The sequence below is a fragment of the Corylus avellana genome, chromosome 2 (genome assembly GCF_965113065.1).
Source record: "Corylus avellana chromosome 2, dhCorAvel1.hap1.2, whole genome shotgun sequence".
NCBI lineage: Eukaryota > Viridiplantae > Streptophyta > Magnoliopsida > Fagales > Betulaceae > Corylus > Corylus avellana.
This window is the reverse complement of record NC_142491.1, coordinates 16,889,564-16,991,309: the sequence shown is the minus strand read 5'-3', so window position 1 is coordinate 16,991,309 and position 101,746 is coordinate 16,889,564. Positions and strand designations below refer to the sequence as shown.

The following is a 101,746-nucleotide window of genomic DNA, read 5'->3' as shown; positions in this document are numbered from 1 at the left end:
GTTTGGCCAAGGCCACCCCTGATGGCCCTGGGGTGGCGCGACCCATTGGGGTGGTCGGCCACCCACATAATTTTTGTTTTTAATTAATTAATTGATATTTTTTTAAGTTTGAGATTAAAAAAATTAAAAATTAAAAATTAAAAAAGTTTTTTTTTTCAGAAAACTTAGTCATTTTCATAAGGAATAGCTATTTCTCTTATTTTTTTAGAGGAATAATTATTCCTGTATAGATGAGATTAGTCATTCCCATAGGAGTAACTAATCCCAGGAATAGACTCCTACCAAACAATGAAATGACTATTTCATGGGAATAACTATTCCATTCCAATTGTCTATTCTGCGAACCAAACGGGCCCTAAGTATAACTCCATTAGTAGAAGTTCCAATACAAATTTATTTTTCTGTCTTCCTCTTATCAAAAGTTTAACTAAACTTATAGAAATATTTAAGTAAATGAGAAATTATTTATATTTTATATTTAATTTTCAACTTATTTTATTAATTAATCGAATCTTTCACAGGCATAGGGCTACTTCATGCCAGTATTATGCAAGTTGGAACCAGCCTATATTCGATTGGCTCAAAATTACTATAATTATTCAGGTTTTCTTTCGTTTTTTTTTTTTTAAAATTAAAATATCAAATCTCCATTTGTTGTTGAAGAAAGAGACAAAATGGGAAGGTTTGTATGTAATTGGATTAGCATTTTATCGTTTAGTGGTTAGCAAGTGACATTGTCTATTGTTATTATTATAATATAAATAAAATTATTAAAAATTAATCATTTTCTATCGCTTAAGTTTTTAAATAATCAAACATCAGTCTCTGCCATTCACTTTTTGTTAAATATTCCAAGTGTTAACTAGAACTAAATTTATTGAAATTGGGATATGAATTCTTTGTCCTCGTTATACAAGAAACGCCTTGCTCCTTGATCTAGCCTTCAGAGAAGAATCAAGTTAGAGAAGCCGTCAAAGCATGCCGCTCTGACGTGCGTTCAAATGCATGTACCTACTCTTAAACGAATAGACGTCACAATCTCAACAGATTTAATTTTAATTAGAGCGGATTGAAGCTTAATGGTGACTGTTATCTACAAAATCTCAGCCATACACGGCTGCAAGCCTGCAATTAGACATAATGGTGACCGTTCAATTTATTGAAATTGGGATACATATTCTTTGTCCTTGTTATACAAGTAACATCCCGCTACTTGAACTAGCCTTCATGAAAGAATAAGTTAGAGAAGCCGTCAAAGCAAGCCACTTTGATGTGCGTTCAAATGCATGTATCTACCCTTAAACAAATAACTGTCACAATCTCAACAGATTCAATTTCAATTAGAGCGGACGGAAGCTGAATGGTGACTCTTATATACAAAATCTCAGCCATACACGGCTGCAAGCCTGCAATTAGACATAATGGTGACCGATTAGCTTTTCTAGAACCTATCACCTTTCAACACCTTTGCATTTGTCGCATAACATGATCTAAAGAATCAAAAAAAGACACTTGTTGCATTCCTGATCTTTTATGATGGGTCCAATTGTTTCTTCATTTTAATTCATAATATATATAAAATAAAATAAATGGAATAGTGGTAATAGTTTTTTTTATAGCCAAAAAGGGTAAATCGGAGAGATCAATTGTGACTATTTTACCTGAGCGTGATCATTATAGCACATACCCGTTAAAACCTGCACAAAAGAGACCTAAACAATGAGAACCACATGCGCTCCCTAACCCACCTCCACCAGAGCATTACCACTTAAAAAATTTATTGAGTCATTGAACCACCCCCTTAATGGTACTGCTAATAATATTATACTTTTCATTATAAGTCTCTTCCAAATTTTTTGTCGCATTCCATAATTGGTGGTCGATGATGTCATGAATCTTATCATTAAGCATTTTCACTCTTAACGTGAATATAAGAGCTTAATTATTTTGTTAAAAAAATATATTGCTTAGCCGGAATATCGATTCACCCGTAAAATCATGCGAAATACTTCATATCGAAAATATTAATCAAATAATTAAAAAAGTGATTATGATTCCTGCTCTTTTCCAAAATTTGATAATATTTATTTCTAGATGCTGGGAAAAAAAGATAATATTATGTAGATGATCTTATATGATCTCCTGTTAACTTCAAAGCATACATGCCAACCTACCAATTGCTCTCATGGGCCCATCTGAATAACTGTGCATGCCTTCAAGTTCTTTGGCCTTTTCCACCAAAATAAATAAATAAATAAAAATTCGTAATCTCAATCATGACAAAGATCTACTGCCACTTAAAATCCCTTGGTTCTAATCAAAATATAATGAGAATCACATTCTACTGTAATATCATTATATTATTAAAAAGTGTTGTTAAGTATAATACAATTTTTACTATAAGTTTATTTCAAATTGTGTGACAGATGAAATTGCAATTATTACGTTAGTTACTAAATAATTAAATTTATTTGTTAAATTTTGTAATTTAATTTTTCTCATTACGTAGCACTCATGTGGACTGCCACGTGAATTTGTAAGAGAATTATAAGAAAAGTTATTTGTTTGTTAAAGTTCTTATTTTCTATCTTTGTTTTCGAGTTATGCTTCTCTTTACACTTATGTCACACCGGTTAACATGACGTGTTTTAAATGACTTACAATGTCGCAAACTTAAATAAACAAAGGTGTCAGCCACTTAAAGCACATTATATCAGACAATATGATATGAGTGCGATAAATGAGTATGAAATATAACATTACATAAGGGAGTAATATTATTTAGTAGACTGTCATACAACTTAATGATGTAACAGTAAAAGTCAGATATTGTATCAAGAATTGTAAAAAAAAAAAAAAAAAATTAATAATTGATTTTCATTGTCACGTCGTCTCAACTATATAACAACGATAGCTGGAATTTTTATTGATCCCCTGAATCCATGTTCCTCGGCACACAAGGTGTTTTTTTTTTTTAATCTATGAATAATTCATCTAGGCAAACTGAGCATATGATTTTGATCTCTTCTTTCATTAAATAATTTCCGAAAAAGAAGAAATACAAGATGAGTCGATGACCATTGACTAAAAGTACTCAAAAAGAATTATTCATATGACCACATGGTTTTGACGCATTTTATTTTATAGTGCCCACCCCACATGTTTTCCAGCAAACCCAACCTGTTAGTTTTTGTAAACTTCAACCCACTAGTTTCTATACACTTTTTTTTGGGATTTCCTAAAATTAAGTTGTTCTAATTTCACAACAATTTAAGAGAGGAAGACAGTAAGATCTATCTCTTTCAGATAATTTAGGATGTAGGGTTCGTTGTTTGAAAATGAATCTGAACCGAAGAGGAGCCTGTTCCTTAAAGAAATAAAGAACTTTATCCATCATTTTCAAAGAACCGACTCTTTTCGATCATTTGAACCGGAGAGAATCTAATTTCTTGTTGTTAAGGCATAACTCAGGTGGCATAATTTTAGAGAATCTTGACTAGGGCGGTTGGATTATTCAAATAATGTGTGCTACTTTAGTTTGTCTTTTTGTGATTATTGACTTAGCTTAAGTGTTGCTTTCGGGAAAATAGAATTAAGGAAAGATGCACAAATGGTTACGGAACCATGATTTAGGTTGTGACTAAAACATGACAGCCCTTGTCCCCTTCCAATGTTTTGTATTTTGTGGAAGAAAAATGTGGCTTAAAAAGGACAAATAGATAGAGAGGGTGACGAACCCTAGTTTCTTTCTAAAAGGTTTTCTTTTTCTTTTTCTTTTTCCTTTTACCTTTTTTTAATTTTAAAAAATATATATATATATTTTTTGTTTGATTTCGTGCAAGAGGGATTGGAATCCTAAGGAAACCAAAGTCTATTTCTCAACAACAACAAAAAAATATGAAGTTGGAGCCCACTTGCCATTTCATTTGGCTTTTTCACTTGATGGGTGCTTTACGGATGTCTACACCCCCAATAAATAAAATATAAATAATTTTTTTGTTTTAGAAGAAAAAAAAAAAAAAAAAGGGAAAAAAAGAGTTTGGCTTGAATTGGAACTAGACCCGTTCAGACTGAAACCTTGTTATATAATCAATGAATTCAGTTTCAATTGTAACTTAAGCAAACCGAAACCAATTGCAATATGTGCAAATGGACGAAGTTTTCATTCAAATTAAGTTGAAAAAAAAAATCTTTCGTCCTTAAAGTAAATGATTCTCTCATCTATTTTTAAAAGTAATATAATATTTTTATTACATAATTATCTCACAATAATGATCTGATAGTCTCAATCAACTTTTAAAAATAATATTAATAATAGTTCAAAAGCTGATTGTAACTTATGACTGTGATATTAGTATCGTAAGATAAAAATATAACTTTTAGTATCCCCCAATACTTTTTTAATTGAACATGCAATGTTTTTTTTTTTATTAAAAAAATGTAAGATTAATTAGAAAATTTTCCTTCACTAAAGAAAAGTATTGTGCTCTGAAAATGGCATTGGGTGCATGTGTTTTTGTGTACTTGCACTGAAAACATTGTTCCCTGCACGTGGGACTGGTTCCTGCACAACAGGAGCACTCTCGTTCAACTCTTTAAGAAACCCATGTGCCCTTTTGGCTTTTTTCTAAACCCTAAAACTCTTTTCCTAAGCTTAATTAACTATGTGTTAATATCTTTGATTAACTTTTTTTATTGCTTCCACTTTATTCCTCACTTTCTTGATCATTTGTGTTTTCCTCCCATAAATGTTTGGCCAAAGGCCTTCTTTGATGCATTGAAATTACTATGGTAATTAAGGAAAATTTTAGGTGTTCTCTTAGTCTTACGTAGATATTATTTTATAAAATCCAAGTGAGAAATAATTGCCGCTTTCTTTTTTACTTTTTAAAAAAATAATATCCATATAGGATTATGAGAACACCAGGAGAGCGCCTAACATTCTTTGTAATTAATATGGCTTGGACCATGTTGTTTCTTCTAATAAGGTTATACAAGTGTTTGGTGGTTTTCGGCATCTCTCAACCCCGAAAACTAGTTCTAGAGTTGAGACTTTCTCTTACACTTATAAACTGACCACCAGCCTCTTCCACAACCGATGTGAGATAACACCAATAATCTCTCCCTCACACATTGAGCTTTGAGTCAGAGCAGAGACAACATGTTTCTCCCGTGGACTGTTGGGCCGAAACTTGTTGGTTGAACATGAGCTCTAATACCAGTGTTGGGTGGTCTTGAATCTCTCTTAACCCCAAAAGTTAATTCAAGAGGTAAAACTTTCGTTCGAGTGCTCAAACATAAAGACCTTACACCCTAGTGGCTCCACGCCTGCACTCCCTCCCTTATTTCTGTCCGGATTTCATCAAATTTGAATAGAAAATTCCAAAAGATCTGGACCCATTGAAGGGTGTTTAGGTGTACTTGTGCCCACTCACCCCATTATTTGGGCTTTGTTCTTAATTCATTGAAAATGTGAGTGGTAACAATGCTGACTTCTAGGTTTTTACTTTTTACTTTACTCCTTGGCATCCAAGAGAGTCATTTTGGCTCTTGATCTCATCACATTATTGAGTTGAATTCCACGTTATGATCCAAAAGAAAACAATTAACAAGACAATAGAAATGGCCCTTCCTTCCCACAAGACACTGTAAAAGGTAAAGGTATAAATACCAATCCATACAATCTTCTTTATGGCTGTGAAAAAGATAAAATCCCACAACCCCTTTCGGAAGTAACCTGAAACTTAGATAATACGTAGACAAACACACACACATTGACCAATCACCATTACCATGCCTGAATTTTTTTTAAATTTTTTTTACTTTGTTTTTTTGGGGCAAATACAAAGTATAGAGGGTGGAGTCAAGGTGGCTCCTTGTTGGTTGTCACCGTCAATCCTCAATACAAAGTTAAGAGCGTTCACATTCAGCGAATTAAAGATTATTTTGGCTAGTCAGATGTAAAATGGATAAAAATGTAGTTTCATTCCGCTACCAAATAAACCTTTTGGATTTTTTTTGTTAAAAATTGCACATGATTTTAGGATATAGGTGTTTTGGAAAAAAAAAAATTAGATATAATTGTTAAAGTATATAGCTGAAATAGATAGTGAAATGTAGATGCTTTAGAAAGTAGACAGTTAAAATAGAAATATGTGATTTTTTTAATTAAAATTGGGAAAAAATTTGTTGAGCCGAATAAGAGGGTGGATGATGTTTCAAGTTAAGCTGTTGGGGATGATCCATTTTAATGAATTATACACAAATGAGTGATCATTTTTGTAAACTTCTTTGGCTATTCATAACTTGACACAGTTGATGAGACTTAGAACATCCTTAATGACATTAAGATCAAACTTCCCTTGCCTAAGGTTGATAATGAATTGATGTTGATTAAGGAGCATATTTCCAAACATATTCCAAGTGTGATCAAATTATAGATAACATACGCTGTCCCAAAAAAAAAATGGTATGTTTGTTAATTTGTTTTAGAAGGTGAGTAAATAGAAGGATTGTCCCTTCAGCAATTAAGAAAAAAAGAAAAAGAAAAAAGCTTTCCATTCCAAGCCTTTCACCGAAGTCCTTTATTATAGCGCGTGTATGCCACCCGCCGCTATAGCGCGCAGTGGTTACATATGCCACCTCCATCCTTTGTTTTACAGATAAATTTGACAGATTTTTACCTCTGCTCCTCCAACCTTTTGCAACAAAAAAGACTCCAAATCCGATCTAAACCATATGATATATTGACTTTGTTGTCATCTATCTTGCAGTCTAAGGTGAAGACTCACTATCTACTTAATAAGTATAACTCTTAGCCTTCACAACTTATTCTGCAAGTAGTCTAAAGTTAAAAACTTTTTGGATGTTGTCCATGGCATTCACAACTTTCCATCGTGGCCCGCCACAACTATCATTGCTGACACCATTCTTGCATCCTCCTTCCATCTTGAAGATCCTCTCCAAAGTTATGGAATTGATTGCTACATGAATAATGTTCCTTTGTTGATTTTTTATTTGGTTTATGTAATTTTCTTCTCTTGTATTGTTATATTATTGTAGTTCTTTTACTCATATATATTTAAAAAAGTGTATTGATAGGTACTTTAGTCTTAAAGAGTGTTTTTATGTGACATAACTGTTTAAAACAATTTATTTATTTAAAAGAATGTTTTTTTTTTTTTTTGAGTTTTTTGTTAATATCTTAAATTAAGATCAAAAAATTAAAAGATAGAGAACAAAGTTATTATCGAACAAAACAAAAGTATTAGTAGTTCAAGTCGGGTAAAATGTTTTTCCAATTTTAATAGAAAGAAATTACACGACTCAAAGACACATATCAATTTAATAAACTATTATAATAACCAAAATTAGAGGGGAATCACATGCTCTATTTGACATGAATGGCTCTCCTCACTTTGTCAAACCTAATGATAAAACAAAGCAGAAGAATACGTCGCTGGCAAGGAGGCTCTATCTATCACTCAAATATATATATATATATATATATATATATATATATATATATAAAACAAAGCAGAAGGGCCATTATCAATCTGAATATTGTAGTAATTTAGTCAAACAGAAGCAAAAGATATATGATAATTGTTAGCATTCAAACAAAGTACACAGATTTTAACAAAAACTAGTTCAATAATATATAATATTATTACAAAATAGCTGCAGTAACCCACCACAAACCCACTGCAATAACAGCCACCATTTACAGACCAAGAAGCCTATAAATATAATAAAATAACATCTAAATACCCAGCTGCATGATTCATTCATATTTCATATAATGTTTATTCCTTAAGACTTTAACATTAAAAAAAAAAAACCCCTCTCTTTTGTACTCTATCTAAACCTCCAAGACTAGCAAGGAAACATGTCTGCAGCAGCCATGATAGGCTGGTTCAAGTATGAGTAGTTCAATGGGTTCAAAAAGCCATAATTTGGCTCAGCAAAGGTGCTTGTTTCCCCAGCAGCTCCAAAAACCCCATTGCTGTTGTTCAAGAAGGTGATGATCTCGTTCAGAGACTGCAGCCTGTGGGTGAGCTCACCCACTTGAGCTCTTAGAATTGAGTTGTCAGCCTCAACGTTGAGAAAATGCTGTGTCGTTATGTTCAAGCTGGAGATGATCTGGTTGTTGTCCTTACTCAGCTCAGCCACTTGGGCCATCAGATCGTCCAAATGTTTCTGTTTCCTCATCCGCGATCGTCTTGCAGATTCTCGATTGGAGATCATTCTCTTCCTCTTCCTCTGATCCATCAAATCCTCCTCAGACCCAGAGTTCTGGATCAGAGATGTCCCTGAAGATGTGCCGCTAGAGGAAGCCATGAACCACAGATATTTTGCAGACAAAATTGACAGTAAAAAGAGTAAATTGAGAGAGATTTGCAGGACCCAGATACTAAAAAACACACTAATATTAATATAGCAGATATATTATAGCAATATGGTTACAATAATATTATTATTAGCCTAATATTCAAACTTTTGAGGGGGTGAAAATCATGAAACGTAGTACAACCAATAAAGGAACACAACTGAGAAGGATTGAACTAAATGGGTCCTGCGCCTGAATAAGGAATTTATCATACACCCAGAAAGGAGGATTTCACAAAGAATTGGAGACATGTATCTCAAACATCAAGAACAAGATGTTGAGCATCAAGATAAATCTTGGGAAGAACAGCTACTCTGTCTCTGATAAAAATTGTGACTTTGGAGTTTACAAACCCCAACCCAGCATGTAAAAAGCTGGAGACTTTCCTGAGATTCAAGAAGCAAGGATTTCGGAAGGAAAAATAAAACAAAAAAAATCAGCAGGTTCCCAAGATGGGTCCTTGATTTTGGACTCAGAAAATCAGAATCACAAGAAGTGGAAGATAGCTTCAGCTTAAAGCCAGAGCTTCTTCAGAGCTGGGATAAAACACCAAAATAACTGTAAGAGTAATGTAAAGTACAAAGAAAAGGAAGAGAAAGCGAAGGAGAAGAGGGCTTAGAGGAGTTTTGGGAAATGAATTTATAGAACAAAATGGACCAGCAAGTTGATGAATTAAATGATTTTTAATTATTTTAAAAAAGGAAGCCCAAAATAAGAAATGAGGAAACAATGGAGAAAAAGAACTTTGGAATCTCCTCTGTGAGAAAAAGTAGTTGAAAAAGTTGATGGGACATGTGAGGTGGGGGGAGAGAAGAGAAGACTCCACAACCCTCCACTTCCAGCTGGGAACCAACAATCTTTAGATTACATCATGGGGTTAAATTTATTAATTAATTAGCACTTAAATATTTCTTTTTTGTTTTAATAAAAATATTTTAATGCCTTATGAAGGTTATATATATATATATATATATTTATGAAATACACACTTGAAAAGTGATTTTTTTTTTTTAATTAATAATATAGAAGAGATATTTCTTAGCAGAAGAAAGTTTAGAAATTATAAATATTGTCGCATCACAAATGTCTCATTTTGGTATCGATTTGAAAAATATTGTATTAAATTTTTTGATGATTTTATTTATAAAAAAAATTAAAAAATATGAAAAATGAATGGACAAAAATTTCCTCCAAACCAGGAGGAAGAAATATCTTCCAATCCATTTAAAATAGTGCAAAATGTTTATAAATATTTAAAAGACATATTAAATTCTTAACGTCATTAATATCAGTTTACTAATTTAGACTAAATTTAATGTGTATTTTAAATGTTTATAAACACTTGATACTATTTTAAATGGGTTGAAAGATATTTCTTCTAAATTGGTTTGAAAGAAATTTCTGTTCAAAATAAATATTAAGACAAAGTTTTTTTCCGAACTGAATTAGGGAAATTTCTTTTAACCTAATCTATAAGAGTGACATGTGTCTCTTGAACATGTAAAGGACAAAGTTGGAATACTTTTTATTAAAAACTTACGTGTATCTCACATGTTATTAAAAAAATGTACACATGTTACTTTTATAGACTAAATTAAAAAAAATTCTTTCAACCTAATTTAAAAGAAAGCTTTAAGGTTTTATAGAAATGGTCTCAGTGGTTTTACAATGAAAACCCCCAATTTAAGTTCAAAAGTATTAATTTATGTTCTCAAGAATTAAGACTACATATTTTTATAGTTTAATTTATTTTTCTTTTTCCTTTTTGTATAAATTCATAAAATAATTATAAATTTAGACACTAAATCTAGGAAAAATTTTATAAGTCTTATTTGTTTAAACAAATTTTGGACCACCAGCCAACCCTCTATTTGGCTCGTAAGACAGTTTTTCCCCCGATCTGAGTAGGAGGAATTTTTTTTAACTTAGTCTATAAATGTGACATGTATCTCCTTTTTTAATAACATGTGAGATGCACGTAAGTTTTTAATAAAAAATTATTCTAACTATATCTGTACTATTAAAAAAATAATGTGCATCTCACATGTTCAAGGGATACATATCACTTTTATAGACTATGCTGAAGGAAATTTATCAAACTCAATTTGAAGAAAAACGTTGCCTTAAACTTTATAATTTTTTTTTTTATATAATTTAAACTGAATTAATAGCTAATCAAACATTATATTATATATATAAAAAATAATAATAATTTTTTTTAAAAAAAAAAAAAAAAAAAACGTGAAAGTATGGTGTTAAAAAGTACACGTCCCCAGATGTTGCGATATATCTTTCTTGTACCAAAATTAGATATTTGTTTGCGGTTTCCTGACGTTCCTTTCTTGATTTCTGACGTCATCCTAACTTTGGAAAAAGTTAATTTAGGTGGGAGGCTATTAATTTTTTACCTTGGAGCTTGGTCCACCGTCGAGTATCAAGGATTTGCTCGTATTGTCCAAACTGACCTTGTATTTTATATATTCTTCATATGATTGCCAAGGGTATTTTGTAATTGAACTTGTAGACATTGGAGATGCCCTTTTCAGAGCAATATTATTATTTTCCTCTGCATTGGTCTGAACAGGCTGTGGGGGAACTCTCTAACAAGTCACACCCACCACATAATCTCAAGATCTTCCTCCAAATCTTCACTCTTTTTATCAAAGTAGACCCACGTGTTATATATAATTTCTGGCCAATTATTTATATATTTATTTTATGGAGAGGGGTTTACAGCTCCACATGAGAGAGAGGGCTTGTTGTTCAAGTAGCGAGCGAGACTTTTTGTTCTGGTCGGTCGGTTGGACAAAGAGTTTCTGTCCGAGTAAGGAAAGATCTTACTAATTTCTTCATATTTCTATTAAATTACAACTGACAATAAAAATTGGAGGGAATCCTCAGTTGTAGGAGATCCCTACCAAGATTGTTGGTGAAATTGTTGGGTCCATGAGGCAACAAGAATCAATGACATTTGTAAAACTTTTATTCTGCTTAACTCTAAACCGCTTAAATATACTTGTTTGGATGTGTGATTTTTTTAAAAAAAAAATTTTGGTCGAAATTATGAATATCGATGAAAAAAAAAAAGAATTGAGATTATGTTTTGATAGTTTAAAGAATTAAAAAAAAAAAAAAAAAAAAAAAAACATATTAATCACGGCTTAACAGTGGCCGGGTGATGCAGCGTAGGATTGTGGTGAACAAGAAAAACAGCAAGTAGAAGGGATATTGATTGATGCTTGACCTCCGGCATCTCCCAAGACACCTTTTTTTTTTGTAGAAATTTTCTATTTTTTCTTTTTGGGTGTCGGGCTTGACGCCTGCATCCCATGATATAGCATAGGCTTGTGCCATTGGAAATTCCTTCCATACTCCGCGCCCGCCATAAGGATTGACAGGTTCACCCTCGACGATAAATTTGTCTTTCGCCCCCGCGTATCTCGGTTTTGGTTGACAACGACGAACGCTCGGACCATCCATGTCGGCCAAGTGATCGGTAGGGACCCCGTGATGGGTGCGCGCACGCCCCTCGTTCCGCACGGCTAGACCACCAAACCTCTCCTCCATGTGCCGCAAACGAATCGCCGGTTGCTCCTTACGTGCTGCCTCCGTGCGTACGTGCACCTCGTTCATGTCTGCGAAGCAATTGCTCCTCCCCATTCATGGAAAGTAATTGAGCTCTGATACCAACTGATGCAGCGTAACTTAGTAGGCTGCAGCGAATAACAACATTAAGCAGCGGATAAATATTTCTAAATCTTGAGACTATCAAGGGATCTAAGAAATCTTCTTAAAAACTAGAGCCTATCTAGGGTTTAAGGAAAAAACACAAAGAAACTCAACTCTGAGTATTCTTACTTAACAAAACTCAATAATAATCATAAACTGGATTGTTAAAGGCTATAAACATATATTTATAGCCCAAGACTCCTAGTCCTAAGATAACAATGAAATAGAGTTAATTTAGAAGTCTACGAAAGATAACTAAACCAAATAAAAGACTAACAAAGAAGGGCGAGGCTTACATGCGGTACTTTAGAAGTACTGCAATCTGTGGTACTTTGGGTTGGAAGGCTGGGATCTTCCAAGTGGATTTTAACCCCAAAATGGCAGTGGGAAAGGTTTTTTTTTTTAAAAAAAAAAAATTGACGGTAGGCAAGGGGTAAAAATCAACTCTGTTCTCTCTTCTTCAAAACTTCTCCCTCTCTGTTCTCTTTTTCAACTCTGTTCTGTCTTCCCCTCTGGTGCACTATGGGTAGAATCTTTTCCTTTCACATCTCCACCTCCTTCTCTCTCCTCTGCTTTCTCTCTCCCTCCACGACCCCAAAGTTGCTGTCTAAATCTCCTCCCTCCTTTGCCACCCCAACTCCAGTGCCGACGACACTTCAGAACCCACACCCTCCACATCTCTACTGTCTAATTCCCTCTCCAAAACCCAATCAGCCATTCAATCACTCTCCTCCATCCTCTCGGCCTCAACCCCACCTCCTTCTCTCTCCTCCACATCTCCGAAGAAACCATTGTTGTTGCTTGGAGATTTTGTAATCGACTCCCTTTCTGAGTCTTATTAGGTGTGAGATTTTTTTTCTCCAGCATATTCTATTGTCATGGGGGATTTAGTACTCCCAACAGAAATCTGAGGCTTCTCCTTGGATCGCTTTTCAGGTAGATCTGTGAAGGAGTTTGTGAAGGAATGTAAGAATGCTACAAGAGTCACTAGTCAGCATCAAGATTTATTAAAGATCAGGCGTGAACTGAACTGGGTAGTTGGCACACCAATCTTATGATAGCCAGTGATGGGAGTTGGTCAAATTTTGCACATGATTCTATGTTTTGTAATGGCCTCAGTTTACCAATGAAAACTGCATATCGTGATAGTGTTTATGTTTCTATAATTCTATTCTGGCCAAACCGGTGCCTGTGCCGATTCCGGTGCCGTCATCGGCGGGGCTGGTGGTGGGTGTCGTCAGATATTCCCAAAGGGAAATAGGAAAAGCTGGAAAGGAAACTAATTTTTGTTCCTTTTTTTTTTTTTCAATGGCTTTTAGATGAGATCTGAGGTCAACGTCGTTTCGGGGCTGCCGGCATCGGACAAGCACAGAGAGTCTGGAGATTTTGTCGATTTTGAGTTTTTCTACCACCAGAGGGGAAGAGAGAACAAAGTTGAAAAAGATAATAGAGAGAAGTTTTGGAGAAGAGAGAGAGGATGTTTGGATGGGAGAGTTAACGGGCATCCCTTCTTGCTGTCAATAGTTTTTTTAAAAAGTCCTTCTAATTGCCGTTTTGAGGTTAAAATCCTCTTGGAAGATCTCAGCCTTCCAACTCAACATACCGCAGATTGCGGTACTTTTAAAGTACTGCATGTAAGCCTCACCCAACAAAGAAACCTAATTCAAATAAAGACTGAAAGATAAGATAGAATAAATGACTAACAAAGAAACATAATCAAAGACTAAAAGATAAGATAAGATAAGCTTTGAATTCCAATCTACATCATCGGGCCACCCTTGAAACTAATGGGAGGTAGCCAAATTAGACGAGGGTGGTTGAGCCACTCTCAAAAATTGCTTGGAAGTGGATTAGCTTAGGGGTGTCAAGGCGGTTAGTAGATTTCACTAACTGCAACCGCTAACCGCTTAGCGGTTAGCGGTTAGTGAATAGATAACCGCCCGCTAACCGCTTTTTCAAAATTTGGCTTCTTTTTTTTTGGCTTTCTTTAGGGCTTTTCGGGCTTTTTTTTTTGGACTTTTTGAGCCCTTTTTGGCTTTTTTTTTTTTGTTGGTATTTTTAGTGTCTTCTTGGGCCCAATTACTATAAAAAGGGCCCATATTGAAAAATCAAAAATATTTGACCCAAAATTTACATTTACTTGTACTTTAAAAAAATTTCCTTAAATATTAAATCATAACCGGTTAATTTTTTTTTTTAAAAAAAACAACATATAAAAAATAAAAAATAAATCAACCTAACATATAAAAAAAAGTTCAAAATTCAGACAACTGTCACAACATATAATGATAATACATTAATACTTAAATTGTGTTTATAAGTAACACATTGGTCATTGTTTAATCCAATGTCAATTACTTAATTTGATATTATACGAATTATATCATCATTGTACATTAATAATATGATTCACTTGAAATCTTGAATAAAGTATTTGAATTGTCATTGAATCATATAATTAAGTATTGATATTTTACATTTATATTATTCATATGCATATGTAGACTTATATAGACTTATAACATATATAGACTTATAAGTTTATAACATACATTGGAAATAAGTCTCTAGATATTTAATTGTTGTATTAGTATGAATTGATATACTTATGAGTTATGTCATATTATATATGTATAATTTGCTATTATATAATCAAATGATTTAATTGATCATGTGATATAATCATATAAATTATAGTGATAATATATTAATACTCAAATTGTGATTTAATTATTTTTTAAAAAAATTGTGATTTAATGATCAAGTGATTATATGATATAATCATATAAATTATAGTGATAATATATTAATACTCAAATTGTGATTTAATTATTTTTTAAAAAAAATTGTGATTTAATGATCAAGTGATTATGTTATATGTATAAATATTTTTATAATTATAATTATAAAAATATATTATATAAAAAAGGCGGTTAGCGGTTACGGTTAGTAAACCCAATAACCGCTAACCGCTAGGCGGTTATAGCGGTTAGGCAATTAGCGGTTAATACGCTTAAACGGTTTAGCGGTTATAACGGTTAGCGGACGGTTTTTAACTGCCCGCATTGACACCCTTGGTCTCAAACTCTTAGGACTGGTTCAACCACCGCCCTTATATATATATATATATATATATATATATATTTTAGTAATGATATTTTCTAATTAGATTAAAAAAAATAGTTGAGTTGAAAAAAGTAGGTGTTAAATCAAACATCAAATCAAAAAAAAGAAAAAGAAAAAGTTGAGTTAAGTAGTGTTCAATTGTACTTTCTTTGAAGCAAGCATTAGATCATCAATTATTTTATAAATTAATTATATAATTAATATTTCAATAAGCATGCTAATCATGGAGAGCATCTTTTTCCAAATTTAAATGGTTTTTTTCTTTTTTCTTTTTTTTTTTCTTTTTAATGCGGTTACAATAGATTTTAAATTAATTCCATGGATTTGAACATAATTAAGCTACAGAAGTCAAGATATGTTTATATATTCATTAGATAAAGATTTGACAAAAATGGGTGATTTAGGCTTTTTACACTACTTTTGAGTTTTGACTAATCTTACAACATGACGCCAGGAAACATTAATTAAACTCATAAAAGAAATGCCTCCTCGTCCTCCTCCTCCTCTTCTTCTTCTTCTTATTATTATCTCTCTATGACTATGAGAACGTTTGACCAATGAAAGCAAATTACCTAGCATCATTCCATTGGTTTCTCACATTTCTTTTTCTATTTTGGCAATTCACCTTGTTGGATAAAGCTTTTATAAATTGATGTGACCGTTTCCATGATATTTATGAAAATTATTACATTTATTAGAATTTATTTCTTAATTTCTAGAGTCATGTTTTGACAAGGACACTTGCATGAACTGTTAGGTCAATTTGTAATACTTGTTGCTGGTACAATAAATATGTCAAGACCCACTTAAACATCCCACTATATAAACGGAAAAAATAACTCAACAATATCAAAGGACTATAACCGAGACCATACCTACAGAGTATCCCATAAAAAAGAGTCACACGTCTCTAGGTACGGCCCCTCTCTCTTCTTCTACGCTCGATTCAATTTTTATATTACTGATTTAAGTATTAGAGTGTCCTCAATCTTCTCTAGATAAAATTAGAGACTTCCCAACGACCAATTTTTTCCATTTTATAGGAGCTCCATTTGCCGACACGGCCCTCGTTTTCAAAGGATAGCAGCCATAGCAGTAACATTGCACGTGAAGAAACATATATAATGCATGATGATGAGAAAACACAATTAAAGTTATTTCTTTGTGCACGAGTTTATTAGTGCAGATCCAAAGCATGAGATATTAAGATGGTAAACAAAAGGAGGGTTTTTTTTCTTCAAGCAAATAGTCTTCTCCCACTACCATCGTTGTCAAACGTACAGGTGATTGTGTTTTTGTGGTACAATGGATTTCATCGATCTTCCAATTGAAACTTTTCCTTCGTCGCGAAGAAAAGCATGATCGTGGGCACTGCAGATCTGGAAAGCTAAAGCAAATGGCCGTAGTGGGTTGTTTGTGACCCCCATCAACTATATCTATATCGTACCCGAAATATTGCATGCAAAGATACAGAGTTTGTCATCCGAATATGGCAGGCGACACGACTGTTCGGCCGCCTCATCATTGCGTTTATACGGATCCCTTTTTCAATTGGCCCCTTATTGGCCAATCGTAAAGTGGCCCGTCACCTCCATTTGGCCCCTTATTGGCCACCCTCCATCCGGGCAAAATGGGTAACTTGGTCATTTTCAATTTTTTTGTTGGTATTTTCAATAATTTTTATAAGAAAAAACGAAAATTATAAACAGATGGGTTACATTGCGAATTTTTGATACTTTGTTAATGTACATCACCAATTTTTAAACCTTAAAAGCCAAATTGCAAATCATGTGAAACTTTAAAAGATAAAATATATTTTTCCCTCGAATTTATTTGTTCGGACAAATCGTTTGAGCATTTTTTCGAACAAGTGGGACTAAAATCATCTAGATCTGCACGCAATACGGATAATTCTTACACATTGTTGCATGATTTTTTTGTTTGGGCCTTGGTCGAGCAGCATTAATGCCTTCTTTGAATTATTTTTTCAGTGGGTCCTCAGCCCAGTTTTCAGCTTCCCAGTTCCCCAGCTTGAAAAACCCCCCATTGTCGTTTACCAATAATTGATGCGAAGCTGCCCAGGCCTAACCAACATTCATGTAAATATACTTTTCTAGAATTGCATTATAGTGTAGTCTTAATTTGAGAAGATTTTTCTTAATATATAGAATATGCTTATTTTGACTCTAAGTAGTAACTCAATCGGTTGGGATTACGTTTAAATGAAGCGGAGGTCATTAATTCGAATCTCCTTTTCCACTTTTGTGCGGATATGTCCGAATATGCTTATTTTGAGATTTTTTTTTTTAAACAAAAAAAATGTATTATTTATAATAAAATTAAAGTGGAAAAAAGATGTGTGGGCCACCCTCAATGAAGGATAAGGGTGGCGGCAGGGTCACTTCTCTAGTTAGAATGACCCTACAGTCACTCTAAATGTTTTTATTTGGAAAATTTTACTTTACACCATTAAATTATCAAGCTACTTTGAAAGGGCTCTACTGGCTTATACCTTTGTGGAGTTGTGGTGACGGGCTCGCTTTTCTTGGCAGTAGCTATAGCTCAAATCGGACATTCCATAGCGGGTGGAAACCCCGATGGTAACGCCCAAGGGAGGAAACTACACTGGTCGCCTCTTCACACCTTTTAAATTAGAAAAAAAAAAAAAAAATTATCAAGCGATTTGATAAGTCTCTAAACTTCAAAACCTTTTAATTTGAACTCATGAACTTTCAATTGCAATCAATTTGAACCTTTATGTCATATTTAAAATGTTAAAAATGAGACAATGACGTTTATACCCTTGACTTTGTTATAAAATTTCAAAAATTTACCCTTAATTCCAAATTAAAAAATAAAATAAAAATAAAGTAAAAACAAATGAGGGATATTTTGGTCTTTTTAGGGGTAAATCAGGAAAGTTAACTGATAAATCTGACGGGGGGTTCAAATTAGCTGCAATTGAAAGTTCAATGGTCTAAATTGAGAGGTTTTGAAGTTTGGGAGACTTCTCAAATCGCGTGATAATTCAAGGGGTCTAAAGTAAAGTTACCCCTTTTTATTTTGTAGTTTGAATCGTCTACTAATGTATATGTTTTAAGTGAAATATTTAAATTGAATGCAAAAAAATAAAAAATAAAAAAATCCGTGGATTTTATAAAGGGAAAACCTTCTATCAGGTCGAGCCGCAAAACATGAGTTTTGCAGCATCCAATAGAATGGAAACACGTCAGCTAGTAAAACCGAATAAAATAGGAACAAATACACTGGATAGAAATGTTAAAGCTACTTAGGGCTTGTTTGAAGTTGCGTTTGAAGAGCTTAAAAGTACTTTTAATACTCAAAAAGTCTGTTTGAAAAAAAAAATACTCGTTTGGTAAAAAAATTAAAAGCAGAGGTCAAAAAGCCTAAAAATTACCGAAATGCACTTTTGACAAAAAAAAAACTTAAAAATGAAGATTTTGCGAAAAAAAAAAAAAAAAAAAAAAAAAAAAACTCTTTTAAAATTTCTATTTCTATAAAATAAATAAATAAATAAAAAAATAAACTGAAAAGCTGCATTGGTTTTATCTCTCCCTCCGAACTCTTCATCTTTTGATAAAAAAAAAAAAAAAACCAAGCCATTCGGCTACCACCAAGAATCAAACAGAAAATCAACAACGGGCGTGAATCAACCCCTCAGAAACCCAAAATAGGGCAAATCCACCACAACCAAAACAGAACAATCGACCAACCTAAACCCCTCAAACAGCCATGACTCAACCGGCCAAAACACCACAAAAAAATTTGGACAAAACCCAGCCCAGATCGTAAAGACACGCCCTTGCTCAATGCCTATTCGCTGCCGCCCCTGCCCAACACCACCGTATTTTGGGTTGCAAATCTTCGTCGATTTGTTCCTTCCAGCAAGGTGAGCTTGTTGCAAATATATATTATTTTTTCTCTCTTTCGCTCTCTTTTCTGCCCGTTGAATGGTTTTCATCAGCATTCTGCAAGCTGATTTTGTCTTTGGAAGCAAAACTAATGAACATGCAAAAGAAATTTATCTGGTGTTTTAGTTTTAATTCGTTTTTGTGTTGTAAGCTGACGTGTCGATCTACTATTGAGTGCTGTAAAAGAGCTGGACCGGACTGAATAAATTAAATTTTTTTCTCTCTCCTCTGAATTTCCCATGAATGAATAAATTAAATGGGGGATGGAGTCGTGCATCGAACGTGAGACCACATGCTATGTCAAGTACAAGAGCACCACTAGGCCACGGGGCTTGTATCGTTCAACTTCCGCGCACTAATAGTATTTTATTAGAAACGCCACGTTCTCACCCCGCTCTCCCTCTCAAACCCTTGAATCGCAGGGCTCAAGTTCAGAGCCCAAACCCTAGTCGTACACGACGATCCGCAGGTAATCCTACGGTTTTCTTTAGTTTTCTTTTCTCTACTCGCTACTATATATATATATAAGTTCATATGCTTCCTTTCTTCAAGCTTTTGGTGAATTGTGATTAGCTTTCAATTTTCTTAGCCGAGAGAGAAGAAAACGCTTAAGAAAGACAGAGAATTAGATTAAGCTTGACACAATGTAACATTTAGCTCTCAATTGAAATCAAGGGCACCAGTTGTTTGGTAAAATTCCCCAACGAATTCGGGTTCGCGCCAAAGTGAAGTGTAACATTTGGGATGGGTTTAAGCTGCAAATGTGTTCGTTGGGTGTAAAGTTTAAACTATGAAGTATTTCATTTAATATTCAAAATTTCAACTTTACAGTATAATTAATCTGCCTGGTAAGATAAATAAAATGTAGGAGTTAGCACTCATTTGAGGTTACTACTGGATTTTAAGCAAGCCAAATATTTTTTCCAGGCTCAGTTGAGTGAAGATTTTAGTTTCACTAATGTATCAAACTATGACACAAAGGAAGAGATTTAAATATTTGACTATTTTACTTTTGAGAATTGGGAATGTAATGTAGCTTTCTGGTCTATAAGAACATCTAAAAATTTGTGTTGAAAATTATGTCCACTACAGTTATGTTTAAACAAATATGTGATCTTGCTATTTTTACCAGAATTTTCCTTGGAAGAATAAAGTTCTTCTATAAAGATTATTTTTGATCATGTTAGTTGGAGATTTGCAATGACAGTTTCATTATGCTATGCTTCATGGTTAAATATCAGTCAGTCTGAATGTTAATATTTCAATCCTATCTCTTGGATATTCCGATTGAGAATTCGTAGGGTAGCCCTTTTCCCCCCTCAAAGTGGATGGGAAAAAACAATTCCCCATGTTGTTCAGTTTGAGATTTTTAGAAGGCTTTTGCGACTGTCTATTGAACTTAATTTTAGTGTTAATTGTTTGCAATCTACATAGGTTTATTGAGGGTACACCATAAGGACCACTGTTCCAGTGGTAGGCGTTCTGAACACCTGAAGGGTTCAGACTATTATGTGTAAACTTTGCTGCTGGTGTTAGACAAATTCAAAGGGTTCTCAGATGGACCTTTTTGATGATCTTCTTGATGAACCTACTATCAACCCTAGTAAGTGATGCGTTGACTTGTCATATTTCTTCTCAGTTTGTGTGTGAATGAGTTGGTTTAATATTGGCTTTTTTAGCAGCTCGGGCTGGTGGTAAATTTCAACCCAAGGCTAAACCACGGCCTAGAAAAGGAACATCTGCCTCAGTTCCTTCAACAATCATTAGAGATTCAAAGGAAAAGGCTGTTGTACTGCCCATCACCAATGTGGATGCCACTCAAACCATTCAGCCTGCTGATACTGTAGACAATAAATTGAATAATACAGTTGGTTCATCTCTAGTTACCTCAGCAGAAGAATTTGTAAAAAGTAATGAGGATTTGTTCTCAAGAGTTCCAAACTTAGCTGATACCACACAATCCATATTAGTGAACCCTCCATCTCAAGCTGTTGCGACCAGGGAGGATGTGGGCTCCATAGATGCTCTACCTTCAGCGATTGCAGTGTCCGACATCAATGATGATTGGCACTTAAGCTTTAGGCAATCGGAGACTGAGGTAAAGATTTATGTTTCTCTACAATTATATTGTTCATTGCTGCTAGTTGAAATCTAAGCTCTATTACCATAAAACTATTGGTTTTAGGCAGACTTTACGGGGTTGGATGTGGACCCTTCTGCTGACATCTTTCCTGAGCCTACACTTAACTCCACTGGCTCAGATGCAGCACCATCTGTTCATGCTGGTGATGTTGCAGATGATAGACTGGATTCCTCGGGATTGGATTTGGATCTGTTATATGATGATATTCTTGATCCTCTTGCAAGTAAATGTAAGTCATACTGGCACACCATGGTTAACTTGTTGCATATAAAAAGTTTCTTCCTGTATAAGCATTTTGAGAGGTTGGCCTTAAATTCTTCTGCAGCTAAGGCTGGTGGCAAGTTTAAACCCAGGGCTAAATCCCGCTCTGGAAACAAAACTTCTACATCAGTCCCATCTGCTCCAATTGCTACAGAGGAAAAGGCTGTTAGACTAATCTCCACAGGCTTAGACACAGCACAATATGCTCAGCCAGTTGCAGAAAATAAATTGACAAATGGGGATGGTATGTCTGTAGCTACCTTGGAGGTTGTGGTTACTAACCGGCCTTCAAAAGACCATGAAGGTTCAATTTCTGACAAGCTTGTGACTGGAGAGGATGCTGGCTCTAAAGATGCTCATGCAGAGGTTGCAACATCTGACAAAAACAGTGGTTGGCATTCTAGCATAGGAATATTCTCATCAGAGGTAGAGAATTGGCTTTCCCAAATCTGGTTTTTCCTTATTACTTATCAAAAAAAATTCTAAGTTCCACCAATTGGGAAACTCTTTTGGCTTTAGGTGGATTCCATGGCTTTTGAATTGGAGCCCTTTGGTGATATTCTTCCTGAGCCTACCACAAGAGATAGTAATGATGATGGGGCAGGTTCTCTTTCTCCTTTAGAAATGCCGACTCTTCTTGCTTCCAATAATAAGGATACTGAGGAAAATTTTTGTATTCCAGCTTGTAGTTCTTTTGACTCTTTAGCACTCAGGACATGTGATGCTGCAAAGCCTCATACTTGTCCTTCTCCTGGTACAACCCAAGGTACAGTAAGCTGTAGGGAAGCTCCTGATTCTAACAAGGATGGTGATATTCAGATTGACAATGGAAGGTTGGAAGCAGAGGTGAATATTTGTAACTTTATGATAAGTACTGTGTGTGTGTTTAATTTTTTTTTCTTTCTTTTTTTAAGTCAAAGTTGTGGTTAGTTTCAGGAAGCTGGGGCCTTTTCTGGCATCGAAACCCTAGATTTTATTTCTGAGGCCAATATTGCATCTGGTATGTGCAAAATCAGCTTCATGCTTTATTTGTTCTTGCTCTATGTTGCATTTTAAAATTGTTTATTTGTTCTCTTTTATTTTTAGGACGGCGTACTGGCAAGTTTCAACCCAAGCCCAATAAAAATACAAGAAAAGAGAAACCTAGTACAGGCATCTCTCTCCCAGAAGTTGAGTCTATTATGCATCTGCAGGCTCCTCAGCTGATTCCTTCTGAAACTGGATACATGGATGAGGGCTCAGTTCCTTCCTTTGCAGCTGACTATCCTTTTCAGGATAACTCCATGAGGTTTGATGATTTTATTGCCTCGGATCCAACATCTGAAATTCCAATGAATGAAGAATTGAGAAATCTTCCAGAAGATTCTCACTTTTTGAGGGATATTCTGCATCGGAAGGATGTTCCTGATATTCCTGCAGAGGTGGTAATTCAATTTTTAACAGTTTGCTATGCATTATTGATCGACAGATTATAAATATTTTGCTCACTCATTTTTATCTGGTCTTTGCATGTTTCTATTGTAGGCTGCTGAAAGTGGAATAGGAGAAACTTCTACAGCATCAAATCTTCTTCAGAAACGCAAAAAAACTGCTACAGCTGTTGAAGAGAATGATGGTGGCAAATCGTCAAGGCAGCTGAGGAAGCGAGTAGCTTTCCAACTTATGGATGAGGTGGATGATGAGGATAATGAAAATGGTGGCTTCTGCGCTGAAGCTCCCAGTACTTCTAATGTAGACGAAGACTATGATGATGGAAATAGAGTGGAGAGTACATCCCAGAAGAAAAGAGCTCCAAGAAAGTCAAAGAAACCTGAGGCTGAAAATGGAAAATCTGTAGGAAAGCGTAAGAGGGCCAATGAAGCAGCAGACCAGTCGACCAAGAAACCTGCCAAAAAAAAATTTTCTCACTCAACTCGTCGAAATAGAGGACATGGTAAATGAAATTTCTGGGTCCCTAAGATTACAAGACAAGCTTTTGTATGTATGTATTTGGATCATGAAAGTAGTGTTATTGACAGAAGTATTGAATTAGTTTCTCTTTTGTAGTGGACAAGGCTTTACTTGAAACCCCGTGGGATGAAATTGACCATCAAAGGTTGCCTATCAAGGATCTCATTTTGCATGCAGAGTATCGGGAGCGATCAGCGGTACATTTTCTGTGCTCTAATTCTTGTGATGATGCTTTTCTTTTTCACTTGTAGCATTTCCTTTGGTATTTTTACTGTTTATGATAGATCCAAAATTTCTAATTTTCTTTGATCTTTTCCCTCCTGTCCACTCATGCAGAGCAAAGAGACAGCAAGATCAAAAACGCCCTTGACCAATTTAAGGTACCTGAATTCTTAAATAGGAATTATTTATGGCTAAATCTGTAGGTTTAATGGCTACCTGTTTACTGTATCAGATAAAAAATGTCTGTATTCGTGGGCATCTCCAGAGCATTTGAGTTTCTAGTTCTTTTTTTGGTTGATTCTTTGTGTGCGTATGTGGGATTGTGACGTTCCTCCAATTAAAGGTCTATCTGATTTATATTCCATCTTAACTTTCTTGGGTTCTTGGAGATTGAAAACTGGATTACAAACCTTTTAGTTTAAGTTCACACAAGGCTCCAACTATCACACAGTAAAATTGCCTTGTAGGGATGGGAAGGTAGGGCCCTGGCGTGTTAGGCCAGCTTCTAATGTATTCATGTGACTCTATCAAACAATGTTGTTTGGCGTGAAAGATGATATGTAGTATTTGATGAAATCCAGAACTTCAAATAAACCTGTTATTTAAACAAATGCTGCTGTTGCTATTATGATAGTTCTTGTGGAAAAAGAACCTGAAAAGCAGGTCGACTTGCTTGTTAGTGAGCATTTAGGTTTTGTTACTCCTGGAGTTATATGCACTTGATTAGTTTATTTTTCCTGGGACCATTCTTTTTCTGTGCAGGTCTTACAATTCCACTAATGAGGAATCATCTTATAATGGAGAGGAGACCTTTGCTTCAGAACAGGGCAGAGGTTCTGATGATGATGATGATCAATTGAATAATGAGGCTCAACCAAGTGAAACTCGCATTAATTACCAGTCTTTCATGGACAAAACTCCCAGTACAAGATGGTCAAAACAAGACACAGAACTGTTCTATGAGGTATAAAGCTGTAACATCTTATTCATTTCTTGTTTCCATTAATAACCATCTATCATTTATGATCATAGGATGTGACTGAGTTCTAGTATGCGGTGTAAACACTTTCCATGCTATGATTTTTGTTGAAGACAAAACTTTTGTTCAAAAGAATGTTGGTTTAAAAGCTTAAAACTTGAGATCAAGTGAAAGAGAGTCAAAGGGGTGGGACAGTAAGGTGTACCTAATTTTATCAACTCCCCTTGAGTTGGTTAGTAGTATATCCTTTATCATCTGCTGTCATCTTTTAACTTGGAATTTGGAATTTAATTGCTCTTTTTTCATTTTTCCATACACAAGTGGAAAATTTCTGCCCATCTGTTGCTAGTTATATAACAATTCAACCAATCCCTTTTTTAATGTGATATAGGTTGTTCGGCAGTTTGGGACAGATTTTTCTATGATACAGCAGCTTTTCCCCAGTCGAACGCGTCATCAAGTCAAGTTGAAATTTAAGAAGGAAGAGCGTCAATATCCATTAAGGCTTTCTGAAGCCCTGACAAGTCGCTCCCAAGGTGAATTCCTTTATTTAAATGTTTAATCTCTCTCTCTCTCTCTCTCTCTCTCTCTCTCTCTCAGTAAATTTCACTAAGATGATAATTTTAGTAGTCTTGGCATGATTGAAATTTATTGATTCATTATCTCTCATGGGGAAAACTCTGCTTAACCATTTCCATTTCAAACTCAATAGGAGACATTTTATGGTTTCTGTTTCAAGCTTCATTAAGATAATTATCATGGGTTGGCATGCTTGTTAACTTGCTGTGACAATATAATTTTCTCTTGCAGATCATTCCCATTTTCAATTGGTGATTGAGCGCCTGCAACAAGCTTCTCAGGCAGAAGAACACTCTAATGTAGATGACACAGTTGGTGTAACAGGCGAGGAGGAGGAGGAGGTGGTGGAATTGAAAACTCAAGCTAAGGTAAGCTTTTTGGTGTTTTCTATTATCTTCTGCTAAGTTACTGGTGTGCTTTGCGATAGATCAGGTGCTACGGCACACTGTATAGAAATTCTGAAGTGTAAATATGATTAATGAATACTGCTCTAGGAAACTTTTGGAAGCCTGGTCTCAAGGCCATGTAAGCGTGAAATGATCATGCTTATCATTTGAGTTAACTAGTTATGGCTAATGCTTTTATAGCAAAATGACATCATTCTTTGCCATGCTTCTCTTTATGCTTACCATTTTTTTTTTAAAAAAAATTTAAATGACGTGGAACGCATCCTATCGGGTAAACTCCGGATACACAATCTCGTTTCGCAAGAATCGTGTATCGGTTAAGGGATGACTCAAATAACTGATCTCGTGGTATTAACCAAACGAGTCGACCATTCAAGCTGACCCCTCACGAGCATCTCTTGATGCTACTTGCTAATCTAATTTACTATAATGGCGTTTATTGATGTGTGCTCAGGAAGAAATGGCAAAGCCTGAGCAGGATAAGGAAGCAGTACTCGTTAAAGATAAGGATGCAGATGTTGCCGCCGAAGGAGCTCAAAGTCCTGTGAAGTCTGATGAAAGTGATGATGAGGTCTTTAACTGGAGTCAATATAAAAGTGATTATTAGTTATACAAGACTATCTATTGGTTTTATTCAAAACAAAAGGTATATTTAGAGGCTTTTCAAGATGATTAGTGTACATTCCATTTAGTTAGATGGCTCTTCAACATCTTTTTGCAAGTTGTAGGTTAGGTTGTTAGTAGTTTATGCATTTTAGCATTAGGAAGAAAGATCAACTAGTTGGACTAACTAAACCTGTCGCTGCTGGGTGCATGTAGTGATGATGATTGTTCTTGAGTTGACCTTGCGGTAGTTTTTTGAAATGAAAGCATATAATTCTCTTAGAATAATTTGGACAAGTTGGAAGAATGTCCAATCAATATATTTTCTGATTCTTATTGAGCAAGTTGTCTTTTTCATTTCATGTTGATAGTTAACATGATAATAAATTATGAGTAATGCTATATACCACAACACTATCTCGGTATGCTGACATGGCTATCTCGGTATGCTGATATGACATCACCAAATTATTATTGGATCGACAGAAACAAAAAAAAAAAAAAAAAGTAGAATAAGAAGCAAAAAATAAGAGAATTTTAACGAAGAAAACCAACTGTGACCCTTTTGTTGTTAACAACCTGTAAAAGTCAAACATATCTAAGAAGGATTCCAGTTGTTTGACAAGTGGCAAAAACTTTGGTCATCTTAACAGCATACAAACATTATATATATATATATATATATATATATATATATTCTTTTATTAAAGTAAATCATTTAGAAAGAATCAAACAAGTAGAAGTTGATTTAGATGCTTTGCAGAATGACATATCCTTTAGTGACAAAAACTCCTTGTACCCATTGTCAGTTCCTAGGATATTATATATTTGCAACACCCACCGACCTAGTCCTAAAGGTACTCATGGATACTAAGTTTTATAATAATTTTTTTATTAAATGAGATTGTACTTAATAAGCATAGATGTGGTTATCAAAAAATTTTAGATCGTTACAATGTTGGCACGCTATTTGGCTTGGATAAAGTTTTCTCTAAATTGATTTCTCCAATTCAATTATCAAACTGATATTGTTCTTAGAGCATCCAATTCTAAAATGCACGTGAGAATCATATGTTCTAATAATAGATGATAGTTTAATAAACTAAATTGAAAGAAATTTATTAAAATACATTTAAATAACCCATATTTTAAGAACATATGCCAGATTAATATACTGCTAGAAAACTTTTTGGGTTGTACGTTTTGCCTACAATTCTATGAAATAAATTAACCTTTTTGAAGGATAAAAAATCACCATTTAGTATCCAAATTTGTCTGGAGTAAAGAGAGTCAAAAATTAACAAAAGATAAACCAAGTAGGAAAAGAAAAGGTAAAAGAGAGATATAATACAAAGACAAAAAGAAAAAGAAAAGAAAAGAAAAAGGGGTCAAATTAGGGCTGTGGGTCACCAATTTTGCAGCTTTTGCCTTCTTTCTGCCAATAATCAAGCAAAGAAATATATTGACATACATATGATCATGTGAATGCCTTTTTTTTTTTTTTTTTTTTTTTTTTTTTTTTTTTAATTTTTAATTTTTGTTTTTTTTTTTATATGTCCACACAAAAAGGGAGGAAGATTCGAACTAGTGACTTCCGTTTCATTAGGCATGGTCCTAGCCGATTGACCTATTAAAACACGTGAATGCTTTTTTACAAAAAGAGAAAGTTTTTTTTTTTTTTTTTTTTTTTTTTTTCAAAATAGTTTCTGCCCTTAAATTATAAGGAGAAGAGTCAACATTTACAACCTAATTATGAGGTTGCTTGATTTTTTAAAAACAATTATGAGGTTGGTTATCTCTCAATTCAAAAAAATAAAAATTATTAGAGAAAAATAAAAATATTGAGACGTTTCAGGTATTAAATAATAATATTTTGAAATTTTATTGAATTAACTAGTAACTAATATTGAATATTGAATACTGAAACATACCAAAATAAATGAGAAAAAGCAGTATAATTTTCACATAATTTTTAATAAAATAAATGAAAATTACATACATTTGGAAAATTTTGTCCTACTTATAATGATTTAATTTAAAAATAAATAAATAAAATTCAGACGATTTTAATGCAGCAACGCTGACAGCGCTCCTCACCGGCAGTGACCAAATCATTGTTCAATCACAGCGAGAACGCCAATCCATACGACACAAATACTTTACTTACACCCACCGCCGGCACATTCCTCGGTCAATGCACCTTCACCTCTCCCCTCTCGACACGCGTACATCCATCTGCTCTAAACCCACCGGGCCCCACACCACCCTTTTTTGCCCCTTAATACCATAGCTAGCCCCAAACAACTCTCTCCTCTCATCGCCGTCGTTACTCGGCGATTTATTTATTCTGTTTTATTTATTTGGTTTAATTTCCTAAAAAACATAAATTCCTCTCGAACTCGGCGCCCCGTTACGGCCCTCAGATCGGTTAAGTATCACTGGCCACGCATTTATCACCGTCAGATCTGATCTGGTATTTTTCGTGATCCGTGAAGAGTTGCTTGCTTCTACTGAGAATACTGTGTAGAGCTACATTGTTGTCAGTGGTCTCCGGTTGGTGATCGGACTCGGCTTCGGGTCGTGGTTGCTCTTTCTCGGGGATTTCTGATCGGAATGCGGGTTTTTCTTTGATTGATCAATCGGAGCTTTATTTGCGTCGATTTGCGTGAGAATGTCGGGCCCGCTGGACCGGTTCGCCAGGCCTTGTGAGTGCCTTCCTTATTTATCAGTTTTGTTAATCTTTTGGTTTGCTAGGGTTTTTAGGGTTTCGCTTTGGCTTCTTTGTTTGGTTGCTGAGACAACTGAGGGAAAAGATGAGTTGATTTTCTTTTTTTTTTTCTTTTTTTTTTTTTTAAATGCGAGTTAGTGATAATGAGAAAAAAGAAGACTTTGGAGGTGAAAGAATTATTTTGTTTGTTTGGGGTCCCGAACCGTGAAATGTATGAAATTTTAGTAACTTTTATGAATCTTTTTTGAATCAAATGCAATTTTATCAAAGAAATTGTTTAAGCAGGGATTTATAGTAAGTGAATTTGGTTTAATGGTGATAGGGCCCTAAGGTTCTTTCAAAATTTGAATAAATTAGTGAAGAACAGAGAAAAGATTGATCACTTAGAAGGTACAAGCCCTCCATAAATTGATCATTTCGAGGAGATTAGACCTCTAAAAGCCTTTAGACAATATGTTATTTCATTGATTGATAAGTAGGCCATATGGCATCCATATATTTTTTTTTTTATAGAAGAGAAACTGAACAAGCCATTTGGTATAATATCCTAGGAAGTGCAGTGGATCTTGACGCAGAAATTACTTGCATAGGAGTAAATTAAAATTCAGAGTGGAATAATATAATGAATGGATGATTTTTTAGACTTCCTATAATAAAGATTCCTAAAAGCTAAAATCATGCTTATGACTATGGCCGTGCGTATGTGAATGGTTTAATTTCACTTTTGTTTGTTTTTGAGTTTGAGGTGATTAGATGGTCATGGTATGATGGGTGGTGTGCCTTTAATGGCTGTGAGATGATGCGTTGTTATATGAAGTTGATCCCTTTCGATTTTGAAAGCTTCAAACATTTCATATCAGTGTCGATATTGTTTATAGAAGTTTCAGCTATTTAGCTCTTAAGTATGGAAATTCAACACTTACATGAGCCAATTTTGCTGACAGAGAATGTAGCTTCCTTGCATATTCTTTAGATGTTCAAGTTTTATATTTGTCATTTGTAGATTAACATTTTCTGATGTTCCTTTGCGGCAGGCTTTGAAGGTTTCTCTGGTAGTGATGAGAGAAAAGAAAGGAAATCTGATTTTGAGAACTCTGAGGATGAAAGGAGGACTAGAATTGGGTCTCTGAAAAAGAAAGCAATCAGTGCATCTACCAAATTTAAACACTCTCTCAAGAAAAAGAGCAGTCGAAGAAAAAGTGATGGCCGGGTCAGCTCTGTTTCCATTGAGGATGTTAGGGATGTAGAGGAGCTTAAGGCCGTTGATGCATTTCGACAAGCGCTACTCTTGGATGAACTGCTCCCAGAAAAACATGATGATTACCATATGATGTTGAGGTGCTCTATCTGTCATCTTCTATAGTTTTTTTTTTCTTTTTTTTTTTCATTTTCTTATGTATTCTTCTGGATTTTTTTAGTGCCTTTTTGAAATGATTCTCTCTTTTATTAGATGCATAGGATTGATCAGGGTCTTTTTTTCCACCTCAGTTCAAATATATGCATCATTTAGGATGGAAGAAGTATATATGTATACTCGCATATTTTTTGATGGATTTTTACTTACCTCCTGAATGTGCCTCTTCTTGGATTTTCTGCTCCTATAAATTTTGAGATGTTCAAATCAGCTGTCTTTGAAATATTTTTATGTTATTATTCTTTGACAATATTACATTCTAGCATGTCTCTTTCTGCATATCCCCATGCTTTTATTTTGATATTGGTTGATGGCATTGTCAATGTTTTTCTCAATGATGTTTATGATTTTCTTCTCTCTTGTTTTAAAATATGCAAATAGTAACATTCTGAAGGATTACATTAATCACAGGTTTTTGAAAGCAAGGAAGTTCGATATTGAAAAAGCAAAGCATATGTGGGCTGATATGCTTCAGTGGAGGAAGGAATTTGGTGCTGACACCATCATGGAGGTAATTAGAGTTGATTTTTGCTTGAATTCCTCGTATTTATATTTTAACCATATTTACTATACTGATGTTTTCGTCAGGATTTTGAGTTCAAAGAGTTAAATGAAGTTTTGAAGCACTATCCTCATGGTCATCATGGTGTGGACAAGGAGGGAAGACCTATTTACATTGAAAGACTGGGAAAAGTTGATCCTAACAAACTTATGCAAGTTACAACAATGGATCGGTATGTAAAATACCATGTGCAAGAGTTTGAGAAAAGCTTTGCAGTAAAGTTTCCAGCTTGTACCATTGCTGCAAAGAGGCACATAGATTCAAGTACTACAATCTTAGATGTTCAAGGCGTGGTATGTAGCCTGTAGATAATTGGTGCTGATTGCAGAGTTCATGTTTTTGTTTTAAAATTGAAATATCTAAATTATTCTTTATATGTTCTTTCTAACATTTAATCATTCAGGGCTTCAAGAACTTTACAAAGTCTGCACGGGAACTCATCATGCGGCTGCAGAAGATTGATGGTGACAATTATCCGGAGGTATGCAGTCTCCTTTTTTTTGGATATGACATTTTTGTTATTTCATTATTGATTTAGTATTAATCATCTGAGCAAAAATTGAGTTCTAATATCAGTTTTGGATTATGGTATTTCTTAATTATGCAGACTCTTTGCCAGATGTTTATCATCAATGCTGGTCCTGGATTTAGGCTACTTTGGAACACTGTAAAGACTTTTCTAGATCCCAAGACAACTTCCAAGATTCATGTATGTTTTTTTTCCCTCTTCCCATAGGTTTCAAAGCATTATGTGGCAAAATTGTAAGGCTTTTTGAGTTGCCATATTGTGTTGATTATCAATATAATTTTGTTTTTATTTGGATTCATTCTAGGTTCTTGGAAACAAATACCAGAACAAATTGCTTGAGATAATCGATGCCAGGTATTCTAGGTTTGATACTTTGGTTGTGATGTTTTCTTATCTTCCTTTCATAAGTGCACTAATATGTTTCGAAACCTGTGGAAATCTTCGCATTTTATGCAGTGAGCTGCCAGAATTTCTGGGTGGTATCTGTACCTGTGCAGATCAGGAAGGTTGCCTCCGGTCTGACAAAGGGCCCTGGAAAAACCCTGACATACTAAAGGTTATATTTTTAGCCTCTGGATTTCTATTTAGGTTTCACTGCTGCCAAATTGGCTTTTTACTTGTACTTCATGTTTTGTAATTGAGAAAAAATTGGTTGTTTGCACGCATTTCTGCAGATGGTTCTTAATGGTGATGCAAGGCGTGCTAGGCAGGTTGTGAAAGTTTTAAACAGCGAGGGGAAGGTTGTTGCTTATGCGAAGCCACAGTACCCAATGGTAATACTTTTTGAGTCACCAGTTCTTATAGATAGATCCATATTTCAATTTCTTTCTGATCTCACTAAGAATTGTCAAACTTTTGCCTTTTGTCACTTCTTGAAGCAGTTAAGAAGTAGCGATACGTCCACTGCTGAATCAGGATCTGAAGCTGAAGACATCACATCCCCAAAAGCAATTAAGAGTTATTCAAACCTTCGATTGACTCCTGTTCGTGAAGAAGTAGGTTTCTGAGTCTATGATAATGATAACAGAATCAATGTTTTTGGTTGATGATTTAGGGTAGCTCAATGATATTTATTTTGCTTGAAGTAAAATGACATTTGCACTTTGGGAGAGTTTCCCTATCAAATTCTGGTTTTGAATTCACGGATTAGACATGAAGCGGAGGTTACTAGTTCGAATCTCCTCTTCCCCTCGGTGTCAATTTCTTATCAAAAAATAAATAAATTCACAGATTGGTCAGTTTGGAAATGGTTATATAGCTTATTAGTTTCTGGCTTTATTTCTTTCAAACCTTGCTTCTTTACTCAGTGTTGCGAATTGAAAACTTATGTTTGTAGTGTACTAGGCAATATCGAGGACTTTATTATGCTATCCAAAATAATGAAATTTGCTCGTTTCGTAGAATTTGCTTAATTCATTGTCATGGATATGCAGGCTAAGGTGGTTGGAAAGACAAGCTATGCTGGTAGTTTCTCCGGGTATGATGAATATGTTCCAATGGTTGACAAGGCAGTTGATGCTAGTTGGAAGAAGCAAGCATCCTTTCAGAGGCCTTGTACTTCCAAAGGTTAGAAAGTTTTGCCTAGGTGTATTGTTTGTCTATCATATTTACCTGTCTGCAGTCTCAATGAGATTGAAGCTAGCGTGTTACAAAACAATTACATAAACCATCTTCCTGGATTTAAGTTGCCTTTATAAGTATATCAAGTGCATCTCATACTTTTCATGCTGCTGTTCTAATAAACCATAGCGCCACTTTTGTATAACAAAATTCTAAAACATGCTCTGTAGTGTGGCATACATACATTGGGTACCAGCCCTCCCTTTGAATGTTTTGACTTGAATCCATTGTTTTCTGGGGTATGATATGTTTGGGTTATGATTTGATAGCACTGATTGATCTTTTCCTTTTCCTTTGTGGACTCAGTATTATATGCATAAGAAGCTTAATTTCCCTATGCAGGGACACTTCCCCTACCTCAAACACAAAAGACGCCTGAAGGGATTCGTGCTCGGGTTTTGGTGGCGCTTATGACCTTCTTTATGACCCTTTTCACTCTCTTCCGTTCAGTGGCTGGTCGTGTGATGAAGCAGCTTCCTCAAAACCAATCTAATCATGAGCAAAATATTCCTGCAATCACTATTGATGCAACAGACAAAGAGGAGTTTCGCCCCCCTTCACCAACTCCAGCTTACACAGAGGCAGCTCTCATGTCCTCTATGCTGAAGAGGCTGGGTGAGCTTGAAGAGAAGGTGGATACACTCCAATCAAAGCCATCTGAGATGCCTTATGAGAAAGAGGAATTGCTTAATGCTGCTGTTTGTCGTGTTGATGCCCTGGAGGCAGAGCTAATTGCGACTAAAAAGGTAAAATTGCCAATCCCAAAGTTTATTGTTTTTATACAAAGCATTAGAAGTATTACTGTCGATTCCTTTCACCAGTCAATGATAATAACGTGTAGTCGTTAGGGGTTGAGATACTCTCCAGTCACTGGACTGCCCAGTGCACATTGCAGCTGTCCATTACAGGTAAACTCACATTTCAAAGGTGAGCACAACATGCAATAGATGGTTGCCATGTACAGTGGTAGCATCCAGTGACGGAGTGGATTTCAGCCTTGACTTCAAGTTTTTGTGGAAATACTGCACACCATTTCATTTCATTTCTTTTTGTGTCACGCGTGACGTATAACTTCTTTTTTTTTTTTCCTTTTTTTTTTTTTTTTTTTTCTTCTAATGCTACAATATGGTTAACCAATAGTTCTATTTTATGTCAAAATTTATATCTAAAAAGAAAAAACAGATAAATTTGTATGCAGTGCTTATCTTTTGTGTAAGAAAAGACAACTGGCTGTATATAATTCTCATTGTATTCTCCTTATTGTCATATACTATTTGATGTATTTGCATAATATCTCGATTCTTGACTTGCAGTTGTGTTGTGTCTCACTATGCATGCATTGCCCCCCTCTTTGTTCTTTGTGAATCCCTGCAGTGTCAATGCAGTTGGATTTGATTTAAAGATAACAGCATACACATTCTTTACATATTTATTAGTCAACCGCATTTTTCAAAAGATGCATGTATTGATTGTGTTCTTTCTTCTGATCAGGCTCTGCATGAAGCTTTAATGAGGCAAGAAGAATTGCTTGCTTACATTGACGGTCAGGAGGAAGCCAAGTTGCAGGTAGGTTGATAAATACATATGTTTGTGTGTTGTATAATCTTTTGTTTGATCAATGGAATTTGTGGCTGATAAATTTTTTTTTTTTTTTAATCAGAAAAAGAAGTTCTGCTGGTAAGATGTTTTGCTGATGAAGGTACTGCAGAAGATTTGTTTGATCTTGCAGCTGAGACTGTCTCTGCAGTTTGATGTAAAAAGATGAAGCTTTGGATGTTCTGAGACCGTCTCTGCAGTTTGATTTTTACAATCTAATGCCTCCCATGTAATGTTTGGAAACAGTGGGACTTTGTAACCAAAGAGTTTTCTTATCTGTTAATCTAGTTTGATACTACTGCGAGTTTGTATCTTTGGAGCCTTGCTTGAGAGAAATATTTTATTTTTTCATGATTTATTTACATGTTTAAGCTAAGAAGGGTAATTTCGAAAAACTAGTAATTAATCGACTGGGGACCACGCCTTATGAAGCGGAGGTCACTAGTTTGAATCTCCCTCTCCCTCTTGCGTGGGCATGTCAAAAAAAAAAAAAAAAACTTTTTAATTCAGAAAACAGCGGATTTACCAAGCGCATAGATAATATGGGAACCAGGAATGAGGGGGCCTTTATTTTTTCAGCAAAGGGTAATTTTTTTTTTCGTTTTCCTTTTTGGGTCACGATATTATACTATAAGATTTAATGATCAATATATCATGTGATATAATTATATCAATTATAGTGATAATATTACTAAAATTAGAATTATAGTACATTAATACTTCAATTGTGTTTATAAGGAACACATTGTTTAATTCAATGTTAATTACTTAATTTGATATTATACGAATCATATTATCATTGTACATTAATAATATGATTCACTTGAATAAAGTATTTGAATTGTCATTGAATCATATGATTAAGTATTGATATTATACATTTATATTATTAATATGCATATATGTATAATTATAATTTATAACATATATAGACCTATAAGTTTATAACATACATTGGAACTAAGTCTCTAGGTACTTAAGTGTTGTATTAGTATGAATTGATATACTTATGACTTATGTCATATTATATATGTATAATTTGTTATTATATAATCATATAAATTATAATGATAATACATTAATACTTCAATTGTGGTTATAAGTAACACATTATTGAATCTAATGCCAATTACTTAATTTGATATTATACGAATCACATTATCATTTTATATTAATAATATGATTAACTTGAATAAAATATTTGAATTGTCATTGAATCATATGATTAAGTATTGATATTATACATTTATATTATTCATATGCATATATGTATAATTATAATTTATAACATATATAGATTTATAAATTTATAACATACATTGGAACTAAGTCTTTAAATACTTAATTGTTGTATTAGTATGAATTGGTATACCTATGTGTTATGTCATATTATATATGTATAATTTGTTATTATGTAATCAAATGATTTAATGATCAATTAATCATGTGATATAATCATATAAATTATAGTTATAATATATTAATACTCAAATTGTAATTTAATTATCTAAAATAAAAATATTGTGATTTAATAATCAAGTGATTATGTTATATATATAAATATTATTATAATTATAATTATAAAAATATATTATATAAAAAGGCAGTTAGCGGCTACGGTTAGTAAACCCAATAACCTCTAACCGTTAACCACTAAGCGATTATAGCAGTTATGCTGTTAACGGTTAATGCGGTTAAGCGGTTAAGCAGCGAGTGGTTATTGAAACCAATCTTTTCCTTTTCCCTTGTGGACTCAGTATTATATGCATATATAAGAAGCTTAATTTTCCCATGCAGGGACACTTCCCCTAACCCAAACACAAAAGACGCTTGAAGGTGACGTAGCGGAAGACTAAGGTAACTAATCAAAGAACAGCGTCTTTGATTCTACAAGCAGAAGCGTCTTCGTCTTCTACCCAAAAAGATAAAAACAAGCCCGCAGGCTAAAAGAAGGATAAAACTCCGTAGAGTATTTGAGAGAGAATTCTCTGATTTTATAATAATTCAATTGATTGAGTTTTACATAATAAGCAAACCTATTTATAGAAGATAAATCATTGGAGAAAAAGTAAACCTACTTCTAGTAGAGAAAGTAAATCTAATCTTAGTAGGAAAGTAAACATAATCCTAGTAGGGAAAGTAAACATAATTCTAATAGGAAAAGTAAATATACTCCTAGTAGGAAAAGGATTAAAAGTAAACTATTTATTCTTGGGGGTGAGGACACACATGTCCTACATCAGTCTCCCCTTCTTGAAAAGAACTCGTCCTCGAGGTAAGTTTTGACTCATCTGGTGGAAAATATTCAAAAATGTCTGCCACGTTGAATGTTGAGGATATCGCCATTTCTTCTGGAAGATCGATGACATATGCATTGTCGTTAATCCTTTTTAGTACCTTGCATGAACCATACTTCTTATTCCTCAGCTTTCCAGAAGTACCAGTCGGCAGTCGCCCCTTGCGTAAATACACCATCACAAGATCTCCTTCTTGAAAAATCTTCAATCCCCGACCCTTGTCTGCTGTCGTCTTGTACTTAGCATAGGATTCTTCTAGATGCTGACGAACTCCCTCTTGGGTAGCTTTCACCCGTTCTGCTAAATGCTCCGCTGCTACACTTGCACCGGGTAGCTTAGGTAAAGCTGCAAGTCTCGGAGTTCTCCCATAGACGACTTCAAATGGTGCCTTCCCAGTAGATCGATTCACTATGTTATTGTAGGCAAACTCAGCCTGAGCTAAAGCCAAGTCCCACTGCTTTGGTTTGTCACCTGCAATACATCGAAGTAAATTACCTAGAGTTCGATTAACAACTTCTGTCTACCCGTCTGTCTGCGGTTGGCTCGTGCTACTAAAGTTCAATGCTGTGTCGAACCGCCTCCATAATGTTCGCCAAAAGTGAGACAAGAACTTGGTGTCTCGGTCAGTAGTGATAGACTTTGGGACTCCATGCAATCGAACCACCTCTCGGAAGAATAGATTGGCCACTTGAACCGCATCAGATGTTTTCTTGCAAGCAACAAAGTGAGCCATTTTGGAAAATCTATCCACAATTACCATTATAGAATCTGCTCCTCGTTGGGTTCTCGGGAGACCCAATACAAAATCCATGGATACATCTTACCACGGTGCTTCTGGTATTGGTAGAGGCATGTATAATCCCGTATTTTGGGTTTGCCCCTTGGCGACCTGACAAGTTTGGCATCGTCGGACAAAATTACCTACTTTTTTCTTCAGTTGCGGCCAGTAATACCGCTCCTCTACCAGAGCAATAGTCTCGTCTCTTCCTAGATGACCACCCAAACCTCCAGCATGTAATTCTCGGATTATTTGTTCCCGTAAGGAACTCCTTGGAATGCACAGCCGATTCCCATGAAATAAATACCCCTCCTGAATATATCTCAGAAATTGGTTGCCCTGCCTTGCAATGCTTCCAGGTTTCACCAAAATCTTCATCTTCCTTATATAACTCCTTTAGGCACTCAAATCCAGTCACTTCAGCTTTCATGGTGATCAGTAGGGTAGCTCGGCGGCTTAAAGCGTCAGCTACACGATTCAATTTTCCTGACTTATGCTTAAGAGAAAAAGTGAACTGTTGGATGTAAGAAACCCACCGAGCATGCATCCGATCAGATTCTTTTGACTATTGATGAACTTTAATGCTTGATGGTCGGTATAGAGGACAAACTCTCGTTGGATCAGGTAGTGCTCCCACACCTTGAGGGCTCTCAAGACAGCATAAAGCTCCAACTCATATGTTGACCACTTCTGTCTTGCTTCTCCGAGCTTTTCACTAAAAAATTCTACGGGCTTCCCTTCTTGAGATAACACAGCTCCTATCCCGATGATTGATGCATCACATTCAACTTCAAATAGCTTGTCAAAGTCAGGTAAGGCAAGTACATGTGCTGTGCATAGCTTTTCTTTGATGATTGAAAAACTTCGCTCGGCTTCGTCACCCTAATTGAATTTTCCTTTCTTCATACACTCGGTGATCGGTGCTACAATACTGTTGAAATTCCGAACGAACCTTCTATAGAAAGTTGCTAACCCATGGAAACTTCTTACTTCTCCCACTGAATTGGGCGTGGGCCATTCTCGGATTGCTCTCACCTTCTCTTCATCCACTCGAATTCCATCGGCACCGACTACAAATCCGAGGAAGAGTAATTGATCCATCATGAAACTACACTTCTTTAAGTTGATAAACAACTTATTTTCACGGAGGACCTCCAACACTTTCCTCACGTGATCCATGTGATCCATCGGGTTGCGACTATAGATAAGAATATCATCGAAATAGACAATGACAAATTTTCCGATAAAAGGTAACTAATCAAAGAGCAGCGTCTTTGATTTTGCAAGGAGAAGCGTCTTCGTCTTCTACCCAACAAGATAAAAAAACAAGTCCGCAGGCTAAAAGAAGGATAAAATTCTGCAGAGTATTTGAGAGAGAACTCTCTGATATGATAATAATTCAATGAGTTGAGTTATACATAATAAGCAAACCTATTTATAGAAGAGAAATACTTGTAGAGAAAGTAAACCTACTTCTAGTAGAGAAAGTAAATCTAATCCTAGTAGAGAAAGTAAATCTAATCCTAGTAGGAAAGTAAACATAATCCCGTAACAATAGTAAATCTAACCCTATAAGGAAAGGAAATAAAATCCTAATATAAAATTGACAATCAGCGGGAATCGTGGCAATTTTTTCTTTTGTAGTTCCATTGTTTGAGAACGGATAAAATTTTGATCAAGCGGTGCTACTTCAATATTATTTTTGATATTTTCTTTATTTTCGTTTTTACCGAAAATAAAGGTAAATATCGTCCTACATCAGAAGGGATTCGTGCTCGGGTTTTGATGGCGCTTATGACCTTCTTTAGGACCCTTTTCACTCTCTTCCGTTCAGTGGCTGGCCGTGTGATGAAGCAGCTTCCTCAAAACCAATCTAATCATGAGCAAAATATTCCTGAAATCACTATTGATGCAACAGACAAAGAGGAGTTTCGCCCCCCTTCACCAACTCCAGCTTACACAAAGGCAGCTCTGATGTCCTCTATGCTGAAGAGGCTGGGTGAGCTTGAAGAGAAGGTTGGTACACTCCAATCAAAGCCATCTGAGATGCCTTATGAGAAAGAGGAATTACTTAATGCTGCTGTTTGTCGTGTTGATGCCTTGGATGCAGAGCTAATTGCGACTAAAAAGGTAAAATTGCTAGTCACAAACTTTATTGTTTTTATACAAAGCATTAGAAGTATTACTGTAGATTCCTTTCAACAGTCAATGATAATAACGTGTAGTCGTAGGGGTTGAGATACTCTCCAGTCACTGGACTGCCCAGTGCACATTGTAGCTGTCCATTACAGGTAAACTCACATTTCAAAGGTGAGCACAACATGCAATAGATGGTTGCCATGCACAGTGGTAGCATCCAGTGAGGGAGTGGATTTCAGCCTTGACTTGAAGCTTTTGTGGAAATACTGCACAGTATTTCATTTCATTTCTTTTTGTGTCACGTGTGACATATAACTTTTTCTTTTCTTTTTTCCCTTCTGATGCTATAATATGGTTCACCTATAGTTCTATTTTATGTCAAAATTTATATCTTAAAAAGAAAAAAAAAAAAAAAAAAAAAAACAGATAAATTTGTATCCAATGCTTATCTTTTGTGTAAGAAAAGACAACTGGCTGTATATAATTCTCATTGTATTCTCCTTATTGTCATATACTATTTGATGTATTTGCATAATATCTCGATTCTTGACTTGCAGTCGTGTTGTGTCTCACTAGGCATGCATTGCCCCTCATTGTTCTTTGTGAATCCCTGCAGTGTCAATGCAGTAGGATTTGATTTAAAGATAACAGCATATGCATTCTTTACATATTTATTAGTCGACCGCATTTTTCAAAAGATGCATGAATTGATTGTGTTGTTTCTTCTGATCAGGCTCTGCATGAAGCTTTAATGAGGCAAGAAGAATTGCTTGCTTACATTGACGGTCTGGAGGAAGCCAAGTTGCGGGTAGGTTGATAAATACATATGTTTGTGTGTAGTATAATCTTTTGTTTGATCAATGGTATTTGTGGCTGATAAATTTTTTTTTTTTTTAATCAGAAAAAGAAGTGCTGCTGGTAAGATGTTTTGCTGATGAAGGTACTGCAGAAGATTTGTTTGATCTTGCAGCTGAGACTGTCTCTGCAGTTTGACGTACAATCTAATGCCTCCCATGCAATGTTTGGAAACAGTGGGACTTTGTAACCAAAGAGTTTTCTTATCTGTTAATCTAGTTTGATACTACAGCGAGTTTGTATCTTTGGAGCCTTGAGAATAATATTTTTCATGATTTATTTACATGTTTAAGCTAAGGAGGGTAATTTCGAAAACTAATAACTTTTTAATTCAGAAAACAGCGGATTTACCTACTGAATAGATAATATGGGAACCAGGAATGAGGGGGCCTTTATTTTTTCAGCAAAGGGTAATATTTTTTTTTTCTTTTTTCTTTTTGGGTCACGATATTATACCTTAAGCATTAGTGAAAGGCAAGCAATACCACTCCTCTTACTTATATGATGAGTTGCATTGCCAAAACATTGAGAATTTAATCCTCCAATTCATTTGAGAAAATGAGCAGAATAGACAATATGTAATTTTATTGTTTACACCTATTTATCACACTAATTTTATACTGACTGACTGTTGTGACTTGTTATAAACGACTGTTCTACTCAGTCGATATAAAATGGGTGTAAAGAATAACATTACTCTAGAAAAAAAAATACATTATGACAAGCCCAAGAACCAAAACAAACTTCTCTACGTTTGTTACTGTGTTTTGGGAGGGAAGGGGGCATTTCTTGTTTTTTGTTTGAGAAAGTGTAGTCTTGTTATATAAAGATGAAACTATTTTTGTGTTTTGTGTTTTGAGTTGTTTGTTAATATATTTATATTGAGAACAAAACAAACATAGCCTTTCTTATGCAATTTAGCCTTTTTTTTTTATCAGAATAGGGGAAACTTTTGCAGTAAATCAAAACAGGAAAAGTCCATGAAGGTTTACGTAAAACTAACATGATGGTAATATTTATTCAAAATATACACAATTAGAAAAGGGTGACGCACTCTTGATATACAAAAGCCTTTTTGAGTTAAATACTGGGAAAAAGCAAACATGAAACATCCAATGAATGCATTAAACAGCATCCATGGGGCAGAAAATCAACACAGCCGCCAACTTACAGTTAATTTTCTAGTTTTTATTTGGAGCATAGCACAGCAAACAGCACCCTATCAACTCGCCCAGCTGAATGGGTTCTGCAATCACAGTCCAAAAAACTTAAAAAAAAATGAAAGATTTTCTACCATCTATGAAATGTGTGCAACTGGGACTTGTAAGGAAACATCAGAGATTTAGTAACATACCATCTTCTTTTTCTTCTTCTTCTTATCCATGTAGGCTAGGATCTCCTGCTGTCGAACAATAGCATCCTCAAGTGCCTGCAGAAAGAAAAGCAGTAGTAGTACATTTGGTTATCTAAATCACAGCTTCATTTTCATTGAAAGAATCCAAGATTTAAGAAAATCAGGCAATACATATATACCTTCTTGGTTGAGGATAGCTCTTGTTCGAGGGCATCGACACGGCTTAGCGCAGCGTTCAGCATTTCCTCCTTGTCGGGTGGCATGACTGCTGGTTTGTTGCTCAGAATATTCACCTTGTCTTCCAATTCAGCCATGCGCTTCATCATTGACATGTGCTGGTTGCTGGAGATGGCAGGTGATGGCAACTGATGGCCTTTAATCATGTTGCCATCATAGTAAACAGAGCCGCTATAAAGGGTTGCTTCGGTGAGTCTCCTTGGCATGTTCCTTGTCAAGCGAACCATAGTGATGATGCTCATAATAAAGGCCATGATCCCACCAACAATCTGATAGCTTATTCCTCCAGGAGCCTTGGAAGAATCATGCACAGGGAAACTACCTGTTGCAGTAGAAAAACATGAAGTAATTCTTCCAAATACACTGTTTATTTGGTAAATCAGTATAATGCAAAGTGAAAAACTCTTAAAGGTGGTGTTCTTGCTCTGGACATTTTGCAATACAAATTGTATGAGGCTAGGATTGATGGCAGTAATATAAATAAGGGAATCATCTGTTTGAAAACAAACTACAAGCCGGAATTATTCTACGTCAAATCAGAAAACCTTGCAACATGTTTACTAGGAACTGGTCGAGTTAGCCTTTAAGTATATTGTTCATTATTATTATCAAACACATAACTGTCTGTAATTTTGAGTATCAAAGAGGCCCATTATGTACCTTTGGAACGGTGAAATTTATCATTTTGTACCGATTTTGACCAAGCTGCATCCACAGCCTTGTCAACCATTGGAGCAAAGCCGTTATAGGCACCCTTTCTGGTGACAGGAGACTGCATTGAGTATAAAAGGATTTTAATGAACTGAGGAGGAGCAAGGCAACAATCTCTATACAAATTGCAGGATATTTTCTCAGAGATAAAAATTAGGCATTATAGAGTGTAACTTCAGTTTATGTGAACAAGGTGAAGCTGCAAAAATTCCACCCCCTTATGTGTTTAAGACATATGAATTAAGAATGAAATGCTTGGAAGAACCAAGACAACAAAGGTATCACCGAATTCTTATAAATCAGTTGAAAGTGTAAGATTTTCCAGAGTCAACTTAATAGTATAATGATTGTACAAGTTTCCTCAAGCATTCATGCTAAAGTTGATCAACATGTTTAGATTAATTAGCTTCATCATGCTAAGCAGGAGATAGTTTTGGATGCCAGAATGTGATGGAAGCCCAGAAAACTTACTTCTTCAGGAACAGGAGAGAGTGTTGGATCTTCTGCATAATCCCTTGAGAATCTTTGAGAGAGACATTGCAAGTCACCTGATTCTGAGTTGAAAGAATTGTACCTCTTCATCATGTTATAACATGAAAAAAGTGTTAGGCAATTAATAAACACTCAGTGAAGATCAAAAACACCCAAAAGTTGAAAGGCAAATTCCAACTCACTACATTTGGGCATGCATTCTCATCTTCAGAGATTGTCTTCTCCACAATGCCTGACAATGCTTTCCTTGTGCATTTGGCCTCACCATTTTGAACCATCTGGGTTATCAAAATAACATCCTCCATCATTTATTGCTTATGTTATATATGTTGCTGAGAAAGCAAAATAGGAAATTATTACTCAAATGAAAAATCATTAAGTAGTATACTTTAGTTACCTTCAATATGTCTGGATCATTCCATGGGCCCTTATCAGAACGCATGCAACCACCCTTGTCTGCACAAGTACAAGTACCACCGAAGAAGTCTGGAAGCTCACTGCAACAAATACAGGAAAACAGCTTGTAAATGAGGTTTAATGAAAAGATTTTAACCTAACATTATGCCATCAAGCATATTACTAGATGTTGTTATCAAGGTAACTAAAAAAGAAGGGTCTTGTTATTGAGGAAGATTTGTAATCAACATTTTCTTTCTTTCTTTTTTTTTTTCTTTTTTTTTTTTTTTTGTGAACTTGATGAAGAAAGTGATACCTAGCATCAATTATTTCAAGCAGCTTGCACTGGTATTTGTTTCCCAGGACCTGGTTAGTGAATCATGAAATTTTTTTAGCAGCATTACTTGATCAAAACCAGTGGTAGTTTGGGAGAAGTAGATGACGAATTCTTACATGAATTTTTGCAGTGGTCTTGGGATCAAGGAATGTTTTAATAGTATTCCATAAGAGCCTAAATCCAGAACCAGCATTGATGATGAACATGCGGTTCAGGCTCTGCAATAGACAGAAGAATCAGTTAATATGAGTGAACGTGAAAACATATCTTCAGGCTAAGGTAGCAAACCAAGAAGCTCCAAGCACATGAGCTTGTAAAGTTACAATGCTGCATACCTCAGGATAATTGTCTCCATCAATCTTCTGAAGGCGCTGAATAAGTTCCCTTGCAGATTTGCCAAATTGTTTAAGCCCCTGTGGTATATCAGTCATTACAACTTTAGGATACACCTCTTCCAAAAGTAATTAATTGGAAGCACAGGAAAGGAAATTCATTCCAGGAACAAAAAAGAAGAAGCTATAAAGTTCTTTTTCAATCAATGTTAGCAAGCTTACATACAACGCCTGCTTAAAGTTTTCTAAGCAGACTCCTTATTAAATCACCACTTATTCCATAAAATCAATGTTCAAATTCAGTATATCGATTCGCATACCGTTTTAAATCATCACTTATTCCAAAAGGTTAAGCTAAAAGCAAAGTATGATTTTAATCATTTAATTAATACTTTAACACTCTTCTAAAAGTTGGTTTTGATTCAATGTTAAAGATTTGTAAGTGGGTGGTCTAGAATTCTATGTTTGATGATTCAAGTGTTGCTTGGTTGACCAGAAAAAAAAAAAAAGAGAAGAAGCTTTCATACCACTCCTTGCACGTCTAAAATAGTTGTGCTCTGGTCAATGTGCTTCTTAGCAGTAATGGAGCAGGCTGGCATCTTGACAGCAAAGGTCCTCTCAAACTCCCGCACGTGATATTTCAGATAACGGTCCATTGTTGTGGCTTGCAACAGCTTGTTAGAATCAACTTGGCCAAGTCTTTCAATGTAAACAGGTCGTCCTTCCTTATCAACTCCATGATGCCCTTGTGGGTAGTAGTTTAAGACTTCATCAATCTCCTTGAATTCGAAGTCCTTAACCAAGAAACCAAAGAGAAAAGATGAAAATAGTTTTCGAGTATTTTGTGTTTTGGGTTGGTTGTTAATGTTTTTGTCTTTGAAAAGAGACAACAAAAGGAAGAAGGAAAAAGTTGGTATTTCCATGAATACCTCCATGATTGTGTCTGCATCAAACTCCTTCCTCCACTGCAGCATATCAGCCCACATTTGCTTTGCTTTCTCAATGTCAAATTTCCTAGCCCTTAAAAATCTGCACCATCATTCATATATTAATGAGCTGAGCTGGTTTGGTTATCCATATTCTGCAGATAAAAGTGCAACCTTTTAAGCTTTAATAGCAAAGAAACTAACCTCAGCATCACATGATGATCATCATGTTTAGAGGGCAATAGTTCTTCCAAGATAAGTGCTTGGCGGAATGCATCCACAGCCTGCAAGTCCTCTGCATCAATGTCATCCTCAATAGAAACAGACATAACCCTACTGTTTCTCCGGCCTTTCCTTTTCAAGGAATGCCTAAACTTGGTGGAGGCATTGATTGCCGCCTTCTTAAGAGACCCAAGTCTTGTCTTCCTCTCATCCTCAGAGCATTCAATTTCAGTTTTTTCAGGACCTGTTTGTAGACACTCAGACATAACAGAAAAATGTAGCCATTAGTGAAAGTAGGCCATACGCCAAACCACGTCTATTATTATAAGTTCTAATAGTGTAGATTTTTTTTTTCTCTTGGAACCCAATCAAACATCAAGGACCTCCAAGAATCGTTTTTTATTAGTTTCATACAGGGCACGTAAATCATGAATTATTTAGAATCATCAAAACCATATGGAAAGCTCCCATGATCTATTGAAACTGAAGAAAAAAAACAAAAAATATTGATTGCTAGAAACCTTACCTGCTTTAAACGGTCGTTCAAGAGGTCCAGACATGGTGTCACACATGGTTGAGATATTGCAAGGTAAGCTCAGATTAGACCACAACTATGAAGGGTAGGAGAATCAAGCACTCATATATAACAAGACGCCCAAACTAGTGCCCTCTAAGGAAATGCCTACACCTTTAAACATACACAAAAAGTCAGAACATTGCTGCAACATTCATATCAGACAAAATCTACCTTCACATTACACAACAGAATCAATAAAAGCCCATTGCAGAACATCATATTGGTCAAAGAAAATGTACACCTATATATATATATATATATATAATCAGAAGCAGAATGCAAAAGAAAAAGGTGGGTGAAGAGAAAGAAAGAGACAGATGGGGAAGGAGAGGAATGAATACCTTATTGACAATAATGTGTATCAAAGTGGTGTCAAGATAGGAAGAAACAAGTGTATATATCACCCGACTTATTCTCTGAACTTGCGGCCTCAAAGGGACTGCCAAAATGGACAGCCAGGATGATATGACAGATTTAGAAAGTGAAAGTTGATGTTCCATGCCATTGACAGAGTCTGCAGGGTATGCATGGAAACTTTCCCATCTTTTTTTTTTTTTTTTTTTTGCTGAGAAAGAGAAAGAATTGGCGAAATGCAAGCCACTCCGTTCAGGCACTTTCTCTTCCCTCCAACCAACCAACTCCTCTAACTTCTCCAACCTCTACTTTCCGGCAAAAAATTAACCAAGTAGTTCCATGTTTCTAGCCGTTATACTATATTTTATTTTATGCCCATTTAGTAATGGATTTGTTAATTTTATTAATGGGGTTCCACCAAGATGGTGATAGTGCCTACGTTTTGTGAGGATTGAGGTCTATTGGGAAAATTGATAATTAATTGGTAACCAATTTTCCACCAGCCTTTTATGTGAAAGACAAGTTTAGAAAGAAAACACACGAGAACACATACCAAACATATACGTATACAAAGAGTTTACGTGGTTTGACAATATGCCTACGTTCACGAGGCATGATCTTGTCTCTTTCTTTACTATTGAGAAATATTGAGTACAGCAATATGTCTACGTCCACGAGGTGTGATCCAGTCTCCTTCTTTACTATTGAGAAATATTGAGTACAATGATAAAAGTTCGAACCGCTTAAGTTTAATATCCCAAACCCAAGCCCTTGTACACCCCACTCAACTGTCAATTTCAAATACCCAGTGAAGAAAAACTCTACATTTTGTAAATGCCACAAAATGCTTTCACCAGTTTGGATTTTCCGAATAATCTCAACCAAGGACTACATATTCTTTTATAGAGGCTTAATCACGAAAAATATGAGAATATTTTTAATCCAATTGCTGCTGGGAAAACGAAACCATCATGAATATAAAGTCTTTTCCATGATGAAGATAAACATTGCAACCCGCATGTTTATCCACACACGTTTTCTCTAAAAAATCTAATTGCAGTTGTTTAATCCAATTGCTGCTGGGAAAACGAAATCATCATGAATACAAAGTCTTTTCCATGATGAAGATAAGCATTGCAGCCCACATGTTTATCCACACACGTTTTTTCCAAAAAATCCAATTCCAGTTGTTCTTGGACTCCTTTTAAAACTAACATTATCTTCTTATAGATAAATAGAACTTAAGCCCACCAACTTGAAAATTTATATTTTCCAACAATTATCTTTCCACTTGTTGACAATTTGAGCCATTATCAACAAGATCCGGGGTAATGCTATTTACTATATTCTTGTACAATTGTCATACGACGGGATGAAACTCCAGTAAAATTTAGCTTTGAATCAATATTTGTAAATTTTTTATTGTCGCGTCATAACAAAGAACTAGTTTTTACTATCACGTTATCAAATTGTATCACAGTTGTATATTATGAAGCTTTTGACAAACACCATTTTTTAACTTAAAAGCTCTATTTCTTAAACACAATTTTAAACATGTTCTAAATAGAATTACTCAAAGGAAAAATAATTAAGAAATGTTGTTTGGTGAACCACTCCGTAACCAAGAAAGTGATTCGGCCACCTTAATAGCCCAGATAAAATATATTGCATCCGATGCAATATTCTAAGTATTTCACAAGATCTCAATGTGTGATATGTATCCTACTCATACAAACAAGTACTTTTGATAGTTTATATGATAATCACTGCCTTGTTGAAGTTAGTAGGAGAAAGTCAATTTGCCAAATTATGGTGCTCCACTAAATTTTGCATATTGTAAATCTCATGCCAGCTTGTGGAAAGATTATGTCATTGCATATTCAATAATATATACAAAGGAAGAGACTGTGTCAAACTTATAATATATAGTTTCAACATCTTTTTAATTTATTTATTCTTCATTTTCCTCACTTTAAGCTCTAGCTTCTATCTATGAGTTGTGGCATATCTAGTTTCCACTATGCACTCATTAGTTTCTGGTTGAAATCATGCAGTCCACGTAGCTCCCCTCATGTGAGTTTGTTCTAAACCTAGCATGATTGAATTAATCATCAAATTAAACATAAGCTTTGCAACAATATTGTTATAACGCAATAATCAAGATATTAATGTTATATTGTTATAGATAGGTGTTTTGGATTTTAATATTCACAGGGACTTGAAAAAAAAAAAAAAAAATCCTTGAAGAGCCTTTTTACTATGTGCTTAGTCGAAATAAAATAAAATAAAAGTAATTGTACAATTCAACATGATCACTTTTATGATTGGTTGTCCAAATTGTGTGTAATTTTTTTATTTTTTTTATTTTTTTGGCATGTTCGCACAAGCGGGGAGGGGGATTCGAACGAATTATGTAACACTCATGGCTCTAAGTCGTATGATATTGTCCACTTTGGGCTAAGCCCGCACGATTTTATTATTGGATTTATCCCCAAAAAGCTTCATACCATTTAGAGAGAGTATATTCCATATAAATACATCATCTTTTTCATGCCCAGGCAATGTGGGACGTCACAAATGACCTCCGTTTCATTAAACGTGGTTCTAGCCGATTGAGCTACATCTTGGAGACTAAATTGTGTGTACTTTTTTTGTTTTTGTTTTTTTTTTTTTTTAATTTTTACATGTCCACACAAGGGAAGAGGGATGGGGATTCCAACTAGTAACCTCTACTTCATGAAACGTGATTCACAGTCGATTAAACTATCCTTTAAGAACCAAATTGTGTGTACTTGGAGTAGCTTCATAAAATGGATACTATTTTGGACTGCCTGAAGCATGTAGATTTTATAGCCTTTTTTTAAAAAAAAAATTCAAGGCTATTGGAATTATTTGCAATTTAGGTAACCGAAAGTACAAAAATGTTTATTTATTTCAAATTAAGTGATGCTTGTCACGTCATCCAAGTTAGGTTGTAGGAACTTATACAAATTGGATTGTAAGTTTCTTCCACTCAGTTTCCAAAAATAAAAAAGTGACATGCTTTTTAACGTATGAGAATGATATGTTTTTTTGCATACTTTTTTAATATCATAAATAAATAAAAAAATACGTTTTTCACATGTCAATCGGCAGTGATCCACGTCTCATGAAGCGAAGATCACTAATTCGAATCTCTCATCCTCATTTCATTTGGTAGACATGTAATAAAATTTTTTAAAAAAAAAAAAATTGAAAAATTCTTTTACAAACTCGGTTATAAGAGATTCATATAAATCAGTTTGTGAAAGAAAAACATTTGTTTTTGAAGCAAGTGGGTAGGAGACACAAATTTATTTATTTTTTATTAATACTATTAAAAAAAAGACTCTTGTTTAGAGACTAGACTAACCCCTAGTCACTACAGCATTTCTCAGACCTTGTTTCATCATCAATGGCGGCTACAAACTTCTTCTCCTACTCCCCAACCCTCCCCAAAACCCTAAAATCCCCTATAAACCAAAGCCCATTTTCCCAAATTCCAATTGTACCTCTCAAACCCACCCCAAGACTTCTCTCCCTCAGAGCCGTCCTCTCCCCAAACCCCACCAAAACCTCAACTCAGACCACCCCAATTCACCACTGTTTCTCCAAATCTTCAGATGGATTTCTCCACTGTGAGGGCCTCAAGGTCCAGGACGTTATGGAATCCGTGGAAAGGAGGCCTTTTTATCTCTACAGCAAGCCCCAGATTACCAGGAATGTCGTGGCCTACAAGGAGGCATTGGAGGGGCTGAGTTCCATTATTGGATACGCCATCAAAGCCAACAATAACTTGAAGATTTTGGAGCATTTGAGACAGCTTGGTTGCGGTGCCGTGCTCGTTAGTGGCAATGAGCTGAGGCTCGCTCTCCGTGCCGGTTTTGATCCCACCAAGTAAAATCATATACACCCACTTTTATTTATTTGTGAATATGCTTAAGAGTCTTATTTTTAAAGACCACATTTTTATAGTAAGAGATGTATTTAACGTTGACAGTGTTGTAGTTATCAGTGTTTGAGTACCATTTGATATGTAAGCAGCGTTGCTTTGAGATATGTTGTGCTGGATTGGGCTTGCAATGTTGTTAGTTTAAGCGCGATTTCGCTTTGCGTTTGTGTCACTGTGTTTTTTAGTTTTAATTCTTGTGTTAATATTTGATGAGCAGGTGTATTTTTAATGGGAACGGGAAACTCTTGGAGGATTTGGTATTAGCTGCCGAAAAGGGTGTCTTTGTTAATGTTGATAGTGAGTTTGACTTGGAGAATATTGTGGCAGCTGCAAGAATTGCGGGCAAGAAGGTCAATGTTTTACTTCGGATCAACCCGGATGTGGATCCTCAGGTATGTAGTAGCCAGATCGTGCTATATATTTTTATAGATAGTAGGAAACAGAACATTCCATTGACAATCAGTGCCTACCTCATCACCACTACCATTTTTTCTGCACTACTGTTGTCACACCACCTCTATTGTTATCCCTATTTCAACTACTTTAGTAGCAAGGAACCACCAGTTCTATGCCAACAACTTGGCCCCACCACCTTGCAATATGTATTATCAAGTTGATCTTCTTTGTTTGCTGGAGTTTTATCTTAATAATAGGTCTATTCTTTTTTTAGGTCCATCCTTATGTTGCCACCGGGAATAAGAACTCCAAATTTGGTATTAGAAATGAGAAGCTGCAATGGTTCTTGGATGCTGTAAAGGAACATCCTAATGAGCTGAAGCTTGCGGGAGCTCATTGCCATCTTGGGTCTACCATCACCAAGGTATTTCTACAACGTTGTGTTTGCATCCTTTCATTGCTGTCATGTAACTGCAACTTGGAACCTGTCGAAGATAAGTCTGGGATAAGTAATGCCCATAAAATGATAGTTATTACTTATTAATGTTCACATCACTAAAACTCTTGGATATCTTTTTGAAATTACCCTTTTGATTCGAGTGACTAGGTTGTTTGATACTGTAAACAGGTTATTGGCTGTTGCTGTAGAAATATTCTTCCCCTCTTCATTTTGTTTTGTATCTTAATCTTGGCCTTTTTACTATGTTAATCTTGGTTTTATTCTCCGGTTTAATTTGTTTTCTGGTTCTGTCAAATTGTAATGTTATGCATTTAAGTTGTTTATCTGTCTTTATGGAAAATGAAACATATATGTTCTTTCTGTAATATAAAGTTTAAAGCTCATATTTTGAATATTTTCAGGTGGACATATTCAGGGATGCTGCGGTTCTTATGGTCAACTACATTGACCAAATCCGAGCTCAAGGATTCGAAGTTGATTACTTAAATATTGGAGGTGGTCTTGGTATAGATTATTATCATTCTGGTGCCGTCCTTCCCACACCCAGAGATCTTATTGATACTGTGAGGATCATTTCTCTCAATCTTGTTTTCTGGATTTTGTAAAGTATGAAAATCACGTCAGCGTGGCTGACGATTCATTTGAAGAAAGAGGGAGTTCTTGATACATGGGTTGCATTTGCTCTGCCCCATGCTTTAATTTTCCTGATTTAGATGGCAATCCAATCCCAGGCAGAAATAATCTAATTCTGACAAGAATGCTCCTTGGACTGAATGGCATCTTGTCTCCTTATGAACAAAGGGTGGAAGGTGAGGTCACTGGTTCAATCCTCTATGGGTTGTCAAAAAGACTTCTCTCTTTAATTGTGACAACATTTTATCTGCCAATGAAATCTTACAACATGATGGGCTTTTTAGGTAAATTAGGCTGAAAAAGGTCTTGGATGGGTATTTGCAGTATGTAGGCAGTTTGGAGCCTCTCACTTGAGAAGGCTAAGTACTTTCATTTCTTTTAATTACTTGTTGTATTATCCTCTAGACTTTTATGGGAAATATTGTTCTGTACAATTTTATAATGCACCATACAACAAATGCTTGCATATATAAGCACATATCCATGTGTGTGTTTTTGACTAAATATAGTAGGAGTTGTCATTTATTCTAATAAAGCGGGCATAATTATATAATGGTTATATTTTAAGGTTTCATTTCCTTTGTCAATCTCTATATTTGGCACACTTAGTCTTCCGACACTTTATATGGTATTTAAAGCCCAACCCGCTTGGACAAATTCTCCTTTTATATAGTTTGTGTTTATGTTTTGAGAATTATAGTTTCGACATATTTGAGAAATATGGATTTTTTACTGTGAATCAAAATTTTAGACTCATTCAGAGTCTTAGCCTGGGATTAAAATGGATGTCAACATGGTAATTGAGGCTTTGCTTCCTAGTGGGGCATACTTATCAAGAGAACTAGTAGTTTTCTTACTTGAATCGATATAAAGTTTTACTGAACATTTTAAAACATCTGTGGTCGGTGCAGGTTCGAGACCTGGTGCTTTCACGGAATCTTAAACTCATCATTGAGCCTGGGAGATCATTGATTGCAAATACCTGCTGCTTGGTTAATCGGGTAACTGGAGTCAAAACTAATGGAACAAAAAACTTTGTTGTGATTGATGGCAGCATGGCTGAACTTATCCGTCCTAGTCTATATGATGCTTATCAAGTAAGTATATGATTATAGTCAACTTCTCTTGTAGTCAACTGTATTAATCAGTGGTCCTATCTCATACCTGTATAACAGCATATTATCAAATGTATTAGAAAATATAGATTGCTCGTTCTGATCTCGGCTAGTATGTAACAAATGCACTTGTATTTTTTTTTTTATGATTTTGCTTATTCTCTAATTACCATTGCTACTCACATATTGCATCCTTGTGCCTTTTTTTTTTTCTTCTTTCTATCAGACTTGTTTTTTGCCTTTTTCTCACAGTTGACTTGTTGCAGCACATAGAGCTGGTTTCTCCTGCACCTCCTGATGCTGAGATCTCAACTTTTGATGTGGTGGGCCCTGTATGTGAGTCAGCAGATTTCCTGGGAAAGGATAGGGAACTTCAAACTCCAGCCAAAGTATTGTCTATGCCTCCTATTGCATTGTCACATCTATAATGTTCTCCTATTTGTTTTTATGTTTCTTTTTTTTGCTTTTTTTTTTTTGGAGGGGGTGGGTGTGAGTTACAGGGAAAATGATAATTCTCTTTTGTTTGCAGGGAGCTGGTCTGGTTGTTCATGATGCCGGTGCTTACTGCATGAGCATGGCATCAACTTATAATCTTAAGATGCGCCCTCCAGAGTACTGGGTATGGAATTATCACTTTACATTGTCTGTATTTTCTACCCATGCATCTATGATATACAAAATGATACTAGAAAGTTGAATGAACAACACAGTTAACACTATAAATGGCTTCTTCTGCTTTTAGTAACCCTCACAAATTCAAATCTTTTGCCTCAATGAGCTTCTTGTATTATCAATCCAACTTTGTGGAGAAATTTCTGCATCTTTAATTCAGAATGACTTCTCAACTTTTATTCCAAAAACAAAAATCCAGAACATCTTATAAACTATATAGTCCCTGGGCAGTGGGAAAAGCTAACTCTATGAATATTATTTATTGTTTTTAGGTTGAAGAAGATGGGTCGGTGTCAAAAATCCGGCATGGCGAAACATTTGAAGACCATATAAGATTCTTTGAAGGGCTTTGAATGGCACCATTGGTTGTCTGTAGCAGTAGGCTAAGATTCCTCTGATTTGCTCTTAATGCGTGGTCTTCATTATTCGAGACTAGATGTTGTGAATTTAAATGTTGATTTGCAGCTGCAGATTATGTTCACTTCAGCTTTATTTGTCAATCTTGAGATGAATCATGAATGAATTATAATATCAACAATCAATCAATATATATATATATATATATATATATATGACAAGAAATCAGATTGAGAAGCATTGAGATGCATGTTTGCTCCTTGCTCTTATCTGCGGGTGTGATTATGCAGGTGGTTATATATATCATCTATGATTCCTGTACATCTTTCTTTTTATTTTCCCGTAGACAATTAAAATATATGTTCAAAACTGTCAATTTCTAACGCATCCACCGACTCAGAAAGTGACCCTTTTAATATATATAATGTTGCATGTTATAAGATCTTTGCAATTTAGTTTAAAACTATTTTAATCTATTAAATTGATGTCCGCAAAGCATATGATTTTTACATGCAAAATGATCAATCCAAATTATTAACTTGATATATGTTAATTTTATTAAAAAAGCATATAAGAATCATATGCATTTTAGGTTTTTTTTTTTTTTTTTTTTTTTTGGGGGGGCGGTGGGGGTTGGAGAAAGGGAATGACATTATTATAGCCACCATGTAATTCCGCCCTTAACTCTAGGGCAAATATAAGTTTATTAGTTATCATTGCTTGCCGAACACATCCACCGATGACCGACCCAAAAAGTGACCATTTAAGTGATTCTTTTTTCTTTAGCACTTTAAGTGAATGTTAAATGTTATAATATCCATATGCATGGAATTAAATTGGCTTGGGAAAAAATTCTCAGTATATTAAATTTATGTCTTTTTGCATATATTTGTTTTTGTTAAAAAAAAAAAAAAAAAAAAAATCAATCTAGACTATTAAATTGACATATGTTAATTTTGTTAAAAATGCATGTAAAACTCACATGCTCTAAAGCACAAATATCTATAAATATCTATAAGAAAATTTTGTCAAATTAAACGGACAAAAAACATACAGAAAAAATAATAAAAAAAAGGCGGATAGAGCTAGGTGGGCACTCGTGAGCAGACATTTCCTTATGTTGGTGGCAACGTTTGAATGGATGTTTTAGCCTTAATCCATGGTTTTCTATGGACAATGACCCTTAATTGACACATTTTAATGTTTTGGTTGGATTGTCAATTCAAAAATTTATCTATTGCTAGGGGCAAATCTACATCCAGCAAATGTCAATGTGGACCCTTTGTTTCTAACCCTAGATGCTAATGCAAATTGGAAAGTGCCCATCAACCTACTATTTAACAAAAGGATAAAGAAATAATTAACCCCATTGTAAGCAACTTATTGGGAGAAAACAAAGGGAAAATGGATATGCTTTGGGTCTTCATAGACCCCAAAGTGTTCTTGCTTTAGGAACATCTCTAGACATGACAAGCCCTCCACCGCCAATCCCATTCCCTTCTTTCTTTCATCAATGATGTATAGGATAATTTTTATTTTATTTTTATTCATTTTATCGCCTCAACAAATTCTCTTAATTTTAGCTATTACAAAAAAAAAAAAATCACATTTTTTATATTTTAGATGCTCGACTTTTCAAATCTTTCACGTCTTCTTTTCTATTTTATCTATTCACTTTTTATATTTATTTATTGAGAGAAAAAGTGAAGCTCTCCAAATTTTTGTTAAAATAGCTATCGAGACGTCAGGTAATTTTTCACCTAAATTTGCATTGCAGCTACCCAAAATAACATTTGGTTATTTAAATTGTATGCGCAATTTGGACAGTTCTACATTTTACTGAGACGGTTATAGCTTGTAAGACCTACCTGTTTATAGCAAGTAGGCCTTTCAGATCCCTTCAATATGATGCATTCAATTCAGACAGCTAATTATTACCGATCTTCATAAGAAAAATTGTGATTGATTTAATAGTTTTGTCGAATGACTAGATTCCTAACCCATCAATCAAATCAATTTAGGGGATATGTAATCACATTGTTCTTTTCACTTATATTGTTATATAATTTTTTTTTTAATTGATATCTTTCTATATAATATAAGAATTCCATCGCTTTCTCTTATTCTCAATGCTATATTCCTTGATTAAAACGAGTTTAATTTTTATTTATAATAATAGGGGTTAGTACCAATGTAAGGATAAGTCCAATGAATTACCGTGTTTTATACAATTGGTATATGCTACTCCCCTTTCACAAATGGTTCATGTCTTCCAAATTTAGTATTTTCAAACCTCAGTTATTACTTAAATTAAATAATTATAATTTTGTCATATTAGTATTTTTTTTTTAATCTCTATAAATTATACTTTGAAAATAATATAAATTTAAACATAACACAATTTTAATTATTTAATTCAAATGTGACTTTTAAATTTTTTTTTTTTTTTATAGTGGGGGGCATTACATATTTTAGGTTAATTAAGATGTTAAAATCCAATATTTTCTAAAATTTTTATAATATTTAATTAGTAATAAATAAGATAAATAATAAAAAGATAAATGTTAATGTGTTCATTTTTTTTTTCTTTTAAAAAGTTCAATCTCATTTATTGATAAATGAGCATAAAGTTCAAACAACACAGAGCAAAATTCTGAAGCAACCATAACCAAAGCTACGAGGTTACAAGGGTCAAAGATGACGTATTATATTTTAGACTTATATAAAATTCACTAACCTATGACTAATTTTCAAATTAAACAACAGATCTGTATCAAACTGATTCAAATTAATGCATAGGTAGTTCTTATTTCTTGGTATTGAGGAAAGAGACTCCCAAGCCAAAACTTATCCTCTTCTACTAAAAAACTAAAATAACGTTCACATCCACGACCCAAAGGTCTGGACCTAGATGTGTTCAAATTTTTAATCATTTAGTTGAAAGATAATAATTAAGATTTAAAATAATTAATTAAGTAGAATATTGAAAACGTTACAAAAACGTAGAAATGATTTAACTACCATCGAGCTAAAAGGACACTGACACTCTGACAGGGCTTTCCGATCGATGCCAAGTGGACGGCCAACATTTAATACGCGTTGTTACCATTATGAGATCGACACGTATCGTGCTATTAGTGGTTGGATATGGATTTCCCGCCTTAGCCCACAGCTTTGGGGCCCTGAGCTGAGAATGACTGAAAGAAGAAAAACGCTTTTGCCTGTACTTTTCTGGTTGGCTATGTAGCTATAAGCAAAATAACCAAATTGCCCTAAACTATGAGCAATAATAACCATTAACCATACCACCCTTATCTCTAGATTGAAAGCATATACTTCAAAAGAAAAAATATGACTATCATGTAATTGAAATAACATGACAGTAAAAATTAATTTTTAAATTAATAAAATATTATATAAAAAAAATTAATAAGATATTTTAACGGTCACGTCACTTAAATTATATAAAATCATATAATATTTTACTAAATAACATTTATCAATATAAATGAGTAGATAAATAAATAATATACCAATACTTATATAACAAATGCCACTCTACCTTTTATTATTCTGATCATGATTCCTTTCGGTTCAAATAATATGATATTATGTATATTATTAGACGCTACAAAATAAAATATAATTAACCACCTTATTTCAGTTGAAATGTAAAAAAAAAAAAAAAAAAAAAAACACCCTATTCCTATTGACCTTATAATGTCAAGGAAGCTTCTCATGACTTCCGCATTTCATTAGCTTTTTCATACCTTATCACTTGCGTGTCTTTGACTCATGATAGAGCCAAAATAAAATAAAATAAAAATAAGATAAGCATTCTAATTTTTTTAATTATATATAAATATATATTGTATTTAAAAGGCAAGACATGTGTTGATCTTTTATTTTTAGTGGGGTTTTCAAACATTTTTGATGTGACAAAATAATTTAATTAAAGTGCAAGGATCACGTTTTCCAATAAAAAATATTTGTTCTTAGAATGTTTATCCTTAAACATGTAATCGTTTATTAGTTAAAAGGTAAAGTCTATTTAAGTTCTTCAAACTACTATCCAAATAATAATTTACCCCTTAAATTATCAATTACAATAATTTACTCCACAATCTACCAAAACGATTACAATGTACCTTTCAATTTTAGTAAAATGACGAAATTATCCCTATAAAATTTTTAACAAGACAAAAATACCCTTAAAATTTAAAAAAAAAAAAGATTTTAATATTTTTGTTTTTATTTTAATAAGGACAATTTTGTCATTGTTTTAGTAGTTTGGAGAATAAATTGTCGCAATTGATAGTTTTGAAGATAGATTATCATTGGGGTGATAATTTAAAGGGAGTAAATGGTCTTTACCCTTAATTAAAATATTTTAAATTATGAGCCATATAATAGAAAATAGTAATTTTTTGCCCTTCAAATTCTCCTCCATAAGAGGAGACCCATCCATATAAGATAAAAATAATAATAATGATTCATTTAGAATATTTACATTGGTTTATTTATATTTTTATATAAAATGGCTAATCAAAACCCACTTTATCTAATTTAGCGAATGAGTTTTAAAAGACGTACGCCATACATCCAATTATCTTTTTTTTTTTTTTTTTTTTTTTAATATATATCATTTATTTATTTATTTTTTTAAAATTTTTATAAGGATTATATTTTTTTCTAAAGATTATCTTTTTCAACTTTTTGAAAAAAATAGATGTGGAGAGATAAATAATATATTAATGAGATGGATGTATGTAGAGGTGTAAACGAGTCGAGCTTGAGCAAGCTTCCCTTGTTTGGGCTCGACTCATTTAAATTTTACTCGAGCTTAAACTCCTAATAAGTCGAGCTGGGCTAGCTCACGAGCTGACTCTTATATTTAACTTTTTTTTTATTATAAATTTAAATTTTAAGTACTCTTAAATGGCTCAAAAAATCAGCTTACATATGAGCATTTGCTTAGCTTAATTAGCCGAATATGAAGCCTTAGTCAAGACAGCAAGACATGTGGTTTCGAAGAGAAACGATATGCATCATTTTATAATAAAATGGTGCTATTAGGAAAAAAAAAATCATAAATTTTTAATATTAATATGAGCAACTACCAATTCGAGCCTTATACAAGCTGCTCACGAGTCTAACCGAGTTGAACCGATTTTGCTTCGTTTAATATTTGAGCCAATATTTGTGTTCACGAAAATGCCTCATTTAATAATTGAGTCGAGCACGAGCCGAGCTTATGTGAGCCGATCCCGAGCTCGCTCGCGAAGGGTTTGCTCATTTAACAACCCTAGATGTGTGAACAGTGTCCAAAAAAGGATCTTCTCGATTTTAAATCTCCTCAATTTCCTCCAGTTAGTGTATTTAGAAGGGTAGTGTTATCCAAAAATTTTAACCTAAAAAATATTTGAACAATTTTGCCATTCTAAATACACTAACCGGAAAAAAATGGATGAAATTTGAAATGGAGAGAATCTTTTTTCGCCCAGTACATATATGATATAGTGGTACCTGTTCACAAATGCGAAAAAAACGTATTTGGCATTTGAGATGTGAAATCCATTGTAAATGATTTTTTTAGTGTTTTGATTATCTATTATAGATAAAAGTAAAAAATGGCTAATCCATTGAGAAACTCACAATCCCCTAAACCATGCAATTAAACTTTAAGTATTCAATTAGAGAAAAAATAAAAAAAAGAAAACTTTATACATAATTTATTTGACGAAACCAAGAAGGGAAAGTAAAAAGAAGGAAGAAGGAGGGGCAATAGAGGAAAGAAAAAAAGAAAATCGAAGTTCCCTCGTGTCGACACTCTTAAGGTAATTCATGGACACAATAGTCGTCTTCTCACACAAGTATATAGTCACGCTCACACAGACCTCGGCGTCAACCCTCTCCCTCTCGCGTGCTTTTGGATTTTTCTTTTTCCCACTTTTTCTTCGCCAGAGAAAGACAGAGAGAGAGAGAGGGAAGAATTTTGGCTCTGAGTTTTCCCTGTCGCTTCCGAAATGCCGCGTAGCCAAACACCAACAAACAGTCAAACTCCTCGCTCCTCCATTTCTCCTCTTTAAACCCTAATCTCTCTCTCTCTCTCTCTCTGGGTGTGTCAGAGTGATCGAAGATTTTGCGGTTTGGTTCGAGATCGGTCGGTTACTTTTTGGCATTTTGGTTTTTGTTTTGTACACTTTAAATTCTCTCTCTTTCTCTCTGTGGGGGGTGTTTTGGGTTGCGATTGAAGGGTTGTTTGGTTGGGTAATTGTTGTCTGAGTGGAGATGTTTTGTGGTGGCATTTCTTTCTTGGATGGGTTTTGAGTGTAAATTAGTTGGTTTTTAGCTGGGACGATTGGGGGGTTTTCAATGAATGTTAGGTGGGTTTTTGCGATTTCCTATGAGATTCGTTTTATTCATCCTCTTCTCGGATTTTGCATTACCAATCTTGTATTTGGTGTTTGATGTAATTCCGATTATGCGAATTGTGGGATTTCTTTTGTTGTTCATGTCTGCATGGATGTATTTTCTGAGGTTTTGATCTTGTTGAGTCTAGATATTGTCTTCTATGAATGTTGAATGTTTTCTTCTGGTTTTTGTAACTTGTTGCAATGACATGCACACAGAAATATAAAAGAAAGAAGCTTGTTGTAATGAGATAACTCGGATTTCATTGCATGTGCTTATATCCATGGGACATTATCTCTGGAGTAAGCTGGATGTCTCTAGTATTGGTCTGAATTTTCTTAGTATTTAGTTCAGTAGGGGTTTTAAATTTGAAGGGTTAGAGCATTGGAATTAGTCGCCTCAACTTTTCCAGACCTTGTTTGCTCCTTTGTTATTTATGTTCCAGTCATTACTTTTCTTGTTGGATTGCAGTTGAGGGATGGGTTTTCATGTATTCTAGTTTTTGTTTTTTTAACACATTTTTGTGATCGATTGTAGGTTCTACCGCACTTCTGGAAAAGTTGGCAGTGCGGTCCTTGTTTTGAGCCGTCGTCTTTGAGTTTTTGTCGGTTTTTGAGTTCAATTATGGCTGGTGACTCTTTGATAAGCAGTAATGGAAATGGCCATGGCAACGGAAAGCCTGATCCACAGAGGACTTACCAAGTTGTTGTGGCTGCGACCCCTGATATGGGTATTGGTAAGGATGGAAAACTACCCTGGAAGTTACCTTCCGATCTCAAATTTTTTAAGGACATCACTGTGAGTACGTCGGATCCTGGGAAAAAGAACGCAGTTTTAATGGGTAGGAAAACATGGGAGAGCATTCCTGTTGAGCATCGGCCTCTACCCGGTCGACTTACTGTTGTTCTAACTCGCTCTGGGAGTTTTGATATTGCAACTGCAGAAAATGTTGTGATATGTGGAAGCATGACTTCTGCTTTGGAATTGTTAGCTGCTCCTCCGTATTGTCTGTCAATTGAAAAAGTGTTTGTTATAGGGGGTGGCCAGATATTGAGGTGTGCTTGTGTTATTCATTCCTGTATTGATGAGCTCTTCTTTTTTTTGTTTCTCTCTCTGTATTGATCATCTTTATATACAGGGATGCTCTCAATGCGCCTGGATGTGATGCTATCCACCTTACTGAAATTGAGACAAGCATTGAATGTGACACATTTATTCCTGCAGTTGACTACTCTGTTTTTCAGCCGTGGTATTCATCATTTCCTGTGGTGGAAAACAATATTCGATATTCCTTCATGACATATGTTCGCGTGAGGAGTGCTGCAGTTGAATCCCCTTGTCAAAACGGTGATCTGATATTTGATGGTAGGGCAGATTCCGATAAGTTTGAAGTAAAGAAGTTCTCTTTCCTGCCCAAGATGATCTTTGAGAGACATGAGGAGTACAATTATCTTAAAATGGTTCAAGAAATCATCTCCGATGGCACTCCTAAGGATGACAGGACTGGGACTGGTACTTTGTCGAAGTTTGGTTGCCAGGTGCAATCTCAGATTGTTAAGCTATACTTATTTTGCTTCCATTTTAATTATCTATGGCTTCCATTTTCATGGCTGTTAATTGGTTGCTCTTTTCTGTTGTATATCCACAGATGCGGTTCAATCTGCGCAAAAATTTTCCGCTTCTTACTACAAAGGCATGTGTATCTTTCTTATTAAGTTTTTTTTTTTTTTTTTGGGTTTCAGCAATCTTGATTGATGGCATATCTTTTGGTCGCAAAGTTAGTTAAAAAAGGTTTATCTCTTATGCACCATGATATATAGGTTGACACTTCTTGTTATCATTTGGTTAATAGAAAATATTTTGGAGAGGTGTAGTTGAAGAACTTCTGTGGTTTATCAGTGGTTCAACAAATGCCAAGGTAATATTAACTTCGAACATTTCTAGCCATATGCTTCATCGTACTTGTTCCTTACTTTATGCTAAAATGGGACCAGAGTGGAGCTTCTCAGTATCAGCAGATTGTTGACAAGCTTCATTCATTTGAATCAATATTTTGTTTTTTCTTTCATGAATTTTGCTGATTTGCACAAAATTTATAAAGTTGGTTGCTTTTTGTGACACTTCTGATGGAACCATACTTATATAATATGTGGAAATTTGTGAATCAAGGAGCTGTAATCGGTTTACTTGTCAAAGTTGCCTGCATATAGGATCTATTCACTTCTTTCAACCCTTCCTGAGTTTGGACCAATTGCATGTGTTGCTAGTTTGTAAAAAGCACGATTTGCATACAAAATGGGTCCTGGATTGTGTTTCTGAAAGTGATGTTTGTGCAAAATGAGTGTGTTTAGTTATATGTAGGTAGATACACATACTCAGAAATGAACCATTATCTTAGAATACGAAATGAGTATGTTTAGTTGCTTCTGTTGGGTAGATGTTAAGATGAATCATAATCTTAAAATATGAAATGAGTATGTTTAACTGCATCTGTGGGAAAGATGTTAAGATTCCAATTCTAGTATTTGTTATCTTCCTCGATGTTTGGTTGGTTTTTCATGAGAAATTGTTATGAGCTGATCTTGACATATGGTCCTGTGCCTTTCAATGCCAAGTGAAGTGATTCCATTCACCTGAGGTGTGAATAATATAACATTGAGAATGCTCATCTGTCTTGATGAAGATGAGATCATGGTGAAATGGAATGCGTTCTTATAAGTTGGTTTAATGACAGGTCCTTCAGGAAAAAGGCATTCATATATGGAATGGCAATGCTTCGAGAGACTACCTTGACAGGCAAGTATTGAACTGTAATAACAATAAATACATGCATGCTTATTTACATTTATCATGTGTGCTCTGTAGCTAGTGTAAATAACATCTGCTGTTCATGAAGTTTTTATAATATCTTTTTTGCTCTTTTTTCAGCATCGGTTTGACAGACAGGGAGGAGGGTGACTTAGGACCTGTATATGGTTTCCAGTGGAGGCATTTTGGTGCTAGGTTGGAGGATTTACTTTTTCTACATTCATCTCATGGATTAGTCTGAGAAAAATAAACTTTGAACTTCTTACCCATCGGTCTTGCTTTCTGCAGGTATACTGACATGCATGCTGACTATTCTGGCCAAGGAGTTGATCAATTGGTAGAGGTTATTCACAAGATTAAAAATAATCCTGATGACCGACGGATAGTACTCTCAGCATGGAATCCTTCCGATCTCAAATTGATGGCACTTCCACCTTGCCACATGTTTGCCCAGGTTTGTATTGAAGCAGCTGTCAACTTTTTCCTCTGAGGTTTCTCTTTGTTTCTGAGTACATCCTATTTATCCTTGCAGTTTTATGTGGCCAATGGCGAGTTATCATGTCAAATGTATCAGCGTTCTGCTGACATGGGCCTGGGTGTGCCATTCAACATTGCATCTTATGCTCTCCTGACATGCATGATTGCTCATGTTTGTGGTATGCATTTCCAAACAGTCAGTAATTCTTTTATGTATGTGTGGACTTTTCTAGAATGATAAATATTAGATGAGTGTGTGGTGGCATCTGATGATTGATGAGAAGAGTTTCGGGTACTGCATCTGATGGTATGTGCTAAATAATGATGAGATTGTGAGGATCAATTCGCAGATGCTTAAACTACTTGATGGTTCCCGGAACATTAAATTTTATGGTTCATTATTCCCTGACACGTGACAGTAGCTTCAAAGAATTTGCGTAGGCTATATGAGGGAGGATCTATTTTCTTGGCTTCTGTACTTCTAAATTAATAGATTAATTTGATGAATTTTGTTTACCTTAATACTGAGATTTTGTTTTGGAATCTGTCCTAATTACCACCCACCTTGTACAGATCTTGTTCCAGGTGATTTCATCCATATTAGTGGGGATGCTCATGTCTACCGCACTCATGTCCGACCTCTGCAGGAGCAGCTTCAGAAACTCCCTAAGCCTTTTCCAGTATGTGTATAATGTTAAGCCAACACTTTGTTGACTTGATTTTTAACTCATCTGCAAATATATTGCTGGTTGGGGGTATAGTTTTCTTTTCCATTTTTGCTCATATATTGCAGTGATCTTTTACGTTATTTGCCCTTACTTCTAATGCAGATTTTGAGGATCAATCCTGGGAAGAAGAACATAGATTCTTTTGTGGCAGGTGATTTCAAACTCATAGGTTATGATCCTCACCAGAAGATAGAAATGATAATGGCAGTATAGCCATCTTGTAGAGGTTCTCACGCGAAATATTACTGAATGGTCCCTCCTAGGCAATGTTTGGCCTAGTTTTTGAGGCAAGTATATATAATTCTACTTGTTTTCTGCTGATAATTCAATTTTTTGGGCCCCTTGATGGTCCACTAAATAACATGTGTATATGACTGATTTTTGTGGACTTAATTTTTGCATGTGTTTTTTCCTTTAATTATCCCACAATTAGTGAGAATTGATAGCTTTCTTTCTATGATATTTCAGGCACAACTGTTGGAGGATCATGTTGATATAAAGTTATGTACAAATAAAGAAATGCTAGTTGAATACATACTCAAAACTTTGGACATGATGCAGTAAGAGAGAATCCTTTAGTTCCACGGAGTTTGGTGGTTCTAAGGTGATTTAGTTTCTCAGTAGCTTCTGACTTTTCAAGTTTATTTTTGCCTTTTTACATGGAGCTATTAATTTTCTAATAGCCGCAAATACTCTGGTACTATTGTTGAAAGTAACCAGAGTTTTGAATACTGAGTTTTCTTGAAATCGTTGTTGAAAGTTACTGGATTTGTGCCTTTTCTTATACAATTGGGTGCTTCCACTCGTTTAAAGTATTGGTAAAGTGATATGATAGATGGAATTGTGATGTTCCCTTAATTTGTTGTGATTTTTATGGGGTTAAAATCATAAAAATTTGTTCTTCCAAACACAAATGAATTGAGGTTTTAGCGGCTGGCCTATACTTAAAACACACGAACATCAAATGGTGGAAATGACATTATTTTCTAGTAATCGTATATCTTATGGTCTAAATGATCAAACGGCCGATTGCAAAAATCCTTATATATATATTTGCTAAATACAAACCCCACAAACTAAGGTGAGTTTTTAACTCTTTTTGTAAGAATAGGCAAGTACAATTCTACTAGTACCTGAATATCTCTTTATTACATAAGAGTATAGATACCATCTTTCCAATTCTGTTCATATTTCTTGGCTTTTCTGACCCTCCCTTATCTCATCTCCACCTTTGCCCTCCACCTCTTGTGTACCTTCTCCTCCCGGTGCCACCACTTCCTCCTTACTGGCTTCAATTTCATCACGTTCTCTCTTCTTCCTTTCAAGAAACTCAATTAGGTCCCTTAGGGCAATGTCAGGTTCCTCATTTTTGAGCAACTGCTCACCAACCTCCGCCGGAGTTACCTTTGCCGTCCCCATCAGTTGCTCAACATCTGAGAAAAGTGGGTGCTCTGTAATCTCAAGGTAGTTTGATGCCAGCATTTTGAATCCGCATGGGGTGCAATAGGAAAGGTGGATGTGTACATCCATTCGACCAGGGCGCAACAGAGCAGGGTCCAGCCTATCTCTATGATTGGTTGTGAATACTATTATCCGCTCATCCCCACAGCTTGACCAGAGTCCATCTATGAAATTAAGCAGCCCTGACAGAGTCACCTAAATAGAAACCAAACACATGATCAGAAGAAAGCACACGCGAGAACACATCCACAGACACCCACAAGAATGCTTGCCAAAAATTGAAATGGAAAGTGAACGAAAGCAGATAAAGCTTGAACTCAAGACTTTTTATTCTAACTGTTTCCTCCTTAGTGGTGTCTCTCTTAGTGACAATCCTAAAGGACCTAAACCCAATGCCTGATGCCGCCTTATAGGCTGAGGTGCATGTGTATATTTCCAATTGAAACTTGAGAAAGATTTTCTGGCAAGAAAATAGAGATGCTTTACACATACATGATGTTGTAGATTGAGTAGTCCTGAACCTAATAGTGAAGCCATTGGGAAAGCAATTGGACTTCACATCACTCCTCTCAACTTGGGTCCAAAACCAGAATCAGAGGATGAAAACAAAAAAATTTTGTTGCTGGTGCAAGGTAATTCTAGCATGTGAAGGATACTGATCTACCGGGTGCCTTTTCTGACAGTGAATCGAATTTTGAGAGCTTTGTAGTAGTAATTTAACATGATATAGAGCAAATGTTTTGAGTTTAAATTTTATCCATCATTTATTCCCTATTTCAATTAAAATAGTACACGAGTTGTCTAGTTCTGCATGCGAGAAGAAGTGTTATAGTATTAACTAATAATTAAATTTACTCTCTTCTATCAATTTAAGCCTTTAGAAAGAGTAGGAATTTAACCATGCAAATCCAAACACGCATTCTCAAACAATATATTTTCTGCGATTTAATTTAAAAATCACACTTGGTATGCGGTAATCGCAGTGCCAAATGCGCTCATAGTGTGAATGTGTATAAGCAGAAGTAAGAAAATGATTGAGAAAAAGAATGGTAAGCAAAAAAAGTGAGAAAAAATCAAAAAGTAGTTACCCTTAATTACCTGTGCTCCTTGATTAGAGGAATGAGGATTCATAGCCCTGGCAGCTGCAAGCCTATCCTGCAATTCAATAGAGCAATCAATATCCTCCACCACAAGTATCGAGCGGTTGGCGGTGGAGATCAACAGCTTCCGGAGCTCAGAATTACGCCGAACATCAGTCAGCTCCAAGTCATAGATATCAAAATTGAGGTAATTCGCCATGGCTGCAACCAAGCTTGATTTCCCAGTTCCCGGCGGCCCGAACAAGAGATACCCACGTTTCCAAGCCTTCCCAACCTTCCTGTAAAATTCCTTCCTCCGCACAAACCGCTCAAGATCCTCCATTATCGTCGCCTTAACATCCATATCCATTGCCAGGGTCTCAAACGTCGCCGGATGATCGAGATTCACCGATTGCCACGCTTCCATCCCTCTCCTCCCCATCACCCGATCATGTCTCATGGTGAAAAGCTTCAGCGTCTTTCTCTCTTCCTCGACCTCCTTGGACTTTTCCAAGACGTACGGCAGGTAGGTCTGCAAAACCATGTCCTTGTGCTTCTTGTGGAAGCAGAGCTCGAAGTATCGGAGCTCCGATTTGAGCGTGGAGTGGTAGGGGCCGGATCCGGGGCTCTCGACCCACTTGGACGGGATTTGCTTGGAGACCAATTTCCATTTCAATTGGACGCCGTTGAATAAGTCAACGATCTCCTCGTTCCTTTCCATTGAGACGGAAATCTTGGTCTCCTTGACGGGCATGGTGACTCTGAAGCGTCTTGTGTTGGGAGAGATGGTGGGTCGGAGATAGACACCGGCGGCTTGGTAGAGGAGGTTGTGGTTGAGGCCCTCGTATTCATCGATGATGAGGGTGAGTTGGGAGGAGAGTGAGGTGAAGAGGGTGCGGATTTTGAGGAGGACGTAGGCCTGGAGCTCTCGAGGGAGGTAGTCACGGGCCAGCGAGCGGATGAGAACGGCGGTGGCGGCGGTGGATGCCGCCACAGAGATCACTGTTTTGGTGGAGGGGACTTGGAGGTTTTGGAGGAACATGAACATGGTTTCTAGTTTTTTCAGAAATGGGTTTTGGAAAATGGTGGGTTTTGTAGTTAATGGCCTGGTGCAGAGAAAGATGGCGTCGTTTTTTGTTCTGTTGTGGGTTCTTTCATTTGGGCTCTTCTTCTTCTTCCTCCTTGATCAGTGATCTTCCCTGGTTGACGATTGACTTGGGGCAGAGGACTTCTGCCATCTGAACAGTCCATCAAGTCAAGCTAGAACCTTATTCTTTTTCTTTTTTTTTTCAAAACAATTAAACAACAGTGAAAAAGAAACCTAAAATTATTGAAAATGGTTCCAATAAATGGTGGACCTTTTAGAATTTGGATTGGCCACCACAAGAGACAATTTGAAGCGACAATACTGAAATGAAACTACCTACTACACACCTACTACATCATTAGAATTAAGAGAAGTACCCCAAACAACAGGAACTTTCTTAGATTCTTCCAAAGAGTGTGCATTGTCTTTGTGTGATTGGCTTATCCACATTGTCTCATTGGGTTGCAAACACTTTGGCACTCATTCTCCAACTGTGCATTTGGTGCATGATTGTCATATAGAGGGAATGAAGAGCGGAAAACCAAAACAAGCCCGCGATTAGGAGTGGAACTACGTCGTATCCCAATTTTTACCCTAATTCCTCTAAACCTAAAATTCTACTTCCACCTCTTTGCCTGTATTCCATGGGCACCGTCACGCATATATACAGAAGTTCCTTTAAAAGATATGATCAGAAATTCAGACTATGGACTCTTACCCTGGACTTTATTTCAAAAAACATAGAAGCTGCTTTACAGAAATATAAGTTAAAACATGCAGGTGAGGGTGTATGAAATACAAAATGAATAGCAGCACACACACTATGTTACTTTTGGAATTGCAAGAACAATTACATTTTCAGATAATTGAATTTCTTCTAGATTGATGGACTTCTTGAGAAACATGAAATGTTATGCAGATCATAAAATTCTTTTAGGAGGAGCTGGAGAACATTCATCCCTTATTCATGGAAATGATCATGTTCGTGTACTTGCCTTCCTCAACCTCCAAGTATTCTTCAAGGTTGTTGGAAAACATGTCAAACAAATCATCCATGATCTCTTCTCCAAAACAACTTGCCAGAATTGGCTCTGCAACCACCCTTATGCTCATAGCCACATACTTTCCTCTAGTGGGTTTATCAGACCCAAAGCTTTTGTTACTGTCATCCATGTTAGAATCCCAGTCCACTTCAAATGTTTCCAATCGTTGAATGTTGAAGGATCCTTCTGTTTGAATCACATCCCTAACTTCTTCTACAGTAGGTGCATAAAATGGCAGATTGAACCTGTCCAATTTTGCCTCTTCAGCTTTTCCCTAGATAGGATTAATAGATAATGGTAAGGACATTATGATGACCCCTAGATAGAAGCAAGAACACTAGTGCATGCTAAGGGTGACAATTCGTGTTTGGTCGGGTTCTGTTAAATCACTACTTATCCCAAAAGCTTAAGCCAATAGGAAAAGATGAATTTAATTATTTAATCAATACTTTAACATTCTCCCTCATATGTGAGTTCAAACTCATTTTAATAGGTGATGAGTCAAGGTTCGAATTCATGACCTTTAACTTTGATACTATGTTAAATTACCATTTATCTCAAAATATTAAGCTTTTAGGAAGAGATATAAATTTTATTCATTTAATCAATACTTTAACATATTCGGGCTGTATCGATGCATGAATATAAGACTATATACGTCAAATCTAATCTAACTCACTTAATTAAAAGGATCAAACTCAACCCTAACTGGCTTATTTTGTATTGGGTTTGTCTTGGGTTGTAGGTAGTGTCAAAAATTGTTAGTCCCTATGTCGAGTGTAAAAGTTCGGGTCATGTCGAGGCATATATAAGACTATATAGGTTAATCATAACATATCCATTTAATTAGACAATTCATATCTCTTAACTAGAATCTGCTAATTTCGTGTCAAAAAGTGAAAGAAATAAAGAAAAAGAGTTTTCTGTACCTCTAGAAACATGTCATTTAGGGTGATTCCTAATAACTCCCAGATGGTGCAGTTCTTGTTGCTAGAAGAATCAGCTTTCCTGTTACTGCCCATAGCTTGAAAGGTAAGGACCATGTGACCACCAGGGACCATCTCTTGCGCACATGATCTCAGAAATGATATGAAATCCCTCTTGAAAAGATCCAAAGACGCTTTAAGCACACTATGGGGGCTTGTCTTTGCTATATGAATGTTCCCTTTGTTTAATGGAATCCCTAATTCTCAGACAAGCTCATCAGGGACCTCTAAATGTTAAAATATTAATTAAATGATTAAATTAACATATTATTATCAACTTAAGTTTTTGAGATAAATAATGATTTAATGTAGTATCAGAAAAAAGTTATGAGTTTCAACTTTGTTGTGGCTGTTATTTATAACCTCATATTTCATTTTGTGTTGTTTGGTATGGATAGAAATTTTCTAAAACCTAGTTTATAAATTTGTCACTTATTTCTCGGTATTTGAGAAGTAGATGAACCAGGGTTGGTGATAATTTTAGTTTTCATTTTGTATTATTTGATTTTTGATATAAATGGTAATTTAACCGTAAAATATTTACAGGATAGCATCCCATTAAAGACTCATTGTCAATTGAGTAATGGAAAATTGTTTTTTTTTTTTTTTTTCCTAAGCAAATAAGATTAGGGTATAAGGAATCAAAAAACCGAAAAAGCGTTGGGTTCCCCAACAACTAGGGGTGGGAGTCGGATAATTCGGTTACGAAAATGGGGTTTTGCATTTCTCACCGTCATTGTCGATAAAGTCGAAATTTTCATCGACTTATTCCACCAACTTTTTGTTCCATTACCGAATGGCGGTCAGTAATGTCGGTTCGGTAAGCAAAGAAATGAAAAATTGGTCGGCAAAGCCGGTCAGTGTCGGTTTGGTTATAAAATGTTATTCCGCCTACCGAACCGAGATTGTCAGAAATAGAAAAAGTCTACCGCCTACCGGCCATCAGTTAAGCGGTGTTGATCGGTTCTCGGTCGGTAGGCGGTCGATAATCGACCACCCCTACCAACAACAAACCCAAAACATCAATACCATGCAGAAAATAGAAACAAATAGGAAATGTGCCAAAAAAGGGCCTGGTCCTCTAGATCTTGGTCAATAGACCAAGAAATGACACCATCAAAGTTGTGTTTGGAGCAAGCCAAAGAGCTGACCAGTTTTGAAACAATAACACCCTCATAAATTCGCCAATACTGGGCAGTTTTAAAAGGCAAAGTTTTCCAAAGATGATACTTAAAAGATATTTATATTTTATATACTTGTAATATCTGGGAAGGTGAAAATTGGTAACCTGGGAACGCCAATGAAGACAGTAAGAAGTGTTAGTTCAAGAGTTGTTAAATTAGCTGGATTTGTGTGAACAAAATATTTGTGTTTTAATTAGCTTGTTTAATTGTGCAGTGTGAAAGATAGCAAAAAATAAGCAAAATATGTGAATCACACAGGGTCTCGTCTGAAGGCTCGTCTGCACTACGTCCGAACAAGAAGAAGGAAATCTTTCTAGAAAGCTTCGTCTGAAGTCTCGTTTGCACCATCATCCGGACGAGATTGTTATGCAAGAAACCCGAGAGCTTTGTCTGAAGTCTCGTCTGCACCATCGTCCGGACGTGATTGATATGCAAGAAAACCCGAGAGCTTCGTCTGAAGTCTCGTCTGCACCACCATCCGAACGAGATTGCTATGCAAGAAACTCGAGAGCTTCGTCTGAAGTCTCGTTTGCATCAACGTCCGGACGCGCCGCTCTAGAGAACTAGTGTTAGCGATTTTAACCTAGTTTCATCCGAATGGTCATTCATGTCGTTAGGACGCCTAGTGCATTGCATGAAATTTCTACGTAGAAACTAGTTCTCGTCCGGACGAGCTTACTAACCGTCCGGACGCCTTGTAGCAGATAAGGTTGTTAGTATTTGAATTTGTATTTTAGCTGGACTAGGAGTCCATGGTCTATATATTTGAAACTATGCATAGATGTATAGTTACGATTTCTAATTAGGTTTTAAGATATTTTGGGCTAAGAAAGAGCTGAAGAAATCGAAGTCAACCGGAGTTCCGGTGAAAGGAGATCACGTAGAAGGAACAATCCAGATGTTTTGGAAGAACTACTGCGGTAGCAGATAAGTGGGTCGCTTATCTAGTATACTTGAATGTCAAGTGCATAGGTTATGTAAGTCTTCGACATTAAGATATTTCTTGTTATTCTACTGATTTAGTTGATTTCTTGTGTTTGGCTGCTCCTGAGAGGTTTTACATTTAGAATGTTGTCTAAATGGTTTCCTCTTCGTAAACAAATCTTTGTGTTCTTGATTGTTGTTTTATTTCCGCACATGATTGTTTAATTTGGAGTCGTATTAGTTTTTCAATTGGTATCAGAGCGGGTTCACTTGTTTGGATTTATTTCCTAAGTGTGATCCTAGACTCCTCATAAAATGTCTCATACTGTTGCACCAAATTCTCTTCCCGTTTTTGACAGATCAAATTATTCTTTTTGGAAAATCCGTATGAGAGCATATCTCAAATCCGTAGATGTTTGGGACATTGTTGAAACTGGATGGACTCCTCCGGTTAAAGCAATTGCTGAATGGACTACGAATGAAAAGAATGACTCTTCTGCAAATGACAAAGCTTTAAATTCCATATTCACATCTATCTCCATCGAAGAATTCTCAAGAATTTCTCGATGTGCGATAGCTAAAGAAGCATGGGAAACATTGGAAATTACTCATGAAGGAACTCAAGTTGTTAAAGCTTCAAAACTTCAGATGTTGGTTTCAAAATTTGAAGAGATTAGGATGCAAGAGGATGAGACATTTGATGAATTTTATTCTAAACTTAGCGTCATTAGAAACAATACTATAAATTTAGGAAAGAAAATGTCTAATGCTAAAATAATCAAGAAAATTTTGAGATCTTTACCTGCTAAGTTTATTCCCCAGATTGCAGCCATACAACAGAGTAAAGATCTAGAAAAAATGAGAGTGGAGGAACTTGTAGGTTCCCTGCAAACCTTTGAGCTTTTGTTACCCCAGTCAAAAACCTCAAAAAATGTTGCTCTCAAGATCAAAACTCCTAAAAAAAAATCTAGAGATTCATCCATTGAGGATTCAGGAGATGATGAAAAAATTGCCTTGATTGTTAGGAAGTTTCGAAAATTTTTCAAACCTAGATTTGAGAATTTTAAAGGTAGGGATCATAAAAAACCTGTGAATGCTAGACATGAAGGTAGAGAAAACTCCCAAGACAGAAATGTCTTTGATCAGAAAGACAAAGTTCCTCATGGTCGTAAGTGTCATGAGTGTGGAGGTATTGGTCATATCCGTGTTGATTGTGAGAATTTGAAAAAGTCTAAAGGTAAGGCATTTAATGTGACTCAAAGTAATGAGTCAGATAATGATGACTCTGAAGAAGATGAAGAAGAAAATATTAACTACTTAGCCTTTACTGCTTCATATGATAATCAGTCATATACCTCAGGTGTGCAAGATGTTTCTGAATATGAATCTGATAATGAGTATGATCTACAAACTGCTTATAATCAAATGTTTCAGGAGTTTAATAATCTGAGTCAGCTGAATAAAAAGAATGTGAAGAGACTGAAAGAAGTAGAGACAGAGAATGAAAACTTAATTGAAAAAATTAGGTTCCTAGAAAAAGAGTTGAATGAGTCAAAAAGTCACCTTAACAAATTTTCAAGTGTTAAACTTGATAAGATGTTACATGATCAAAAATCTTCAAATGATAGGTCTGGATTAGGTTTTGAGAAGTTTGTACCTTCGAAATCAAATGTTGCTTCTACTTCAAAAATTATGTTTGTTAAATCCAAGATGAAAGAAGTAGATACTGAGTCTGGGTGTTTACCTAAAGATATGTCTCTGGATAGGAATAGAAAAGTTCAGTTCAAAATTCCTCAAAAGAAAGTGTCTGAATCTAAGTTCATTCCCACCTGTCATTACTGTGGAATCATTGGACATACTCGTCCAAACTGTTTTCAGCTTAGAGCAAAACAACCATGGTCCACACAAAATGTTCGTAGGAAAGATGAACCTGGGATTGGCAAACAATTGATGGTGTTAACTGCTCAAGTAAAACTTATTAGTGAAAAATTAGCTACTCTATCTAATTGTTCTGATTTGAAAAATTTTCCTCTTACCACTGATAAAGTTCAGAAAAATCAAGTTTGGGTTAAAAAGAAAGATAATCTACGTCTGGTTGTTCATATTGCCTTAAGTGTGCTTAATTCATGTTTGTGGTATTTGGATAGTGCATGTTCTCGACATATGACAGGTGACAAGACATTGTTTAAGGAGCTCAAAGAAGGCAGAAGTGGAAACATTACCTATGGGGATGGCAGTAAGTCTAAGGTAATAGGTCAAGGGACTGTGGAAATTCCTGGTGTACCTTCTCCTCAAGACGTGCTATATGTGGAAGGGCTCAAAGAAAATCTTCTGAGTATCAGTCAATTTTGTGACAATGATCTTGTAGTGCAATTCTCAAAGAAAGAATGTAGCATATTCGATGCTCAAGGAAAGTGGTTAATGGGAGGAGATCGGACATCCGATAATTGCTATGGTATCTCTCCAACCATGCAGACTAAATGTTACAAAGTTTCTCTAGACATTGGAGAATTGTGGCATTAGCTGTTGGGACATTTGAATTATCATGATCTAGTTAAGATAGCTAAGAAAGAAGCTATTAATGATTTACCCAAAATCAACTATTTGGAGAAAGGAAAATGTGGACCATGTCAGCTAGGTAAGCAAACAAGAAATCCACATAAGAAAAACTTGGAGCTTCTTCACATGGATCTTATGGGTCCGACACGGACTGCCAGCTTGGGGGGAAAGAAATACATTCTAGTGATTGTGGATGATTACTCACGGTACACCTGGATCAGTTTACTTAAAGAGAAATCAGAAGCATTTGATCAAACCACTTTTTTTTATTTAAAAGGATACAAGTTGAACAAGACTGCTCTATACAGAGAATTAGAAGCGATCATGGCAGAGAGTTTGAAAATTCCAGTTTTGAAGAATTCTGCAAAAATTTTGGAATTAAACAGAAGTTTTCTTCTCCTATTACTCCGCAACAGAATGGGGTCGTTGAACGAAAAAATAGAGTGATTCAAGAAATGGCTCGGGTCATGATCCACTCTAAACAATTAGCTCAACATTTCTGGGGAGAAGCCGTTCACACAACATGTCATATCATAAATCGTGTGTTTCTCCGCCCCACAAGAGACAAAACTCCATATGAACTTTGGAGAGGGAAGAAGCCAACAGTGAAGTACTTCCGAGTGTTTGGGAGCAAGTGCTATATTCTCCGTGATAGAGAAAGCCTGGGGAAGTTTGAAGCCAAGAGTGATGTAGGGATTTTTCTTGGATACTCCACCACTGGTCGAGCTAGTCGAGTATACAATACCAGGACAAAGTGGGTATGGAATCGATTAATGTTGTAATTGATGATGAATCGATCACTGATCAAATTGAGGGGGAGCAAGTTGAAGTTAAAAATCAAGGAAATGGCATCTCTGAAGACATTCCTGATATTAATGAAACCACTGGATCATATACCGCTGAGGATATTAGGCACTCACCTCAAGTTGATGAAGTTAGAGAAACATCTCAAACTGAAGAAGTCAGAGAAACACCTCAGTCCCCACATCCGGATATCATAACCAAAGAACCTTCCTCTCGGGTTAAGCTCAATCATCCTCCAGAAAATTTGTTGGGCACTGTTAATGAAGGTAGACGACTGAGAAACAAGGTAGTTAATCAAATGTCATATTCCTGCTATTTATCTCAACTGGAACCCAAAAAAGTTACTGAAGCACTTGAAGATGAAAGCTGGGTAACTGCCATGCATGACGAGCTGAACCAATTCACCCGAAATGATGTATGGATTCTGGTACCAAGGCCAACAGATCACAATGTCATTGGCACAAAGTGGATTTTCAAGAACAAATCTGATGAGCATGGTACTGTGGTGCGCAATAAGGCTCGACTAGTAGCTCAAGGATATACTCAAGTTGAAGGAGTTGATTTTGATGAAACCTTTGCTCCTGTTGCAAGGTTGGAATCCATTAGAATTCTGCTAAGTATTTTCTCAAGATTAAATTATATCACATGGATGTCAAAAGTGCATTTTTGAATGGAAATCTCTAGGAAGAAGTATATGTAGAGCAACCTAAAGGCTTTCAAGATCATCAATTTCCTCATCATGTCTATAAACTCAAGAAAGCTCTTTATGGACTCAAGCAAGCCCCGCGAGCATGGTATGAACGGCTCACTACATATCTTCTCAATCAAGGTTTCATCCGAGGACAGGCTGATCGGACCTTATTCATTCGGAGAAAAGGTGAGCACAAGTTAATTGCGCAGATCTATGTTGACGACATCATTTTCGGTGCAACGATTAATGCTCAGGCACACACTTTCTCTGAGGAAATGAAGAAAGAGTTTGAAATGAGTTTGATTGGGGAGTTGAATTACTTTTTGGGGTTTCAAATTAAGCAATCCAGCAAAGGTATTTATGTCTCACAAACCAAGTATGCTAAAGATCTGGTCAAAAGATTTGGCATGGACGGCAAAAGTCATGCTCGCACTCCTATGAGCACAAGTGTCAAGCTAAGTACTGATTTGTTTGGAAAATCCGTTGATCAAACGATGTATCAAGGCATGATTGGGAGCCTCCTCTATCTCACAGCCAGCAGACCTGATCTATCATTCAGTGTAGGGGTATGTGCAAGATTTCAAGCCAACCCAAAGGAATCTCACATGACAGCAGTCAAACGTATACTGCGATATGTAAATGCAACTGCTAACTTTGGTGTTTGTTTTTCTAGAGATACAAATCTAGAACTTGCAGGTTACTCCGACGCAGACTGGGCTGGAAATGCGGATGATCGAAAAAGCACCTCTGGAGGATGTTTTTATGTCAGCACGAATATGGTGGCATGGATGAGCAAGAAACAAAATTCAATCGCTTTATCCACTGCCGAGGCAGAATACATAGCTGCGGGGAGCTGCTGCACACAGTTGATTTGGATGAAACAACTCCTAGCCGATTTTGGATTTACTCAAGCAATGATGAGTATCTACTGTGACAATACAAGTGCCATCAACATATCGAAGAATCCAGTTCAACACTCTCGAACCAAGCACATAGACATTCGTCATCATTTCATCCGTGACTTGGTAGAAAATCAGGTGGTATCTCTTGCTTATGTGTCTACTGAAAACCAATTGGCTGATCTATTTACCAAACCTTTAGATGCATCTAGGTTTGAGTATCTCAGGAATGCAATTGGTTATGTAGTATGGCATAATCTATAACTTTGCATATCTAGGATAGTTCTTATGTTGAAATTTTTTTTTCCTAGTGCCAAAGTTACTTCTGTTAATTTTTTTCTCTCCACCTCTTCATTTTGTTTTAATTTGCTGCTTCATTTGTCAATTCAATAAAAAAATAAAAAAAAAATAAAAAAAAGGGTAAAAGAAAAATTCTTATTCTTTAGTTTTTTTTGTTTATGTCCAGTTTTTTAAGTTTTTTTTTTCCTTTACCTCATTTTTTTCTTGAATGCTTTGTACTGGTTCTATGTGCTTATGACCATAACATTTCAAAATCTCATGTGAAGTCATGTCCAGTCATTTGCAAATGGATCTATTTGGCACAAGGCACTCTTTGAGCTTTTATTTATTGCATGAACTTGATGAATGATTATGTAGCTTTTCATGTGGGATTTGGTTTATACTGATCACGCACAATTTAGAGTCTGTCTACATTTTAAGACTGTGAAAAAGGGTTAAAGGTCACATTGTAGGTGATGTATGGTTCAAAGACTCGGTTAAAATTGACCAATTCACTAGTTGAACATATATCCTAAAAACTCCTGCATTGTTGTGCACAAAGCTATATGGCATAACTCTAAAAGAGCAATTTTGAACTTCAAGGTTCTATGTCATTTATGTTAAAAGAATCCCTATAGAAAAAGTCAGTGACCAAATCATTACGGAAAAATACTGTTGCTAAAGGATTTGAAATAACCTAATGCGTGCTCTATAAAATGATGTTTTGGATGAGGGATTCTAGGCCTTAGCATTATAAGGTTTGCCTTTAACCGAGTTTTTGTTTCCGTCATTACATGCAAAGTTTTTTTGTAGTTTTTTCATCTATCTTAAACTTTGACTGGTCTCTCACACACTTCACTTTTCAGCATGAGTATAATTGTCCCATTGGCTAGTTAATATTCATAAAGTCTTGAATCGTGTATGTGTCTGCTCAAATTGTGTCTCAATGCCCACGTGATTTCATTTTTTAAATGAAATCATGTACATTACATGCTATTTTGTCACAAATGCTCTGTGCTCTGTGCTCCAGGTTTGGCATCCAGGGGGAGAAAGAATGTAATCTGGTCAGTATTGAAACTGCAAGTTCATAAGCCTCGTCCGGACGCTAAATGAGCTCATCCGGACGAGATCGTGACAAACACATTTTTTTAAAATCCCGCGAACTGGTCTGTCTGTCTCACTTTGATTATTTGGTGTTTGTTTTCCCCATTTTCTCTCTTCTCTACGTCTCTCCATTGCACTTGTGTGGATCACTCTCCACTCCAAAACTCCCAAATATAGTTTGATCTGCTCCCGTTTACATTACTCGGCACAAGTAATTTCAGTCATTTGTTTCTTTTTTTTCTTTCATCAAACTGCCGAAATTAGGGTTTACATTGTGTGTTTGGTTTGGTTGATTTGTGTTTATTTCTATGTTAAGTAGTGTCCTAAGATTGGCAGCACTGGAAATTGAGTTCCAGTCAAATGTATTTAGGATGGGTATTCACTTGGGAACCACATTTGTACATCAAAATTTTTTTCTTGCCCACCAAGTGTTTGACAAATTGTCTGAATGGCATTGATTTTGGTTCAAAACATGTCTTTCTTATTCATTTCCCAACATTTGATATGTTTATGCATGTTGAACTTTCATGTACTCCATTTTCGGTTATTTGTGTTGGTAATATACAATATGGATTCATGTGTGTAGGCTATGGCGAGTGGATCTCCATCTTCAAGAAAATTACCCATCCGCACAAAGACCAAGGCCCAAAAGAGAAAGACAATGGAGGCTGCTTCTCCCGTCCCTCCTTCAAGACCTGATATTGGCTTTCAATTTCGGAACAAGTCAGCCAAGACAGCTTTTCAGGATCGATTTCATGACCGCACTATTATTTCAGAAAGACCGGTAAATCTATCTGATCTTTAGGAGGATCCATTCAATCTCATCTCTCAGGCTTTCACTCAGTGACAATGGAACTACTTCATCTCAACCCCTGTTCGTCCATTTATAAATCTGGTTCGGGAATTCCATGCCAACATGGATATACAGCCAGACACCGAAGAATCTCTCCAGATTGTCACATTTCTTCGGGGTGTACACATTGTCGTCACTTGTGAAGTAATAGCAGAAGTCACAGGCGTTCCACTCATTGAAGATTCTGGGTTTCCATTTTTTGAACCAACCATCAAGCACCTTGGTCCCTTTTGCAAAGCCACCGTGAGTTGATCCAAAGGTCAAATGCAATTGCGAGGTACTGTGGATTTTGATGACGACACTGCTGTTCCTGCTGCCACTGCTGGACCCTCGGACACCGCTACTCCATCTGTCCTTGTGTCTCTCGACAATGTAATGACAAAGCTGAATGCAATGACATCTCAAATGGCAGGATTTTCTTCCATCCTCTCTCAATTGCAGACAGATGTTCATGACTTGAAGAACAAGTTCATGGGAGCCTCTGCAGCCGCCAGCACAGTTGCAGACAATCTTGTTGAAGAGCAATTTCCAAGTGATCCACCTGCTCAAGATTAGTCCCTTTGTTTTTCGTGACATAAAGGGGGAGTGCAGTGAAGTTTTTGTTTGTGTTTTTAGAACTTTTGTTTGTGGTTTTAGAACTTCAACTTATTTTACAGCTTTTATGGTTTCAATTTTCACAAACATGATAAACTATGTTAAAACTCTCATTTCAAGTTTGTCTAGTAAATTGATTTAATATTTTGTCAACGAATAGCCAAAGGGGGAGTTTGTTAGTTCAATAGTTGTTAAATTGGCTGGATTCGTGTGAACAAAATATTTGTGTTTTAATTAGCTTGTTTAATTGTGCAGTGTGAAAGATAGCAAAAAATAAGCAAAATATGTGAATTACACAGGGTCTCGTCTGAAGGCTCGTCTGCACTACGCCCGGACGAGAAGAAGGAAATCTTTCCAGAAAGCTTCGTCTGAAGTCTCGTCTACACCATCGTCCGGACGAGATTGTTATGCAAGAAACCCGAGAGCTTCGTTTGAAGTCTCGTCTGCACCATCGTCCGAACGAGATTGATATGCAAGAAAACCCAAGAGCTTCGTCTGAAGTCTTGTCTGCACCACCGTCTGAACAAGATTTCTATGCAAGAAACCCGAGAGCTTTGTCTGAAGTCTCGTCTGCATCAACGTCCGGACGCACCGCTCTAGAGAACTAGTGTTAGTGATTTTAACCTAGTTTCGTCCGAACGGTCATTCATGTCGTTCGGACGCCTAGTGAATTGCATGAAATTTCTACGTAGAAACTAGTTCTCGTCCGGACGAGCTTACTAACCGTCCGGACGCCTTGTAGCAGATAAGGTTGTTAGTATTTGAATTTGTATTTTAGCTGGACTAGAAGTCCATGGTGTATATATTTGAAACTATGGATAGACGTATAGTTACGATTTCTAATTAGGTTTTAAGATATTTTGGGCTAAGAAAGAGCTGAAGAAATCGAAGTCAACCGGAGTTCCGGTGAAGGGAGATCACGTAGAAGGAACAGTCCAGATGTTCTGGAAGAACTACTGCGGTAGCAGATAAGTGGGTCGCTTATCTGGTATACTTGAATGTCAAGTGCATAGGTTATGTAAGTCTTCGACATTAAGATATTTCTTGTTATTCTACTGATTTAGTTGATTTCTTGGGTTTGGCTGCCCCGGAGAGGTTTTACATTTAGAACATTGTCTAAATGGTTTCCTCTTGTAAACAAATCTTTGTGTTCTTGATTGCTGTTTTATTTCCGCACATGATTGTTTAATTTGGAGTCGTATTAGTTTTTCAAGAAGAATGAACAAAATGAAGAAAATGATTAGGAAAGAGCCTCCCGTAGAAGTTCCCAGGCATTCCTGCACTGAAACAAGGCCCAAACTCACTTCCCTTATCTTTCTTTGGTTTCTCATAGAAACTTGGCAATGACCTGAAAATGGTATTGAAATCATTTCCTGGAAGATCATTAAGGAAAAATTGGAACATGGGTGCCTTTCGATTGAATTCTTGGCATGTTGCATGGATTTTGTCTATCATCTTCCAAATCAGCAACAGTGTGTTGGGTCCAGATGAACATCCAAAGTCTGCCACATTTAGACACTCAGGGGAGCTGCTTAGATACACCTCTACAATGCTCTCTTCTAATATTGGCTTTGCCTCGAGCATTGCCTCTTTCAGGAACACAAAGAAAAATAAGGAAACAAATGATTAAAAACATTGAAAATAAATTGGTGTATGCATGCGAGAGAAAGAGAGAAAGAGAGAAAGAGAGAAAGACTTGAATGAGTGAGTTACTGGCATAGCTAGTTTCTCCCTCTCCTCCATTCATGCACAGAATTTGATTTACTTCCATGGCCTCTCTGTGAAATTTTTTGTGAAGCTCTGTTTGGTTAACTTAACCAAAAACAGAGTAGTTCATTTGTATACATAGCAAAAAGTGCAGAGATTGAAGAAACATCAGCTGCTTCTGTCACATGAAACAAAGTCACCAGTTGGAGCTGTTGTCTATTAGCATGAAACACGGATAGAAAAAGGCTGCTGTCACACAAAGCATGGAGAGCTGTTTGGTCGAAAATCTTGTTTACCATCCTCACATAAGCTTCCCATATCACATGACACGTGTAAGAAAGGTATTGCTTGGCCCTTCATTTTTTTTCTTTTTTTTTTACATGTCTGCACAAAAAGGGGAGGGGGATTCAAACTAGTGACCTCCGCTTCATTATGCGTGGCCTCTCATCCTTTTTTAAATTGCGGACGTAGTCTAAAAACTTCAATGCTCTCCCCATCTATATTAGTTTCGTAATTAAGGCAGGACTTTCATAGGACCTATAGACTATTTTCCATTGTTCTTACAGAGGTTTCTAAGCACCATTGAACCTAAACATATTTGATTCATCTCCTTGATTTTCATCGATCAAACCATATAAAAATATCTAGTTATCAGAGTTTTGGGTTGTAATAGACAAAATTGGTCGTAAAAGTGCTTCCTGTAGAAGGAAGTTAGAGGTTTTGGAGTTGCTAAGGTGGGAGGTGAATAAGTTGTTTGCCGATGTTACATATTAAGTCTTGGGAGTTACAAAATATTTTGTAAGATAAATCTATAACACAAGTTTTCTATAATAAATATCTTTGAGGTTGGTTGACCCTCAGTGTGGCTTTACTTCTTAAGAATTCTTCAAAGATCGTCTCCTAATTTTTTTGTCTCGTGTGTATCTTTGCTTATATTTATTGTGGTGACTATTGACTATAATATAGTAATTATTATGGTAAATTGGATTAGTAAATCAGATTTTTTAGTAATCAGTGTCCTGAAGTCTTTGTTGAGCTGTCTTATCTTTATTATTATTATTATTTATTTAATTATTTAATTATTTAATTTTATGTTATCTTTGTCACTTTTGATGTACTTAATAGTAAGGAATAGCTTCACTTAAAATCCTTTAATTATCATGCGTTTTGAGAAAATCTTCAAGATTTTAAAAACTCTCAATTTCACTTCTTAAACTTTCAATTTGATGCAATTAACTCCAGCTCTATATATGTTTGCCTTTAAACCCTAACGAAAAACACTAAAAAGACCAAATTACCATTCAATTATCCTCTTTTATTTTTTTATTTTTTTAAAATTTGAAATTTGAAATTAATGGTAAATTTGAAATTTTAAAAAAGTTTCAAGGGTATAAAAATCATTTAGTCACTTTTAACGTCCAAAAACTAACGAAAGTGAGTAGATTGCATCAAATTGAAAGTTCAAGGAATGAAATCGAGATACTTCAAAATTTTGAAAAAATCTTTTCAAATTGCATAATAATTTGAGGGTCATTTGTAAATTTTCTCCAAATAGTTAATTTCCTTCGCTTTCACGGGTAAAAAAGAAGAAGAGCTTTTTGCGACTAATATGACTAGTTTGGTAACAGTCGAGGCACTCTTGAGTCTTGACCTGCCAAAAGGTTAGCGTGATCATCTCATTTTTAATACCCACAAATACTCACCAAAAACATTATCTTCAATTAAAGAAGTCAGCAAACTCACCAAGATGGAGAAGCTACAATTATCTCTTAGCGAATGTAATTGTAAAGGTGTTTTTTTTTTTTGTTGATGTTAGCAAATGTAAAGTTAAAGTCCATGAATGGGACATACCTACCTATTGTATCTTTGTCTTCTGGAAAATTATTAAGTTAATCCTAACATTAATCTCTCTCCTTCCTTGTCCCTCTCCCTCTTCTTCCTCTGATAGCAATGCTCAGTATCTTTTTTGTAGTTGCTTTTGATCTTCGTTTTCATAGTTTTGTTTTAAATCTAGGTTTAGATCTAGTTCTTCATGCTCAAATCTATTTGTCTCGGTCAGCTTCTCTGCTTTCCATTGCTTCTGTGCCAATCAACCAACAGATTCTCGCGTGGCGGGGCATAATTTTGGTAGTAAATAACTTCAAGGTAGTAAATAACATAATTTTGGTTTTGTTTTTGTTCTGTTGTGGGTTCTTTCATTTGGGCCCTTCTTCTTCTTCCTTGATCAGTGATCTTCTTTGGTTGACGATTGACTTGGGGCAGAGGACTTTTGCCACTTGAACAGTCCCAAGTCAAGCTAGAACCTTTTTTATTTTATTTTATTTTATTTTTATTTTTTAATTTTACTATAGACCCTTTAATTATCACGCGATTTAAGAAGATTTCCTAAACTTTAAAACCTTTCAATTTGGACTCTTGAACTTTCAATTGCAGTCAATTTGAACCAATTTCTCAGATTAGCCATTAACTTTCCTGATTTACCCCTAAAATGACGAAAATATCTTTGATTTTTTTAAAAATTTGGAATTTAGGGTAAGTTTGGGATTTTATAAAAAAATTAGGGATATAAATGCCATTGTCTCACTTTTAACATTTTAAATTTGACAAGAGGTTTAAATTGATTGCAATTGAAATTTTATAAGTCCAAATTAAGAAGTTTTAAAGTTTTTGGAATTTTTTGAATTGCATGACAATTCAGAGGTCTAAAGTGAAGTTACATTTTTTTTTAAAAAAAAATTATTATTTATTTCAATTAACTCAAAGAAATGGGTTTTTTAATACAAGTAAAAGGTAAGCATTTCAATATATAAAAGTCTCAAAACAATTAAACAACAGAGAAAAAGAAACCTAAAATTATTGAAAAAGGTTCAAATAAATGGTGGACCTATTGGAATTTGGATTGGCCACCACGAGACAATTTGAAGTGACAATACTGAAATGAAAACTACCTACTACATCAACAGAAGAGAAGTACCACAAACAATTGGAAAAACTTTGGGATAATTACCTTTTTTTCCATCGATTATAACGCAATTTCATTTTTTTCTTATGAACTACTAACTGTACCACTCGACCCCATGAACTACCATTTTGTGTCCAAAACTCAAATTCCATCAGTCAAAGGTGTTAACTCAGACGGTCAAAGTGTCAATGCGTTATAGTTCATGAGGGCAAAGTGACAATGCGTTATAGTTTATGTGGGCAAAGTAACAATGTGTTGTAGTTCATGGGAACAAAGTGACGGGTTGACCGTCTGAGCTAATGCCTTTGATTGACGAAAATGGGGTTTTAGGCACAAAATGGTAGATCATGGGAGTCTAGTGGTACAATTGGTAGTTCATGGGGAAAGTGAAAATGCGTTGTAGTTGATGGGGAAAAATAATTACCCCAAAAACTTTCTTAGATTATTCTAAGGGAAAATTACAGTTTATCCCCCCAAAGTTAACAGCGTTTTTCAATTCGAACACCAAAGTTTCAATTTTTGCAATCCACCCCCCAAAGTTCCAAATTTTTGCAATTTGATCAATTGTATCAAAAACTTCCTATATTGCCCATAATTTTTATTTATTTTTAATTTTTTATAAAAAAATTTAAAAAAAATTCGGGGGGGGGGGGGGGGGGGGGGCTATAGCCACCCCTTTGGCTATCTGACCATTTTTATAGCCCCAAATTTATTTATTTTTTCATAAAAAATAAAAATTAGGGATCGTATGAGAATTTTGGGATAATATTGGTCAAATTGAAAAAAAAAATGAAACTTTGTGGGGGTAAATTGTAAAAATTGAAACTTTGGTGTTCGAATTGAAAAACACCGTCAACTTTAGAAGGGTAAACTGTAATTTTTCCTTCTTCCAAAGAATGCATTGTCTTTGTGTAATTGGCTTATCCACATTGTCTCAGAGGGTGCAAACAAGGTGTGAGAGTTCACTTTGGCAGTCATTCTCCAACTCTGCATTTGGTGCATCATAGTCATATAGAGGGAATGAAGAGCGGAAAACCAAAAAAAGCTTGCATTTAGGAGTGGAACTACGTTGTAGACTCCTTAAGCCTCAATGTGTCCCAATTTTTACCCCAATTTTTTTTAGTTCTCCCTAAACCTAAAATTCTAGTTCCACCACATTTGTCCCAAAAGCTTGAGTTGTTAGGAAGAGGCAAATTTAACCACTTAATCATTACTTTGAACATTGAAGTCAAGGTTCGATCCCATGACTTGTGGCTCTGATACCATGTGAAACTACTATTTGTCCCAAAAGCTTTAGTTGATAGGAATAGGTAAATTTAATAACTTAATCATTAGTTTAAACATATAGAAATTCATTTAAAAGATATGCTTAGAAATTCAGACTATGGATCTCACCCTGGACTTCATTTCAAAAAGCAGAGAAGTTGCTTTACAGAATTACAAGTTAAAATAGGCAGGGGAGGGTCTATGAAGTTCCTTCTTATATATAACAGATGAACAAAAATAATATTTAACAATTACATTTTCAGATAATTGAATTTCTTCTGGATTGGATTATGCCCACATGCAGAATCTGATTGCTTTGATGGACACCTTGAGAAACATGAAATCTTATGCAGATCATAAAATTCTTTTAGGAGGAGCTGGAGAACATTCATTCCTTATTGACGCCAGGCAGAAGTAAGATTGTCCTGACAGCGTATGATAATAGCATAAACTAAGAATTGAAGGTTGAAAAGTGAATTCAGGAAGAGAGAAAATAACAAATAGGAAAGAGAAAGCTCCTAATTGCCCTAAATAAGCAAACAGAAAAATAGCTCTGAAAGACTTAAATTTAATTGATAGTGTAAACTAAATTGAAAAATAACAAAGACTAGATGCCTTTATATAGGCTAGGCACCTCCTAAATTAACAAGAAAAAGGAAAACCAAACATAATTGGAAAATGAAATCAAATCCTAATAGGACAAGTAAAACCAATCCTAATAGGAAAGGAAAAACTCAATCCTTATTGAAAAAGGAAAACTAAAACACACATACATAATTAAAATAACAATTTTTTCAAATTTCTCCTGCATCACTTATTCATGGAAACGATTATGTTCGTGTACTTGGCTTCCTCAACCTCCAAGTATTCTTCAATGTTGTTGGAAAACATGTCAAACAAATCATCCATGATATCTTCTCCAAAATAACTTGCCAGAATTGGCTCTGCAACCACCCTTATGCCTATTGCCACATACTTTCCTCTACTGGGTTTATCAGACCCAAAGCTTTTGTTACTGTCATCCATGTTAGAATCCCAGTCCACTTCAACTGTTTCCAATCGTTGAATGTTGAAGGATCCTTCTGTTTGAATCACATCCCTAACTTCTTCTGCAGTAGGTGCATAAAATGGCAGATTGAACCTGTCTAATTTTGCCTCTTCAACTTTTCCCTGGATAGGATTAATAGATAATGGTAAGGACCTTATGATAACCCCTAGATAGAAGCGAGCACACTAGTGCATGCTAAGGGTGACAATTCGTGCTTGTCTGTCGAGTTCTGTTACATCACTACTTATCTCAAAAGTTTAAGATGATTGGAAAAGAAGAATTTAATCATTTAATCAATACTTTAACAGCCCCTCACGTGTGGGCTTACATTTATTTTAATAGGTGAGGAATCATTGTTCAAAATAATCTTTGATTCTGATATTATGTTAAATCACTACTTATCCCAAAATTTTAAGCTCTTAGGAAAATAAATAAATTTAAGGGTTAAATACTCTTTTGCCCCCTAGGGTTTGAAGATTTTATTTTTTCTTTCTTAGGGTTTCATTTTTATCACAAGAGGTACATGTGGTTTCATAAAGACCAAGCTAGTACATCCATTAAAATTCTGTCCAAAACTTAACAGAACGCCATGTCAGCACCAATCAGATGTCACCACATGTCGATATATATATATATATATATATATATATATATATATCATTCATAACTTATCCATTTAATTAGACAAGTCAGAACTTTTAACTAAAATCTGATAATTTCGTGTTGACTTCATGTAAAAACTAAGAGAAATAAAGAAAAAGAATATCGTGTACCTCTAGGACCATGTCATTTAGGGTGATTCCTAATAACTCCCAGATGGTGAAGCTCTGATTGCTAGAAGAATCAGCTTTTCTGTTACTGCCCATACCTTGAAAGGTAAGGACCATGTGACCACCGGGGACCATCTCTTGCGCACGTGATCTCAGAAATGATGTGAAATCCCTCTTGAAAAGATCCAAATACGCTTTACGCACTCCATGGGGGCTTGTCTTTGCGATGTGAATATTCCCTTTGTTTAATGGAACTCCTGATTCTCCGACAAGGTCAGGGATCTGTAAATGTAAAATTATTAATTAAATAATTAAATTAATATATTATTATCGATTTAAGTTTTTAAAATAAATGATGATTTAATGTGGTATCAGAAAAAGTTCTAAATTTTAACCTTAAATGTTATTTACCTCGTATTTCATTTCGTGTTGTTTGGTATGGATATAAATTTTTTAAAATTTAGTTTATAAATTTGTCACGTATTTCTCAGCATTTAACAAGTACCAAGGTACGTTGGTGATAATTTTAGTTCTCATTTCATGTTATTTGATTTTTTTAGATAAATGGTAATTTAACCATAAATATTTACATGAAAGCATCGCATTAAATACTCATTGTCAATTGAGTAATGCAAAATTGTTTTACTTTTTTTTTTTTCTCTAAGCAAATAAGATTATGGTACAAGGAATAAAAAAAAAAAAATCGAAAACTGGTTGGACTCCCTAACAACAAACCCAAAACATCAATACAATGCAAAAAATACAAACAAATAGGAAATAGGCTAAAAAATGGTCCGGTCCTCTAGATCTTGGTTAACAAACCAATAAATTACACCATTAAAGAGGTGTTTGAAGCAAGTCAAAGAGCTGACTATCTCTGAAATAATAACACCCTCCAAAAGAAGGCTGTTGAAGAAGAGGCACTGAAATCATTTCGTTGGAAAAACAAAATTATAAGTAACCTATTCTCTTTTTCCTCAACAAATTATAAAGTAATTGGATTAGGATTTGTGATCAACCTTTTGAAAGGTGAAATCAACCATACGCATCTCAATTATCACCTAAAATGAACTGTCCCAAAAATGATAACTTTTTTTTTTTTTTTTGGTTCAATGCAGGGAAGAGAAAGGAATTATAAAAAAGTAAAAAACAAAATGTCACATAGCCTTCCTAAGAACCGTTAGAAATGAGTCAAATAAGTTGCTCGGCCCATTGGCCCATCAAATGATCCAATACCGAGATGGTTTTAAAAGGCAAAGTTTCCCAAAGATGATACTTAAAAGATATATATTTTATGTACTTCTAATATCTTCGACCCAGCAAACAAAAAAAAAAAGATGATGAAGGAAAAAACTGTTAACCTGGGAACGCCAATGAAGACAGTAAGAAGAATGAACAAAATGAAGAAAATGATTAGGAAAGAGCCTCCCGTAGAAGTTCCCAGGCATTCCTGCTATGAAACAAGGCCCAAACTCACTTCCCTTATCTTTCTTTAGTTTCTCATAGAAACTTGGCAATGACCTGAAAATGGTATTGAAATCATTTCCTGGAAGATCATTAAGGAAAACTTGGAACATGGGTGCCTTTCGATTGAATCCTTGCGATGTTGCATGGATTGTGTCGATCATCTCCCAAATCAGCAACAGTGTGTTGGGGCCAGATGAACATCCAAAATCTGCCACATTTAGACACTCAGCGGAGCTGCTTAGATACACCTTTGCTATGCTCTCTTCTAATATTGGCTTTGCCTTGAGCATTGCCTCTTTCTGGAACACATTGAAAATAAGGAAACAAATGATTAAAAACATTGAAAATAAATTGGTGTATGCAAGCGAGAGAAAGAGAGAAAGAGAGAAAGAGAGAAGGACTTGAATGAGTGAGTTGTTCGCATAGCTAGTTTCTCCCTCTCCTCCATTCATGCACAGAATTTGATCTACTTCCATGGCCTCTCTGTGTGGATTCTCTATGATCAATCCTGTGAAAGATTTTGTGAAGCTCTGTTTGGTTAACTTAACCAAAAACAGAGTAGTTTATTTGTATATATAGCCAAAGTGCGTAGTCTTTTACATGAAACATGTTAATTGAGACTATTAGAACAGTTTTCAACACTGTGTGCTGTGTGCTCTTCGGGGCTGTGCGCTCTTCAGGGCCTTAGGGTTTTCTCCCTTTATTCTTGTTTGTTAATGAGTTGTCTCCCATTAATTTTTTTTACCCAAGATTATCTCATTGTCTTCTTTTTTTTACCGAGTTGTCTCCCGTTAATTGTTTTTACCTAAAGTTGGCTCATTGCCTTCTTGTATTTTACCGGGTTGTCTCCCGTTAATTGTTTTTATCCTAGGTTTTCTCATTGTCTCCAATAACGCTCCTTGTTTTTACTGGGTTGTTTCCCGTTACTTATTTTTACCCAAGGTTGTCACATTGTCTTCTTGTTTTTTACTGAGTTGTCTACCATTAATTGTTTTTACCCAATGTTATCTCCTTGTCTTCTTGTTTTTTATTGGGTTTTCTCCCGTTAATTTTTTTGCCCAAGGTTGTCTCATTGTCTTCTTGTTTTTTATTGGGCTGTCACCCGTTAATTGTTTTTACCCAAGGTTTTCTGTCTCTGAGAATCTTCTTGTTTTTACCCAGGGTTTTATCCATGTCCTTTCTAACAAAGAGTAATTGTCAAAGGGGTCCCTAGGGATCGAGGGCACTCCAATGCTTAAATTAGCATTACTCTTTATTTAAATCAAATTTGTTATTAAAAGACAATCGCATAATAAAAAGCACAAATAAATTCCAACGATGGTACCCGAGTGTGTTAATGATAGCTGTCGAATCTTCTTATTTTTGCCCAAGGTTTTCTGAGAATCTTCTTGTTTTTACCCAGAGTTTTCTCTATGTCATTTCTAACAAAGAGTAATTGTCAAAGGGGTCCCTGGGGATCGAGGGCACTCCAATGCTTAAATTAGCATTACTCTTTATTTAAATCAAATTTGTTATTAAAAGACAATCGCATAATAAAAAGCACAAATAAATTCCAATGATGGTACCCGAGTGTGCTAATGATAGCTGTCGAATCTTCTTATTTTTGCCCAAGGTTTTCTCATTGTCTCCGAGAATCTTCTTATTTTTGCCCAAGATTTTCTCCATGTCCCGAGTATGATACTAATAGCACCCTACCAAATTTTTTATTTTTCCCAAGATTTTCTCCTTTTCTCCGAAGTTGAGTCATTTCCTTCTCTCTTTTCTATCTTCTTTTCTTTTCTTTCCTTTTTTCTTTCTTTCGTTTCATGGCGTCATGAGTCCCATCTTCCACCTTTCAACCTTTTTTGTTTTTTTCTTTGAATGCGTGCCCACCACCATGACTATTTTTTATTTATTATTATTTTTATGAGAAAAAGTTAGTCATTCGTATATACAGCACCAATCTGGTAGAACAATTTTTGATACGATGTGGGTTGTGTGCTCTTCGGGGCCTTGTAGATTTACAATACGTCATTGTCGTGCACTCCAAGTCGCTACAAAAGACAAGAAGGTCTGACAACGTATGTGTTATGGATACTCTGAGACAAGAAGGTCTGATGACGTATGTGTTATGAATACTCCGATGCCAAAGTCAGTCAGTTTTTAAGAGAAATATCGTACTTCGGCGCATAATAATTCAATATACTCAAATGGACTAATTGAGTCCTAATTTGTAATTTATGATATGAGAGAATATGTAGATGAGAGAATGTATTTTTGTACATTGTGTAGGGGTTGAGGTAGACTTGAATTGGATCTTATTATTGGAGTTGAATTGGGATTTTTGGAGCTTGACTTGGAATTTGGCTTCTATTCCCCAGCAGACTTGGAATAGAACTCTTATATAATTGGAATATATCTTCTATTAATTAATTAAATAATCCTTGTTTATTTAATTAATATTTTCATAGGCCTACTCTTGGCCATTGGGTCTGAATTTGGTGGGCTTGTAGTGCGAATTTATTCCCAACAGTGACAAATCCTACGTGACAGCATTATTCTTTTGAGTAATGCTAGATATCATCTTTTTATTCTTCTAAAGCTATTGTGGCTTTCAAAATCATCATTGGATCAAAATTCATGTATGATTCATTTAAAATTTAATAGTAATTTTAAAAGCCACATCAGCTTTAGGAGGATAAAAAGATGATCCATAGCATTACTTTATTTTTTTAGGGCTCGTTTGGCTCTCAGATAATCAGATTGAGTATTCCGTTAGAAAAAGAAATAGCTATTACCAGGAATAAAGAAAAATAGAATGAAATAGTTATTCATATTCCTTAATTTGGTAACAACATATGAATTCTAATTAAAATTAGGGTTAAATACTAAATACCCCTGGGGTTTAGTTGCTTTATTTTTTCCTCCCTAGGGTTTGATTTTTATCACAGGAGGTTCCTGTGGTTTTGATAATAGACCGAATTAGTCATTTGTCAATTGACTGTTAGTTGACTTAACGGAAGTCCACGTGAACCAATCAAATGTTGACACGTGGCACTTGCTTAATTTTTTTAATTATTTTTTTAATTAAAAAAAATGTATTTTTTTTTTTTAAAAAAAAAAGAAAGAAAAAAGAAAAAAAAAATTGGGGGTGGCTCGGGTACTGGGGGTGGCCGAGCGCCCGAGCCACCCTCAAATGGCCAAGGGAGCCACCCCCAATTTTATTTTATTTATTTTATTTATTTTATTTTTTAAAAAAAAAAGAAGTTAAGTAAGTGCCACATGTTAACATTTGATTGGTTCACATGAATCAACTAATGGTCAACTCACAGAAAGACTAATTTGGTCTATTATCAAAACTATATGAACCTTCTATGATAAAAATCAAACCCTAAAAATAAAAAAAATAAAACAACTAAACCCAGGAGTATTTAGTATTTAACCTTTAAAATTAAACTAAAATTACTAAAAATCCCATAATTTTTAAAAGAAAAAAAAAGGTGGGAAAATCAAGAATTGCAAGAGTGGGGAACAACCCCATCAAATTGGAAATCATTCAATCAAATTAACCGGATCTGGCCGACAACCTTTGTATAATTGAAAATAATTCAATCAAACTAATCGGATGGTAATTGGTTGTTTGAAATTCTCCACCCAAACTTATCCATGAACCTAATTGAAATTCTCAACTCAAACGACATGGCATTCTAATTGAAAATAATTCAATCAAACTAATCGGATGGTAATTGGTTGTTTGAAATTCTCAACCCAAACTTATCGATGAGCCTGGGGCCTTCTATTCTCACGCGTGGGAGGGCAGCAAGCCGTACGTACGCCTACCGCTGCTTGCTGTGCTTTTCACGTGAAGCCTCTTTCCGTCCTTTTAATTTGTCTCCTTCTCTCCTTTGTCTCCTTTCTCTTGTACTTCTGTCTCTCTCTCTCTCTCTCTCTCTCTCTCTCTCTCTCGCACACACACGTTGCACTCACACCTAAGTTCCTAACGCAGCCAGAGGCCCCGAATTTTAGTTGAGAGGGTCTCTCACACACACACACGTTGCATTCACACCTACCGGAGCCAGAATTTTAGTTGAGAGGGTCAAGGTTAAAACATAAAGTTGGACGAAAGTTGATTAATTTTTTTAAAAAAAAAAATATAAGTAACAAAATAAATAAATAATTTAACAAAATTTAATTATTGTTTAAAATATATAAATGTAACTTACCCATATATTTTCTGTCACACCTATTGTTAGAACATATGAAATATATGGAAAATATAATTTATTCTAACATTTATATATTTTAAATGTTAGTATATATTTTAAATTTATATTCTAACATTTATAAATTTAACTTACGTATATATTTTAAATTTCCATATATTCTAACATTTAATATTAATTTATTTAGTTGTTCTCCACTAATCTTTATATTTTAAAATCATTACATGATTTATTCATTGTTTATAGTCTTGAATATAACATTATCAATATGTGCCATCACACAATTTTAATGGTAAATTTTACAACTAGCAGAATCAATGATAATATCACTCATAAATAAATCAATAGATATACAATATCCTTTTTCATCTCTATCATCTTCTCAACAAGCTTTCCAATCCATGAGTATTGTAAATTCTTTCATAGATATGCAAATGCAAAATAATAATAATAATAATAAAGTTAAAGTTTTATAAAAAATCAATAATTATTGAATTTACATTGAATTTGTGATAATGTTAATTTTATATTTATAGATGAAATTACATTATTCATTTATTCTCTTTATTTTTTCTATCTATCATATATAACTTTACCTCACAAAGTAAAAATAAAATTTTGAGACTCGTTTTCCGCTTGCTGCCGCCGGCGGTAATGTTGATGCCCTTCTTGAGAGTAGTTGAGGGTGGGCATTCAAGATATCCATAAAAAATCTATTGAGAAATTTTTGGGGGTTGAGAGGGGACATATGCCCCCTCTCGACACTGTGTGGCACCAAGCATGTACAGCTTGGCTTTGGCTTTCACGTGAACAAGTTCCCTAAAAAGCACACTACCTAATTGTACGTATCATAATTATAAAACCTCTTGTCTTTTCCTCTTCCCCTTTCACGTCAACTCGGATTGTTAGCTGAAAGGACCCCCACTTCCAGTTTGTTTTTTTTTTTTGGTGGTTCTTCTGATTTGTAATGTACTTATAAAAATAAATAAATAAATCTCTTGCCTTTTCTTTTTCTTGGTTTAATCAAATAAATTTAAAAACCCTAATTTAGACTTTCTAAGAGTATTAGCAGCATATTCTTTATAGCTTATTCTCTTCTTTATATTTAGGAAAAATATCGAAAAAAAATTAAAAAAAAATACTCATATTAAAAGTTTCAAATTTAATCAACATTAAAGGGCATCTACAATGTTTTGCAATACATTATTTCTGTATACTTCTTATACATTATTAAATTATAAAACATCTCATTCTCTTTTCTCTCTTCTTCACATGTTCCAACAATTCTCTCACATTTCTTCTCTCTCATTGGTTGCATTGATAAAAAGAAGGATAAAGTCCTTTTAACCTACTCAAACTACCATCTCAATGACAATCACTCTCAAACTATCAATTGCAATAATTTACACAAAAAAACTATTAAAACATTAACAATGTGCCCCTAATGCTAACAAAATAACGAAATTATTCTTATTAAAAAAATACTAAAATTTATTTATAAAAAAATAATAAATAAATAAAAAGGGGTGCCGTACCACCCGTGTTTGAATTCCGATCTTGTTTGACTCATTTGGTGTCTCTCTCCTTAACATTTTTGAATGCCTCGATCGCAGCCAGGATCAAATCCAATTTGAATGTAGTCAGTCTTAAAGGCACTTCCAGAATATCTTGATTGTAGTCTCATTCGAATGAGAGGAGTTTAGAATGCCTCAATTGAAGTGTCATTTGAAGCTTATTCGATTGCCGCTCGAGAAAATTGTGAAACCCTAAATCTCGTTCGAACGAGATTGTGGCAGATTGCTGACCTAGTCTAAAAACTTTAGTGTTCTCCCCGTCTATATAAGTTTCGTGAGGCAAGACTTTCATAGGACCTATAGACTATTTTTCATTGTTCTTAGAGAGGTTTCTAAACACCATTGAGCCTAAACAGATTTGGTTCCTCTCCTTATTTTCATCAATCAAACCATATAACAATCTCTAGTTATCAGAGTTTGGGGTTGTAATGGACAAAATTTGGTTTGTAAAGGTGCTTCTTGTAGAAGATGGCTAGAGATTCTGGAGTTACTAAGGTGAGAGGTGAATAAGTCGTTTGCTGATGTTACAAATTAAGTCTTGGGAGTTACAAACTGTTGGGGTTATCGCACATCAATTGTGGAAGGGGCTAGTGGTCACTTTATAAGTGTGAGGGAAAACCTCACATTTTGAGCTAGCTTTTGGGGTTGAGATAGGCCTAAGATCACCCAACACTGGTATCAGAGCCCATGTTTGCAAAAAAGTCTCAGCCCAACAGTCCACGGGAGAAACAAGTTGTTGCTGCTCCGACCTAAGGCCCGATGTGTGAGGAAAAAATTGTTGAAGTTATCCCACATTAGTTGTGGAAGGGGCTGGTGGTCACTTTATAAGTGTGAGGGAAAGTCTCACATCTTGAGCTAGCTTTTGGGGATGAGAGAGGCCCAAGACCACCTAACATTGATATCAGAGTCCAAGTTCAATCAACAAATCTCGGCCCAGTCCACGGGAGAAACGAGTTGTCTTTGCTCCGACCTATGGCCCGATGTGTGAGGGGGAGATTGTTGGAGTTATCCCACATCAGTTGTGGAAGGGGCTGGTGGTCACTTTATAAATGTGAGGAAAAAATCTCACATCTTGAGCTAGCTTTTGAGGTTGAGATAGACTCAAGACCACCCAACACAAACTATAACACAAGTTTTCTATAATAAATATCTTTGAGGTTTGTTAACCATCAGAGTGGCTTTACTTCTTAAAAATTCTTCAAAATATTTGCACATTGTCACCGAATCTTTTTGTCTTATATATTTTTGCTTATATTTGTTGCGGTAATTATTGACTATAATATAGTAATCGTAGATTGATAATTGTTTTATATAGTCAATTGGATTAGAAAATCAGATTTTTTAGTAATCATTGTCCTCAAGTCTTTGTTGAGCTGTCTTATCTTTTATTTTTATTTTTATTTTTTATTTTTTATTTTGTGTTCTCTTTGTCTGTTTTGATGTACTTAATAGTCAGTGATAACTTCACTTAAAATCCCTGAACTACTACGCGTTTTGAGAAAGCTTCCCAAATTTTAAAAACTCTCAATTTCACTTCTTAAACTTTCAATTTAATACAATTAACCCAACTCGGTCAATTTTTGCCGTTAAACCCTAACGGAAAACACTAAAAGTATCAAATTACCCTTTAATTCTCCTTTTTTTCTATAATTTTTTTTTAAAAAAATTTTAATTTGAAATTATGGGTAAATTTGGAATTTTTAAAAAGATTCAGAGGTATAAAGATCATTTCATCACTTTTAACGTTCAAAAATTAACGGAAAGAAGTAGATTGCATCAAATTGAAAGTTCGAAATGTGAAATTGAGAGGTTTGAAACAGCTTTTTGCGACTAATATGGCTAGTTTGGTTTATTGTGGAGGCACTCTTGACCTGCCAAAAGGTTAGCGAGATCATCTCATTTAGAAGCCACAATTATCTCTTAGCAAATGCAAAGTTTTTTTTTTTTTTTTTTTTTGATGTTAGCAAATGTAAAGTTAAAGTCCATGAATGGGACATAACTACCTATAATATCTTTTGTCTTCTGGGAAAATTATTAAGTTAGTCCTAACATTAATCTCTCTTAAGTTAAAGTCTGCGGGGTTTATTATGAAATTACAAACTTACCCTAACCAACCTCAAAGATTGGAACTCTCTTTGTACCCAAACCTCCTCGTCCCCTTGGGGTCATTAAAGTCAACTTGAAGTTCTTTCTGTTGTTTCCTTTAGTTGATGTAATTAGGATTCTAAGGAGTGGATTCTGGATAGTAGGTAAGCAACTTGGTATGGCTTATATTTATGTGGTGACTTGTGAGCAACCTCAGAGGACATGTGACCTTCAAGCCTCATCCCTACATCTCTCTCATTAATGCATCAACCTTCTCAGCCACTCATTATCATCTCTTTGATCTTCCTTTTTTATATCCATTATCCATCTGCCTGTAAATTAACAATTCATTTCCTGTAAATTAACATTATCCATCTGCCTTTGGCACCTATCAAGCATCTTATTCACAGGCACACAGATATTTTCTTGTGTACTATCAAATTACTCCTTAAAGTATGTTCCGTCATCAAATCGCTCACGCCATTAGTTTAAACAGGTGAGCGATTTGATAACGAAGCATACCTTAAAGGAGTGATTTGATCAAAAGTTCAAACAAGAAACTGGGAGATTTTAGTTAAACAAAAGCAACTGGGGAGAAGTTTCCATTTGCATATATGACATAATAATGTATAGAGAGAGTCATATTTAATGGAAAAAGAAAAAAAGCATCATACTCTAGTAATTTAAAGTATAGAGTCCTCTTCTTCCCTCCTGAACCTCTGTTGCCTGGCAATGAAAGCCTCCACGTTGTGCTGGAACTCCTTGTTGCTCATTGTTGGGAAAATTGATAATTAATTGGCAACCAATTTTCCACCAACCCTTTATGCGAAAGACAAGTTTGAAAAGAAAACACACGAGAATACACACCAATCACACACGTACACAAAGAGTTTACGTGGTTTGGCAATATGCCTACGTTCACATGGAGTGATCCGCTCTCCTTATTTAGAATTATTGAGTACAATGGTACAAGCCTAAACCGCTTAAGTTTAATATCTCAAACCCAAGCCCTTAACCCCTTGTACACCCCACTCAACTGTCCCCCTCAAATACCCAGTAAAGAAAAACTCTCTACACTTTATAAATAATTTAGATTTTTCGGATCTTCACTTAACCAAGGACCGTATGTCCTTTTATAGAGGCTTAATCACGAAAAAAGAGGATAAACAATTCTAATCCAATTGCTACTGGGAAAACGAAACCATCATGAATACAAAGTCTTTTCCATGATGAAGATAAACATTGCAGCCCACATGTTTATCCACGTAAGTTTTCTCCAAAAATCCAATTCCCAGTTGTTCTTGGACTCCTTTTAAAACTAACCTTATCCTCTTATAGATAAATATGACTTGAACCCACCAACTTGAATATTGGTATTTTCCAGCAATTATCTTCACACTTATTGACAATTTGAGCCATTATCAATAATTCATCACAGGATATGAACTTTTCGCCAATTCCTCACAAGAATGGCTGCTATTCCTGCTTATCTCTGTCTGCTGATGTCGAAGAACACGGCGAGATTTCTCACGCACCCGGTTGGTTGAACTCTGAGAGTAACTCTGACTCCTCCACTGTACTGTCCTCGTATGTGGTGTGCTTGTGAAGGTACCAGGTTGTCTCGTCTGGGTGAACTTTTTGATTCTTCTCAGAGTTCTTGATGATCTCCAAGGCCTCTGTTTTTTCTAAGCAAATAAGATTAGGGTACAAGGAATCAAAAAACCGAAAATTGGGGAGCTGCTTGGATGCACCTCTACAATGCTCTCTTCTAGTATTGGCTTTGCCTTAAAGAAAAGTAAGGAAACAAATGACTAAAAACATTGAAAACAAATTTGGTGTATGCATGCGATAGAAAGAGAGAGAGAGAAAGAGAGAGGAACTTGAATGAGTGAGTTGCTGGGATTGCTAGTTTCTCCCTCTCCTCCATTCATGCACAGAATTTGATCTACTTCCATGGCCTCTCTGTGAAAGATTTTGTGAAGCTCTGTTTGGTTAACTTAACCAAAAACAGAGTAGTTCATTTGTGTATATATATAAATATATATAGCCAAAGTGCAGAGAGTCTTTTACAATGAGCAACACGAAAGGAAAGAAATTGAAGAAACTTCTGCTGCTTCTGTGACTGTCACATGAAACAAAGTCACCAGTTGGAGCTGTTGTCTATTAGCATGAAACACGGATATAAAAAGGCTGCTGTCACACGATGCATGGAGAGCTGTTTGGTCGAAAATCTTGTCTACCATCCTCACATGAGTTGCCCATATCACATGACACGTGTAAGAAAGGTATTGCACGGCCCCGCCCCTCATCCTCTTTTGTTCTCAAGACAATTTCTTGGCTCTCATGCTTCATTTTTTCTTCAAATTTAGTTGCAGGTCTATATGTGGTGTCCACTACGCCTTTATTGTTGAATAAAAATAAAAATTGGTGGAAGAGATTTAAGATAGTGGTATGTTATAATATGCTTTTTTGTAGATGAAAAATCTAGTAAAGTGTTCAGAAGGCCTGAGCATTGTCGGCTGTTCTTTGAAATCAGCATATGGAATATTACAGAAACTTGGCATATAAATATCAGCATAATACGACCAATAGGAAACTTGGCATCGAAGCATGTGAATTAGCATATTACAGAATTTAGAATTCATGCCTCCCACTGTGGCATATTTTTCTCTTATCCAGAAGAAAAATGGCATCATCTCTAGAATTTAGAAATTCTCTTATTCGCATATCAAATCTCCAACACTCCTGTAAATTAACATTATCCATCTGCCTTTGGCACCCATCAAGCATCTTATTCACAAAGAGAGATTATTTTCTTGTGTACTATCAAATCACTCCTTAAAGTATGTTCCGTCATCAAATCGCTCACCCCACGATCAAAAGTTCAAACAAGAAACTGGAAGATTTTAATTAAACAAAAGCAACTGGGGAGGGGAGAAGTTTCCATTTGCATTTACGACATAATAATGTACAGAGAGAGTCATATTTAATGGAAAATGAAAAAAAAGAGCATCATACTCTTAGTTAATTTAAAGTACAGAGTCCTCTTCTTCCCTCCTGAACCTCTGTTGCCTGGCAATGAAAGCCTCCACCTTGCGCTGGAACTCCTCGTTGCTCATTTCATCCTCTGGATATGAACTTTTCGCCAATTCCTCACAAGAACGGCTGCTATTCCTGCATATCTCTGTCCGCTGATGTCGAAGAACATGGCGAGATTTCTCACACACCTGGTTGGTTGAGCTCTGCGAATAACTCTGAGTCCTCCTGTAATCCTTAACTGTACTCACCTCGTATGTGGGGTGCTTGTGAAGGTACCAGGTTGTCTCATCTGGGTGAACTTTCTGATTCTTCTCAGTGTTCTTGATGATCTCCTCGCAGAGATCGAAACCCGGCGTCTTTCTCCCGGACTTTGCAAAAAGAGTGATGACTATAGCATTTCCAACAACAAAAACGAAGCCAGGACTAGCCAAGACGACTGTCAGGTTCCGGAAATAGCCGCCGGAGTTCTTGACAGCAAGTGGGAGTTGCATGGAAAGCCTGGAAATCAAGAGAAGAACAACGCATACCTCGATTACCCGGAACAAGTTTGCTATCTTTCGAAGCTGGCGATGCTTTAGCTTCGCGTTTGCCTTCTCAACTTTGATGTTGTAGAAATTGAATGAATCCATTTGCATATAGGACTTGAAAGACACCACGGCCGAATGTTTTTTCCTCTGTTTTTTTTCTTCTCCTTTTTGGAGTTTTCACTCGAAAGGGAGTTCGGTTTTCATCAAAGCTTCATGAGCAACCATTTGTCTGAACAGAGAAAAGAGAAAAACTGCTTCCATTAGAGAAGTCAATAAGGCAGATTTGAGGTTTCGGAGCATTGAGACAGAGGGTTAAAAGGCAGCAAAGGCCTCACAGGAAAATAGAGATAGACAGAGGAAACAGAGTGAACTATATTGCTCTGTTTTGTTCGACAGGGGATATTAGAAATAGAGGAAACAGAGTGAACTTTGTTCACTCTGTTTGTTCAACAGGGGATAGATATTGTTCTCGAGCTCTTTGTGTTTTGTGGGTTTGCTATTTATAGGGGGGTAGAATATATGCTTTTTAACTTTTTCTTTTATTCCATTTTGTTTGCTTTATTTCTTCCTTCAACCACTCTTGAAGACTATTTTCCATGCAAGTGTTGTTACTTTTGTACATTGGTTTTAATATGTTTTCTTAGTGAACTATTTACCATAGTTGTGTGATTGTAATTAAATATTTACGATTCGACTATGTTTTTTTTTGTATTTCCTCCATCTATTTTTTTTTTCTTATAAATATG

At 35.4% G+C, this 101,746-nt stretch overlaps 9 protein-coding genes and 2 pseudogenes across 19 annotated transcripts; 5 read left to right on the top strand and 6 right to left on the bottom strand.

The window, feature by feature from the left end:
• Positions 1-7,629: 7,629 nt before the first annotated feature.
• On the bottom strand, positions 7,630-9,074 carry GBF6 (G-box binding factor 6). The gene has a single exon (XM_059596701.2). The coding sequence runs from the start codon at positions 8,338-8,340 to the stop codon at positions 7,876-7,878; it is 465 nt and encodes a 154-aa protein (XP_059452684.1). The 5' UTR covers positions 8,341-9,074; the 3' UTR covers positions 7,630-7,875.
• Positions 9,075-18,860: 9,786 nt separating this feature from the next.
• LOC132166893 (Homeodomain-like superfamily protein) lies at positions 18,861-26,664 on the top strand. 6 transcript variants are annotated; one of them, XM_059577749.2, is made up of 16 exons: positions 19,454-19,645; positions 20,611-20,779; positions 20,856-21,274; positions 21,362-21,548; positions 21,645-22,006; positions 22,100-22,184; positions 22,263-22,426; positions 22,511-22,580; positions 22,667-23,001; positions 23,105-23,513; positions 23,627-23,727; positions 23,867-23,910; positions 24,515-24,716; positions 25,123-25,267; positions 25,542-25,678; positions 26,172-26,664. In XM_059577749.2, the coding sequence occupies exons 2-16, from the start codon at positions 20,734-20,736 to the stop codon at positions 26,322-26,324; spliced, it is 2,859 nt and encodes a 952-aa protein (XP_059433732.2). In that variant the 5' UTR covers positions 19,454-19,645; positions 20,611-20,733; the 3' UTR covers positions 26,325-26,664. The 6 variants fall into 6 exon arrangements, with proteins under 6 accessions (XP_059433729.2, XP_059433732.2, XP_059433730.2 ...); XM_059577746.2 differs by lacking the exon at positions 19,454-19,645 and adding an exon at positions 18,861-19,154 and having other exon boundaries at positions 22,100-22,426; XM_059577747.2 differs by having other exon boundaries at positions 20,859-21,274; positions 22,100-22,426.
• Positions 26,665-28,629: 1,965 nt separating this feature from the next.
• LOC132166894 (phosphatidylinositol/phosphatidylcholine transfer protein SFH8) lies at positions 28,630-35,082 on the top strand. 2 transcript variants are annotated; one of them, XM_059577751.2, is made up of 14 exons: positions 28,630-29,025; positions 30,083-30,386; positions 30,874-30,973; positions 31,051-31,317; positions 31,428-31,505; positions 31,632-31,733; positions 31,858-31,907; positions 32,010-32,109; positions 32,228-32,326; positions 32,435-32,548; positions 32,987-33,119; positions 33,516-33,919; positions 34,665-34,739; positions 34,834-35,082. In XM_059577751.2, exons 1-14 carry the CDS (start codon positions 28,992-28,994, stop codon positions 34,852-34,854), a joined length of 1,881 nt encoding a protein of 626 aa, XP_059433734.2. In that variant the 5' UTR covers positions 28,630-28,991; the 3' UTR covers positions 34,855-35,082. The 2 variants fall into 2 exon arrangements, with proteins under 2 accessions (XP_059433734.2, XP_059433733.2); XM_059577750.2 differs by having other exon boundaries at positions 32,432-32,548.
• Positions 35,083-39,638: 4,556 nt separating this feature from the next.
• On the top strand, positions 39,639-41,177 carry LOC132166895 (phosphatidylinositol/phosphatidylcholine transfer protein SFH8 pseudogene; annotated as a pseudogene). Its single transcript, XR_015911312.1, has 3 exons — positions 39,639-39,974; positions 40,717-40,791; positions 40,885-41,177. The product of XR_015911312.1 is annotated as a phosphatidylinositol/phosphatidylcholine transfer protein SFH8 pseudogene (transcript).
• Positions 41,178-41,913: 736 nt separating this feature from the next.
• LOC132186932 (phosphatidylinositol/phosphatidylcholine transfer protein SFH3-like) lies at positions 41,914-46,788 on the bottom strand. 4 transcript variants are annotated; one of them, XM_059601073.2, is made up of 15 exons: positions 46,764-46,788; positions 46,372-46,533; positions 45,828-46,089; positions 45,627-45,726; positions 45,225-45,491; positions 44,701-44,778; positions 44,482-44,583; positions 44,345-44,394; positions 44,030-44,129; positions 43,815-43,910; positions 43,612-43,716; positions 43,090-43,201; positions 42,372-42,751; positions 42,193-42,267; positions 41,914-42,105 (listed from the first exon to the last, which is right to left on the bottom strand). In XM_059601073.2, the coding sequence occupies exons 2-15, from the start codon at positions 46,415-46,417 to the stop codon at positions 42,091-42,093; spliced, it is 1,788 nt and encodes a 595-aa protein (XP_059457056.2). In that variant the 5' UTR covers positions 46,418-46,533; positions 46,764-46,788; the 3' UTR covers positions 41,914-42,090. The 4 variants fall into 4 exon arrangements, with proteins under 4 accessions (XP_059457056.2, XP_059457040.2, XP_059457048.2 ...); XM_059601057.2 differs by having other exon boundaries at positions 41,914-42,084; XM_059601065.2 differs by having other exon boundaries at positions 41,914-42,084; positions 43,818-43,910.
• Positions 46,789-50,154: 3,366 nt separating this feature from the next.
• On the top strand, positions 50,155-54,522 carry LOC132168056 (diaminopimelate decarboxylase 2, chloroplastic-like). Its single transcript, XM_059579126.2, has 8 exons — positions 50,155-50,691; positions 50,964-51,138; positions 51,417-51,566; positions 52,004-52,165; positions 53,147-53,332; positions 53,617-53,739; positions 53,880-53,969; positions 54,295-54,522. Exons 1-8 carry the CDS (start codon positions 50,210-50,212, stop codon positions 54,373-54,375), a joined length of 1,449 nt encoding a protein of 482 aa, XP_059435109.1. The 5' UTR covers positions 50,155-50,209; the 3' UTR covers positions 54,376-54,522.
• Positions 54,523-60,253: 5,731 nt separating this feature from the next.
• Positions 60,254-65,621, top strand: LOC132191371 (bifunctional dihydrofolate reductase-thymidylate synthase). The gene is made up of 12 exons (XM_059606343.2): positions 60,254-60,542; positions 61,331-61,848; positions 61,932-62,331; positions 62,442-62,486; positions 62,646-62,711; positions 63,528-63,589; positions 63,722-63,796; positions 63,890-64,055; positions 64,134-64,257; positions 64,652-64,758; positions 64,909-65,093; positions 65,275-65,621. Exons 2-11 carry the CDS (start codon positions 61,418-61,420, stop codon positions 65,017-65,019), a joined length of 1,587 nt encoding a protein of 528 aa, XP_059462326.1. The 5' UTR covers positions 60,254-60,542; positions 61,331-61,417; the 3' UTR covers positions 65,020-65,093; positions 65,275-65,621.
• A 199-nt stretch (positions 65,622-65,820) lies between these two features.
• On the bottom strand, positions 65,821-68,638 carry LOC132167685 (AAA-ATPase At3g50940-like). Its single transcript, XM_088513998.1, has 2 exons — positions 67,366-68,638; positions 65,821-66,462 (listed from the first exon to the last, which is right to left on the bottom strand). The coding sequence occupies exons 1-2, from the start codon at positions 68,392-68,394 to the stop codon at positions 65,992-65,994; spliced, it is 1,500 nt and encodes a 499-aa protein (XP_088370124.1). The 5' UTR covers positions 68,395-68,638; the 3' UTR covers positions 65,821-65,991.
• Positions 68,639-69,387: 749 nt separating this feature from the next.
• On the bottom strand, positions 69,388-82,124 carry LOC132170709 (S-adenosyl-methionine 4-1-methyl-2-pyrrolidinyl-3-oxobutanic acid methyltransferase-like; annotated as a pseudogene).
• Positions 82,125-86,827: 4,703 nt separating this feature from the next.
• Positions 86,828-90,231, bottom strand: LOC132165244 (S-adenosyl-methionine 4-1-methyl-2-pyrrolidinyl-3-oxobutanic acid methyltransferase). Its single transcript, XM_059575730.2, has 4 exons — positions 89,975-90,231; positions 89,468-89,872; positions 88,110-88,388; positions 86,828-87,458 (listed from the first exon to the last, which is right to left on the bottom strand). Exons 1-4 carry the CDS (start codon positions 90,047-90,049, stop codon positions 87,099-87,101), a joined length of 1,119 nt encoding a protein of 372 aa, XP_059431713.1. The 5' UTR covers positions 90,050-90,231; the 3' UTR covers positions 86,828-87,098.
• A 10,164-nt stretch (positions 90,232-100,395) lies between these two features.
• Positions 100,396-101,454, bottom strand: LOC132167464 (uncharacterized). Its single transcript, XM_059578453.2, has one exon. It carries the CDS (start codon positions 101,106-101,108, stop codon positions 100,464-100,466), a length of 645 nt encoding a protein of 214 aa, XP_059434436.2. The 5' UTR covers positions 101,109-101,454; the 3' UTR covers positions 100,396-100,463.
• Positions 101,455-101,746: the final 292 nt, after the last annotated feature.

Excerpts from the sequence above, each read along its gene's own strand:
- LOC132186932 (XM_059601057.2), bottom strand. The coding sequence starts at position 46,417 with ATGTGTGACACCATGTCTGGACCTCTTGAACGACCGTTTAAAGCAG. Across the intron at positions 46,090-46,371 it reads TGAACGACCGTTTAAAGCAG|GTCCTGAAAAAACTGAAATT; the intron begins GTAAGGTTTCTA and ends GTCTACAAACAG. Across the intron at positions 43,717-43,814 it reads AGAATGCATGCCCAAATGTA|AGGTACAATTCTTTCAACTC; the intron begins GTGAGTTGGAAT and ends AACATGATGAAG.
- GBF6 (XM_059596701.2), bottom strand. The coding sequence starts at position 8,340 with ATGGCTTCCTCTAGCGGCACATCTTCAGGGACATCTCTGATCCAGAAC.
- LOC132167464 (XM_059578453.2), bottom strand. The coding sequence starts at position 101,108 with ATGCAAATGGATTCATTCAATTTCTACAACATCAAAGTTGAGAAGGCA.
- LOC132167685 (XM_088513998.1), bottom strand. The coding sequence starts at position 68,394 with ATGTTCATGTTCCTCCAAAACCTCCAAGTCCCCTCCACCAAAACAGTG. Across the intron at positions 66,463-67,365 it reads CCTCTAATCAAGGAGCACAG|GTGACTCTGTCAGGGCTGCT; the intron begins GTAATTAAGGGT and ends GTTTCTATTTAG.
- LOC132168056 (XM_059579126.2), top strand. The coding sequence starts at position 50,210 with ATGGCGGCTACAAACTTCTTCTCCTACTCCCCAACCCTCCCCAAAACC. Across the intron at positions 52,166-53,146 it reads CCAGAGATCTTATTGATACT|GTTCGAGACCTGGTGCTTTC; the intron begins GTGAGGATCATT and ends TGGTCGGTGCAG. Across the intron at positions 53,333-53,616 it reads GTCTATATGATGCTTATCAA|CACATAGAGCTGGTTTCTCC; the intron begins GTAAGTATATGA and ends GACTTGTTGCAG.
- LOC132191371 (XM_059606343.2), top strand. The coding sequence starts at position 61,418 with ATGGCTGGTGACTCTTTGATAAGCAGTAATGGAAATGGCCATGGCAAC. Across the intron at positions 61,849-61,931 it reads GGGGGTGGCCAGATATTGAG|GGATGCTCTCAATGCGCCTG; the intron begins GTGTGCTTGTGT and ends CTTTATATACAG. Across the intron at positions 62,332-62,441 it reads TGTCGAAGTTTGGTTGCCAG|ATGCGGTTCAATCTGCGCAA; the intron begins GTGCAATCTCAG and ends GTATATCCACAG.
- LOC132165244 (XM_059575730.2), bottom strand. The coding sequence starts at position 90,049 with ATGGAAGTAGATCAAATTCTGTGCATGAATGGAGGAGAGGGAGAAACT. Across the intron at positions 89,873-89,974 it reads CGAACAACTCACTCATTCAA|AAAGAGGCAATGCTCAAGGC; the intron begins GTCCTTCTCTCT and ends AATGTGTTCCAG. Across the intron at positions 88,389-89,467 it reads GTCTTCATTGGCGTTCCCAG|ATCCCTGACCTTGTCGGAGA; the intron begins GTTAACAGTTTT and ends TTACATTTACAG.
- LOC132166893 (XM_059577746.2), top strand. The coding sequence starts at position 20,734 with ATGGACCTTTTTGATGATCTTCTTGATGAACCTACTATCAACCCTA. Across the intron at positions 20,780-20,855 it reads TGAACCTACTATCAACCCTA|CAGCTCGGGCTGGTGGTAAA; the intron begins GTAAGTGATGCG and ends TGGCTTTTTTAG. Across the intron at positions 22,427-22,510 it reads ATGGAAGGTTGGAAGCAGAG|TTTCAGGAAGCTGGGGCCTT; the intron begins GTGAATATTTGT and ends AGTTGTGGTTAG.
- LOC132166894 (XM_059577750.2), top strand. The coding sequence starts at position 28,992 with ATGTCGGGCCCGCTGGACCGGTTCGCCAGGCCTT. Across the intron at positions 31,318-31,427 it reads TCTTAGATGTTCAAGGCGTG|GGCTTCAAGAACTTTACAAA; the intron begins GTATGTAGCCTG and ends TTAATCATTCAG. Across the intron at positions 31,506-31,631 it reads ATGGTGACAATTATCCGGAG|ACTCTTTGCCAGATGTTTAT; the intron begins GTATGCAGTCTC and ends TTAATTATGCAG.